Here is a 144,179-nt window from a genome sequence, read left to right as displayed (position 1 = left end):
CTCGAGATCTATTTGATAGCAATATTTTAATCCACCATTAACATTACTTTCATGGTATCTATGTATAATAAACGCAACGACCAGCAGGACTTTGGGTTCTGCCTGTCTGTACTCTCGAACAGTGGAGTCACAGATGCACACAGCACTGCCCAGCCTTCATATGGACGTGGGGACCGGAATTCAGGTTCCCAGGCTTGTGCAGCAGATGCTTTGCCCCCTGGGTCACCTCTCCGGCCCCTACGGCGTTTTTAAGAGGAGGAAAATGTTTGAAACTGAAGCATCATTTGTGTTGTTGTCAAGTTCCAAGGAGGTACCATTTCAGAGCTGGCATCCCCAAGTCAAGGGCTGAGACACCTGAACTCAGTGCACTTTTACTTTAAAACGTTTCCTTACACAATTGTTGTGTAGGCACTTGGAGAAGGGAAGGAGAGAGAGGGTCAGGGAGAGATTTGTTTTTCTGGTTGGTGTAGGGACATGTGTTTCCTTATCGCTGCTGTCCAAAGGGAGACTTTGCCATAGACTCCTTTTACTGACTGTTTCCAATAGAGATTTCAACACCTCTCCAGCAAACAATGGCCACAGGAACCTGGGATGACTAGCCAGAGAGGATGTGTGCTCTCAGCACCTCCGTGGCAGAGGCACTTCCCGGAATAAACTAACAAATAAATCTTCACGGGAAGACACAAGTCCTGTGAACGGATGGCATCTGGAACAGGGCCGTTCACACATGCGTATGGAGTAGGAGTCAAGAGGAGAGGAGCTCGGAGAGAGGAGGATTGGGAGAGCCAGTGCCGTAGACTGCAGAGTTAAATGTCAAGAAAAAGAAGAAGAAAGGAAAGGAAAAAAGAGAAAAGTTTCGTTTTATGGCAACCTCTGTGATTGAAGCACCCTCGAGATAGATACCCAGCTCTGAGCTCCGGACGCTGCATTAGCTTCAGGAGGCAGCTGATTCTCACAGGCTAGAGAGAACCCTGGATAGAAACTTCCCATGGCTTGCTAAATGTTTGCTCTCTCTCTCTTCATCTCTGTCTGTCTCTGTCTCTGTCTGTCTCTATCTCTGTCTCTCTCTCTCCTAACGGTGCTGCTTGAGATATCTAAAATGACACCCATGCCATCGAAGCTTCCGCAAGCCCAGAGCCTGATGATTCCTGTATGACACTCAGGCATGGCAGCCCTGGTGTTTATGTAGGGGCAAAACATGATGAGGGTGCAGCAAATTATTAGCTGTCGTGATTTCCATCTATGGAAAATGCACGCGTGCACACAGACACACTCACACGCATATACAAGCTCATACATGCACTTATCTGCTGTTTCCCTCAGGTCAAGTAGCAGACACTGACCCTTGACATTCTGTTCCGAAGCTCTAAGATATGCAGTCGAGTAAGGCTGGAGAAACGAAGCCAAACCAAGGACAGAGACTTTCCCTTCCCCCTTTCCTAGCAAAGGACAGATTTTCCTACTAGCCTAAGAACTCTGGAACAAAACATAGAAGAAGGCTTTGAGGAACAGTGAACAGTGTAGCCTACTGTACATCTTCTCAGACAATCACCAGAGTTAGAAAACCGTGTTTAACTGGCAGCTTGGCTTTTGTAAACGACACCAAATGATACACAAGACAGGCTCTCTCCTTGACCTGAAACACAACAAGTAGCCTGGCGAGATTAGCTGCCTAATGAGTCCCAGAGATTGTCTGCCTCTGCCTAACCAGCAGTGGCATTATAAATGTGGCCCTAAGTGTGACCTTTTGTGTGTAGGTTCTGGGGATCAAACCAAAGCCCCCCATGCTTGTCCACAAGCACTCAGTCCACTGAGCTATAGCCAAGCCCCTACCACAGGCTTTCCTCATTTGTAATAATGGATGGAAATTTCCCCTCACACATTGTAGTAGGCAGTAGACAAAAATCGCTCATGCTCCTCATATCAGAAGAGAGAAGTGTGTGCAATGATCTATGTGCACGGTGAACCCTAGCCCTGGGAATAGCCATTGCTATTTAATAATCCTTCTGCTCTAAACTAAAGTTGAAAGTCTTGAAGGTCATTAACACATCATCGAATGCAGCTCAGCCCGCTCCTTCATGGGCTTGCTTTCCCTTAGAGATGATGACACCTCTGCTGGCCCCACATCTCCCAGGATGCACTTCTCAAAATCCTTCATTGGCTCCCCCTTCTCCTGATATCTCAGGAGAAGCTTTAACTTTTATTTCAAATTGGATTTCTCTCATTTTATTGATAGAAGGGCATTTTCATGCAAGTATATATTAAATGTTGAATAGGCGGGGAATACCCCCCACACCTGACAGGTACCCTACTCTTCCTTCATCTTCCTGTCTCCCATCAGTTCCTTGGTTCCCCCAGACAGCTTCGCTTCTACTTTCGCATCGTATTGACATCTAGGACTTTCTGTATCCATGTGAGATCCAGGAACCACATAGGGGAATAAACATGACTGCCTGGCCCAGCCTGGCTGAATTTGCTTCCTATGACAGTCTCTAGTTGCATCTATTCTATTCCACAATGGCACCACCTTGTTCTTCACGGTGGGAACAGTTCCATTGTGCACACACACCACCTCGGTGGACACCTGGGTTTGGTCTATGCTTGGATATTGAGAAGTTACTTGTTTTCTTTCTCGCGCCCCCGTAATCTTATCCAATTTGTGTTTTGAGCCTAGCATGTGACTCTCAAAACAACATCACCGACCCTCGCCTTTCTTGTGCTCTCCATTTATCTGGGTAAACTTGGCGTCCTGTGACATCTTATGCACAGCATGCCAAGGATAAAAGCTCGCTCCCTACTTGTTCCTTCCCCATCACACAATTCCATCTCAGAAAGAAGTTCACCATTTCTGCGATGGTTCAGCTCAAAACCCAAACCATCATCCTGGACTCTGCTAATTCTCTAACCTTCCCCAGGCTAAGGCTGTGAATCTTCCTTAGTTAATTCCCCACCTTAGTCATAGAGGCAGAGACTCTCCCTTGAACCCAGAGCTCTCCTGTGTGGCTGGCCTAGCTAGGTAGCTTGCTCTGGGGATGCTCTGTCGCCACTTTCTTTACCTAGAATTATAGGTAGGAGCCCACACCCACCTGACATGTCCTGGGGAGCCACGCTCTAGTCCCTCATGCTCCCGCATATGCAGCATGCGTTTTAACTGCTGAGGTATCTCCTTACCCCATACCATCCTTCCTTACGAGCAGCAAGTTTGTGGTGTATCTACATCCTGAACTTGACCCCATGGGAAAGCACATTTCTCCATACCCATGGAATAACCTTAACTGAGAAAGTTTACCATGGCACTATCTTGGGTCCACAGTGCTAACTATCCAATACGAATCTATGTTGGAGCATGGCTGGGTTTGAAGAGAACATTTCTATTTCAAGCCCCAGACTCTGCCACCTAGAGTTCTGGATAGTCCTAAAAGCTGATGAAAACATGGCTTGGGCCAAGGATTGTGGTTTGTAGGTATCAGCTGCTATCTGGGAATACCAATACTGACTGTCCGGACATTAAGACCATGGGAACAAGGGGATACCACATGGTACCCAGGCAGAAGAGGAAGCCCCTGAGCCCACAACACCTTAACCAATTTTCTCTGTGAAGAAGAGGGTGGTTGAAAAGGCAGCCAAAGCAATGCATATTCTGTGCATCTATTTATCGCAATGGATATCGGGAAATATCAGTTTTGACTTTATATTTAACTCCACCTCTAGCTAAATTCACCCCATCATAAGAATTGTTTCCTACTCAACTGGTCCTCATGTGCCTCATGTGCCTCAGGCGGTGTCACCAGAACAGAAGGCTCGAAGTAAGCACCTTGCTGTTCTGGCCTGAGAACCTGAGTTCCACCCCTAGCATCCATGTGAAAATCTGGGCGTGGCCACGCTGTGTGAACCTGGAACCAGCATTGTGGAAGGCAGAGGTCTGAGGATCCATGCTGGCCACCAGGCTGGCAGGGAGAACAAGCTCCGCTGAGGCAAAGAATGATTGAGCAGGTCACCCAGTACACATACATGCGCATGCACACACACATGTGTACACACACACATGAATGCACACATGTGCACACACGCAAACACTCACAAAGGAAGAAGAGCTTTATAATATTTAATGCAAGAGTTCATAATACTTTAAGGCACTTGGAAAGCACAGAACTGCTTCAGTGCCACAGTTGCTAGGGCTGGGCAGGATTGGGGTTGGGGCTGGGGCTGGTGCTGGTAATGGCCCAGAGGCACAGGCATTTAGTATTTCAGAGGACTGAGCTCAGTTCTTAGCACCTCTGTCAGGCAGCTCACTACAGCTTGTAACTTCTGCTCCAATGAATCCGACACCTCCAAAGGCACGTGGTAGACCCTCACATGTGCGTATAAATAATTTTTTAGAATAGACCAGGTGTGGTGGCACTTACCTTTAGTCCTTCTGCATGTAAAGATGCTGACTGCTTTGATGGTGTAATCTGGTTTTGGAAGACAATTCTCCAAGAGTCTCATCCATAAATCACAAGGAGAGTATGCCAGGTAGCTGGATGAAGGCAATTCAGATCCTGAAGTGAGAGTCAGCAGACCATATTACACCATAAATGACTTTAGTTTCAGAAAAGCAACCAGCATCCCAAAGAGGTTAGGCCAATAAGCCCTGTTCGTATCTCACACTTCTCAAGAGCTCTCTACGTCGGGACTCTGAGTGGTTTCCTGGTCCCATCTGTTACCCGAAGCAGCATCCATTTCTGCTCGATGGAGACTGGGCAGAACATAAGCCCTCCTTCGGACTGGGCTTCCTCTCATAGGCTCAGTGATTCTGCATTCACATTACTCCAAAGGAAGCTGTCTTAGATCATCCAGTCTCAGAATAAAATGGCCATGCCTTGCCAAGAGCCTCATGGTTTGTTACTTTATGGCAAATAAAGCTGTCACACTTCAGGGAAGGGGGTGACTACAGAAAAAAAAAGAGATCTGTAAACTCCAGGTTCCAAGGAAGCACCGCGTGTCTCTTGCGTGCAGGGATGCCTGAGTGGAAAGGTGGAGAAGGGCAGTTACAAGCTCTGTCTGCAGTCCTCAGGGGCTCTGCTTGTAAAGGGCTTGCCATATAAGCATGGGGACCTTGAATTTGGTCCCTAAGTAGTGGTTTGTGCTTATAACCTCAGGGCTGGGGAAGTGGAGACAGGTGGATTCCTGAAAGGCCAGCCTGGCCAGGTGAGCAAGCCCCAGACCAGCAGAGAGACTTGGTCTCAGAAAGACAAGCTGAACGGTGCCTGAGAAGTACCATTTAAGGTTGCCCTCTGGCCTGTCTTCTCTGTCTCTGTCTCTTTGCCTCTCTGTCTGTCTCTGTCTCTGTCTCTGTCTCTGTCTCTGTCTCTGTCTCTGTCTCTGTCTGTCTGTCTGTCTGTCTGTCTGTCTCTCTCTCTCTCTCTCTCTCTCTCTCTCTCTCTCACACACACACACACACACACACACACTCACACATGTACACTGCCAGCAGCTCCTTTTATGCCATTGTTTTTACCAAAATTGTACTTCAGCTGTGTGAATGCGTCTATCCACTTTGTCCCTGGGTTTTTTTGTTGTGAGATGTTTAAGACAACAGAGGGTGTCCTCTCTCTGAGGACTCAGAGAAAGTTCTCGTCTCCTAGCCAGGTGGAACTGCTCCTCAGTTGAGTGATTAGGCAGTTTTAGCATTGAAAGTGGTGTGAGTCACCTACTCACCTAACTCCTCCTTCTGCTGTGGGGAAACAGAGATCCTGCCCGGGCGCACCTCTAACAAATATGGATGATGTCATTGCCGGGCTCCTGTGTTCTCTCCACCTCCGCTTCCCCTGAGTTTTCCTGACTCACCTCTCCTCATCAGCAACTTCACCCACCTCTTGCTAAGTTGCTTTAAGCACTTTCTGGAATGAGGATGAAAGATTTTAGTTAACAAGTAGCAGGCAATTTGCTAAATCCAACTTATCAATGCCATACCTTAAGAGCAAAGAATATCTGGGGCTGAAAAGATGGCTTAGTGGTTGAGAGCACTGACTGCTCTTTCAGAGGTCCTGAGTTCAATTCCCAACAACCACATGGTGGCTCACAACCATCTGTAATGGGATCCGATGCCCTTATCTGAAGACAGCTACAGTGTACTCATATACGTAAAATAAATAAGTAAATCTTAAAAAAAATATCTGTTTTTAGGGTGCCCCGGGGAGATCAGACTCCATATGTAATAAAGTTATAAACAATTAGTTGAATGATATGTCAATTCCGTTGGTTTGTTTTCAAATTGGGTTTTTTTTCCAGGGGGTGGCGTTTGTTTGTTTGTTTGTTTGTTTGTTTTGGTGTTGTTGTTGTTGTTGTTTTTAAGCCATGCCTCACTGTGTTTCTCAGACTGGTCTGGCCTTACACTCCAGATCTCCAGATCCCCATGCCTCAGCAAGCATGCGTACCCCGGACTGAGACTGTGTAGTCATGTGCCCCTACACCTGCCACCTAGAATCACAAGTTCTGAGAGCAAAGTTAATGCTTGACAGCCATCAGCTATAGACTGAGCCAATATCATTCTGTGACCTTGTATCAGAGGACGATGGAAAAATGAACGTCCAAAGACTTGCATATATATGCCCAAAGAATCTTGGGGGTGGGGAAGGGGGCAGGTTCAGAAAAATGCCCCACAGCAGTTACTCCCTTCTTTTTGCCCTTCATCTTGCTTACTTATGAATACTCAGGCAAGAAATACACACACACACACACACACACACACACACACACACACACACACACATATATCACATATATGTTGTATTTTATATATGGGCTTCAAATATGTTATATATATATATATATATATATGGGCTTCAAAACTCCAGGGCTGGATGTCAGTCTGTCTGGTACTCTTAGGCATTTAAACAGAACAAATTCTCCTTGCTCAGTTGGCATTCCTGTGATGCTATGGGGCAAGGGGACTCCTAACAAATGTGGTCATGGTCCCGTTCACCTGGGGAAGGTAACGGTCAAACCGAGACGCTTCAGAGGTTTGGAGTTACCGTGCTGTGTAGAGCTGGGCATTCCTGAGCAGAAATTACCTCGGAGAAAGGAAGGGAATTGGTGTTGGCCACTTCCCCGCACTGTACATGGCCTCTGAGTCAGCTGTAATGAGCTCACACTTCTCACGACCTAGGAGGGGGGGAGCAAGTCTTAAAGCAGCCCCCACCGGGTTCCTGAAACAGCCCTGGCAGCATGCTAACAACACTAGCCACTGCCTTTAATAACAGGAAAAATGGAGCTGCGAGGAACCCGTGGAGCTGTTAAAGACCCTGACTCAGAAGAACTAGCTGGGGGCTCAGTGGATAACGGCTTCCGTTGCTAAGATTGATAATCTGACTTGGATACCCTAAACCCACAGGGTTGAAGGGGACAGCCAGCTCCTGAAAGTTGTCCTCTGACCTCTAGACATGTGCTGTGGCATATATACACCGCCCCCCATACATACACACACTGACACACAAATAAAAAATGTGATAAAAACTATTTAAACCTAGGCAATTATTTGCACAGTGACAGTGAGTAATATGGAGCGTGGCCATTGAGAACTATCTGACCTCATGTTGTGTTGGGTGAAACCCTGGCCCTAATGATTACTAAGAGGCAACAGGCGATCCTCCGCATAGTGTTTCTGTCCCTCAGTCTCTCTTTCTGTAAAGTTACTGTGCTAAAGAATTGCTTGAAGGATTGAAGGAGTTACCTTTAGAAAATTCTTGGACCTAGAAAATGATGTAGCTTTACTCTCCAGGTTGTGCCCTGACTCACAGACTTACCTACATTGCTAGTTACAGTACTTGACAAGAAGAATGGCCTGAGAGAAGTCATTATTAATATCCACCGTTGCCTTGGAGACTGCAGGATGCTATGATGTGGGGGAGATGAGGAAGAGCTGCCTTGCTCACACACGCGATTCCTTGTCCATTTAGGATGGCAGTGAATGTCAACCCTCAGCAGGATCAATGCAGATCAAACTGGACCTGCTGGCCAAAGGGCCACATGCAACCCTATGTCTGTCAAGGAAGATCGGACTCCAGCATGTATTCAGCCTTGTGTTCGGTGGTTTCCACACCCGCCAAAACCCTGGGTGGCTTGTAAATCTAGGATACTCAGAATCTGCTCCCTGCCCCCAAGAGAAACGATTTGTCATCCCCTCATTATGGTAATACTTAAAAAGCATGACAGTATCTAGCAAAAGGTTTTTGATCTTTGCCTTTACAGTCAGTCTTGGTCACCAATGTCTTTTTTCATGGCAGTTTTCATTTGGAGCCTTTTCGGGGGGCAGTCTATCTGTGATGAGCAGCTTCTGCGTTCAACCTGATTGAATTAAGAGAGATGATGTGGCAGGTATTGCATGAAATATTTTAAAAATCTGCCAAGTCCCCATGCTCTATCCAGCTACCCTTTGCCCTCCAATTCTGCTGCCTCCTCGGCTAGCCCCATACAGTGACCGATTGCGGTCTTCCCAGCTCTGGTTCACTGCCTCAGTGCTGCCTTTACTCTCTCATCCATAAACCCTGTGGTCAGCAGTCCCACATTCCAGTAACCCCGTAAAACAAAACTCTAGAAGCTTATAATTAACCAGTCAGATTTATATATCAATAAATTCTCAATTCACAAGATGCCCACACAATAATTTCAGGGCCAATTGATAATGGTACAAGTTGTCCACCTAGATCAAACAAGTTATCCTGATTATTCTATCCCTATATGATATTCATAACTACCTGAAGCTATTTAAAACCACGTGGGATCAAGATCTTCTTCCTGTCTGTCTGCCATTTTGCTCCTTCCTCTCTCTCCTGAATTGTGCTCTCTATCTGCAACTCTTAGCTCCGCCTCCCTTTTCCTTGTCCAATCACAGGCCTCCTGTTGCACTAATATTTTAATGTAATTGGACAGGGGAAATTCTGCCACAGCAGGCATATTACTAGGTGTTTGTGAGGCCATTTCCGGAGAGAACTAACTGAGCAAGATGTCTACAAGCAGCCATACTCTTTCATGGCCTGCCTGCTGCCATGACTTCCCCAGACACAGTGGACCGCATTTTCTAAAGACTACACCAAAGTAAACCCCGCCTTCTTTAAATAGAGTCCTCTTGGGCTTTTGATAACAACAACACGCAAAGAACTAACACACAAAACCTGCTAATTTGCACGTGAGCCGTGCTGAAATCCCCCATTTCTCCCGTTACTTAAAAGTTTATGTGTGTGTGATTTCAGCCATATGGAGTTCTGTTGGGGGAGATCATGCCTAGTTTGAACATGTGGAAATTATTTTAACTTAAATGTATTAAAAACTAACAGATGATTTCATTTCTTCTACGTGCAAGATCCTGCCTTTGGGTGCCAGAGCACATGAATTAAACAGGTTTTAAAATCACTAATGTTGAGCACAGAAAGGGAAGCAGAAGTGAGATTTAATTAAATGCAGTATTAATGGTTGTCACATATGAAAATTAAGAATGTACCAGAATAGCAAAACTCAAGAAAGGCTCATGGATTCCGTGACCTGTTTTTCCATTCCCTTAAGTCACATGATTAAACTGTTTAAGTTTCAAAACCAAAGTCCTGTGGCATGTTAGAAGACAAGTATTAGCTTAACGTGTGCTCAGAGTTTGGAGAAAAGAAAATCCCCCTGGAGCTTCAGTAATTTCATATACTTAATTAAATATTTGGGAACTTGATATGCAAATAAAGTAGACTGAGTTAACATGTCAAAAGGTGGGGCTGCAGAAATGATTCATGGGGTAAAGAGCTTGCTGTGCAAGCTTAAGGACCTGAAACCAAATCTGCAGCACCGGCCTAAAGACCAGGAGCAACAGTGTCTGTCTGTGAGCCCAGTTCTGGGAACAGAGACAAATAGACCCTGGAGGAGGGTTAGCTGAAGGCTCAGTGAAAGAACTGTCTGAAATATGAGAGAGAACGCAATTAAGGAAAGCACCCCCCCCACACACACACACAGTGACACAAAGATACACACACATCACAGACAGACACACAGACATACAGACACACACACACACAGAGAGAGAGAGAGAGAGAGAGAGAGCCATGCATACCCATATATACACACAAAATAGCAATACTAAAACATTGACCTGTAAGTAAAAGTGAGGCCAGCCCAGCCCAGCCTTGTTAGCTCTGGCTGGGATGGGAAGGAAATGACCTCATCAGAGAACCTGAGCTGCATTGTGCTCCATCCTTGCCATTCTCTGGGGGACACAGATGTTCATGCCTCACCGAGTCTTGGGCGTGCTTACCCAGGGCAGATCTGAAGCAGTTTTGGATTGTTTTCAGTGCTTGGCTGGCTCCTGTCCTGGCCTGGTTACCTTCCCACCAAGTATTTCCCTTTGTGCCAGTGCCAGGTTTAAGATGATGCAGCGTTCCACACCTCTGCTATCCATGGTGACAGCCCCCAGCCACAGGCATCTGCAGAGCCTGTGGAATTTGGCTCATGCTGCCGAGGAAGTGAATTCTACATTTTGTTTGGTTTAGTTAGATTAAAATGAAATGCAAGTTGGGTGTGGTAGCTCAGCACTTTGTGAATCTGAGGTGGGGTGATCACCAGAAGTTGGAGGCAAGCCTGGGATATAGTGTGAGACTCTGATCCAGAAACAAACTAACAAAAAATTAAGTTGTCACAGGAGGCAAGGATTTATCATATAGGACATCACAGGCTCCAACTGAGCTGGTTTCAGACTCTCTGTACTATTTAATTATTCGGTTATCATTCATTGTTTTGGTGAGACAGGATCCAGCTGTGTAGTCTAAGTTTATTTTCAACTCCCAAAGTAGCTGAAGCTGACTTCCAACTTGGGATGCTCCTGCCTCAGCTCCAACGTGCTAAGCTAGGCTCACAGGGGAGCAATCGCCATGATGTCCTTGAGATTACAGAGAGCAAAAGAAAATGTAGAGTTTGTTTCTACAAATGACACTGACTCTTTTTTATAAAATTATCTCTTGTGTGTATGTGTGTATGTGTACACGTGTTCAGATATCCAGGGAGTAGAAGGAGGCCTCGGATTCCCTGGAGCTGGAGTTACAGGTGGTTGTGAGCTACCTATGTAAGTGCTGAAAGGCAAGCACAGGTCCTCTGTGAAAGCAGTATATCCCTCACTGTGAAATTGACTCCTTTTTGTTTTTTAAAGTTTTAATGTTTTATGTTGTATATGTATCTAGCTGTTTTACTTTCATGCATGTCTGTGTAACATTTGTGTACATGGTGCCCATAGATGTCAGAAGAGGATATTCAATCCCCAGGAACTGGACTTTAAACCACCATTTTGCATGCTGGGAATTGAACCTGGGTCCTCTGAAAAAGTAGTCAATGCTCTTCACTCCCGAGCCATTTTTCTAGCCCTAATAGTGACTTTCCAGTGAAGGGCTGACTGTATAAGTGTTAGATTTGACCCATGCCAATGTACCTTAGACTACACTCTCTTCATACTACGTTTACCGACTGTGCCTGTGTCTTGTTTCTGAAGGTCTCTCCGTTCTCTCATGCTCCATTGATAACTCAGTGAAAGAGCCAGGGACACATTCAATGCAGAGACTCTACTGTGGCTTTTTTTGGTTACTGTCTTAGTTAGAGTTTTACTGCTATGAATAGATACCATGACCAAGGCAACTCTGATAAAGGACAACATTTAATTGGGGCTGGCTTACAGTTTCAGAGGTTGATTCCATTATCATCAAGGCATGGTGCAGGAGGAGCTGAGAGTTCTACATCTTCATCTGAAGGCTGCTAGCAGAATATTGACTTCCAGGCAGCTAGGATGAGGGACTTAAAGCCCACTCCCTAGGCTGAGCATGCACAAACCATCCCAGTTACATTGAACCATTCCACATCTGAAGCCTGGGGCAGTAGATTCGTGGACAGCCTCTGTATGTTCCTTCTACCATTACTTCAAACCTAGTTTTACCAGACAAAAGCTCATTGTCTAGTAAGAACGAACTAACACATCAGTCGGGTTAAAGCTGAGAAGCACGTTTAGGAACTGAGAAGTCCTCAGAATGCAGAAGTTTGTAAGGACACGTCCGTGCTGCAAGGTTTAAATGGGATGCGGGTTTATACAATGATTAGATTTATGTGTGTGTACAATGTTCAGAGGCACACAATTTTTGAGATGGCCAACCTGTTTATAAAAGTAGATAAAACTGACTTTACAACAGAGAGAATTTCCAGAAAAAAATATAAGATGGTGAGTAGACCCATAACCTAGATCTGTTCGTTGAGCGTTCATCTTGTCTATGTGGTGAGGCACTTGTTAAAGTTCTGTCAACGCCACGCATGGCTGATGTAACCACATTCCTCAAAGCAGCTCTGTTACTGTCTTTTCACCAAGCTTGCTCACAATGAGGCCGGGAAGTTGTTTTCTTGCTCTGAGCTTCAGTTCCCCATTTCAAATAGGGAGACGGAACACCTGAGAGACCTATCACCCGTGACTTAGGCATGCTGCCCCTGCTGGCCTTCACCGGGCAGTTGTAAGCAGGAAGGAAATGTGATTTTAAGAGGTTTTTTTTTTTTTAAAGATTACAACGTGCTTCATATGATATTAATTCTTACTTAAAATGTAATTCTACATTTTAGAGCGATCACCCTAGGGAATGAAGCCACCGATTGCTGCCTGTAGCCCACCCTCTTCTGCTCGCTTGTTAACCATATCACTGTTTACTGCAGAATTGACCCTACATAAGTGTGTCTTGAGTCAGGATAGAGAGAGAGAGAAAACAGGAAGGAGACAGGGAAGGGAAAGGAACTTCTCACTCCAACAGGCGGAGGGTTGAGGCCTTTCGCCAGCTGAAAATCAAGAGTTCCATGGAGCCTGAGAGGTGTGTCCGGGGTTGACAGCATTTGCTTCTCTAGCAAAGGATTCCAGGTTGGTTTTTCAGCATCCATGTTGGGCAGCTCACAACTGCCTGTAATTGCACTTTTAGGGAACCTGAAACTTTCCTTTGACCTCCAGGGAAACACACACACACACACACACACACACACACACACACATGCACGAAGATAGATAGCCATAAAGTATAAAAAGTACATATGTGTGTATACTCAAGCGTACATGTCAGAGCCTGGGAGTCAGGGAACAACTCTCAGGAGGTGGCTCTCTTCTTCCACTGTGTAGTGCTGGGGAATTGAATTCAGGTTGTCAGGCGTGCTGACAATTGTCCTTACCCCACCCCCTCCCAAGGCATCTCAGTAGCCCAAATTTTTTTAAATGAAATTCATAGGAAAATGAGAGCCTAGGAGAATATTCAAGTGGACACATGTGAAGGTCATTTCTAGTACTCCAGGGACAACGGTGGCAATTACGATGAAGTGGTCGAGGCTATGGATTATTAGTAACCTGCTTATTGAGAAAACTACAGAGCCGGAGTTCAAGCCCCAGCAGCTGTATGAAATCCAGGTGTGGAGTTAAGCCTGTAATCACACGGCTGGCGGTGCAATCAGGCCGATCAAGGAAATGCCTCCTGAAACAGCAAGTCCCAGGCCCAGTGGGAGGCCCTGTTTCTAAAAGGTGGAGAGAGTGACTTAAGAAGACACCTGAGGGAGGTCACCTGCTCCTGGACAGGTGAGAAAGTGAGAGGTGGAGGGAAGTGTTTCAGTTCATTCTCTCTTCTTGGAGTTTCTCAAGAAAATGATTAACATAGACATAAGCCCAGCATTAGAAGAGAGAGATGATAGACAGATGACTGATGAAAGATAGATTAGATAGATAGATAGATAGATAGATAGATGATAAATAGAAAGATGGTAGATGACAGATAGATAGGTAGATAGATAGATGATAGATTGATGATAAATAGATAGATGATAGATAGATAGATAGATAGATGGATAGTTGATAAATAAATAGATGACAGATAAATAGATGATAGATAGATAGATAGATAGATAGATAGATAGATAGATAGATAGATGATAAATAGAAAGATGGTAGATGATAGATAAATAGATAGATGATAAATGATAGATAGATAGATAGATAGAAAGATAGATAGATAGATTGATTGATTGAAGAAAGGGTTAGTCCATACTCCCAAGGCATCAGTATGGACTTCTCAACAGAGAAAGCTATGAAGGGAAGACCCAACACATTTGCTATAACAAAGAAATGTAATTCGGTAAAAGTTGATGCTTTCATAGCGAATCGCATGCTTACAAACTCTTTGAAGTGACCCAAGAAAAGAAAGAAGTGAGAAGACCTAATACACTGCATTTTAGAACAGGCAATCAGGTTAGGCCTGAGGCTTCAGTTCCCACAAGGACAGTCCAGGCTTCTCAGAAACAAAACAAAACAAAACAAAACAGACACCACACAGACAAAGGGCAGCCAATCAGCAACTGCTCCAACATCTGGCCAGGGCCTCACAACGAATATCAAAAAGTCCCTGTAAAGTAACCCTCTCTCCCTCGAGGTATGAACCAATCAGAAGTATACAATATCCTATACCATAAGCTCAACCAATACTGATGAAGGTGACCCAACCACAACTGGAAAACCCTAATTGGCTTTTAAAAAGGCCTGTGAGCTCCAAGGTCACCATTTCGTTTGGATGGTTGGCTTCCCTCAAGCTAGCTGTTTCTGCAGAATAAAGTCTCTTTGTCTTTACATACTATTGAGTCTGAGATCTTCTTCCAGTGATTCTCAGAACCCTTACAGAAGCACAATTCTTTCCCAGGTAGCAACAGAAGACATGAAAGAGAGAGCTAGCTAGGAAGGAGAAGAGACCAATGCTTCAAAGACCCAAACCACAGTAGGTCACACGGCAGCATCTCCAGCTGCCAGCAGGATGTATCTCGTCAGTGACACCGGAAGGAGACCCCTGCTCTGCTGTCCTATGTGTAAAAGTGTTTTTTTTTTTCTGTATACATGTCTGTATGCCACATATATGCGGCCAGAAGATCGTGACCGATTCCCTGCAGTGGGAATTAGAGACAGTTGTGAGCTGCTGTTTGGGCTCTGGGAATTTAACCCAGAACCTCTGCAAGAGCAGTCAGAGCTGTCTCTCCAGGCCTTTATCCTTTCTAAGGAAGCTGGAAAAAGACCTTACAGAAAAACAAGCTCCCAAGGAAAGGCCTCTGGGCTTTCCACACAGACTGGGGGCTTGGGAGGGACGTTTCAAAACAGGGGCCAAGAGGAATAGAAGAGTTAGGGGGGTGGGGAGGGGTGCTGGGAAATGCTCACTTGTGGGGATGACCTGGCCATTGCACACTGGACCCTACAGAAGCCAAGGTCAAAGTGTTAAATTTTCCAGCGGGGAGTAAGGGTTCCTGAGGCCCCACTCCCTGCTGAGAAGTTGCTGGCTAGGGGTGAGGGAAGGGAGTCACTATGCTTTGAGGTGTGGCCACTGGTGGGTTGCTCATGTTCAAGTGGATGCTACCCCCATCCATTCACACATGGACAACACTAACTGGACTCAGTGGATTAATTAATTGATTGATTGATTGATTGATTAATAATTGTAACTAGAGATCATAAAGTTGGGAGGCGTGGCAGAAGGGAATGCAGGGGAGATTTGGAGATAAGAGTATGGGGTTGAATATGATTGAGGTGACTTGTATGCATTTAGAAAAATTTCAAAGAATAAACAAAAAAATGTTATTTAAAAAAAATGCTGAAGAGGTGAGATCTAGTGAGCGGCAGGCACGAAATGAACCTAGAACTGTCTCCTCAAGGCATGTTCTGGGCCCTTCTTCCCAGCTGCTGCCTGCCAGAAGAGCTGCTCTGCGGAGAGCTCGAGGAGGAAGGCTTTGGAATGTGCTCTCTGAAGCAGTTGCCAACACCTCCCTGCATTTGTGTCTTTGTCCAGGGACAGGAACAGCAGAATGGCCCCTAACGCAGCAGAACAATGACCCATTTATTCTGATATCCTGTCTCCTGCACAGGCTTTTGAGAAAGGGCTAAACACCACAAGAGCTCCCTATTGTGTGCCACTTGCCAGACTCTAGAGTTGGGGGACCTTGGGGAGTGTGGGAAGGGTGGCTTTCTTCCTGAAACATATAGGATGTGTAAACAATAGCCAGGCACTTGTCCCCTCCATTTGGAGAGATTTGTGAGCAGTGGAAAGTGGGCTGTGGATAGAAACAGCACACAGGCACGAACACACACACACACACACACACACACACACACACACTCCCATGCACATAGGCACTCAGGCATGCACAACATGCACTAGCACCATTATCTTTTATTTTTTAACTTGTGTGCATGTGCGCATGCGCGTGCACTCACATGTATATGTGACATATGTGTGGAGATGTGCCCATACCACAGCACATGTGTGGAGCTCAAAGAACAATTTCTGAAGCTACTCTTCTCCACCCATCTCTTGGAGCCAGGGTTTTTCTCCCTGGGGCCGCTGTGCTGTGCACTCCTGGGTAGACAGCCCAGGTGACTCTCCTGCCCTGCCTCCTCCCTTCCACAGGATTAGAGAAGCTCACTGCTTCTCATCTCAGGCCTGCAGGAGAAGGGTTTGTTTCCACCTCATCTGAGCTTAATCATTCAACCCCCAGTAATTCTCACACACTCAGTCTCCACCCCTACATGGTGAGCTCAATGCACACGGATAACACACCGGAACAATAGGCGCTGTCTAATTTTAGCTGAAGGATAGGGCATTTTTTTTCCTGGTGACTTGATATCAATTTATCATCCATCCCTGGGGTGGGTTGGGGGGAAGATTAAAAACAAACAAACAAACAAGACAACACTATAAAGCAAAGTACCCAGCAAGTAGCGGGAGACTTATCAATCTATGTTCTTGAAGATTCAACAGGGCTGAGTGTGAAATTGGAGCATTGTGTTTATAGAGAGCAGGAACGTTGCAAATTGAGAGCTAAAATTATCTTGGTCTATCTTAAGTCTTCCCAATACTCATTCCTCGCCCGCTTCTGTGTGTGATCTAACATCCTGTCAACTGTCAGGTATAACTGAGCAAACCGCTGCTTTCTAGTGGCCCTCGAGCTGCGAATGTCATCAGATAGCGTGAGACCACAGCACAGGTTCTCTGTTTCAACCCTCCTACCTACATTACTGCTTCCCCACTGTCCGTCCGATCTGCTAAGTGCCTGGATTCATGACGTTCTTTCATTCTGTAGCCACAAAAAGTTCAAGTCCCGTTGAGGTGAGAGATATGGTTTCATTTTTACATTTTTGTGTATTTTGTGTACATTCGTATGGGCAGGGAGGGCAGGGGTATGTATGCAGCACGTGTCAGGGCCAGAATGTGGAAGTCCAAGAACACTGTGTGTGGGACACAGGGTTATGCTTTGACCAGTAGGTCCTGGGGATTGAACTCAGGTTGCCAGGCTAGACAGCAAGCACTTTTACCCACTGACCCATCCTGCCGACCCACAGTTATGTTTTGTGCTATCAGCAACTGACTAAAGAATTTCAAGTAGTGTTACTTGACAGTATCATGTTATAAATGTTGCAAGCTGCTCATGTAGCACAGAGTAGACAGAAAGAGAACATGGCCGTGAAATCTGTAGATTTTGTTTTGAGATATACAATAGAGGAGATGAAGAATTAAAATTTGCACCTTAATTATTTACCTACATTATACTGACATTGAACAAATACTTCATGCTCCACAGGCTACATAGTCTATTATAGTCTCCCAACTCAGCCCCTGGAACACCAAAACAGCCAGAGACAATAGGAGGTGACTGTGTGCCTGTGTTCTAATAAAACTTTATTTAGAGGGGCTCGGATGTGGGGGACATGTAAAATGAATGTTAATGTTTTAGTGTCTGATAGTCACTCGTTTGTTTACAGACTTAGATTTTATACTTATCGTTCTTCTCTTTTATTTGTATTTTACTTTTACATTAGCTCTTTACGATCTGCTACAACGTAGCTGCCATTCAAACACAGTATCAAGGGATTAGAATGACCAGGATGGTGCCTGACCAGCTGCAGGTCAGGTAAAGCCCCATTTTACTTGCATCTCTGTGCCTCACCTTTCCAGATGCATCCTTCCTCGCCCAGGAATGTCTCAGCCCCTTCACATCCCACGGGTGTCCTTCCCCTCTACCCTCATTGGGTTTCTATTGCTGTGGTAAGACAGCATAAGCAATAGCAGCTTGGGGTAGGACAGGGTTTACTTCATGCTCCAACTCTAAGATCACACTTTGTCACTGAGGGAATGCAGAGGCCATGGAGGAGTGCTGCTTACTGTCTTGCTCCCCGTGGCTTGCTCAGCCTGTTTTTGTATAGCACCCAGGACCACCTTCCAGAGGCAGCACCACCCACAGTGGGCTGGGCCCTCCCACACCAATCACTAATTAAGAAAATGCCACACAGACTTGCCCACAGGCAAATCCTATGGAGGCATTTTGTTTTTCAACTGAGAACCTCTTCTCGGATGTTCTAGTCTGTGCCAAACTAACATAAAGCAAGCCAGGAGCCTTCTTTACCTGCCCCTACCCTTAAAGTTTCTTTTTGTTCCTCTTGAGCCTCTTTCCAGTTTCCTGGCCCCTACACATAGGTACCCTCACCTCAAGACACACAACATATAATGTAGGAAATACCAGTTAGATATATAGATGTCTAGAACTCTTCAAAGGCGGCTCCAGTAAGCCGAGCTTATCTGTTGAAACCCTCTACCTGCTCTGCTAATCTCCCCAACCTAATTTCTAGACTGCTTGTCCAAAATGTTATTCATTAAAAGATCTTTTGGGGAGGCCTGGAGACCAGAAAAACATCCAAGAGAAGGAGTGGTAGGGGCCTAAGGGGAGGAATGGTTTTTATTTGTTTGCAGCTCAGGTTGGCTTTGAACTCTCAACCCTCCTGCCTCAGCGGCCTGTGTGCTGGAATTACAGCTGTGCACCATGAGGTCTGGCCTCAAAAGCAAACTGAAAACTTGCTCCATGTATAAAACGGTCTGCTCTTGTCTCATCCCCCTCCCTCAAGCGGGCAAGGATTTATCCCCTGAGGTTTCAGATCCTATACTAACAGGCTGCCTCAGGTGTAACTTACTATACACGAGTCTTCTTCCTCCTTGGAAAGCATGAGGGCATCGTGCCTGTTTTACTCAAACAATAAAGTAGATTGCATTCTTGATGGTCTTTAAACACACATTAAAATAAAATAAATTGATTTCTTTTGGGAACTGATTTTTTTCATGGTTTTATGGGGTGCCACTTAAAAAAAAAATTCACTCACACAACTACATGCCAAGAAAGCAGTGCCCTAAAGCCATGAGAGAGGCGTGTGTGGCAGCCTCTTGGCTCAGGACCACGATCCTAGCCCACACTTTGTATTTTAACAAGCAGATATACCACCCACTGCTTAATAATTATACTCTAATTTTCTGATGCTATGCAACTCATAGCAAGAAACTCCGAGACTCCAAGCACCTTGTCCTTTATGAAAAAGAAAAAAAGATTAACTGCAAACTATTTTTTTAAGTTGTTTAAACAAATGCTATGCAGTGTACATTTTTTTCCTACTGAGCCTGTGGGGGAGGGAAGAGAGAGCACAGGTGAAACTAGGCTGTCTGGGAACTTAGGACTAAAATATTTCCGGAAAAATACCTAGTAACGTCATTTTGGACAAAAAGTATAACTGGCTTGAACTTGGCCTTCACTCTCAGTTAATGCATATTGTTTCCTGTAGAGGATGAAAATATATAAAGGAATAAAAATAGAAGATAGAAGATAGCTAAGATACAGATAGATGATACATGGCAGAGATGCTAAAGATAGATTAGATAGACAATTGATAAAAAGATAGATAGATAGATAGATAGATAGATAGATAGATAGATAGATAGATAGATAGAGAGAGAGAGAGAGAGAGAGGTAGGTAGGTAGGTAGGTAGGTAGATAGATAGGTGATAAATGATTAATGGTAAATAATAGAGTTAGGCAGATAGATAGATAGATAGATAGATAGATAGATAGATAGATAGATAGATAGATAGATGCATAATTGAGATGTATGACAGACAAGTAGAGATGACAGATAGCTAATAACTACAGTTGGGACCCCAGGGTCTAGGCTCAGAGGCCCAATTTGTGTGTACTCTGCCGTGTCATACAAAAGAAAACCATTGGTAGAATGGAAGAATTGGTCAGGACAGACAGATTCAACTCCCTACCCTCTTCTACCCATAACCCCCTCCTTGGGTGATGAGTTTTATCCTTCTGTAATTTCTTCCATGGACTTCTTCAAGGCCATAGGCAGTAGGTCTCCCTCTGTGAAGTCAGTTGTGTTGTAGTGCCATTTCTAAATTCACTGACATTTAAAAACACAGGTCTAGTCCTTCCTCATGTTATGTGGAAACTTCAACACAGACAGGCTGGGGGTCTGTTCCACACAGGGAAATGCTAATAAGAGAGGAACTGGTGTAAGTGTGCCATGCTCTGAGAAACTCACACTCCATTGGCCATAAGGTCAAGTTCAAAGTCAAGAGCAGCATCTGGGCAATGCTTGCCTTTCTCCTAGGAGGGACAGAAAGAACTTGGGGATGTGTGGGTAAGCACTTCTCCATAGGAAGATGGGGTAAATGATTAACAACAACAACAGCTAGAATGCCGGCTCCTTGCCAGCAGGTCCAGGTGAGAAGAGAGAGGTCTTGGTCCTGCCGGGGTCTCTCTGGGACTGAGCAGGATGGCGAGTGTGATGGTCCAAAAGAAAAACATGCAGGTCGGGAGTCTGTCAAAGCAGGAACTCAACTTTACGACATCAGCCTCTCGCTTATATAAGTTTGGAACATAGGGAGGGGGATTTTTGGTGGGATAAAATGATGTAGGAGGCGTGGAAGGGTGACAGAGGGTATGGAGTGACGAACAGAACCAATGGCAAAGCTCTACATCAGCAACGGCAGGGCAGAGGCAGGGCCAAACAGGTCTTGCTGAGTCACCCCGATACGGAAATGACTGATAGAGATCTCAAAACTCAGGCACGGGTTTGTCCTCAAGGCCCAAACCAGGGCCAAAATGGGGCCCAACACTAGAGCATCGGCAACCAAGTTATGTCAGAACAAAGGCCGATTATCTAGAATTTCGTGAACAGCAAACTACTTCTAAGCCTCATGATAAGGCCTTAGTCATGCAAAGGGATTGCCTTCCTCTCGTGGGACAAAGGTGGCAGGGTGAGCTGGGACACTGTCATACAAAACATAGCTTACCCTTAATTTTCTCCATCATCCACTCGGGCAACATCTACCACAGACGTGGGAGTTACAGGCTCCGTCTCAAACCCATGCATATTTGCTAGACAGAAATGAAGGTGAAGGAGCAGAGAGGAAAGAAACTCAGCAGCTGCCTCCTCCTTTCAGGGATGATAAAGGAGTGCCCCTCCTCCAGCACCTCTGAGACACCGCTCCCATCTCAGTGCTCAAGATGGGCTCACTGAGTCTGGACTGCAAAGAAACTAGGGTTAAGCTCTTTTTTTATACTTGAATTATTGTTTGTTTGTTTTAATAATGAGCTAGAAAAAAGGTGCAAAGCTGTAAGGATCATATCAAAAGTTCCACTTAGTATTTAGGTGATGTCCTTCAAGGACAGCACCTTAGCTAACTGCTGGGATTAGTGAGACTGAGAAGTTTTTCTCGATCGCAATTAGCTGGACTGAACCATTAGGATTTCACAAGTTCAAACATTTTTTTTTTATGTGTGTGAGTGTTTCTCCTGATGCCTTGGAACTGGAGTGAATGACAGTTATGAGCCTTTAGGTAGGTGCAGGCAACCACAGTCAGGTCTTCCACAAGGGCAGCAAATGCTCTTCACCACTAACTCCTCTCTGGTTTCAGCAGGTCTATCATAGATTTACTCCCAGATGTTTATATCTGCATGCCTAGAGCTTCTGCTATTTGATCCCACTGGGAGTCATAGAATTTGAGCTGAAATTGTTCCTCCACTACAGAAGAATTCCAGAATATGTGTGTGTGTGTGTGTCCAGATGTGTGTGTTATATACACTGAAGCTCTGAACAAAATCAAGGATGCTGCTAGGAAGGAAGGAGGGGAAATGGATTTGGGGTAGGAAAAGAACAGTATCTGCCACAAAGAACTGTTGCTTCAATTTAGAGGGAATTTCCCATGATCCTTGAGGCAAGAGTTGATTCAAGCAACCCCCATCCTTTCTTCTACCACACATATTCCTCTCGTTCTTCAGAAATCTCTCAAATAAATACTATATGGCTATGGCGTGGTTTATCTCATGTTGCAAGGTTGTAATGGCCCCATTGAGATATGGGCTTTATGGTCTCAAGCAATAACAAATCTATGTGTGAGTTCAATGCCACTGAAAGCACCCAAGAGACCTATGAAAGAACAAAGAGGTTTTGTTGTTATTGTTCTAGTGAGAATAACTCCTTGCCACAGAACCAAAAGGCAGCAATGTATGGGGGAAATGGAAATCCCAGAGGGTCTCAAAGCGTATGGTATTTGAACAAGGCAATGGGGATTAGAATAGCCTCTTAAGAGCAAGCCAGTTGCCATTTGCAGACCAGTTCCACAGTTCCCTGAACAAAATCCAGCAGTGTGCTTAAGGTGGGACCCTGGAACATCCCATCTCATCCATCTCATTGATTAACATGAAATTCTCAGAACCTATAATGAGAAGGAGCAAATGAAGGGACATTTAGAGAGTATTAATAAAGCAGTGTGTGTGTGTGTGTGTGTGTGTGTGTGTGTGTGTGTGTGTGACTAGAAAGTACAAATGCATCTTAAAAATAGCATCACTTATTAAGTGCATTTGTTCTATCCAAACAAGGGCAAGCATGATAGGGTTGATTGATTGGCAAGTAATAAGGGCAATCTCATTATACTGTAATAAGTTATAGAAGATTGGTTCTCCCTACAATTATTAGCTAATGATGAGTCTAAGGCAAGCAGAGATATTATAATCGGCTGTTCAGACCCCGAGATAATGACACCAGCCTGAGCAGCAGCCGATAATATTACCTGCACACATTTGCTGAATATCGTTATCCTGCTGCATCGTGGAACTGCAGAAGGATCACTGTCTTCCCAGTGATGTAATGGCTGGGAGTCTTGGCTGAACTGGACTGAAAATGACAGTGAGCCCTTCATCCTCTTCCTATTGAGAGTGAGGTAGAGTCAAGTTCTCTTCGACTTGAAACTATGCTGACCACAGTAGAGAAAAGTATGTTCTAGAACTCCCAAGGCCAGACCTTTGGATACTTTGCTGGTCCCACTCAGGTCTCTTAGGAAAACAGAGTTTCTGTGTGTGAAGCTTGAGGCATAGAGGCTGTGTGCTGGTTTGTTCAATAGTCAATAGATGCTTCACATTTTAGTTTAGTCTTTTCTGAGCCTAGATGCCCAGCCAGATACCAGACGTGTGAATAACGCTATCTTGGTCCCATCAGCCCAGACCAGCCACTGGCTAATTACCACTGAAGGACCCTCTTCAGTGCTGTGTGGCAGAACTCATCCACATGCAGCAGGTCCTATTCTGACCCACACAGTTGTGCAGAGAAGAACTCACACTGCTCAAAGCCACTCAATCCAGTCCCATTAACAAATCAGTATTGAACCCTGAATGGCTTGTTCTTAGAGCAAACCCCAGGTAGACATGGATGGCTCTATCCTGGGGAACAAACACATTTGTAGCATTTTCTATGAGCTCAGCACCATCTGAACCAGGAGGTGTGCTTCTTAGAATACTCTCCAAGCCAGCTCCTGTTGCAGTCATGTCTCTGAGGAGGGCACAGCAGAACTGTGTGGCTTGATGTTCACCCAGGTAAGAAGTGACAGGGCTGGGCTCCAGAGCCAGTCCTGACTCCACAGCCTGTGCTCCTAACATTCTCACTAACAACCACAACAGCTGATTATATCATCAAATTTCATAGTCTGGTGTGGTAGAACATGTCCATAACCCCAGCACTTGGGTGGTGGGTGCAGAAGGATCAGAGTTCAAGGCTAGGCTTGGCTACATAGTGAGTCTGAACTTAGCCTGGGTTAGATGAGATCCTGTCTCAAAAGTGGGTTCCGTAGTCAGATGACTGTTATGGCTCACATCTGCTCTGTCCCTTTCTTCATCAGGGACAAAGTTCATGAGGTTCTTGGGGGACCAGATGTCCTGCAGGTGACAGAGGAAGAGACTCAGATCCCACCATATAATAGTTTCTTTATAAAGATCCCTAGGAGCAGGGGGAAAAGGCAAACTCTTTCCTGAGCTCCGGATCAGAATCGGCTACAGTAGCTCTGAACCGATTTGCTCCGGGTGTTAGAAGCCTCAGTCTGAGCACAAACACTCTGCCGTGCTCCTGGGCATCTCAGCTTGTGCTTTCTACTTTCCTTCACGAAAACCCTTTCGTGTTCCAAATTTTGCATTTTAGTTTGACTTTGTTCTAATTATCCCAGTACAATTTGTCTGTTACTTTGTGAAGTCCTGTCACTTTTTCTAAATACACATTAGAGTCAAGCAAGGTATATAATAATCTATTAATAAGATGGTGTTTGGGCTTGCTGCCAAGCCTGACGACCTTAGCCTGACCCTTAGAACCTACATGGTAGAAGGAGAGAATGACTTCCCTATGTGTGACTTCCATCCAACATGCATTGGTGTGCTTTTGCAAGTGTGTTCTGGTGCATACAAGCATACACACATACACACACACACACACACTAAATAAACAGACAGATAACAGATCTTTAAAAGTAAATGAAAATGAAACGATGCCTGGTCTTTGAACTTACTTCAGTGCTAGAACTCTTGCTAAAGATCCACAAAACAAAGCTCAGTATTCCGTGTGCAGCACTGAAATAAATAAAATAAAACACACCTACTGAGAAGAGTCTCAAAGGGTGGTGTGAGCCAGCAAATAATTCTAGCAGGCAGGAGAAAGAGACAGAGGAGTATAAGGCCAAAGCCACCTGAGTTATAGAAAGAGATCCAAAAATATAAAACATAAATAATAATATTAAGGGCCGAGAGTGTGACTCAGTGGTTGAGCACCTCTAAATTATGTGTTAGGTTCTGGGTTTGAGCCCATAGTACAGGATATTAAAAGACAGTTTTGAGTATTTGCACAAGCTACATAGCTTATCTTTAGGTATTATTGTGTTGAGTCTCTGAATGTGTATATAAATTGTGAATACATGTGTATGTATTCAGATTGTGTGTATGTGTATGTATATTGTATCAAAATTATACCCACTTAGAAAACAAATCACATTTCAGAATGGTAGAGTACTTTAAAGCATTCATAGCTGAGTGGTGGTATACACACCCAAATCCCAGCACTGGGGAGGTGGGGACAGTAGGGGACCAGAAGTCATGTCATCCTAGGCTACTTAGTCCTATGCCAGCTGAGGCTACATATCACCCTGCCTCAAAAACTAAAAGAAGAATAGGAAAATATTCTACTAAGAAAAGGTGACCACAAAACAGGTCTCAACAGGTACAAGAAGACTGAAATAACCCCATGCATCCTATCAGATCACCACGGACTAAGATTGGTCTTCAATAGCATCAAAAACAACAGAAAGCACACATACACATGGAAGCTGAACAACCCCCTACTCAATGATAAGTTGGTCAAGGAAGAAATAAAGAAACTAAAGACTTTTTAGAATTTAATGTAAATGAAGGCACAACATACCCAAATTTATGGGACACAATGAAAGCAGTGCTAAAAGGAAAACTCATAGCTCTGAGTGCCTCCAAAAAGAAACTGGAGAGAGCACACACTACCAGCTTAACAGCAAACCTGAAAGCTCTAGAACAAAAAGAAGCAAATACACCCAAGAGGAGTAGACAACAGGAAATAATCAAACTCAGGGCTGAAACCAACCAAGTAGAAACAAAAAAGAACTATACAAAGAATCAACAAAACAGGAGCTGGTTCTTTGAGAAAAATCAACAAAATAGATGAACCCTTAGCCAGACTAACAAGAGAACACAGAGACAGTATCCAAATTATTAAAATCAGATGTGAAAAGGGAGCTATAACAACAGAAACTGAAGAAGTTCAAAAAACATCAGATCCTACTACAAAAGCCTATATTCAACAAAACTGGAAAAGCTGGATGAAATGGACAATTTTCTAGACAGATACCAAATACCTAAGTTAAATCAGGGTCAGATAAACCATCTAAACAGTCCCATAACCCCTAAAGAAATAGAAGCAGTCATTAAAAGTCTCCCAACCCATTCTAAGAAGGAATGAAGTATCCACATTTTGGTCTTCCTTCTTGAGTTTCATGTGTTTTGTAAATTGTATCTGGGGTAGTCTAAGTTTCTGGGCTAATATCCGCTTATCAGTGAGTACATACCATGTGTTCTCTTTTGTGATTGGGTTACCTCACTCAGGATGATGCCCTCCAGGTCCATCCATTTGCCTAAGAGTTTCATAAATTCATTGTTTTTAATTGCTGAGTAGTACTCCATTGTGTAAATGTACCACATTTTCTGTATCCATTCCTCTGTTGAGGGATATCTGGGTTCTTTCCAGCTTCTGGCTATTATAAATAAGGCTGCTATGAACATAGTGGGGCATGTGTCCTTATTACCAGTTGGAACATCTTCTGGGTATATGCCCAGGAGAGGTATTTCTTACACGCGTTCACGACCGGCCAGGAAGAACGCAAAAAACCGGAATCTTCTGCGGCAAAGCTTTATTGCTTACATCTTCAGGAGCCAGAGAGCAAGAGAGCAAGAGCAAGAGCTCTATTGCTTACATCTTTAGGAGCCAGAGCGCAAGAGAGCAAGAGCAAGAACTCTATTGCTTACATCTTTAGGAGCCAGAGCGCAAGAGAGCAAGAGCAAGAGCAAGAGCTCTATTGCTTACATCTTTAGGAGCCAGAGCGCAAGAGAGCAAGAGCAAGAGAGAGAATGGTGAAACCCCGTCCCTTTTAAGGAGAATTATCCTCCGCCTAGGACGTGTCACTCCCTGATTGGCTGCAGCCCATCGGCCGAGTTGTCGTCACGGGGAAGGCAGAGCACATGGGGTGGAGAACTACCCTTGGCACATGCGCAGATTATTTGTTTACCACTTAGAACACAGGATGTCAGCGCCATCTTGCAACGGCGAATGTGAGGGTGGCTTCCTACAGGTATTGCTGGATCTTCCCATAGTACTATATCCAATTTTCTGAGGAACCGCCAGACTGATTTCCAGAGTGGTTGTACAATCTTGCAATCCAACCAGCAATGGAGGAGTGTTCCTCTTTCTCCACATTCTCACCAACATCTGCTGTCACCTTAATTTTTGATCTTAGCCATTCTGACTGGTGTAGGAGTTACAGAGACAAAGTTCAGAACTGAGACAGAAGAAAGGACCATCCAGAGACTGCCACACCTGGGGATTCATCCTATATACAACACCAAACCCAGACACTATTGAATATGCCAGCAAGATTTTGCTGACAGGACCCTGATATAGCTATCTCTGGTGAGGCTATGCCAGTTCCTGGCAAATACAGAAGTGGATGCTCACAGTCATCTATTGGATGGAACACAGAGACCCTGGAGCTGGAGAAAGTAACCAAGGAGCTAAAGGGGTCGGCAATACTATAGGAGGATCAACAATATGAACTAACCAGTACCCCACAGAACTGTGTCTCTAGTTGTATACGTAGCAGAAGATGGCCTAGTCAGACATCAATGGGAGGAGAGGCCCTTGGTCTTGTGAAGATCATATGCCCCAGTACAGGGGAATGCCAGGGCCAGGAAGTGGGAGTGGGTGGGTTGGGGAGCAGGGTGGAGGGAGGGTTTGGGGACTTTGGGGATAACATTTGAAATGTAAATGAAGAAAATATCTAATAAAAACTGAATTAAAAAAAAAAAAGTCTCAAGCTGGGCGTGGTGGCACACACCTTTAATCCCAGCACTTGGGAGGCAGAGGCAGGCAGATTTCTGAGTTTGAGGCCAGCCTGGTCTACAAAGTGAGTTCCAGGACAGCCAGGGCTATACAGAGAAACCCTGTCTCGAAAAACCAAAAAAAAAAAAAAAGTCTCCCAACCAAAAAAGTCCAGGACCAGATGGATTTAGTGCAGAATTCTATCAGACCTTCAAAGAAGACCTAATACCAATACTCTTCAAACTATTCCACAAAATAGAAACAGAAGGAACACTACCCAATTCATTCTATGAAGCCACAGTTCCACTGTGTATTCTCCCTTGGAGGGGGAACAGTTTCTGTCTAATCAGGAACCTGTCACAATTTCCTTTCATAGAGGATTCCATAAGAGATTTTTTTGTTCTTCTATCATGTTTAATGTTCCAAATATATTTTAAAAATTGGTAGAGTGCATATTACTTTTAGGTTTAGAAGACATTACATATATTTAAGAGGCATTTAACTACTATAAATTATTTTGATGACTTTAAAAAAAAGTCAGTACTGAGTTGTATATTTTAAAATAAATTTTATTAGCTTAATATAAAGAAAGAAGGAAAAGGAGACCAGATAACTAAGACACATGTTTTTAAAAACGGCATTAGTTAGTGTTCTCTTAGGTGAGTTGTGAGGAGTGGGTGTGGCAGCAGTCCCAAGAAGGCGCCTGGGACTGCAGCTAAGTCTTATGACTTGCACCTGACTTCCTCATACACCTGAAAATAAGCCACAACCATCATGAGAGCTGCGCAGGTGCACCAGGATACTGGCGAATCCATTTTGGTGGAGACATGCCCTTGCTGCCCTGATTAGCTGAAGCTGCGTGCCTGGTGAGGTGATGTGGCCTGCCGGGAGTGGATGAGGGCTGAGAGTATATAAGAGTGAGAGGCCCGTGTTAGAGAGAGAAAAAGTTGAAGCGAGAGAGATGAAGATGGAAGTTTGCTGAATAAACTGCTGTTAGAAGGACTGGTGGTCGTGTCGTTCTTGCTGGTCGAGAGAGGACTCGATGGTGAGCAAGCAGAACACAGATCCTATCGGAACCGCCGATCCTCCCTCAGCTCCACCGTGCTCGTCACACTCTTGTTCGTTGCCTGGATGGACACTAAGATGAACTGTCAGTCCCTTATGAGCCGCTGTCAGCTGCAGAAAGGAGGGGCAAGCAGCTCACAGGACAAAAGCTCACTTCTGTCACAGAGGAAAACTCCTTCCCACACAGACTCCGAGGGCTTCCTGCAGAGCAGACCCCTGAGTGCTGTGCTCTATGGCTAGGCCAACACAACCCGTTCTGCCCTAAAAGTATATCAGGGTCAATAGCTAGGGATAAGAGCAAAGTTCAGGATAGAAGGACCAGGAGCCAGGAGCTGTTCAGTGGTTACAGGAACATTATCTCATACCTGATGGCTAGAGTCTGAGTGTTGGTCTCCATGTGGTAGAAAATGGCTGTCAAGTTGTCCTCTTACCTCCACACACATGCACCAGGGTAGGTGATATTTTTCCCCCTTTGGTTTTTCGAGACAGGGTTTCTCTGTATAGCCTTGGCTGTCCTGGAACTCACTTTATACACCAGGCTGGCCTTGAACTCAGAAATCCGCCTGCCTCTGCCTCCGGAGTGCTGGGATTAAAGACGTGCGCCACCACGCCCGGCTGCACCAGGGTAGGTGTGCCGCCCCGTACCCACCATAAATGAAATGAATTCAATAAAAATTAAATAATTTATTTTCATTATGTTAAATAATATATGTGTGCCTACACATGGGTATGTGTATGTGAGTGCGGCACCTCCAGAGGAGGCCCTGGAAGCCCTGGAGTCATAGTTACAGGAAATCATGAGCTTCTATGTGGGGGCTGGAAACTGAACTCACCTCCTCTAGACGTTCCGTAAATGCTCGCCACTGCTGAGCCATCTCTCCAGCCCCTAAAAAAAGCGACTATTTTTGAAGCTACAAGGATGAGTATTTCTTGGTTCTCCCAAGCTATGCTTTTCTCTGCCCCTTAAGCCCTTCACGGTCATGTCCGAAAGTTTCATTCCATCTCTGAAGCTGCATTCCGGTTTCTCTTGGCTCGTGTCCATGTGTGGAAGTAAAAGTCCAGATAGGCATTGAAAGTGTGATGTATAAATTACCTCATGGCCCCTGCCAGGAAGCTTTCCGTCCTTCCGTCGATGAGGAAATAGTTTGTAATTGTTCTGACTACCTGGTGCGGGCTCCCATCCAATGAGGAGTTAAATAAAAGCAGGCAAACAAAGAAGGCCAGGGCTTTGCAAACAGTTGGAATTCAGGTTTTCCTTGGCTACCCTGTATGGCCAACTGTCTTCCCAGTCTGAGGACTTTTAGCATAGTCCTGTGACTTCAGAGCATCTGGGGACATTCTTCTGTAGTAATAATCTCTCTCAGGTAATGAGATTGTTTCTAGAAATTAAACCAGGAAGTTCTTACAAAAATTATAGCTCCTTTTCATTTATCACAGTAATAAGAAAAAAACCTGCAGATTAATTAAACATGTGTGCATTTGTTTCTGGGTGGTATTGATTTCAGCTCAGAATTCAAACCTATCTTCTCCCAGGAAAAAGCCTGCTCGTGAGCTGGTTTGAAATCCTCTTCTGAAAGGGTTTAATTCATTATGTTATGTAGTCCCCGCTCACCCCCAGTTTTAATTGTTCTTAACAAACAAAGCAAATGTGTCTTGTCACGCTTGGCAGACTAGAACTAGAGAACTCTCAGCCGTGGACTCCCAGCGTGTTTTTGTAATTTCTCCTGAGACTTCATTATTCGTGACAAAGTCCCCTCTCTGTTACAGTGCGATCATGGACCCATAGCATAAGACCCTGGGTTTCCTTCATAGGGGGAATTCCCTAGTTCCTATCACGGTAATCAAAGGAATGTTGTATTAAAAATTTTATGACATTTATTTATGTGTATGAGCACACGTGTACTCATGGCATGCATAAAGAAGTCAGAGAGCAGCTTGCTAGAGTTGTTCTCTTTCCACCCTGAGGGTCCAGCACGCAATTCAGATGGCCGGGCTTGACAGCAGCAAGCTCCTTTACACTGGACCACCTCACCGGCCCAAGAGGAACAGTTTGAATGACCAAACAAAAATAAGACTTTCCTTCTGGCTCTCAAGCTTCTCGATGTCAACTCTGGGTCCCCAATTTCTTCATCTTCTTAATGGAATTACTTTTCATTTCTTACTAATATTTAAAATCTTTTTGCAGAGTCCCCAGCAGATATGATTTTGAGTGTCTCAGAAGAATACTAAGGCAATCAATAAAGGAAGAACTAGAGTGGGCTCAGAGGTAATCGCCATCCAGGTAAAAACAAAATATTACCAACTAACCAAGCTAATTAAACTGGAAGTCTCAGCACCAAAAGTCGCCCCCCCCCAAAATGCCAACGCCCGAGGTTCTCTATACCTTGATTCCCACCAATGCCCGTGGCTCTCTGCGCCTTGATTCCTCTGTGAACATAAAAATCAATCTGCCTATTACCTTGCCCGAGTTCTGCATTATTTGTTGTCACCCCACTTCTGTCCGGTTTGGGGATTTCCATTTGTTTCATTTCCACTTCTAATTCCTGTTTATGTCTTAACAGAATATATATATATATACACACACACACATATATATATATATATATATATATATATATATATCAAGCTAATCCTAAGCGGGTCGCAAAGTCATGCCGGGAGTGGAGACAGTTGATAAAGATAATCCCCTTTGCTCCCAGCCTGCTGCTGGAAGGCTGAGTGGATTAAGCAGATTTGAACCAAACCAACAATGGTTATGGAAAGGCCAAGCCTGTCCTCAGGGAAAAAAACACTCTAGATCCTCTGCCTGAGGCAGGGAGTCTCAATCTCTCTCTCTCTATCTCTCTCTCTCTGTCTCTCTGTCTCTCTGTCTCTCTCTCTCTCTCTCTCTCTCTCTCTCTCTCTCTCTCTCTCTCTCTCAGCAATGATCAAATCTCTTAGAACACCTTACAATTAGTCAGGCCTGATGCTCCACACCTGTAAGCCCAGAACTCAGGGATGGAGGCCTAAGGATCAGGAGTCCCCTGGCCTGGAACTCACTAAGGTTACCAAGGTTCCGCTGGCTGGCTGGTGACCCGCACAGATTCTCCCTTCCCCTCAACAGTGCTGGCACAGCACAGGTGACATCATGTCCAGTTTTTAAGTTTAGGTTCTGGGGGCAGGACTGAGACCTACCGAGTGGTCTCCCCAGTCCTGAACTGCCTTAAAATTTTTTTTCCAATAACCAGATCTGTAGTGGCGTTGATCTTCACACCATGTCAGCTCACCCGTGATTGCATTCACACATATGTGTGCGGGAGCCGCTCACATTCAAACCACAGCAATAGATACATAGCTAATTAGAGTCATTTTCTACTTAAGTGTATTTTGTATTCTTCAAGAAAGTTCCCAGGCAGACCACCTGACCCAAAACATCTCAACACAGCTCCATGAAGTGGTTTTGAGAAGTCTGGGGCTCATGAGAATTCAGAAAATCCCTGTCCCCAAATCCTGCTGAACTGTGTTCTCCTAGGATCAAAATAAACAATGTTGATAACACATGATTTTGCAGACAGAATGCAGTACTCAAATGACTTCAGTCTGGCACCCCACAATTGTTTTGTTTTATTTTATTTTATGTGTATGGGGGGTTTGCCTGCGTATGTATGTATCCGTATGTATGCAGGACCTGCAGAAGCCAGAAGGGGGCACTGGATGCCCTAGGACTGGAGTTACAGATGGTTGGGTTTTGAACCAATATATAGGTGCTGGGAATTGAACCCAGATCCTTTAGAAGAGCAACCAGTGTTCTTAATTGTAGGCTCCTCAGCCTGCTGAGACATCCCATAATGCTCTCACGTCTGTTTATATTTCTTTCCACATTCTCCCATTTGCAGAGCTGTGGGATGAACCATGAACTTGTCATGTGTTAGGCCAGGGCTCTGTCATTGGGCTGTAGCCAGCCCAGGCATAGTACGTTTTCAACAACCCTACATCTGACTAAGCGTTGTGCCCACTAAGTGTTTATAACAGAATTCCCTGCATTGTGAAGTTTTCCTGGTATCCCCGACTCCTGGACATCTAGAGTAGTTCCTACCTGGCCCCTTAGCACTTACACTTATGTCTTGATTGAGTGTTTAGATGACAGTCTTTCCTAGTAGACATAAGTTCCTGTAACACAGGGAATGTACCATAAGTGATTAATTTCTGCAATGTTTGGATACTCCATAAGTTTCATTCAATGAATGATTAGGATGCTGTTCTCAGCAAACAACACTTCTTAAACACAAAAGGCATGCCATACTGTTACTTTGAATAAAAAAAATGCTTATACCATTGATAGCACTTTAGAATCTCACCTGTGTGACTATCAGGAAATAGGAACAAAGTCTTTGGAAATCGTAAAATAAGCAGCCAATGGCACAGAAGAGTCTCCTGTCATCGGCACCCTCACCACACTGCACACTTCTCTACCTCTCATCTATCTGTGTAATTACTCTGGTGGTCTAGTTTCATTCTGTCACAGTTGTAAAGTACCCTAGAAAAAAATCAGTGTGTGTGTGGGGGGGGGAGGATTTAGCTAAGGATCTCAGGTGACAGTCCTTCATTGCAGAGAAGTCACAGTGGCAGGAGCTGGAAGCTGTGCATTCATGTCATCGGCATAGTAAAGGTGAGAGAAATGCGTGCGCTTAGCAGCCTGCTTGATGGCTCTGCTCAGCTGGCTTTCCTGGCTCTCACACAGGGCACTGCTCAGCCCTGAAACGGTGCCACCTAGGTTCAGAGTAAGGCTTCCCATCTCCCTGAATTATCTACACACTCCCAACAGACCTTCCCACCAGCCACCCCGATCCAGGCAACGCCTCCTTGAGACTGTTTTCACAGTTGATACTAAGCTGCAGCAAGCTAACATCATGGCTGCCTTGTCACCAAGCTACATCCCCAGCCCTAATAACCTGTTGGCCACTCACACAACAAAATGATCCCATTTATCTCAAAGAGACATGTCACAACAACTGCATGCATGTAAAAATAAATACGCAAAATACAGTGTGTGAGTGGGCGTCTCAAACCACGGATCAGTTTCTTAACACCCAAGAAAGAGCTCTCTGGGCTTCCAGGTCTCTGCATTTAGTGCAATTGAGGAGTAATTGCTTTTCATTCAAAGTGCTCATAGATTGAATGGCTCACTGCTTAAGCTAATACATCTTTGTTTTCTTTTTTCCTCTCCAGTTCTCTATCTCTCTCCAGTTCTCTCTCTCCAGTTCTCTCTCTCTCTCCAGTTCTCTCTCTCTCCAGTTCTGTCTCTTTCTCTCTCTCTCTCTCTCTCTCTCTCTCTCTCTCTCTCTCTGAGTGTGTGTATGTGTGTGTGTGTAGGCTATAGAATAACCTTGACTTCTATTCTTCAGCAACATTCATTACTTTTTTATTTTGAAACAAAGTCTCTCACTGGGACCAGGGGCCTTCTGGATAATCCAGGCTGGTCACCCAGCTAGCCTCAGGAATCCGGGCTCTGCCACCCAGCGCTTACACGACACACATGCACGTCCACGTCCAGCTGTTTAATTTTGTAATTTTGAGTAGGTTCTGAGGATCAAGCTTCATGCATTCAGTTTACAGACTGAGCTATCTTTTAACCTCTTCTTTTAACTCTCAGAGTGAGAATGTGTAGAGCAAAGTTCACTGTGAAAATGGAAACACCTTTCCGTTGGGATTTCAAGAGAGGGTTTCCAAGTTCAAACAGGCTTTAGCTGAAGTCCTCTTAACCCTTGTATGGAATGGCTAACCCAGCTCCTTAAAAGGGTGTACTGTTCCGGTCTCCTGTCCCCCAGGAGGCACCCACTTGGGTTGATGGTGTTATTAGAGGCCTGTATGCTCAGAGAGAAAGGAGGTCAGCGGCAGGAGCAGACATCAGTCTCTGGGATCTAAAAAACCAACAAGAATCTTAGTAAACATTTTTTTTCCAGAGAAAGAAAATAAGTACTTGGAGTTTGGATTGTGCATGGAAGTCCCCAAAGCATTTAGTCACAATGTCAAAAGAGAACCATAGCTATGAGGGGTTCCTTGATGTCCACACAGCAGATACCCTTCAGAAACACACACAGGCAAGCACTGGCTTCTCCTGCCTCTTCAGCCTGTGTGCTCAGCCCGCAGACCACACACTTCTGCCGGAGGTCAGCCACTGCCACGGGCAGAAGAAGGGAGAAGAAGGCCTTGGTAAATCTTACTTCTCATCCTGGCTCTGCTATCAGCAATGGTAACGCTGAAATTATTCAGGTTCTCTGACTCATCAACAAAAATTAAGATTATGTAACACTTTGTTGAGGCAGGCAGGGACCATGCTCTTTTTATTGATTATTATACAACAAACCATTCCAGAATTGGGCAGAGCATGCCTGTGTTACTATGTTTGTGTGTGTGTGTGTGTGTGTGTGTGTGTGTGTGTGTGTGTGTGTGTGTCTGTGTGTTGACAGTTCAGGAAGCATAGCTGCTATAGCTTGCCTGAATTCTGCTGTGTCAGAAACTCAGCTGAGAACTCAAACCCTGAGTGGCAGAAAGCCAAAATCACCCAGACCCCTGTTCCTTTGTGTCTGGCACCTGAGCCTAAATGGCACTGCTGACTCCAGTGTGACTTAACAGCTTCACCATGGGGTCTCATCCAGGTCTCACAAAAGTGGTGGCCTGTAGGTGAATGGACTTCTCTCATAGCAACAGGAATGCTCTGCCCTGCCCTGCCCTGCCCTGCCCTGCCCTGCCCTGCCCTGCCCTGCCCTGCCCTGCCCTCAGCACCCCTCCCACCGCTGGAGTATTATCTCAACATAGGCAACTGAGGAGAAACCCAACCTTGCTGCAGCCCACCCAAAATTATGTATTCTACTGTGCCCTGGAAGCCCTGAAAATGTGTTTCTATCACAGAGCACACTAGACCATCTTCTTACCAGAGGACAAAACTGGTTTCGGGATGGTGAAGGGTACCCCATGGGATCGGGCAGAAGCTCATGCTAGCTGGCCCCATGTCTCTGGTAGCTTTCTCACCTTGCACATACTGTCCCCCTAAGTCCCTTTCTGCTGGGAGTTCTTTCGCTATTAGTCATGTGGTCATACTCCTTGGTGACCCCACCTGGGAAAATCCCTGAATGTATCATGAGCCGCAGGTGGTGCCTTCCTAGCTCTGCTCTTTGAACCATGAACTCTGGGACAATTCCGGGGGCTCACGGGAAGTCCAAGTGAAGTTGGATTGTTGTTTGTAATCTGAAGGCTCCTAAGAAATCCTACAGAAGTCATTGGGTGCTCCCTGGGAAAGGTGCGTGAGAAAAGTTCTAATACATGACCTACGTACAATGGCTTGGATTGCTAGCCTAAGACAGAGTAAAGGGTAGTGAGGGACCAGGTGCGCTTCTGATACAGCTACTAATGACAATCTGCTAAGTGTGTGATGACTCACTGGTTAGAGTGTCTACTGCTCTTGCAGAGGACCTGGCTGGATTCAGTTCCCAGCACCCCCATGGTCATGGCCATTTGAACTTCAGTTCCCTGGGATCCACGGCTTCTTCGGAGTTCTGCCGACTCCTGCACAAACATGGTGCACTGCATTCATACATACACAGAAAATAAAAATTTTAAAGGAAATTAAAAGCACAAAACTAACCAAACCAAAAAAAAAAAATCGAAGACTTACTATAAAGAAAACATACTGAAGCATTATTTGAATACTTTAAGTGAGCTAGTACTATTTAAAAATCAGTCTTGATTTAACACTTATAACATGGCTATTAGAGATGGCAAATAAGATGCTGGTGACCTCTTGAGCTCACCCTTTCATAATCCTTTGCTCACTTGTGACCCACTGCCTGATCAAAAGCAATATAAGGAAGGAAGCGTATGTTTGGACTCATAGTCTAAGATGATGCCGTCCATAACAGCCAGGAAGGATTGGCAGCTAGCTGCTGGAGGCAGCTGCCGAGGTTACAGACGTTACACCTGCAGTCAGGAAACAGAGAAGACAGGAAATGGACGGGGCTGTAAGACCCCCAGGTCCGACCTTCTACACACTTCCTACAGTAGGGCTCTAATTCTTAAAGAATCCATGGGCTGGAGAGGCGGTGTCATGCTGAGGAAAGTTGGCCACTCTTGCAGAGGATCTGAGTTTGAATCCAGCCTCCCACACTGGTAAGCTCACAGCCATCAGTGGCCATAGCTCTCCGGGATCTGACCCATCTTCCACCCTGTCTCTGTCAGCTTCGGCACGTGTATGACACAGGTACGAACATACACATAAAACCACTCACATACTCACACACACTCTTCCATAATAGATTCCTCAGCTGGATATCCTGAATCTAGAGCACAGTGCCTATAGAGGACACTTCCCATTCAATGACCTCTTTATTCTTCCTCTGTCCTAGGCCCAGGTATGATAGCTAGGACTCAATCCCAGGAGCCCATGACATCAGAGAGCAGCCAGACTGACCCTGGCAGGTGACATTTGAAAGTTTGTTTCATGAGAGGAAATGTTTTAACCTTCAAATATCCTTAATAAAGGCAAATGACAACTCAAAGCCTTGAAGATCCTGGATCTATGACAAGGGAGGCGTCCCTTGATTGGTGACAACAGACAACAAAACAGGGAACGAGGTCAGAGGAGAGTGAGTAAGAAGTCAGGAAGGGGCCATTTCTTCAACACCTGTCCCAACCTCCACCAAGGAGCAAGCCAGTCTGACATCCGCTGCTCTCTCTTGCTCAGCGGCCCTTCAGTGGTACTGTATTAATCAGGATTTTTTTTCTATCCCTATAACAAACAATAACCATCACTATAAACAGAAATATTTTTTGCTTTTGGAAGTTCATGGTCAGTGAAGCTCCACAGCTAGCTTTTGGTCATGTGTTTGTCACAGCAATACATTAACCCTTTATACCACATGACCTTTGGATGGCCTTCAAGATGTAAATGATAACTGACATCCTGAAGATTACGCAAGGAGACAAACGTCCTTCATGAGCAGACCTCTGTACCAATCTGTCTTGTTTTCTCTCATTCTCCCTTCAACCTCTTGTTTTACCATTGTTCTTGAGTAGTGGTTTGGTTTTGGTTTTTGAGAAAGTCTCTCTCTCTCTCTCTCTCTCTCTCTCTCTCTCTCTCTCTCTCTCTCTTTCTCTCTTTCTCCCCCCCCCCCTTCTTTCTCTGTCTCTCCATCTCCATAGTCGTAGCTGCCCTGGAATTTGCTGTGTAAACCATTCTGGCCTTGAACTCATAGAGCTCCTCCTGCTTCTGACTGTCCAATGCTGAGATTAAAAGGGTGTGTGCCACCATTCGCTGACAAACCTACCATTGTTTTTGAATATGTATGCAGACACCCACCTTTCTGGCCATGCCAGAGTAAAGTGGAGCAATCACAGATCAAAGCACATTGGTTGCAATAAAGTCATTTACCTGTTGCATGAGCAAGCCCAAGCCTAGGGTAAAGCTTTGATTACAGAGGCCGCTTGGCTACAGGAAGAGTCCAGCCAAGGTCTTATGAGGGCTGGAGAGGCTGTGGGCATCACTTCATGGCGCAGATCCTCTAGACCAGTCTCATGGGTGTTGACTCACTTCCAACATCACAGGCTTCTCACTGTTGTCCATCAAGATGCCGACTTTGAACACCACATGCCTTGTGAATTCAAGTTTTTCAGTCAGAATATAGCAGTTACATCTCTACTTCTTCTTCAGAGCATACCTCACATTCTCCACACCAGCGCCCCACCTCTAGAATGAATTTCAGGTTTCCTTGATTCTTGAGATCTCTCCAGAACTTTGCCAGACATCTTGCCTGGATTCATTTATTCATCCACCCATTCATTTCACAACTGCAATATCAAGATCTTAAGAGCTCACCCTTCCAGTCAGGGGTGGTGGCTTGTGCTTTTATTCTCAGCACATGGGAGGCAGACGTAGATTAGTACTTATTCTAACTGAATCTCAAGAGTTGTATGGGTCAAGTTCCCAGGATAGATTGGACGGTCAGGAAGCTAGAATCCCAGCCTTACCTTATAAGACACTTATGTGTCTCAATCTGGGAGATTTATCTATGTCCCATGATGCTTTGATTGATAGTTATGAGAGAACACAACATTGCTATATCTGTTTAGTGTAGGCTAGTGTTAATTTGTGTAGAAGAGCAGTGTGTGCTTTCATGAGGAACGGACGTTAACGTGAGGTTAGAGTAGACTAGCCACTCTATGTGATAGAAAACCCAGCCAGGTTAACATCATTAGAATGTGTTGATTCACGCAGCTAGGATGATCATAAGCTGAGCAGTCTTTAGGTCTGATCCAAAAGCCCCTGGCATCTTCAAGTCTCATTTTGCTATAGATTTCTGAGTTTCTCTCGTTTGTGGTTTGTCCTCATCCCCAGGCTGGTTTCCCTCATGAAGCTAGGCAGGACCTCTGCGGGGGTGGGGGTGAAGGGGAAGTCCGTACCTCCTTCTTTACTTCAAGGTAGAGGAGATTACTTTTATACCAAATTTCAATGAACCCCCAAAGTTCCCCTGTGATTCTTAGTGTCTGGCACATCATCACCTCTAAATCAGAAGAAAGGTGGGCTATCCTAACATGAGCCTGATAGCCCATTTCCAGAGAGGGAAGGTTAAACAAATGCTTGAGGGCCACCAGAATGTCACTGCCAAGAAGAGCAAGCAGTCTGTTTGAGTTGTATTGCATGCTCACCCTGGTTGTCCTATGAGACCTTGGCAACAGTGTGCACTGGAAGGGAGGAATTCACAGGTTGGGTGGAATGAATTTACCCACGAGATAATTATAGTCTGGGAATGGAACCCGGTAAGTGACCAATAAAAGTAATATTGTGTGATAAATCAGTATCGAGAAAAACAGAAATGTGGGGCTTGGAAGGACCTGGGCTTGCATCCAAGTTCTGCAACGCACCAGTTGTGGAGCCTTAGACACGATTCGCTGGTAGTGGATGCCTATAAAAGCACTTCATAATCATGGCCAATTCAGCTACACATAAAACAAAACCAGCCTGGAAACAGTCCAACTATGAGATAGTCATTTACCTCATGTTAGAGAACTCAGAGCGGACACGGAAAGGTTCTTGACATTGTTGAGAACCAAGACGACTCTTCTGATGCTGGTGTCCTTTTCTACCTTTTCATGGCCTAGCTCTTCATGTTTGCTTGCTGGTTAGAGCATCATTACCTCTACATGCAGACACGCTCAGAACCCTGAAGAGGAAGCCCTACTTGTGTTACGAAGAGCAGTGAGACTGTCATAAACTACTTTTGTCTTGTCTGCCTACCCACCCCACAGCCTCGGCAAATTTCCTGTTTGGCTAGAACAGTACCACATGCCCACGTCTTGAACTTTAGACCGCAAGCTAGTAAAACAGCAAGGCGGACACAGAGGAATAGATGTTCCTTCTCTTGATGTTGCAGGGAGAATGCTTTCTTTCCTGAGGGTTATATGTGTGATTGTACAAAGGAGGCCTGCAAACAGGATCCAAAAAGGATCTGGGACAGATGGTTTATAAAGTGTGCATGGCCTTTTTGTGACATCATCCTGTAAAGACCCAGATATGAGAACCACCCACTTTATAGCACTTTACAGCAAGGTGAGATTATCTTCTTTCTGTGTGGCTCTTCCTGGTTGCTTTCCTGGTGTCGTTTTAGAACAAATGTCTCCTGTATCCTCTAAGGTGATGTTTATACAACCATCAAAAGCAACCATGAATCTTTCTATCCGCAGCCACTCACCCATACAGCCACATCCACATCCCAGATCTATTGTGCAAGCATCTGAAGAAGAGACAGGTGGTCCATACCATCACCCTATATTGGCTGGTTTTGTGTGTCAACTTGACACAAGCTGGAGTTATCACAGAGAAAGGAGCCTCCCTTGAAAAAATGCCTCCATGAGATCCAGCTGTAAAGCATTTTCTCAATTAGTGGTCAAGGGTGGGGGGCCTATTGTGGGTGGTGCCATCCCTGGGCTGGTAGTTCTGGGTCCCATAAGAAAGAAAGCTGAGCAAGTCAGTAAGTAACATCTCTCAATTGCTTCTGCATCAGCTCCTGCTTCCAGACCTGTGTGAGTTCCAGTCCCGACCTCCTTTGGTGATGAACAGCAATATGGGAGTGTAAGCTGAATAAATCCTTTCCTTCCCAATTTGCCTCTTGGTCATGATGTTTGTGCGGGAATAGAAACCCTGACTAAGACATACGCCCTACACAGGCTTCCCAAAGGGAAACTCTTATAAAGATGCCGCCGACCAGGATCATACCTTAGAGTGACTCCATAATTGAAGACAAATAACTAGTATGTCCTTCTGTGTCCTGCAGGGTGTGTGTGTGTGTGTGTGTGTGTGTGTGTGTGTGTGTGTGTGTGTGTGTATGTGTGTGTATGTGTGTTTGGTGTATGTAAGAGAGGTGAGGGGTATGGCTCATGAGCCCATTCATGTGCAGAGGCCATCAGGCATCCTGATCACTACTCTCCACATAATTCCCTTGAGACAGGATCTCTCACTGGGTGTAGGCACTGACCTGTCTGAGAGTTCTAGAGATCTTCTTGCCTCCATATCCCACCCATCCATTCGCTGGTATTTCAGGGACTCCTACACCCACACCAATGCTCTTACACAGTGCTCAGGTCTAAGTGCAGGTGCTCATACATGCAATGTGCATGCTCTTACCCACCAAGTCATATTCTCAGCATCAAGGAAAATACCTTAAAGGGCGTGGCTGTTATCATGAGAGAAGTGAATGCATTTCACTGGGGGCAGAGATGAAGAAAGAGTGGCATAGTACAGGCATCCGTGAAACAAGTCACATAGAACATTACCCAGTAAGTGCAAATAGCATGCTGTTGTAATGTCTTTCAAAACATTGTTTGATGTGTGGAGGCAGTGTGATAAGGAGAGACGTCAAAGGTGACTTTCCCAAGCAACTTCCTCTAGACTCTCAGAGGCTGGTAGGATCTGATAGCCCGTTAGGTACAGAACGATTAACTGGGAGAGGTTGGGTGGCTTTTATTATAACGTGGAGGTAAGTATTTACAGTAGCAATTCTAAGCACTAAGCAATGGGTTCATTGTCAACTTCAGAAAGAGGCAGCCTTTGAAATGCCCGAAGGCCCAAGTGGCACATGCCTGTCAGTGAGCCTGCAGGTTAATCATTGCTATCCCCTTGAGACATGCACAAGTCCTTACGAAAGAACAGGAATCCCGCTGTACCTTCTTCACCCCTGACACACCAACGCCCAAGTGTTTCATTTCCAAATAGTCCTTGCAGTTGCTCTCAGCATATAGAGAGCTATTTGGCACCAAGCAAAGCCAAGGTCAGCTTGCCATGAAGCGTATGATTGGGTATGGTGAGTGGGAGATGCTAAAAATGAAGGACTAGAGGTCTCTCTAAATTGTGCTGCCAGGCAACATCTAGAGGGCAAAGTCTCAGATGGAATTTGGCCACATGTGTCAGTGTTTATTGATAAGCCAGCACTGAAACAACCTCTGCTATAAACAAAATTGAAGACCCACGCTTGCCCATTGCGCATGCCCTGACTCACTCTTGCCCATTGCGCATGCTCTGACCCACTCTTGCTCATCGCGCATGCACGGACCCACTCTTGCCATTGTACCTTCTGGCAGGAGCTACGCAAAGCCTGACACTGTTTTAGCCTTTTGCTAAACAGTGTTTGTTTCTTTCTTTTTTATTGATATGTCCCGATGTGTAGCACTGTTTATTTGAAGTACACATTAAATATGGTGCTTTAAAAGGTTATTATCATCATTTATGTCAAGACTTAAGTCACCCCAGAGACAAATCTCTGGGTGTGTCTGTGAGGACTGTCTTGACTAGGTTTACAGAGATGTGGGTGGCACTATTCTCTGGTCGGGGGCCCTGGACTGTGTACAGATGTTGAACAGAGCACCGGCGTTCATCACTGTCTACCTCTGGATGGTGGATGCCATATGACCAACCTCTTCAGGCTCCTGCTGCCATGCCCTTCCTGAGGTGATGAACCATCCTCAGATGGTTAGACAAAAAAAAAAAAAAAAAAAAAAACACTTGCTTCCTTCAGTTCATCACCAGGTCATTTATCATAGCAAATTAACAGTAATTAATACAGTTACTACTCTTATTTATCTGATATCAACTGAAGTTATCTGTCTTGATAAAGACTTTTAAGTCCACACATTTGTATATTTGGCTTTGTATTTTGCAAAATCAAAAGTTACAATGGTTTGTTGTGATTCAATTGATAACTGGTGACTGATTAAATATTTGACTTCTGAGGTTTGTAATGTAGTTCAGTTGATAAATCCTCCTAATGTTCAAAGGAGAATGAAATCCACTCTTCCTATGAGTTGGAAAAATAAAGCTTTTGTCTTGGAATTGTTTTTAGGGGTTAAGAATAAGAGATGGATGTTTTTACAGCATGAAACTTATTCTCTACAAACAGATGAACTCAGCTTGTACCGTCCTTACTCTCCATACACAGCTTCAGTTTCAGTATTTCAGCAACAAGTTCCTGGTGCTAGGTACACTCCAGGCCAATATTACCACCCTCATTTGATAACCAGGTTCGGTGGCTTCATTTCCAAAATCCACCGCCTTTAGAGATAAGAGTTTCCACTCCTGACTGTTAAAATGTTTTACAGATCGAACCAACCTAGATGGGGACTTACTAAGTTCAGACACAAGAAACTAAAGATCTAATAGACACAGTCCCTGCCACAGATGGGCTGAGATGGCTCAGTCAGTAAATGTGCCCTAAAAACACAGGGCCTGAGTTCAAGCCCCAGTTCATACCCAAAGCCAGATGTGGTGGTGCCTTTCTGTAGTCCCAACACTGAGGAGGTGAAGACAGAGAGATCCCTGGGGCTCTCTGAACAGACATCCTACTTGATGAGTTCCAGACCAGTATGAGACTGTAAAATAACCAGAGAACAAGCCAAAGTTAAAAGTAAGAAAGGAAGGAATAAGGGAAGGAGGGAAAGAAGGAGGGAAAGAAGGCAAGCAGGCAGGACGAAAGGCAAGAAGGAGGGAAGGAGAGAAGGGAGGAGGGAGGGAAGAAGGAAGAAGAAAGGATAGAAGGAAAGAAGGAAAAAAAGGGGGAGAAAGAAAAGAAGAAAGGAAGGGCGATGTCTCCAAAGAAGCACTGAAGTTGTCCTCTGGCCTGGATACATATGTGCACACATGTGCACATGTACTCCCACACTCACCTGCACACAGACAGACACATAAAGGCTGTCACAGATGAGTGAGGAAGACCACACTGTGGCTGGGGTGGTGTAGCAGATGGCAGAGTTATTTGGAGCCTGAGCCACAGTGCTGGCGCTGCCTTTATCCAGTTTCCTATGAGTCAGTTCCCTTGCTGATGTAGTGGCTCGTGTGTTTGAACATGTAGTTGCCAGATGATGGCACAATTTGGGGTTGGTGGGAGGATGTTGGCAAAGGTACTGCCTACTGAAGGCAATGTCACCAAGGTCACACGCTCCACTTCCAGGTGGCCGTATCTGCTTGGTGTTTGCAGTTAAGGACGTGATCTCTTGGCTTCCCACCTGCTACCATGCCTCCTCCATCTTGATGGACTCTGCCTCCCAACCACCCCGGAACTAAAAGCCCCAACAAACGCTTCCTCCATACTTGCATTGGCCATGTGTCATATCAGAAACAGAACAGTAACTATGACAGTATTTGGTCGTAGATCACTGGTAACAATACTTATCATCATCTGCGGGACCCTTTGGAGGTTGTCTTCTGCAATATGTCCCCTCTGTCACCCCACATCTCAGATGCCAGATTCTCCCAGACTGAGTGTCATACCTCCTGTTCACTTCAGTTGAGAAGTCTGTTGTCTTTCCTGGTTCATACAGTAGGACTTTGGCCTACACATGGTCCTCATTTCTTTTCTTACTTTATTTTATTTTGTTTTGTTTTGAGTTTCTCTGTGTAGCCCTGGCTGTCCTGAAACTCATTCTGTAGACCAAGCTGGCCTTGAACTCACAGAGATCTGTCTGTTTCTGTCTCCAGAGTGCTGGGGTTAAAGGTATGTGCCATCACTTGTTTGCTTAACAGGATCTTATTTCCTCAGATGCACATTTCAGACTTCCTCTTTGCTTGTTTAATTTTTATTTGTGTGTGTGTGTGTGTGTGTGTGTGTGTGTGTGTGTGTGTATGTGTGTGTTACCCAGAGAGGCCTGAAGAGGGTGTCAGACTTCTGGAGCTTGCGTTGAAGATGGCTGTGAGTGGAATGATGTGGGTACTGGAAACTGATTTCTGATGCTCTGTAGGAGCAGCCCATGCTCTTAAAGCCGCACCATCTCTCCAGCCTCCCACGTCTCAGACTTCCTGATGACGGGTCTGGTCATCTACCTGCTCATTTCCAATTGATCAAAATCCCTGTCAGGTACTTTCATTCACTTAAAAAACAAAAACAAAAACAAAAACAAAACAAAACAGCAAAACAAACAAACAGACAGACAGACATTGAGACCATTCTTAGGTGTTAGGATTTTCATAGAAGGGCTGGAGAGATGGCTCAGCTGTTACCGTTGCCTCGTGCTCTTCTAGGGAACCCGCCTTCAGTCCTCAGCACACTTATCACCTGTAAGTCGAGCCCCATGAGATCTGGTGCTTTCTTCTGACCTCCATGGACACCTGCACTCACACAGAATAGCCCTCTACACACATCACACTTAAATAAAAATAAATCTTAAAAAAACTGGTAGGTCACAGCATGTACATGTTTGTGCATTTACACAGTAACAATGTAAGAATGAGCAGACAATGTTCTCTCAGTTTTATTTGGGTTTCTTTACTTCAGGTAGAACTAACAGCTCATATATTAGTCATGCCTCTCATAATCTGTGACCTGAACTGTGACTATCTAGCTGTTCCCCTTCCTTCTGGTAATTTCTGGGCCTACAAAGTTCAATGTGGCGTCTTTCCTCATGCCCCACAAGTCTTAATTTACTTTCTGTTGCTGACAAAACATCAAACAAAGTCAACTTGGGGATATAAGTTTCATTTGGCTTAACGTCCCAATTATAGTCCATCATTGGAGGAAGTCAGCCTAGGAACTGAAGTTAGGGTAGAGACAAGAGCCACAGAGAAACACTGCTTTGGCTTGCTCAGCTTACCTTCTTATGAAAGCTAGTACTACATGCCTAGGGCTGGCACTGCACATGGCAGCATACCAAACATTAGTCAAGAAAATTCCCGGCAGACGTGGCCACATATCAATCAGATGGGAGCGATTCCTCAGACGAAGTTCCTTCTTCCAAAAGTGACTCTAGTTTGGGTCAAACTGACAAACACTAAGGGGAACAATGCAGGGGAAATGAGTTGGCTGCTCAGTGTGCTCACCCAGTTCTCAGCTTGGACTGTGTCTGAATCGGGTGGTCTCAGGATATTTAGAATTCATACCTGGTGATTGGTTTCTGGTCGAGAAGATCTCTTACAGACAGGTGAAAAGCCAGCCCACCTAGAGTAATGGATGGTCAACATGACTGTGTCAAGAAGCACTCAGCTATGAACGAAAAATAAATATGTTCTCCTTTTAAATCATCTGTCCTTCAGGTAGTCTGTCACAGCAATGAGAATGCAGTCAACAAACCCAGAGTCAAGAAGAGAGAAAACAGAAAACTAGGCTTCCTCCCATCTGGCCTTGTGAGAGCCACTATCTCAGGAAATTAAGAAATTAAGAAAGGATGAACTAATGTCCCTTTAAGAAGGAGTTGACAAACTCCTGTGATATCCACAGTGAGATAAGTGTTGGCTTCCACACAGTGTTGTTAAATGTGACCTTTTGGGGTTTCATTCTTGAAGGGAGGATGCAATATCTCTAATTGTCCTATCCTCCTCTGAGTGTGTTTCACGGTTGGTACAGAAGGGCTAGGAGCAAATGATACCTTTTGTTTTGTTTTGTTTTGTTTTGTTTTGTTTTGTTTTGAGATGGTGTCATTGTGTATCATAGGCTAGCTTCAAAATCATATCCTTCTGCCGCTGGGATTATAGGCCAAGGCCATGACACCTGGCCAAGCTGGAGGGAAGTCATGGCAGAGGGGAAGTGAAGCCATTGGTCACTTGGCATCCACAGTCAGGAAGCAGAGAGAGATGAAGGTTGATGCTAGCTAGCCCAGCTTCTCCTTTTCTTCAGTCTAGGCCTCCAGCTCACTTACATTTAAGGCCTCTTCACTGAAGTGCTCTGGCAACATCCTCCCAGATACACCCAGAGGCCATCCCAACTCCCACCGAGGTGATATTGAAGAATAGCCATCCAACAAGAGCAGCCACATTATCGGTCAAGGAGACAAGATTGAAAGACTCCTCAAGCAACAGAGACACCATGGGAATCCACAGTGGAGGGTGATGCCATTGGATGATGGGTGGGAGTCTTCCCTGTTGCTAAGATAAAATATCATGACCAAGGGCTGCAAAGGAACCATGGCTGCAACCTGAGAGCATGGTTGCAGGAGCAGGAAGCTGAGAGCTCTCATCTTAACCCATGCACAGGAAGAATAGAGAGGAAGCTGGAAATAGCTTGAGGCTTTTAGCCTCAAAACCTGTCCTCATTGATGCGCTTCCTAAACGTCTTTAAACCGCCAACTGTGGACCTAGTGTTCAATTGCCAGAGACCGTAGAGGGCATTCTCAACCAAACCACCCTAACCAGTGACACACAGGAAGTAGCAAGAGGAGAGGACAGCTTTGATCACTCTGGTGGTGTTTTAAAATCATATAGCTACTAGTCCTGAGTCAAGAATGGAATCTGAGAATGCAATGACCACGTCTACTGAGTAACACCCAAGTTATGGCAGGAAAGCTGTTTGAACTTCACCAGTGGCACCAGGGCAACAAAGGAAAGATGCCTGAGCACTTGGAGCCCAGATGGCGTGTGACAGGAGCCTGGTACCCTCTTGAAGAGGAGGGGATGGCAACTGGAGTGTCACCTGGAGGGGCATCCACGGTATTGAGAAAAGATGAATGAGGTCTTAGGACACACCTTAGTGTGCAGTGCGGGGTGCCGTGGTGTGTCAAGCTCTAGTCTCTTTCCTTGAGATACAGTTAGTCTTTCTGGGTAGATGAGACTCTAGAGGGAGCTTCTTCTCAAGGCCGTCTAAAGGCAGATAAGTGGGATCCAGGAAAGCCTTGCCTGCATTTGTGTTTTTGGGGATCTTCAACTCAGCAAGGGGTAAACCAAAGCCATGTACTTTGGGGTGCCCTTCCCTGAACTTTCTGAGTAGATTTTGAGAGCACGGTATCCAGAGCCAGGGAGGCTCGGTTTGGGCCTGGACTCTATCCTACTGGCTATGCCAAGCGTTTAATCTCACTAATCCTCAAATTCTTCATCTGTAACAGGAAGATTAGCCTAGCACTTGCTTGCAAATGTTAGCCATGATTTTCTGTCAGGTTAGAGCTAGGTTCATCTTTAGTTTTTTCTGTAAGGCTTATCTGCAGTTTCCATTTTCCTACAATTAACATACACTGTGTTTGTAGAGTGTTATGCTTTTCCAAAAAGAATATGCTAATACTTTATGTAAACATGCACAACTGCAGCCTATTAATAGCTGAGAAGAAGGGCAAACAAGACGATGGATTGGGACAATAGATACAGCCATTTTCCCTCCAGTAAAAACAGAAGACATACACCGGGGGACACAAAGTAGAAATCTAAGGGGGAAAAGAATGTTTTGTGATTTCTCAAAAGTAAATGAAGATCTTAAGGCAGTCCTTGTTAGGATGGGTCAAAAATAGGAAATACATGAAATGCAGGCAAGGTGGCTCAGTGGAGTCGGGGGAGCTTGCTGCCAAGGCTGGAGACCTGAGTTCAATCCCTTGGCAGAAAGGGTTGGAGAGAGACCTGACTCTACTAGGCTTTCTCTCTCTCACACACACATGGACACACATGCCCATGCTCACACAACACACATACACACTTGAGCACATGTACACACTGTCATACACACACACTAAATTAAATAATTAATTAAAATAAACATAAAGCCACAAACTACTTTTGAAAAAAAAAAAACAAAACCACCCAACCCTGATGTCCACTTTTATTCTTTCTCTCCTTCCTCCTTGGGGAGAGCATGCATGTCTCATGGTGCAAGTTGTGGATGCCAAAGGACAACTTGCAGAGTCAGTTGTCTCCCACCACCATGGTGGGCACCAGGGATTGAACTCAGGTCTCCAGGCTTAGCTCCAGGCCCCTCTACTCTCTGAGCCATCTTGCCAGCCCCATAATTTACACATAATTTAGATTATTTATTATTTTGGGCACAAAAATTACGATAACCAAAGTTTAAAATGGTATGAAACAGTGCCCCCTTTCCCCCTTTTTGGTATTTTGAGATAAGAGTCTCATTCTGTAACCTAGGCTGGCCTGGATCAGGTTGCCTCAAATGTGCTACCATCCTAGCATCTTAGTGTCTCCAGTTGTGGGAGTAACTGACAAGAACCACCACACCCAGCTCACATAAAATCTCTGTTGAGGCCATCAGACTTGCCTTTTGTAAGCATCCCAGAGAAAGGGCAGACTCCTTGCAAGTTTTAAGTCTTTTCAATATTGAACATTGTTTCAGAGAATCTGCTTGCCATGCACATGGGGTTAAGATGCTGTGATCTCGCTGTGAATTTTAGATATTGTTTGCATTTCCCGATGCCGAGTAGAGCCCCCTTCCTTTCCAGGGCTGACTGGGTTAGATCAGCAGTGTGAAAGGCCAACACAGATGCTGTCAGTTTAGAAGTGTGATATGAGACTTGGTGCTCCACTAAGGCACTAGATGCTTGGACTTAGCCTCGAGTACAAAGCATGTTGTTAGCACAGCTGTAGTCTTTGTGTGTGTGTGTGTGTGTGTGTGTGTGTGTGTTAGACAAGTTCTCCAGTGGCTGGTCTGAGACTTACCAAGTGGGCTAGCTTGGAGAGCCAGCAAGCCCCAGGGTCTGTTTGCCTCCTTCTTCTCCTAGAGCTAGAATTCCGAGCTGGTGCCTAAAGGCCTGGCTTCATTCCTGTAGCGTCTGGGCTCAGCTCAGGCTTTCCTGCTTGCAAGGCAAATACTTCATCGTAGATGGTCTTTGCTATTTTGTGGGTTCCTTTTTTTCTATCATTTATCCACGCCCCCAATTTTACCCCCTATCAGTAGGATAGAAGAGAGGGGAATTTATGAATCTAATTTCTTTCTTCTTTTTTTCTTCTTTGTTTGTAACTGGTCTTTGCTACTTTGTGAATTATTTTTCCCACCCTTCCCTTCCCCCACTTCACCCCTGTAACTAGATAAGAGAGAAAGAAGGATGAGAGAGAGAGAGAGAGAGAGAGAGAGAGAGAGAGAGAGGAAGAGAGGAGGGAGGGGAAGAGGAAGGGAGGGAGGGAGGGAGGGGGAGAGAGGGAGGAAGGGAGGGAGGGAAGGGGAGAGAGAGAGAGACAGAGAGAGAGAGACAGAGAGGGAGAGGGAGAGGGGAGGAGGGAGGGGAAGAGGGAGAGAGGGAGGGGAAGAGGAAGGGAGAGAGAGAGAGAGAGAGGGAGAGAGAGAGAGAGAGAGAGAAAGAGAGAGAGAGAGAGAGATCTGAATCTAATTTCTTTCTTCTTGTTTCTTCTTTGAGCACAGCTACTCACAGACCTCAACCAACCTCCTGAAGGATCACCAACCACCAACCACACCTCTTCGGACTCTAGCATTTATATATCCTATGAAAAGTTCCCAGAATTCCAAACATCATTCAATTGCAGAAACTATAGGCAGCTACCAAAACCACACGCCTCTGCTAGAGCACAAGGCAAATCATAGTCAGCTGCTGTGGACAGTCCCAACTCCCCACATCTGGGATTAAAACAAAAACATATTCTTATAATATTTCTGTGTTTATTTCAATAAACCAAATCTCCAGAATTCTCACTACACTTTATCAACTGTGCTGTCGCTCCAGGCTCCTTGGGATGGTTGGGACCTTTACTTGTTTTAGCACACACAGAGAAGACAGCACATCTGTCACAGATAGAGAACTTGGACAAACTTAGGGGAAATTAAGAAGACAGAAGGCAGCAGGTTCATTTCTCCTTTCTCAGAAAGGGAAGCAGCACTGGCAGAAAGCTCATCTATTCATATCTCTGTCGGGTTACATAATGCTCTCCTCAGAATTATGAAATCACTAGGTCCCTGAGGTCACTCGTCCTCTGAGTCCTTGTTACCTCATGTGCTCACTTAGCCAACACATGCCTGACTGCAGACCTGAGACCTGTTTAGTACATGGATTCAGTAGTAAGGAAAGATAGGTGTATAGTGCCTGCCCTCAAGATCTTTGAAGTTGAAGGAGACATGAGATTGGGAGTCAGTGAGAAACATTATGAAACCCAGATATCATAAATGTTGTAAAAGGTCTCGACATGGTGGATGAACACCTGTAACCTCAGCAGTTGGGAGACTTAGGCAGGAGCGTCCAGAGTTCAAAGCCAGCCTCGGCTACCTGGCAAGTTTGAGGTCAGCAATGTACATGAGACTCCATCTGAAACAAACAAACAGACAGAATGAAAAACAGGCATAACATGAAATAAGCACCTAGGGACAATCATATGGAGCCATGCTTACATGTGTACATGCAGCACACACACACACAAACACTAACACATGCACGCACGCACGCGCACATGCACACAAACAGCTGGTACAGATGTGTCTGAAACCCCAGAGCTGAGAAGGCAGAGACAGGAGGATCTTTGGGGTTTGCTGGTCACCCAGTCTAGGTAATCTTGCATCCCCAGGATCAGTGGGAGACTCAAAATCTACTCTACACAGATCTACTCAGACAGGTGAGTCAATCAGGCCAGAGGAGGTCACGGGGGGGGGGGGGGGGGGGAGTCGGGGCTCTACAGGGGCAGGCCCTGGGAATGCAGAACAGGCTCTGAGCAGAGCAGGGCTGTGTGGGGATGGGGACTCTGGAGCAGGTGCAAGGGTTTGCTTCCTACTAGCTCCTCGAGCTCGGTGATGCTATTCAATGATAGTGACAGAGCTTGCACTTTAAAAATGCCTTCAGCTCAGATCTCAGGCACTGAGTGGAAGCACCCAGAGTGACCCTGCCTGTGGATGAGTGACCTGCAAGACAAATGCTCAAGGGATGGCAGTAGCCTGAGAGAAGACCACCCCAGAAGGAAGATGGGGAATCCGACTTTGAACTCAGCCTGTCTCCCTCACTAACACGGTATAAGTGCACGACTGCATGTGCGCTGAGCAGCGCGCACCCTCCTACTGTCTATCCATGCATTCTCTCACCAGATGCACGAGACAAGAACTCTTTGGATAAAAGATGACCTTTTCCTAGAAGGTGCATCCAGAAGCAGTGTTTGGTGCTGAATCAAAAACTCAGAAATCCAATTTTAACAAATTTACCCTCAGCATATGTGCATGAGCTCACACTCAGATGTGCACATACATATACACACACCCCCACACATACATACAGAGCTGGCACAGATGCATCTGAACCCCCAGTACTGGTGAAGCAGAGACAGGAGGATGTCTGGGTTGGTGACTAGCTGGTCTAGCTCATCTTCCATCTCCAGGATCAGTGGGAAGCTCATTTGAGGCAGGGAACTAGAGAGGCCGCTCTGAGATGCAGAACATGTGCAGTTTCTACAGAGACCCAGAGTCAGTTCCCGGCACTCACATAGTCACCTCCTGGATGCGTGGCTTGTGCCGCCTTGGGTGACCCGAGTTCCAGAAGGTTCTATGTCCTTTTATAGCTTCTGCAACAGGCATGCACATGATGCACATACAGACATGAAAGCAAGGTACTCACACATACAGTAAAATGAACCCTTAAAAACAAATCAGGCAGCTAGGCAGTGGTGGCACACGCCTTTAATCCCAGCACTTGGAAGGCAGAGGCAGGCAGGCAGATTTCTGAGTTCGAGGCCAGCCTAGTCTACAGAGTGAGTTCCAGGACAGCCAGGTCTATACAGAGAAACCCTGTCTCAAAAACCAAAAAAACAAAAAAACAAAAACAAAAAAACAGGCCGTGCTGCACACAGACAGGCGCACGCGCGCACGCACACACACACACTGTAGAGATTGTCTCTGGAAAACATGGTCACCCCAGAAAGAATGGAAATTTTGATGGGTCTTCCTACTGATAGCCTTTCTACCTCCAGCCAAGTATTTTCTCTCCTTACTCGAATTATCTTATCGAAGAGCGATCATTGAAAAGCAGACTCCACCACCAAAGACACTTTTTTTTGTTGTTTTTTGGGTTTTTGTTTGTTTGTTTGTTTGTTTTCCCAGACAGTATAGCTTTGGCTGCCCTGGAACTCACTCTGTATAATAGGCTGGCCCTGAACTCACAGAGACCCGCCCACGTGTGCCATCATCGTCTGGCCCCAAACATACTTTAATTTCTTTAGTTTCTTAGAGGCAACACCCTGAAAATATCAGCCCTACCTTGATCACAGAGCTTCACCCAGCAAACCACGCCCAGGAAACGGTCCTTCCAATGGGAGGCTCTACCCAGGTGCTCATTAGACATGCAGACACTCTGGGTTCAGACCTACTGAACCAGAACCTGCAGGTTAGCTAAATTCACAACCCAACGTGATTAATACGCACATTAAACTCTGAGACAAACTCCTGGATTTTGTTCCACAGTAAAAAACAGTCCTTTACAACGTGATCACACATGCATGTACATAAAACTGAAACTAAGCTCTAGTGAAGAAGTGCTTACCTTTATTTTATTAGGGGAAGCAACGTGTTCGGGACTCTGAAGCTACATTTCAGAGCTCTCTCCTGGGTCTCAATGGAATTATGAAGCCCCTGGGAGTAATGCCTAGAAGGTGTGGGGGTGCCTGGAGGTGTATCAAGGAAAGTGGTTTACACCACTTTCGAGCTTGTTTTGCGAAAAGTGCGCTTAGTCACTTCTGAGTTTGAACTTGGAGCCCAGACTTGGCGGGGTGGGGGTTGCGTGGGAGCGCTGGGAGTGGGCAGCTAAAAGTTTGTAGAGTCCAGGCAAGGTCCAATCCAGCGGCCTTGATTGGCGGCCGGAGGAAGGCGAGGGCTGGAAGCTGGAGGAGAGGGCCGGAGCTGGAAGGCTCTCCGGCGGCGAGAGGTCCTGCCCAGCTGTTGGCGAGGAGTTTCCTGTTTCCCTCTCGGCGCCCGGGTAAAGTTGATGAGTGAGTCACTCGCGCGCACCGACCGACGACACCCCCCGCGCGCGCACACGCTCGCCTGGGGGACGGAGCCCCAGCCTCCTGCTCAGCTCTCCTCGGCCGCCGGGGGCCTCCTCCGGGCCTCCGAGCTCCGGGGATCGCCGGCCACATCTGGCCCGCATCCTGAGAGGGCGAGGAGTAAAGGCGCAGCCCGGGGTCCCCGAGGCTCGGTTCGTGGCGCACCAGGGGCCGGTCTATGACGAGCGACGGGGGCTGCCATGGGTCGGGGGCTGCTCCGGGGCCTGTGGCCGCTGCATATCGTCCTGTGGACGCGCATCGCCAGCACGATCCCGCCGCACGTTCCCAAGTCGGGTGAGTGAGTGGCCAGGGCGCGACCCTGGGGGTTCACTGGGGCTCCCCGCTCCTCCTCCAGCCCCCAGGGCAGCGATTGACAGTCGGCCGCGGGACCCGGTGCGAGAGCGGAAACGGGAAGTTTGTAGCGGCCCGAGTCGGTTCAGGCCCGCGGGGATCCGGGCAAGATCTCTCGCAAAAGAGCAGGACAGTCCACTTGCAGGGGACTTGGGGACGCTCCTGACCCCCTTTGTGCGCGCACGAAAGGCCAGGTCGGCCGCGAGGGGCCTGGAGCCCCGGAAAGGGAAGTTTAAGAAGTTGGAACTTGGAGGAGCATCGGCAGGGGACTGGACGCCCAGCTGCTGCACACCTGGGCCGCTTACTGCCCTAGACACCGCGACTGAGCCAGACTCTCAGTCCTCAGCTTTGCCATCTCGGGAGGGATTCTGGGCCGTGACTCACTGGATACAAGTTAGAGAAGAGAACTGATCTCTATCCTCGCTGATTCCTGGCCTGCCGGGATGAGGACCCAGTGAGGGTGGTCAGGTTGATGGCTGAGAAAAATCTAGTGCATGCCTACTAAGTGATGGACTATAGGGATGCTGCCTGGAATGAAAGATCTCAGCAGCTACTATTCAATGGAAACACCTAACCCAGGTTGTCCTCCAGGTCCCATCGCAGGGGTTAGTTAAGGGAGAAAAGCAGGCTCTAGGGCTCCTTCCTAAGGGTTTGCTTGGAAAGTTTAAAATCTGGCATTTTAACTCTAAAGTTAGAGTTAGGGCCACGATCTGGGCAAGTCACATGACTCTGGGCCTCAGTTTTCCCTACTGTACAATGCAGTGGTTCAGTTTGTGAAAGTTTACACTCTTTTCATCACTGGCTTTCCATGACCTTCCCTAGTAACTAAGAGGATGGCCAGGGTCGATTTGGGGTGAAATGCAGAGATTGCGGTGGCCGTGTGTGTGTGTGTGTGTGTGTGTGTGTGTGTGTGTGTGTGTGTGTTGGGGAGCGCGGAAGTAGGGTGCAAGAGAGCTCGTTGCAGACATCGGTAGTTGAGGTGATTTAAGAGTTTTGGATCGTGTTGCAAACAGCAGTGGACCATTTCAGAAGGGAAGAGCCACACAAAGGGAAACAGCAAAAATCCTAACAGGTTTTAGTCCTGTTGCTTCATAAAGTCCGCGTTCGTGTCGTTGGTTTCCATTGAAGTGCAGTTCCAGAAAGGTCAACTGTCTCTCATGTTAACCCAGGCCCTTAAAGCTGGCTTGGGAGATTTAGCTCAGTGGCTAAGAGTGTTTGCTGTGCAAGCTTGAGGACGTGAGTTCAAATCCCGAGGGCCCATATGCAAAGTTGGGTGTGGTTCTTTGCCAGCCCAGCACTAGTGAGAGAAGACTGGAAACCCTTTGGAAATTGCTCGATGCCAGGTTAGCTCTAGGTTCGGAGAGAGACTCAAAGAGAGTGATAGAGACTCATGGAGAGTGACAGAGGACCCCTGGTCTCCTCCTCTGCCCCTTCCTGTGCTCACAAACCCTACCCCAAGCACATATAGACACACACAAGAAAAAAAAATTAAAAGAAAAAAAAAACCCTGCTGGGTTTTGCTGAAGACCATCAGAAAGAATATCCTTCCCTTTGTGTACATAAAACGTTTGCTTTAGCTCGAGAAGAACCGAAGTCCAGAGGCCCCAGTTTGAGTTTTGTTTACAAGATTAAGATTTGTGATTTTCGAATTCCAGGCTTTGTAGCTTGTGAGTCATATTTATGCACAGTTTTAAACAATTAGCTGACTGACTTGGTGGATCTTTTTAATTTGGGCTTTAAATAGTTTTATAAGACGGAGAGGGCTTTTTTTTTTTTTTTTTAACATTTTATGGAATTGCCATTCCAGGATGTTTGGACAGTTCGTTTTGAGTTGTACCTATGTGGTCAAAGTTTTTAAAGATGGTTTTAAGTGGGAAGACAGCTCCTAGGGAAAGGGCGCGTGGAAGGACACTTGGAATTCCACTGGCCTTCTCAGTTTCCACAGAGGGGAAAGGTGTAGAGATTTGTCCTGACAGAGTGGTAAATTGTGAGGCAGTTTCTCAAGATACCTTAATGCAATAGACAAAGGGAAGGAACAAGATTCTTTACAAAGTCCCAGTCAGTCCAAGACAAACACATGTCTTATGCGTACCAGCCTGACAGATGAGCAAGCGATTTCAGCGTAAGAGAAATTTACACTAAAAAAAAAAAAATTATTTTAAACTTTTGTCCTCATGTTTCTCTGGGGGTTCTGTGCATGAGCCACGCAATAGGGTGGGCGTACACTTGGGTGCTCATGAGCCCTGTAATACGGTGGGCGTACACTTGGGTGCTCAAGAGTGTGGAGGTCAGAGATGACATTGGGTGCTCATGGGTGTGGAGGGAGAAGGTTGGCATTGGGTGTCTTCTTCAGTTGCCCCACTTCATTTACCAAGGCAGGCTTCTTAGATGGTGCCGGGATTCTAGCTGAACCCAGGATGCACTGTGTGGGTTTGTCCTGCTAGCTAGCTTGCCGTGTAGACCCCCCCAGTGTCTGCCTCCTGGGTGCTGGCACTAGAGGAGACCAGTACATCCTCCTGGCTACTTATGTGGGTGCTGGGATCTGATTCCAGGTCCCTACACATGCATGGCAAGTGAGCTGAGACGTCTCCTCAGCTGACAAGAAATATACTTAGACAACTTCTAATTTAAAGATTGATTGATTGATTGTGTGTGTGTGTATGCATGTGTGTGTGTGTGTGTGCGCGCAAGATCCTGTGTGGAAGAAATCAAGGGAAAACTATGGTACTATGGTAGTTGGTCCTCTTCCTCTGCCATGCGACACCCAAAGACTCTGCTCTTGGAGCTTACCTGCTGAGTCCTCCTGCAGGCCTCGCAAATTAAAATACTTGTTTTTGATGTAGCATGTTCACGCTTCTAAGTGCTCAAGGATAAGGAGTGAGTCTGAGGGGAAAATGTACTCTGGATGCATCAGACTTCAAAAAATATGATTTTGACTTTTTAGATGCCTACGGAAGAGTCCTCACAGAGGACTAGACCTTGGCCCTAGTGTCACAGGGACCACGGAGCCCTATAGGTTCTTTAAGGATGTCCTTACACCTATCCAGGTCCTGGACCAAAAATCTTTAGTCCTTTAATCCTTTGGACCTACTCTCCCCTCCCCCACATAAGGTGCATTTTCAGCCCCAGGGCACTTCCTTTAATGACATCTTGTTTTTAACAAGTGGATTATGCAGAAAATGCTAACCAGGGCTACAATTTTCGGCCTCTGTTTTGATATAGCACCCCACATTGAGGACTCCTTTTTAAATGCCCACCTTCCCCAGGTCCTCAGTGGCCTCCCTACCTCCTGTTTCATTCAGTTTCTGCCCTAAACCGGACTTTACAGTTTTCCTTACATTGATGAATAACTATTTAAAAATTTAGGTTTTATTTATTTCATTGTGTGGCAGCTGTGGATGTATGTAGGAGACTGTCGCGTGTGCAGGGACCTGAGCAGGCTGGAAAGCGTTGGATCCTCTGGAGCTGGGGTCACAGATGGTTGTAAGCAACCCAGTGTAGATAGATGTTGGGAACCGAATTCAGGTCCTCTGCCCCTGGGAACAATTCTATTTTCCCAATCAATAACGGAAACTTCTGAATGCTATCTCCCAAACTGCCTTACTATTCTTCCTTCTCAAGGGTATTTACTAAATGGGGATGTATAGACTGAGAGGAAGCTACCCCAGATGAGTGCAGCAGAGTTGTTGTCACTTTGTTTCTTTGAGCTCCCGAATCGTGTCACAGACAGAGCACAGGACACGCTGGGGATTCGAACACTGTTAGGTCCTGTTTGGTTGCTCTAGTCCCGTCGCCCCCCCCCATACCCTAACCCCATGCTTTGCTGAATGCACAAGAGGGGGTTCACATTGGATGTTTCCTTCTCAGTGCCTCTGCGTGAGTTTCTCCTTGCTGAGTTCTTACCTTGCCATCTCTGCCTGGTTGTATTTCAGCCCTAGACGATCCACAGTTCTCCTTCACTCTTCTTATGCAAACTGGACCAAAGCGTGTCCAGCCCGTCTTTCTGTTGGATGGGCCAGGGTAGAGTGAGAGCCACACACTGAAGATCAGGGTGTCTTGGATTACAGTCCCACCTCTCCCTCGCTGGCTGGGCAGCCTAGAATTCCTTGGCTCTCACTGGATAATGTGTGGGAAGACAGAATAAAGTAATGCCTTCAGGTGCCTCATCCCAGGCCCCACAGGCGGCTCTGGATGTCTCTCTCAGTCACACCTGACAAACCTCCTCACCTATACCATTCTTTCTGACTTTGTGTCTTACCAAGGCTGAGAGCAGCAGTTCTCAAGCTGTGAGTGGAGAACCCGCCTGGCCAGAGACGTGGATCTTATATCCTGCATTGTCAGATATTTACTGATTCATATCAGTGGCAAATTTACAATTAAGAAGTAGCAATGGAATACTTTTATGGTGTGTATGTGTGTGTGTCGGGGGGGGGGGGGTCACCATAGCACGAGGAACTGTATTAAAGGGTCACAGCATTAGGATGTTGTCAACCACTAGGGCCTCCCGGGCCTCAATTCAGGAAGCTGGTCCTCTCTGGAACCTCTCTCTGGATCACCTATCTGACTAATTTTTCTCATCTTTAAAGACCTTCCTTGGGCCTCGTAAGGAAACCTGCTTTGAACATGTCAGGTGAGCCAAGCGCCCCCTCCTCTGTCCTCTCTCAGCTCCGAGCACAGCAAGCAGTGATTTTTGTGTGATTCCCGAGTTCATTGAGCCTCGTTAGCTGCTCCAGGGCAAGCAGGATCTGTCAGTCAGAGGCTGGTCTCCAGGGCTGCCCCGGGACGACAGCTCATTCTCCGAGCTGTACCAGCTCCCTTCATCCTGCTGGGGCTAGTGTGAGTGTGACTGCTGCACAGGCTTACATACCCAGGAGGGCCCCTGCTGTGTTGGGTATTTGGTCCTGAGTGGTCAGAGCATCTGAATTAACTTGGCTATTGGTTTGCTCTTGCAGCACCTGCGGTTGGACTCAGGCCTTGGTATATCTCCATCTCTCTCTTACTTTTGTAGCAGGACTTAAGTCCCCTGGGGCAAAGCTGCCCTCAGCCTGCACTGCTTTTGCCTCAGCCTTTAATAGCCAGGCCTTGGGGTCTGTACCTGTGCCTCGGGGTCCCGCTTTGGCTATTTCTATGCTATGACATTGATGCCTATATTCTGACCAAAGATAGAAAAAGATGTTTTGACTTTAGCGAGGTTTTCACCTACAAAATTACCCTGCAAATGCTAGCGCTCTCTCTCTCTCTCTCTCTCTCTCTCTCTCTCATCTTCCTCCTTTCCCCCTCCTCCTCCTCCATTTTCTCAAACATTGTAGAAAGGAAACAATAATTACAAAATACAATGTTGAATTTATACACAGGTTTTGTCACGTTTTGCTGTTTGTTTGTTTGTTCGTTTGCTTTTGAAGAACATAGAATCAACAAGGTTTTATTCTGTGATCTAGAATATAGACCAGGCTGGCCTCACACTTGTAGTAATCCTCCTGCCTTAGCCTCTCAAGTTCTGCTCCTCCAGCATGAGCCACCACACCCATCTTGAATCGAATGTTTATGTTTCCTACCCACCTAGGCTTTATGTTTTGGTTTCTGAGCAGTGCATCTAAGGGAAGTATGTGCATCCGAAATTGGCTGTCTATCACAGAGCATCCTGGGGATTATTTAGGTCAGATGCAAACCACCAAGGCATTTCAAAATAGGCTATGCGAAACTGTACTTCCTGACCCTGGCTCGGCATATTCAGCCAAGTGCTATATAAAAGTTTAACCCTGACCCTCTGCAAGGTTTTGCATTCTGCTCCTGTGGATCTTTGGATGGCGGACGCTATAGTTTTCAGAACCAGCCCAGAGATGAGCAGTAACCGCCTGGTGTTCACAGCTTGTCCTTCCTCCCACAGGAGCGTGTCACCTCACCTCCGACAGGACAAGAGAGTGATTGGTCACCGTATTTCTGGGTGGGGTTTGCTGAGGGGTTTAGGAAGCTGCAGGAATGCCTGGGCTTATCCTGAGTGCAGTTAGGAAGAAGGGTGACATTACTTATTTAATCATAGAAAGAGACCTAGAAGATAATTCTTATAATTCTCTATCTCATAAATAGGTGGAGGCTATGTGTGTGTGTGTGTGTGTGTGTGTGAGTGTGTGTGAGTGAGTGTGTGTGAGTGTGTATGAGTGTGTGTGAGTGAGTGAGTGTGTGAGAGTGTGTGTGTGAGTGTGTGTGTGTGTGTGTGTGTGTGTGTGTGTAAGTGGGTCTTCATAGAGAAGCTGAAGGGTTAAAGACACGTCATATTTGAGAGTGGAGGAAACTTCACCCTTCAGATGTCTGCAGTGGGTCACCCCTGGTTGGTTTATGTGCTTTGTATGATCTGCTATGGATTTATTGCATTTTGTATTTCTCCTTATGCATATTCACTGTACATATTACTCTCTGCTAAAGGGATGTTTTTCATGGAAATGTGCATTGTGTCTCTTGATGGTCTTCGTGCCACAGAAAATCAAGACAGGAACAGGGAGTGTTTTGCCCGTGGGTGATCTACAGTTCCCAGCCTGACAGTGATATCACGGTCATGAGAACCAGGGTAGCCTAGGCATTGGTATTGCTAGCAATTCAGCTGCATCACGTTCAATACAATACAATAAACATGTGTTTATTGTAAAACTGCACAATGTATTGTATAGTGCAGTGAAGTCTATTGTAAAATTCAAATTCCAAGCATACAGGACCATCACATAGGTCTGGGGCTCAGACAACTGCTGGTGGTTTAAAGCAGAATAGATTTGACCTGACTTTATGAAGATGAAAAATTTTACCTTTGAGGTCCAGCTAATTTGAAAGCCTGTACCTGGGGAGGACTCTGTTTTACATTGAAGCCTGGTGGATCCGGACTCATTCTGGACCAGGTCTTTCTCTTTCCCCTTTTCCTCCTGTGTCAGTAGCCCTTGAAGCCCAGGCTGTCCTCAAACTCACTATGTAGCTAAGGTTAACCTTGAACTCCTGATCATCCTGCCTCTACCTTTCCAGCACTGAGATTGCAGTTATGTGACACTACGCCTGGTTTATATGGTTTGGGGATAGAACCCAGGGCTCTGTGTACTCTGAACAAGCATTCTACCAACTAAGTGAGAATCTAGATGCCCACTGTAGAACAACTACCCCCTTGGCTGCAGTTGACCCAGTCTCTGGCTTCCTGCCTAAGTTTTGAAGGGGGACCTGGCATCTGAGGGCTGAGGCTGTAAACCGTCAAAAGGAATTAGCTGTAGGGCAAGAGCCTGTGATCCATGGTGAGATAGTATTCGGGGGGAAGTCAGGCATCTAGGCCCTCCCTCTCTTTATCTGATGAAATATTTTCTTCCAAATACTTTCAGCATTGCGACTAAAATATGAGCTTGGTATATGAGCATGTCCTGGGCTTTCAAGGGCATCCTACTCAGGCATGCCTGTGGGGTGGGGACACGCTTCAGATTTCTAATCCTTGTTCTGCTCCCTTCATGACCATGTTTTGGGTAGCTGGATTGCCAGAACTTTCTGCCCTAAACCCACATCTTCTATCGGCAAGCATGCTTGGGCCATCTTGCAAAGGCCTTCCTAGCCTCTAGTTGGACACCTTACACTCTAGTGGTTCTCAAGCTGTTTGCTGTGACCCCTCGGGATCGAGATTCAGATACCCTGCATATCCGATATTAAACGATTTCAGCATTAGGAAGGCTGGGGACCACTGCTTTAGAGGGTATACAGTATGAGAGCGGAGGAAGGGAGAGGAGGGGAGGGAAGAAGGAGGGGTGAAAAGAGGAAAGAGAACTCTTTAGAAGATGCAATTCTCCATTTCAGTGTCTTGCTTTTAAATTTTTATTTTTATTAATGTGTACATATATACATCTGCATCATAGTATTTCTATGTGGAATGCATTTGCCTGTGGGAGCCAGGAGAGGGTGTCAGATGCCCTGAAGCTGGCTGTGGGTGCTGAGATCCATGGGCATAGCCTGTGCTCTAACTTCTGAACCCTGTCTTCATTTCCTCATGATGAAACAGGCCACAGAGAGGTAGACAAGAATGTCAACCAGGGCTCCCATTTCCCGGGGAAGGTTCTTGAGCATGGAAGGACTTCTGCAGTTCAACCAGGCCTTCCGAATACTGAGGGTTTTGTATTTGTCAACCAAGGCACAAGGGTTCATTTAGCCCAGCATCGCATTGGTTTGGTTTGTGACTTGTACCTGTTTTGGCCCATGGCATTCTCTTCCTGGGCCTTCCAGTGTTTGGGTGGGCTAGGCATGAGCCACATTCCTCTGCAGAATTGGGCAAAGGTTGCATCTGCTGACTGCATCCTGTTTTCCCTGGAGCAGAGAGCATGCCCATTAATGAAAGCCAGGACCCTGGCCATCTTCTAGGGTGAGGAAAACCCCGGTTGGTACAGTGGCAGTTTTGTTGAGGGAATGAGAGCTCCGTCCGCTGAGCTTGCTCGGAGGCAGCAGCTTCCAGAGTTTCCAAAGCCTTGGTTTCATTTCCTCTGCATAGCGAGATGATTAGCACAGGGTGAATGCATTTCTCTGGTGCCATGAATATTTCATTGGAGCAATCCATGGCTTCTCAAGTGTTCTTTTAAAATGGGAATTTTAGGACAGTTTAGGGAAGTTAAACCCTTTCCTCAGCTCTAAGGCACAGGACTAGTAAAAGTATGCTCTTTGGAGAACTGCAGGTTTGGCTGAACACACAGTTTTTTGCCGGAAAATAAGGGCTGGTGCATCTTTCCAACCTATGCCACAGTGGCTCTTCATCTGGTAAAGCTCTACGCTGTTTTAAAAGATGGATTTACTTTGAGGTGGATCACTCACTGATGTCTGGGGATGATCACTTACATCCCCCAAGCTTTGTAAGCCTCTTCCACACAGAGAGATGCTGGCTGTTGTTTCTGGGCACCTGGTAGTAGAGGGATCTGGGATCTTTTTGGACACAGTTAACCATGGCAGGAGCTCTTGATGAGTGAGATCATCTCATGGCCTGGGCATGTTGAGCCCCTACTGTGTGTTAGGGAATACTCGAGACACCTCTCTCAAAGTGGGTTTTCTCATCCTAGTGTCTTAGGTCTCTGTGGCTGTGATAAACACCGTGACCATAGGAGCTGCTGAAGGAAAACACCTGTATGTCACAGCTCATGACTGAGGGAAGTCGGGGCAGAAACTCAAGGCTTTTAGGGGCCTGGAATCAGGAGCCGATGCAGAAGCTATGGAGCAGTGCTGCTTATTGGCTTGCTCCTCATGGCTTGCTCAGCCTCATTTCTGATAGCACCCAGAATCACCAGCCCAGGGTCGACAAGGCTCACAGTGAGCCGAACCCTGCCACATCAAGGACATGCACCATAGGCTTGCCACAGGGCACGATGGTGAGGGCATTTTCTCAACCGAGGCCACTTTTTCCAAAAGACTCTAGTTTGTGTCCGGTTGACATAAGAACTAGGCAGCACATGTGTTAAGTCTTTTAAAGGATTTGGTTTGGGGATCTAAACCTACAGTTCTTAGATGTGCTGAGTCTAGATTGTCTTAGTCAATATAAGGGGAGACTCTAGGAGTTAAGAGAAATAATGGTATATGCGATATGCTTCTGCTGCAACAGCATTTCAAGTATATTTTCCTGTTTAATTTCCCTAGTGAACTAAAATCAGACCTGATCCATGTACGTTGTACATCATGCCTGATGAACAGTGGCCTCAAGGTGAAAATGTAGTGGCCTGCAAATCATGAATTCTCAGCTGAATGGTGGAGGAGTTACACCCAGGGACATTGGGTAGCTTTAGTGAGACAGGTGCCATATTGGGAAGACCTGGAGAAGTTCAAGTCTGCAGCCTGTAGTCGAGGATACATAAGGTGGATCGTGGTGTGGAAGATTTGCGATGAAGCATTTGGAAGTTAACTTCCAAGACCTCCCTAGTAGAAGCACAGCTCCTGGTCTTGCGCCGTGGCTAATGAGTATCATCAATGCAAACAGTATTTAAGAAGCCCTGCAAGGCCCTTTGCTTTCCTACTGAACGTTTTCCTAAGCCTGGGGGCAAACCAGAATACTTATATGGCACCACCTAGAATGAATTATGAAGACAGTTTTAAAAATGGGGTTGAAGACATGGCTCCAAGATTGCTCTTCCAGAGCACCCGAGCTCAGTTCCCAGTACATACTTCCAAGAGCTGACAATCGACTGTAACTGCAGCTCTAGGGAAATCTCACACCCTTCCTTGGCTTCCACAGGTTCTGCATCCCCAGGTACATACCCAGGCAAACACACATACCTAAACATAAATAAAAGTGAAAATAAACTTGGAAAAAAATAAACGATAAATTTTGATTAGGTCTTAGAGGAAAGATGGAAGATTCTTTTTTTTTTCTAACAACAGAAGGTATTACAAGATCATTGGAAAGGATGATTTAAAAGCATGCAAAAAAAAAAAAAGGAAAAATATTCAGAGAAGTTTGTCAAGCTACAAGTAGACACAACAGTTTGTTTTTCTATAAGGGTTTTTATTTGTGGCATTTATAATTTTTATAGTACCGTGCTGATAATTCTAAGTAAGCATTCGCTCTCATAGCCAAGTTCCTGTTCTTAATCATGCATTAGTTTCTCAACAGAGTGCCTCTAAAATGTCTAAACATCACCTTCCTCAAGACCTAAAGCTGTGCCTAATGGTAGGGTTCACTCTCTGGCGTAGGAGATAGAGTTAAGAATGCCTTCTCCTCCTTCCCCCTAGCTGTAAACAGAGACTGAAGTCTGCACTGTGGCGTCACTAGAGTCACTAAACAGAAACCTTCCCTTACTCCCCTCCTTCAGGCTCAGCTAAAAACCGTTCATCAGTTGCCTCCCTGTGCCAATGAGGAAGGACCTTGATCTTAAATGAAAGGTACCTCAGAACAGACCCTTATTTTAAGATCAGAGAAACAGACAGCAGTGGGGACTCAGGCACCAGGCACAGGAAGGCGTTTGGGGACCGGCTTGAATGTTGGCTCAGCGGGGCTTGTTTTTATTTGTGATGAGACTTGGACTAGAAGAGATTTTTTGCTTTGTTGCTTTCTCTCTCTCTCTCTCTCTCTCTCTCTCTCTCTCTCTCTCTCTCTTTCTGTGTGTGTGTGTGTGTGTGTGTATGCATGGATGCAGGTGCCCAGGGATCAGGTTCCCAGGGAGCTGTGTTTACAGGTAATTGTGATCCACCCAACCATGGTGCTGGGGATCAAACTCAGGTCCTCTGCAAGAACGATACGCTCTTAATTACTAAGCCATCTCTCTTTTCTATATGGCTTCTGGGAATACAAACTCAGGTTCTCCTGTTGTGTTCCTTCCCCGCTGAGCTACCTCCCTGGCCCTCTGAAACATGTAATTCTTTATGCTAATAGAGAAAATTACCAAGGTTGACTCAGAAACCATGTATTAAATCCCAAACTAATCTGAATAGAAAACAACCCAAATCCTCAAAGGTCGGACCCACAGTTTCCCTGGGATTTTTAACTCACTATTACTAAAGAAAAATTAAGAATGTATCGCCATGGTCACTCTGAGAATTCCCTGCTGCAGGCGTGTGAGTGATAGACTGTGGTCATAGTAGGTTTGCCTCAGCCAGAAGTCATGCCTGGCTCAGGGCAGCCGCACTTGGTTTGGTGGTGAGGCCATTTTTCTTCGGTCACTGACAGTGTTTGGTTCTGATCCTCCCTTGAATGGGTGAGATGTTCAGGAAGGGTTTTCCCAAGGTAGAGAAATCAAGAAGGACTTCAGTCTACTCAAAGATGACGCGCCGCAAGGACTGTCTGTGTGCCTTGGGGGAGGAAAGCAAGCCTGTGGGTATAATTAGTGTCCTGCTGCCTTCCAGAGATTGCACCACCACTTTCCTTAAAATACTCTTAGAGGCGACAGACATTGCCAGGGTCTGGCAGCTTCTAGACTTCTCTTAAGGCAGGGGAGGAGCTGCTGAGACCTGTAATTGTATTTCTGTTTAGTTTACAGACTCTTGTTAGACATAGGGTAGAAATATTTTGGGGTGTGAGTGTGTGTGTATGTGTGTGTAAATCTGTATGTAGGTGCACATATACTTGTGTGCAAAGGTAGGGACATCTTGGTTTCCATTCTGCAGACATCATTTACCTCGTGTGTTTGAGGCAGGGTCTCTCACTATCCTGGTTGGCCAGGTGCCCACCAGTCTCTACCATCTGTGCATCATGAATGCATACCACCTAATGGCTTCTGGGGGTAGAGAGGATCCATTTTCTTCAAGGGTGTGGCTCTTGGTAGTTCACTCACAGCCCAGTGGATGCTCTACACCCCAAAGTATATAAAAAAATGTTAAGAAGAGAACATGTAGTTGGGGGATGAAGAGGAGGGGCAGCTATAGGAGGAGCTAAGGAAATGCGATCAAAATACATTGTCAGCAAATTAATAACAATAGTGATTTGGTAAAGGAAAGAAACAAAGAATGAACAAAAAAGACCAAGAGAAGAATGCACCCACAATGCACCCCGCATGTTCAGCGTTTTACATGGTGCTGAGACACAACTCGGGTCCTCATGATTTCTAGACAAGCCCCTAGCCACACAGCCATCTCTCATCTCCAAGGGTAGGGATGGCTCTCAGTGTTTCTCTTGTGACACATATATCCTATTCACATTTTAGTCTCTGGAACCACTATACTCGGAGGAAACGGTCATTTGATATCATTCCCTTCACAAAATATGTAAAAGGAAAAATCAAACCACAGCATTTGACTGACAGTCTGGAACCTCTCAGGTTATGTGGCTCTGAACTGAATGCAGCAACCCTCTCGACCCGTGCTGGGCACTTGTATTTTTATCATGACCATTGTTAGGAAGACTTCTGTGGTTGTTGTCCACATGGCCGTTCTCAATACCATCTCCTTCCCTTTGGTGAGCAAGGGGCCATGTAGGCTTTAATCCACACTGGTCCCTTTGTACCTTGGCATCTCTTAAATCGCCCTCCACACTCAGGGCTGAGTGTGTGCACACCTAACACGTTCACAAATTAATGGTAGTTGTTTGGGGAGTTAGTTCTCAAATTTTCAATATTGCTGCCTGTTAAATGATTCATTTATTTACATAATTTACACGGTAAATATATTTTTTTCTTCTTTAAACATCCATTTGTTTATTTTGCTTACATGTAGAAGAGGAGAACATGGGATGGCAAACGTGCGGAGGCAGGAGTGTAATTCATTCCAGAGAGTTCTCTGTTTCCATTGTGTGGGCCCCTGAGACCAAAATCAGGGCCTTATGCTTGGATGGCAAGCACTTCAGCCACTGAAGCCCCTCCTTGGCCTATCCCCTATCTTTTCCCAATTTTGTTACCTTTTTTTTGAGAAGCTTAATTTGCCAAAGCTCAGGAAGAACTCCCTAGATGTTGCCCAGCTCTCTGGACATTGACTTTAACCTTCCCCGAGTGGACCAGACCACTGCTCGCTGGCCTCTGTACTTTACCCAATCCTAAGGCAGCTTTAAACCCTGCCTATTTCCATGCTCCAGCATTCTCAGTTCCTGTCTGTGATAAACACATTAAGTAATGTTGTCACCATAAATAGTTCTCAGGACTAAGTTTCTGACCTTTCCAATAATTTTTTTCTCATTTAAAAAAAAAAAAAACCTTTGCCATCAGAACTGTATATGATAAAAGAAAGAAGAATGAAAAAAATGCCCACTGCCTGTTTCATGCTGCTTCCTGTTGTATCAAATCTCAACAGCGTCATCAGGCTGACCTGCAATCCTTGGGGTGTTTACAGCAGAGCCCTGTTGGGTGAACTGCAGAGCTGCTTGGTGTTAGCTTTACTCTTCAGTTAAGCAACCACAGCACCAACTTTCTCTCGAAGACTCTCCAGGCTTCTCCGTGGTCACCCTTGACTTTAATCAGTCTGTACATATTTCTGTCGGTTGAATTTCCCTTGGCTCGGTCTTCTGTGGGTTTTCGCCCTGAGACCTTGAGGACCACATAGCTTTCCTTCCCCATTGAGGTCAGAGTCCTCTGTGTGCCTCATCCACACACTAGACAATGCCTCGCAGATCCATTTCATGAGAACATGCCTAGGTCAGACGGAGTCTCCTCTCTTTTTCTGCTATTGCATATGTCATGCCCTGACTCCTAATTAGTTAATCAATTAATTATTAATGATTTATTTTGGGTGTGTGTTTATGGTTTCTGTTAGGATATACATTTGTGTGTATACTCATGGGATGTGTGGAAGTGGGGACTGGGTGTGTCTATGGTACACGGTAAGGGTTACCATAGACACACCCACCCACCTGCCATTGGTCACCTTTTAAAACTGGTAAAAACATTTCTCTCCCAAGATTTTAATGATGATGTTAGTGAGGGTGCTTGTGGTCATTACATAACCAGTTATACCGTTCAGGGTGTTGCTAGGCATTGTCACAAACTTAAGAGTATCGATCGCCTCTCACCCACTTATTAATGGAAGGACTAGGATGTCTCTAGGGCACAGAAGAACTCCCAGTTTCTTCCTAAGGAGGATTGATTTTGTTATTTGACAGTTCTGTGATGCACATCACGTATTCTGACTGCTTCCTCTTCACAGTCTCTCTTATCTCCCCGCCAGAACCCCCATCCTTCCCCTACCCAGGCAGTACATGACTTTTGGGTTTATGACCCATTTTGATAAGCAGGGCCACACGTGTGACAGTTGAGTTGGCTGCATACACTTCCAGCTTCTTAACAGCTCAATGGTATCTTCTTGAATCACAGCTACAACTTTAACTCCCATCAACTAAGTCCATTGGTTTGGTCTCTGCTGATGTGCAATAACAACTTCCCACTTCCACCTCTTTTTTCCCTCTTGGCATACATATGCATGTATTGCATATATGTGTATATAGTTCCTCTGTGTGTGTGTGTGTGTCTGTGTAAGCATGTTGAGAACAGAGGTTAATGTTAAGTGTCTCTTTCTATTGTTCTGTATGTTGTTGTTGTTGTTGTTGTTGTTGTTGTTGTTGTTGACAGAACCTCTCGTTGAACCTGGAGCTCATCAACTCCATTAGACTTCCTGGTCAGCAAGTCCAGGATCCTTCTGTCTCTACCCACACAGCAATAGGACTGTATGTAAACACTGTTATGTCCAGCTTTTGTCTCTGGCTGTTGTGCATCCAAACTCATGTCCTCTTGGGTACATGGCAGACACTTTACAGAGCCATCTCTCATCCCCTGAGGCTCCTTGTATGTAAAGAACAACTGCCTAGGTATCCGATGTCTATGTGAGTCATGTTTTGTCGATCAAAACAGCACAGGACTTCTCTACTTATTTAGATATTCATCGTTTACAAGTTCTGGGAAGGGAGAGGAGAGATGATGTACAACCTCTGATACAAGGCTAGTGGTTCATCAGTGCTGTAGCAGGGTTTATCAGCAGGTGGGCCTGGGAAGCTTGGCCGAGTGTCATTGAGGGTGTCATTTCTAGTAAATCTTTCACTGTGGTTTCGCCAGGGTGTCTACTACTTGGCACTATGCTCGCTGAATGGAAGGGTCCTAAAGTTAGAAGGAAATGGACAGGTCAGAAGGCACAAGTGCACTGGCTGCAAGCAGAGCTTGGACCACATTCCCTGAGGGCTGTGCGTACTCTGTTGGAATAGCCAAGGACGAGGCAGGGCCACAATGTTAGTGAGCTTCGAATCTCTGTTGATTACTCTTCTCCCTGGTGGGACGAAATGCCCGAGGAAAGCAACTTAAGGAAGGCAGGCTTAGTTTGGCTCACAGTTTGGGCTCCTGTCAATGCTGGTGGTGAAGACATGGGCTCCGCCCCCTGCCCCCCCCCCCAGTAGTCAGAAAGCAGAGAGAAATACAAGCTGACATTTGCTTGACTTTGCCTTTTCCTTCAGTTTGAGGCCTCAGCTCATGAAATACCGCCTTTTACAGACAAGATGGGTCTTCTCTCTCCAGTGACATCTCTCTGGGAACACCCTCACAAACACACCCTGAGTTGCGTTTTCCTGACAATTCTAAATCCAACCCAGCTGACCGTCAAGTCGAATCACTCCAGTGCTGTGTCCTTCTCTGTTCCATAAATCTCGGAACACATTTAATGCCTTTCACTGTTAGAACAGATACGAAATGAATATTAAAACGAAATGAATCTTTAAAATGAACATTAAAACGAAATGATGCATTTTAAAAACAAAGTTGTTGTGCGGACTGGGAATCGAGCTCAGTAGTGGAACACCGGCCTAGCATCTGGGGGGCCTGGGCTTCAATTCCCAACACCACACGAACTTCCAGATGATTATCCCGCTTCTCCAGGCAGATGGGAAAGTAGCGCCAGGAAAATGGGGCAGAGAACCAACTTGAATTACTTTATTCTCAGCGAAGTAGGCAAAGACTGGCAGCCAGACTTGGAGGCTATGGTCAGACAAGTTTGAAGACAACCTATTGATTATACCCATCTCTAGTATTCTGTATCTAATCTTTTACAAGAATGCAAGACGTTGTTAATTGGAAAATGTGTTAATTTGCATTGCTATTTTAAATCTTGAAACAGCCCTCTGAGAGGGTATAACTCTCCATCCCATTTTACAGATGTGGAAATGGAAGCCCAGAAAGATGCATCCATCCACCTAAGCTGTAATAGGACCATCCATCCACTGAAACATTGTAATGTATTCTCGATTTGTCTTTTCGTATGTCTTTTGTTTGTAGTTATGATGTTCTTTCACCGCATATAATTAAGTCTAAGATAAAAACCTAAGGTCATAGGGCTGGAGAGATGGCTCGGTAGCTAAGAGTGCAGGCTGCTTTTACAGAGCATCTGAGTCCAGTTCCTCGCACCCACATAGGGCAGATTGTAATCACCAGTAACTCCTGCTCCAGAGGACCCAGCCCCCTCTTCTGGCCTCTGTGTGCACTGTACTGGTGTGTGCACAATCCCATTCTCAGACCTACACTTGTGCACATAATATAAACATGTTTATGCCCAGGTCTATTGTATTTTTCACACACTTGTAGCTAAATGGTGGATGCGGTGGACTGTTTTGCTTTTAAAGTTAGAATGCCAGGGACTGTCTTCTTTCAGGTCACACTTTTCTCAGGGTTTTGCCCCTCCATTCTCATCTTAGTGGGGCTCAGACTGTGCAGTCATGTTCTTTTCTTTGGCTTGTGGGACAGCCTCTCTTCCAGGCCTAGTGGGGTCTGCTCTGTGAGGTTGTATTGCGGTTGGCAGGAGACACACATTGGCACTTACAGAAGGCTGTGTGTGCCACACTGAGTGGTGTTGGGACAATCTTAGAACCCCGGCACTTGGCACATGGAGGAAAAGAGGGTTGAGAGTTCAAGTTCAAATTCCTGGCCAGCCTGAGTTACAGGAGCCCTGCCTCAAAATACCAAAATAAGTAAGTAAGTAAATGAAAATATGTAACAGTCTGCTAGTTGCTTTTTTTCTTTTTCTGTGATTCCCCACTTTCTCAGAGCTTCAGGGGCCCAGCATACCAGGGAACATAAATATCTCCAGCTCTTCACCTTGTAGACCCAGAAGGCAATTATTAACTCGGTCTGCTCTTGTAGCTGCTTAAACTTGAATCTCTGAATAAAGATATGAAGAATATAAAAAAGGTAGCTCAGAGGTATAACATGAGTGAGAGAGATACCTAGAGTATCATCACATTGCTTAGAGAGGAAACAAGATGGCATTGGAGAGGTAGAATGGCCTGTGTTCAGCTGTGCTATTTCCAAAGGACATGGGATAAAGAATGACCCAAGGGACTGCGAGGTGGCTCAGTGGTTAAGAGTGCTTGCTGCTCTTGGGGACATGTGTTCAGTTCCCAGCACTCATGTCCAGTGGCTCACAAACAGCAGTAACTCTAGCTCTAGAGGATCTCATGGCCTCTTCTGGCCTCCCTGAGTGCTTGCATGCATGTTATAATTAAATACATAAATAAAATTAATAAAAGAAATCTCTTAACAAAAAAGAGTAACCTTGTCTAGTAGACAGTGCGTGGCTTACCAGTTTATCGGGCTAATTGGCACTGCTGATTTTCTATGGATTGCTTTGCAGAAGTGTTATTTTTTTTTAAAAAGGGAGAAGTTGAGTCATGATATTTTATTTAGTTTTGGTCAAAAACATGAATTAAACAAGCTTTGGTGACAGTGGCTCCATTCTCTCGGTTTCCACCAGTCGTCAGCAGGGTGAGCTTCCTGCGGCTTGAGTGAGCTGGAGGGGCCTCAAGATCTTCCTTCCTGCTGGAGATTTTCCATTAAGGTCGAGCTTCGTCAAGCAATGACTAGATTAATGGGCTGGGCTTATGTTAGAATTGGCCAAGTTTTCCTCAAACTCTTAGGGATTTCATTGTTACTTACTTCCTTCTTAAAAAATGATTGCATATTTTTTAAATCTTCTGGGATAATCCTTTTTATATAATCCTTAAAAACTGTCATTTTTACATAACAATTTTTGTATTAAGGAAGAAGCCACTGTACAAACAACAACACCAATTTGAACATTTCAGAAAGGAGCCCTTCAATGGTTAAGGGGTTCAAAGTCAATACAAAGGCAAAGGGAGAAAGTTAAATCACAGGGAGGTGGTAACTTAAAATGTATCATGTTTATGTTATGACGGTGTAGCCTTGTGCTTCTTCAGAACAACAATTTTTGACCTGAGGAACCATTTTCTGTTGGATCATAGGAAGGTAGCAGTAGACTCCATGACCATCATGATGGGAACATAGCATCAGGCAGGTAGGCATGATTCTGGAGCAGTAGCTGAGAGCCTGTGTCTTCAGACAGCAACCATCAGGCAGAGAAATAGATAGATAGATAGATAGATAGATAGATAGATAGATAGATAGACAGACAGACAGACAGATGGAATCTGACTGACAATGGTGTAGAGATAATCTCTTGTGCACTTTGTAAAAGCACTCACCTGTTAATAAAAAGCTGATTGGCCAATGAGCTTAGGTAGGAAATTAGAATTTGGAACATCCAGCAGAAATGATAAGGGGGCGGGGTATGATAAGGTAGAGACAGACACGGGGATTGACCGCAGAACACTGATGGAGACAGCAGAAAAAAAGAATATCTGAGGACCAGGTAACCAGCCACATGGCAGAACTTAATACAGAATAATGGGATAGTTAACTCATGAGCTGGTTGGGGAAGAGACAAAGCTTATGGTCTAGCTATTTGAAAATATTTTGGAGTCTCAGAATTGTTATTCTGGGAGCAGGGGCTGGGAGACAAAACATGGGCATACAGAAACCACACAACAGCAGAATGGTGTGAGCTTTTGAAACTTTAGAGCCTACCCCCAACACAATGTCTCCAACAAGGCCACACCTCTTCATCCTTCCCGAACAATTCTACCAACTGGGAACCTAGCATTCTGTGCCTATGAGGACCATTCTCATTCTAGCTATCACACAGGGTCCCAAGTAGCACAGGCAGGCCTTGAACTCTTCATGTAGGCAAGGATGACCTTGAACAACTGTTTCTCCTGCCTCTGTCTCCTGCATGCTGGGATTGCTGGCATTATAATCTTGTCCCCATGACTGGTTTCCTGGACCCAGGGGATCAAACTCAAAGCTTTGTACATGGTAGGCAAGTACTCTATCAGTTGAACCATATCTCCAGACCTCAAGACACATTTTAGTTTTTAAAATTGTTTTATTTATTTATTTATTTATTTATTTATTTATTTATTTATGTGTGTGTGTAGCCGATGCATGTATGTGTATACATGCATGTGGAAGTCAAAGGACAAATGGAAAACTTTTGGAAGTCAGTTTTGTTCTTGTGGTGGTTTGAATATGCTTGGCCCAGGGAGTGGGCACTTAGGGGGTGTGGCCTTATTGGAGGGAGTGTGTCACTGGGTAGAGTAGGATTTGAGATCCTCCTCCTAGCTGCCTAGAAATCAGTCTTCTCTTAGTTGCCTTCGGAACATGCTGTAGAACTCTCAGCTTCTCAACTGACTGGCCTGCCTGGATGCTTCCATGCTTCCTGCCATGATGATAATGGACTGAACCTCAGAACTTGAAAGCCAGCCCCAATTAAATGTTGTCCTTTATAAGAGTTGCCTTGGTCATGGTATCTCTTTACAGCAATGGAAACTTAACTAAGACAGTTCTCTTCTTCTACCATGTGGATACAGCCTGGTGCTTGATCAAGCTGTCAGGCTTGATGACAACCATCTTGATCCTCTGAGCCATCTTGCTGGCCTAAGAGACATTTTAGAAGTTCATCTTTCTCCTGGATGGGAAGGGGCTCACAGGACTGAACCTCTATTGAGAAGCTAGAGACAGTTGGTGACTGCTGAGGGGGATAAAGTTGGCTTTCTTCCAGGGTGGGACCCTGGTAGGTTGCCCAGGCTACCGTACACAGTCCAACATATCCATGCTTCCAGACAAGACCAACTAGACATCTATATCAAGGCATCTAAACATCCATCCATTTCTATTGTCTGTCTGTATGTCTGTCTGTCTACCTATCTGAAAGAAGACATAAGGTGGAAAGGAGACAGGGAAGGACCTAAGAGGAGCTGGAGATGGGGAATGAGGAGTGGATTTGATTGAAACAAGACACATTCATGGAAACAAACAAACAGCGAAAACACTGAAAAGAGAAGTTCCACTTTGTCAGGAAATCCTCCAGTCCAATTTTTCAAATGAATTTCCTTTTGTCCTTTTGTCACCATGAGGCCTAGCTGAGAAGTTTCGCCCCTTCAAACGACCGTAACAAGCAACCAACAGAACTTATTCTGAAGAGTTTGCCCAGAGTTGTCTTTGAAGAGAGAACACAGTGAAAATGAAGGGCCCTGGAGTCATGTCTTTCTACTACCTGCCTCTTCCCCACAAACAGGATTAGAAGCTGAGTCACGTAGGAAGACACTTTGGGTTGGGCCTGACCACACCTGCATATAACTCTGGAGCTGCTGCTCCAATGCAGTGTGTTGTGCTCCAGACACTCAGGGAAGTGGGGTGCTTACAGGCAGCCTCTCACCGTCTGGCTAGGATGGACTTGTCTGTCAAGTTCACCACTCCGCTTAGACTGAGTCTCTCCCTCCCACCTGTGTTTTTTGTTTAATTTAAAAGGATTCGTTTATTTTATTTTATGTGTATGAGTGTTGTGTCTGTGTGCATGTATGTGTATCATGGGTATGCTTGGTGTTAAGGAGTTCAGAAGAAGGTGTTGGATCAGGTGGAACTGGGAGCTAGGACTAGAACTTGGGTCCTCTGCAAGAGCAGCTTTTAACGTTTAACTGCTGAGCAATGTGTCTAGACTGTCTATCTGTCTGTCTGCCTGTCTCTGTCTTTCTCTCTCTGTCTCTTTCACTCTGTATGTGTTTGCCACATGTACATTTGAATATACACATGTGAGGGTGGGTGTTCCTGCACATTTATGTTCATTCTACTGCAGGCTGGAGAACAACATCCTCTGTCAACCTTAGAAATGCCTTCTAGCTTTACTTTTTAAGACGGGGTCTTCCCTTGGTCTAGAGCTCACCACGTAAAGTAGGCTGGCTAAGGCACAAGCCCAGGAACCCTCTGTTTACTGTCTTCAGGCCTGGAATTTCAAGCCACACCACCATGACCAGCATCTTGAATTGAGGGTTTTGAATTCAAGCCTCTGTGCGTGCAGAGCAAGAGGGAACCCAACTGAGCAATCCCAGCACCCCAGCCCCGGCACTATGTCCTTTGCTGAACTGTACGTAATTTCCAGCCCTGGCTGTACATCCAACTCCTCTGAGAAGTTTTAGAGTAATCCCACTGCCTGAGTCAACCCCGTGGGCGTCCTGCTCACTGGCTTGAGCAGGGCTCTGCCTTCATCACAGTCTTTTTAAAAATCCCCAGATGCTTCTGATGTGGAAGCCAAGATAAAAACCACTGATTCAGCCAAACCCCAGTGAGGGCACAGATGAGCATGTGCCCAGGAATGGTGAGGTATTTAGGCAGGGCTCAGCACCTCCCATTCATTGGCATGCTAACAAAAATGAGCAAGGTTTCAGAGCAGAGCCCTGGAAGAAGTGAAATTCTTTTGCTTTGGAGACCTAGCCACAGAATGGTGGTTTCCTTGGGGATGGGTTGTAACTCACTTGTCTGATGTGTGTGAAACCTTGGGTTCCATCCCCAGGAAGGCATCAAATGGGAGGAATAGCACAGGCTTGCTTGTAATCCCAGCCTTTTGGAGAGTGAAGATGTTGGAACCAGAGAGTGATCTTTAGCTACACAGTGAACTGGAAGCCAGGAGTTCCTGTTCTTGAGACCTACCTGGGAGATTTGGGGGAGGTGAAAATATGGGGGGGGGGAGTCTCTCACTGAACCTGGAGCCTGCAGGTTCCATTAGGCATGGCTGGCTGGCCAGCTAACCCCTGAGAGCATCTGTCTTTGCCTCCCCGGAGCTGGGATGGCAGTCTACTGCTGCTCTTGCCTAAGTGCTGAGGGTCATCGTGCAAGCCTGATAAGAGCTTGACTAACTGAATTCTCTCTCCAGCCTATGGGGTCCTTCCTTAGCACTGATTATTGCAGAGGGACAGATTAAATTCATTGTTCCTCTCCCTTCCTATGTTCTGGAATAGTTCACAGCTTCTGCCTGCTCATCTAAGGCTCCTAGTAACATGGTTGAAAAGTATATTTTAACTATTCCGCTTTGTTGGAGGAATGTCTAGCCAGGGTGCTTTATATCATGTAGGATTTTAATCATCATCTTTGAAGGGCTAGAAAAATTGTACTTTTAGACTTGGGTGATGGCTTTGGGACTCAGTGGGTAAGAGTGCTTGCTTGTAAGCATGAAGACCTGAGTCCAAAGTTCTAGTTTGGGTGGTGGTGGCTACATGTGCTTTAACCCCGGTGCTCTGAAAAAAAGGGAATGAAGAATCACTGGGGCTTGCTAGTAGGCAACACAAACACACACATGTGCACACATACACATAAACACTCACACACAGGCACGTGCACATACACAGGTGCTTCCACATGCATACATGTGCACAAACACATGAACAAACACACATGCTTAACACCATGCGTGTGTACATACACATGGTTACACACACACACATACACATACAGGCACATGTACATATACACGTGCTTCCACACGAATAGTATTGTTGGGTTGCAGAGGTTGCCAAGGGGGTTATGTACTGTCGAAGCATAGGGATCAGAGTCTGGATTCCCTAGAACCCACATAAAAGCCAGCAATGTGGCCCGTGCTGTGCCTGCAGTTTCAGTACTTCTTTGATGAGATGGAGAATCCCCCGCAGCTCTCTGGTTTTCCTCAAGGAAGAAGGCAAGGGCTGACGTCCAACATATCTCCTGGCCTCCCCATGCATGTTCTTCTGCATGCACATGGACGGACACCTGCACATAGACACACACACACACACACACACACACACACTAGTGAGGATTATGTGATTATAAGCAGCGCAGACTCATCCTGGACAAAAAAGCAGAAGGTTGGGACAGTGGTGGGGTGAGAGGCCAGGAGAGGTTAGAACAGCATGGTGACCCATTCTTATGAAAAAACCATAGTGAAACCCACAGTTTTGTATACTAACTTTAAAAATCTCTCCTGGAGACTCAGGAAAGGAGGGTAAAGGAAGTCTCAGACAGGTTGGGAAGTTTCAGGCTGAGGAATGCTTGCTTTTAACCAGGCTTGGCTTTTATCAAAGTGTCCTGCAGAGAACTGGCTTCCCCAGGCAGGGCGCTGGGCTTCCCCCCTCCCCCCCCCCCCCCCCAGCTGTGAGCTGGTCACCTCCTCTGTTCTGTCCTGGGAGCTCGGCAGCGTTTGGCAAGCTGTGGCTGAAATCCTCCAAAAAAGCCTTGCGTTATATATATATTTAAAAAATCCAATGTTTTCTCTGAAATATTAATTTCCTTGCTCTAGGCTGTTGTGGGCTTTGCCTGGAAACTTAATCTCAGCCCCTGGGCTCTGCATTATGTGTCTGTCATTGAAATGGAGCTTAACAAGAATCACTTGATACCTTGGCAAGCCTTCCCTGTTTTAAACAGTCTTTTATCTTGGGGCCAGGGATTTGCGTTTGCAGAGGCTAGGCCCGGCTGACTCCAGCCCTGGCAGGTTGCAACTTGTTGCAGATCTAGTTCGGCCCATTTCTCTCACTACCAGGACCTCCTGGTGCTGCCACTCAGGGCTTAGGTTTAACAGGGGAGCTAATCCCTATCATTAGTTGTTGGTTGTTTTCTGCTTTTGCTTCACCAAGGACACCAAAGCCAGAGCAGCAAACTACCTAATAAAAGCCACTACCTCCCCAACCCCAGCACCCCAACACCCAGGGCCAAACTTTCAGAATACATGACACCCAAGGCTGAAGTAGCAATCTTCTCTCTTCCCCAGAATTCCATTCCATTCCCAGCCTGCCATATTATCCGTGGTCTCTCTTCTTGAGGAGTTTGCTTACTATCAGTTTTCTGTTTGTGTGTGTGTGTGTGTGTGTGTGTGTGTGTTTGGGGGGAGGAGTGAAGAGGTTTTGTTAGTTTGTCTTGTTGTTTTGTTTGTTTCTGTTAGCCCAGGCTGGCCAGAACGTTCTGTGGTCCTTCTTCCAGGTGCGAGGCTTACAGCGCTGGGCCATTTCTACCTCCAGAGAGTCTTCATTTTCCAATCTCCCCGAAACTTGAGGCTTCTAGGTCCTTTGAGATTTCTTTGATTGATAGGATGATGGTATACGTGGTTGTTACTCGTTCACATGCAGATGCACATGTGTGTAGGTGTGTATGCATGTGTAAGAGCAGGTGGAGGCCAGAATTCAAACTCAGGAGTCAATGACATCTCCCCTGGCCCCCTTGTTGAAACCCTGTGTTTCACTGGCCTGGAAGTCTCACACTGGGCTAGGCTGGCCATCAAGAGAATCTGCCTGTATCTCCTTCCTAACAGAGATCACCATCAACCATGAAGCCGCTCCATCTCCTCCTCCTCCTTCTCCTTATTCTTTTTCTTCCTTAGACAATGGGGATTGAATCTTTATACTTGCATGCTTACAAAGCAAGCATTTGACCCAGTGAGCTGTCTCCCCAGTCCCATGGATGTCTTATCCTGATGGGAAAAAAATCTCTCTATTGTTGTTCACATGTGACTTTTGAATGGCTAGTGTGACATAGAAAGTACGTGATTTTTATTTACTTTTTTTTCACTTTGGCAGTATTGATAATTGAACCCAGGGCCTCAGGCAAGTGCTACCACGGGGCTACTGCCCAGCCTGATTTTACTTATCTTAATCTTAGTTATGAAAAGTGTAGTTTGATGCTGGCTGCCTTACAGCTTGGGATCCTGCCCTTGACCTCAAGATTTCATGAAGGTGCCTCTTGCCAGAGGCCTTTGTGGGGACGCTGGAGTCTGGCTCCCGGCTTCACCTTCAGGGTCAGCTCCTGAAGGAAGAAAAAATGCACCATGACTTCTAACCTAATGTCCTTTCCACTGCTAATTCGGCTACTTAAACCTGGAGTTATTTATCTTTTACAAATTACTTACACTCATATCTGGATTTATCATCCCTCCCCCCCCCGTTTACTGTCCTAGCCCCCCCCCCACCCCACCCCCACCCCCGTGAACATATCCTGATTCCTTGGTCAGCAACTGTAGATAGGTTTTCAGGATTTGTTTGTTTGTTTGTTTGTTCTGTTAAAGATCAGATGAATTTGGCAGAAGAGAAGGATTTTTTTCCTGGAAACTGAAGATGGGCTATGGGAGGAACTTTCAAAAGTCTTGGAGGAATTATCAACAAGTGTATACTGAGAGCCAGCCAGGGCAGTACAGCCAATGTTGGAGATGCCCAGAGTGCAGCCAGAAACTAAACGGAGTCTGTTTAAGTTAAAAAACAGACTCAAGTCATAAATCAGAGGCAAATTTAATGGAAAGGACCAGAGGCTGGCCAGAGGTGTCTGTTATTTATGGGGTGTATCAGGAATAGCCTGGAGCAATGCCTCATCCCGTAAACCGCTCAGGTTTGGGGACCTCGGTTCTGCTTTCCAGCACGCACATGCAAAGAACTGGGCAAGGGCAGTAAGAGCCTGAAACCCCACCTCTGCGGAGGCAGACTCGGGAACTTTCTTGGAGCTTTCTGGCCAGAGAATCTACCCATATCAGTGAGCTGCAGGGATGGAGAGACCCCATCTCAAACGCGAAACTGGAGGGCAAGAGAGGAAGACCGCAGAGATTGACCCCCCCCCCCCAGCCTGTATGTTCACACATGTGCATGCGTGTACAAACACGGCACACACACAAGAATGTAAAGTTAAGAAAGTGAAGAACGGGCTCATTTGTCACGGTTACTTTTTTGAGCAGAGATTGGAGTCAAGGCAAGAAGAGGGAGGGTCTCGGGAGTGGGAACATTTCAGTGGAAGGAAAAACAGGGTAAGCGCCCAGTGGTGGCTGACTGGACGTCCAGTGGCTTGCCACCTCCTGCCCTCAGGCCAGTCCTCTAGGGATTTCTTTAGCCATTTCTGTGTGCGTCTCTCAATGCCTATTTCTTATGATGGACTCCGCAAGAATTGGGATCTAAGTGGCCTGGCTGGTCTGGACAAGAAGATTAGGTGAAGGTTGGAAGGACGATTCGTATCCAAATATGCTCTCCTGGTCATTTCCAGCCCCGAATCCTTCCTTCTCTCCAGCATGAGGTAGGTTTACCATTTGAATGGGGATCCAAGTGAAGAGGTCAAAGTTAAGCAGATGGTAGAGCTTCCAGAAAGGGACTTCTTGAGAGATCTGAAATAGAGTGGGGGTGATCACTCAGTTGATGAAGCCTTTGCCATGTGCAAGCAGGAGGTTCTGCGTGTAATCCTCAGAACGCATGTTAAAAACAAACAAACAAAGAGCTCATGGCGGAATTTATCATTGAGGAAGCAAAGACAGGTGAATCTCTGGGACAGTGTCCAGCCAACCCAGCCAAATAGGTGAGCTTTAGGCCCGTGAGAGACTCTGTCTCAAATAAACAGGGGGATGTTGCCTGAGGAGCAAGCACCAGGATTGTGCTCTGTCCTTCATACATATGGGTGCGTATGTGAACACACATTTACAAACACACATGTACCTGCACAAACGTGACCTTAAACATACATACACACACACACACACACACACATACACACACACATACATGCTCGCACATGCTTGTACATCAAAACGGGAGAACAATTTGTTGGAAAAATATACCTGTAGACTTTGTATATTTCATTTTCCTTATTAAAATCACTACTGTAATTGGCTCTTCTACACTGTGCCAACAGCTAGAGTACTGGCATGCTGGCTATGGCTTTCAACCACTGTGGCTTGACTATGGCCTTCTGAAATTCACAGAATTCAGCTCAGAGCTGAGCTTGAATATGCGGTATACAAGGATAGGATTCATATTCAGTTTTGACTTTTAATTCCACTGGTATCTGTCGGTCAGGCTGGGTATGTAGCTCAGTGGGTAGAGTGCACACTTAGCACACATAAAGCTCTGAGAGTCTATAAACTTCATTGCTATATGATGGAATTGGTCCCATAGAAAAATACCAAAGCTAGCCAGCTGGCCTCTTTGCCTCTTTGTTGTTCAACACACAAGCACACAGCAAGGGTCCCTTCCAAGGGTGAGCAATACGATACCATTTAAGTAGGATAAAGTGCTCTCTGGACACTGAGCCTGCGCAATGCCTCCGCCTTGAACTTTTCAGCCTTCACAATTGTAAAGAGTAAATGTTTTTTTCATTTTTATTTGTTTACACTTTTTAGAAGTTATTTGTATGTGTACCTATGTGCGTGCAGGTGGGCTTGCTTCTGTGTGGAGATCAGAAGCCGACTCGGGGTGCCTTTCTTGCTTTCCACTTATTATTATTTTCTTCAGTGGGGGTCTCTCACTGAACTCAGAGTTTGCCTCTTGGCTAGGCTGACTTGCCAGTGAGTTCCAAGACTGCTGGTATATAGCTCCTCCCTCCTCCAGCAAGTTACAGGCTAGCCCCTGCACCTAGCTTCTTTGTGTGTTCTGGAGATCTGGACTCAGGTTCTCAAGTTGGTAACAGAGCAGCAGGTCTTATACCCACTCAGCCATCTCCCTAGTCCCGATGTGGATTCTTAGTAAACAACACGGCCCAGGTGCTTTGCTACCACAGCACAAAGGAGCTAAATTCCCAGCCTCAGTGGGATCATTGTGATTTTTTAGGGGGAAGCTAACTTTTCTTGACGTTGGGGTCAGGACTATGAGTAAGGCCCAGGAAAGGCTGCCATCCATTCCACCCTTTCTCCTCTGAGCGCTCTGTGAGAAAACAAGCAAATCATCTGATTCGAGGGCAGATTCTCAGATTTTATTTCCCATTTCCTGCCCTTGGCTGTCTTTTCTTGAAGCCTGAACAATGCCAGAAACTCGGTTCTTTCTCCTTACTCTTCCGCTGCTTGGAAACGACGCAGGGGAAGGTTCCAGGGCCTGGTGTTATCTCAGAAACCCAAGTGGATCTCAGCTCACAGTCTGTTTTCTGTGGCTAGCCTGTCAAACAGAGTTTGGCTGCTAGGAATGACCATTGTTTGAATACGGGGCCAAGTGCCATGCACAGGGCTGATTCTGCTTTCATTTCCTGAGAACGGACTGCATCTCTGGCCTCTGAGGTCAGCTTGAATGCGCGGTATACAAAGATGGGATTCACATTCAGTTTTGACTTTTAATTCCATTGATATCTGTTAGACGGGCTGGGGATGTAACCTAGTAGGTAGAGTGCATACTTAGCACACATAAAGCTCTGAGAGTCAGCTCAAGAACTACAGGAAACCGGAGGTAGAGGTACACACGCCAGTGACCCAGCGTTCCGGAGGTAGAGGCAGAAAGATTAGAAGTTCAAGGTCATCATTGCAACACAAAGCGTTCAAGACCAGCCTGGACTGCATGAGACCCCACCTGAAACAAAGCAAACCAAACTAAACAAACAGACAAACAAACAAATGGGCGAGTTAAGAAGGCTCAGAGAGTAAAGGTGCTCACTGCATAGCCTTTTCTGGAGTCTACATGGTGGAAGAAGAAGAAAACTAATTTTCACAAGTTGCATTAGTTCTGTGACATGCACATCCAACCATGTACACACACACAACTAATAATTTATTTTTTAAATCCAGAATCTGGAATTTAATACTAAAACTATATTGAACCCTTATTAGATGGTAGAGCCAGGGCTGGAATAATGATATTTTCCCAGGAGTGGACAGTTCCATCTGTGTTGTTGTCTGAGTCGACTTGAGCAAGTCATGAAACCACACTTCTCCTCTGCAACCCAGAAAGGTGACCTGTGGGTGTTGTGTGGCACTCATTAAACAGAATCAACCGACTGCTTGTGAGCTAGACATTCATATGCAGTCGTGCCTGGGCTTTATCATTCCGTACCACTCCAGCAGAGGCCAGAGATGTCAAGTAAACACGGACACTTCTAAGGCTGAGGCTTTGAAATCCTTACCGTAAATGCTGTCCTCTGAACTAGAGCTTCCTCTTCTGCCCTGAAAGAAATCAGAGGAAATGCCTACAGCCTCTGTACGGAAAGTGGTCCTTTGTCACGTGGCAGAATTTCCTTTCCTCTGAACTCGTGACACCCAGATGGCATTGCGAGTTTAGTCTTGAGAGCCTGCTCAGCTGCAGTGTTCAGGGTTTGTATGTGAGCCTTGGGTGGGGACATGGAAGTTGAAAAGAGAGGGACTCTCACGAAACAAATAAAGCAAACAGGACAATGGACCTCAACTCGTTTGTGCAAGATGCTCTCTAGCCCCTTTTATTGTCTATGTGTGTGCATGTGTGTGTGTGTGCATGTGTGTGTGTGTGTGTGTGTGTGTGTGTGTGTGTGTGTGTGTGTGTGTTCTGGTGTGTGGAGAGCAGAGAGCAGCTTTGGGAGTCAGTTCTCTCTTTTTGCCACGTGGGTCTCAGCAACTGAATTCTAGTTGTCAGGCCTGGTAGAAGATGCTTTTAATCTGTGGAGCCACATGGCCTCCGCCACCTTGTTTTGCGAGCCTAAGGCTTACTGATTCAGGAGGCTGAGTGGCCAGCAAGCCTTGGGCATCTGCCCGTCTCCACGTCCCCGCATAGGGATTACAAGCATGCACCACCACACTTGTCTTCAGAATGCAGGTACTCATGCCTGCATGGCTCACTGAGTTGCCTCCCCTTTCCCTATTGGATAAATCATAAATATCTTCTTTTAGCTGGGACTGAAACACTTAGATTTCCTAGCTCGTGGGAGTTGGATTGAGAATGATTTGCAAAACAAATACACCTTAAAGATTATCATAAGCAACTGACCTGTTTGGTCCATGAAAAGACGCAGAGAGTTGAATAGCTAACTGCTCAGCCACCTGAGACTGGCTTTGGAGCCTTTTCTCCTTGTACTTCCAGTCGTATTTCCCTCTTGCCAAACTCTTCTCCAGAACAAATTGGAAGGCAGAATTCCTCAGTTAGCCTTCATGTAAGGAAATGGCTTGAGGAGAGAGTTAAAAAAAATGTTTTCTATATATCTGGATGCGCAGAACACCTCATACCTGGATACCTGAAGATACCCTCCCCAAGTTCTTTTCTACTCCCCTTGGCTATGAATCTAAGTGTGTCAGTTCTGTCTCTGAGAAAGCAAGCTGTACACAAGGCATCTTCACTTTGCTATTTCAGAACCCCACAGTTCTAAGGTGCGTTATTGCCCCGTCACCATAGCAATGTTCTAATTAGCATGTTGCTGGGCAGGTTGGTTCTCACCTGGTAAATATGCAAGAAGTCAACAGAAGGACCTCACAGTTGATCATTGCTCTTAAGTGGTTATGAACAATCAAACACACACATATGCACACACGTGCGTGCACACAGACACACACACACAAAGACCTAGGGATTGGAGTCAGGGCCACATGTGTGTAAGGCAGGTGCTCTATCACTGAGCTACAACACAGTCTGTGTGCAGTTCAAAACAGATGCTTTGGTTCTAGAAGGGTGGTTCAAAGATCCTTGAACACACTTATTATTGAACACAGAGGGTTCCACTTACAAAAAGTGTTAGTTCCTACCTAGAACCTTCCATATGTTTTCAAGCTCTTGCCATTTAGCAGTGCCTAGAGAATCTAAATCCCATGGGATTAGTTTCTTAAATTGTATTCTATCTAAAACCTCTGCTAATCTGCTAACCTCAGAACTCTAACTATACTTAGAGACTCCTCCCCTTGAAGTTCAGAGACCTCTCCCTGCTCTCGAAGCTCAGACACCCTATCCCTCTAACATCTACAATAGCAAGCTTCTCTGGGCTGTTGGCTGGGTCTCATCACTTTTCCTGTGGTGGCTAGCATCCAAAAGGAGATTCCTCTGAAATCCATCTCAGCACATCTCCCTGTTGAGCCTGGAAAGAATCTTTATAATTTACAACAATTATAATAATAGCCAATTCTATATTATCTGTTGAATGCTGTGTAGTACCTAGAATGCACCATGTAGCATGTGTCTGTCCGTTCAAACTTTCAGAAACATTTGTCAGGGTCCTTAAACTGCTGCCTTCCATTTGTACACCGGGACAGATTTAAGATGCTCTTAATCATCTTGAAAACTATTTATAAGCAGATACTGGCATTATTTTTTTTAATTATGTAGATGTATTTGTTTATCTGGGCATGCATGTTTGGCCTGTGTGTACATAAGTGTAACATGTGCATGCCTGTGTCATGGAGGTCAGAGGGTCACATCCTCTGGGACTGTTAGAAATGGTTGTGTATCACCTTGTAGGTTCTGGGACTCGAACCTGGGACCACTGCAAGAACAACAAATGCTCTTAATCCCTGAGTCATTTCTGTAGTCCCCTCTTCCCATTCTTTTCCTATCATTTTCTCATGGTACACTGCTCCATTGTTGTATGGAACATTACCTATCGAATGCGAGGGCAGAGTCATGCTTCTTTCTGACTTAGAACATTTTCACATGTTCTTCTCAGGTTCTCCATCTTAGCCCCAAGGTACTTGTCATTGCTCAGGAAATATGCTGACTGGATGCTGTTCGAGGCTGAACCTGGAATTGCCCTTGGTCTAGTTAATTTCATTGACTTGGCACAGACTAGAGGCATCTGACCGGTCTGTGGGCATGCTTCTCGGAGATTGTCTTGATACTAATTGATGCTGGAGAACTTAGCCCTCTGTGGATGGAGTTATCCCTAGGCAGGTAGTCCTGGGCTGGGTAGCAAAGCCAGATAAGCATGAACCTGCTGACAACATCATGCAACATCTTCCATGGTTTCTCATGTGAGTGAGTGCATGCTAGAAAACAAACAAACAAACAAACAAACCTCAAACAGGCCTGCCCTCATGTCCCTGCCTGGAGTTCTACCCCTGACTTCCCTCAGTGATGGTCTGTGATCTGGAAACATAAGATAAAACAAACCCTTTCCTCCCTAAGTTGCTTTTGGTCAGTGTTTTATCACAGCTACCTGAAGGCCTCAAGTCTTTGACCTCATTGTGCCTGGGCTTCAATCACTGTGACACTATGCAATAAATACCCTCTAAAGTGAGTGACGAGATAACAAATGTCCAATCTCTTTACTAGGAAAGTCACTGTCAAGCTTGGGATGTAGTCTAGTAGAGAAGAGTGAAGTGGGCAAGCACCAGGGCATGAGTTCAAATCCCTAGCAGCTATTTAACAAGCTAGACTCCCAAGGATCTTTTTTGAAATTTTTTCTTGCGTGTATGCATGTGTGTGTGTGTGTGTGTGTGTGTGTGTGTGTGTGTGTGTGTGTGTTAAGTGTTTTAAGTGTTTAGTATTTCCTCCCCATTATGGTATTCTGATTTGTGAACATGTCACACCAAAAGGAGAGGCGAGTGTCAATAGAGAGAAAAAAGAGATAGAGGGAGAGGAAAAGGAAGATGAGGGAGAGGGGGAGGGGGGAGGGAAGAGAGAGAGGAAAGAGAGGGAAGAGGGAGAAGGAAGAGGGAAGAGAGAAGAGGGAGGGGAAGAGGGAAGAGGGAAGAGGGAGGGGAAGAGGGAAAGGGAGAGGGTTAAGGGGGAGGGGGAGGGGAGGGGGAGGGAGAGGGAGAGGGAGAGGGGGAGGAAAGAGGAAGGGGAAGGGGGAGGAGGGAGGGGGGAGGGGGAGAGAGAGGGAGAGGGGGAGGAAAGAGGGAGGGGAAGGGGGAGGAGGGAGGGGGGAGGGGGAGGGAGAGGGAGAGGGAGAGGGGGAGGGAAGAGGGAGGGGGAGATAGATCCTCCTTAAGTGCCTAGAGAATCTAAATCCCTTCATTTCCCAGTGACACAGAATCTGTACTGGGAGGTTTTGGAGCTGCTTGGCTAAGGAGGAAGGAGGGAGATGAAAATCGTTTAGTTATTTGATGTTTGGGACTACAAAAAAAAATGATTGCCTTTCCATTCACCTAGTTTGTTTTATCTATAAACGGCTTTTTAAAAACATCCTTGCCAAATATATATTTTTAAACTCTTCAGGGACAGCCAAGTTTCCCCCGAAGTAGCTATTGGATTAATCTTTAAGAAATACAGATAATTATTACTTAATCCCTTAATTTACTTGCTGGGTGAATATAAATTTGTGCCTATGTTCTTTTTTTTCTTGAAAGAGCTGTAGTGAGCACTAAGACTCATGAGCTATTAATGGAAGTTGATGAAACCCTCGCAGCCAAACTCTATCCGGAGAACTCGCTCCATAAGCCTGGTGTACATTCACAGGCAGCTGCTCCCCTGCCCCTGCCCCTGCCCCTGCCCCTGCCCCTGCCCCTGCCCCTGCCCCTGCCCCTGCCCCTGCCCCAGCCCAACAGCATGGATTGTAGAGAATTCTTCATGGAGCCACAGGAAGGCAGTCTACAAGTGGCTTATTTATCAATCTTTAACTTGGACATTTTAACCAGACATTGAGTTTATACAAATCTTTTGACAGAATAGTGAACTGTGCTATTCAGATGAAGACAATATGGGTTGGGCTCTGATGGACACAATGTAGGCGGGGCTCTGGTCTTGGCTATTCTGCTTCTCTTAGGAGCTTTTCCTGTTTCCTTCCAGTCTTCTTGCCTTTTGTAACTGACTTGTCCCAGAGCCAATCCTATGAATAGTGGACAACCCTAAAGCACCAGAATGGCCTTCAGGAGAGCGACAAGGCCTGCTCGGGATTGTCACCCAAGGACCCAGCTAGACAAGATGCCCCAGAAGAACTTGCCTTTGCCTTTGGGTGAAGTTGCTGGATCTGCCCACTGCCCAGACTTGCCATAAGCATAAGGATACCCAGCACATGAGCACCGTCCAAGGAATAGAAGCTTCCTGCAGCAGAGAGGCGGGAGGTGGGATGGGGAACACATCCCGAGGGCCTGGGGAGGTGTCCTGTGCATGTGTCCTCTCTGAACCCCATCTGGGTCTGGCTGCTTTTCCTGGGTGCAGTAGCTCAGTAGCTTGGGCAGTCCAGCTTTGGACCACTCTGCGGTCCTGTTCGTGTGGGCCTTGTACTTGGTGCTGTGACAGGGCAGTGAATCTGTCAGAGGAGCTACATAGATAAGGTAGACTCTCCAGAGCGAATACAGGCTTACACCTGACGTGAGAGTGTTTGTGCCCCACACCTTGGCTGGCTCACTGCAGGATCTGACCTGCTCCTCTTTTCTTTCTTCATCTCTCCCTCTTTCATCTTGTTTATTTTCTCTGTCTCTGTCTCTCCCCTCCAGCTCCCCTTCTTCCATTTCCTTCCCTCTGTACCCCTCTTTTTCTCTTTCTCTTTCCTTTTTTTTGTGTTTGTTTGTTTGTTTGGTTGGTTGGTTGGTTGGGTTTTTGTTTTTCGAGACAGGGTTTCTCTGTGTAGCCCTGGCTGTCTTGGAACTCACTCTGTAGACCAGGCTGGCCTGGAACTCAGAAATCTACCTGCCTCTGCCTCCCAAGTGCTGGGATTAAAGGCATGCACCACCACTGCCCGGCTTCTCTTTCCTTTCAAAAAAACATTTTTGAACTGGGGTCTTACAATGTAGCTCAGGCTGTCTTCAATCCTCCTGCCTCAGCCTATCGGGTTTTGGGATTGCAAGTGAGGTTCATACCATGCCAGGCTTGAATGATCTTCGTCAGAGCAAGCCAGGGAGGCCAGAGCCCACTGTTGTCTGTGTTTGTCTCTGTCATCGTGCGGTTCAGGGGCTCTGTCTTTAAGTCTTCAGTCTCGATGACAAGGACAGAAACTGCCACCAGATCTTTTTCTTTTCTCAGCAACAGGGAAGAGGAAGAAGAGCCCCGTGGGCCAGGCATTTCTAGTGACCCTGATCTTTCACTGATTGTTGAGATTGTTGTAGTTACCGAGCAGGAAGCACAAGGCATTGCAAGTAGATTTCAGAGCATGAAATTGGTCGTCCTTGACAGGTTTTAATAAAGTGCTAATGAAGTGCCTTGAATATGGATGTGTGCTTGTGTGTATATGTTGGTAGTGGAGAATGACCCCAGATCACATTCTGGGAGAATGTCACCTGTCTTTTTCTAGACAGTGTTTCTCACAGACCTGGAGATCACCGAGTAGGCTATGCCAACTGCCAGCAAGTCCCAGGCATCCTCCTGTCTCTACCTCCTAGCACTGGGATTACAAGAGTGTGCCACTTCTGACTTTTGACGTGGGCTTTGGGATTGAACTTGGGTCCTCATGCCTTGCAAGGCAAACACTTTGTTGACCAAACACTACTATCTCCACAGCCCATTTAATAAAGTACAGTGACCCCTGTCACCTTCCTTCAGCCTCTGTGATTTCACAGTAAGGTGCTGTCTAGCACCGATGCCCAGGGACCATAAGACATTGCCTCCTGGAGACACTCACTTCACTCTTCCATGGCAAAATACTTTAATGACACAAGGAAGTGGAGTCAAGACTTTTTTTTTTTAACCCTGAAACTTAGTTAGGAAGCATTTTTGCATCTGTTGGATGGCTTGCAGTAATTGTCTTCCATATTGCGTAGGAGTGGGAACTTTTGATTCCCACAGACTTGCTTCTTTGTTCTGGGGGGGAGGCCATGTGACAGGCCAGTGGGCTGGTCCCACCTGGTCTCCTGAGCCGTGGGTGTTAGCTGCCGGCATGGCAAACCACATCGCTGTCTGCCAGATGGTGGCTTGGGTGTCTGACTCTGAAATGCCAGCTGCAATTAAAACCCATTCCGAGATCGAGTCTTTCAGCGTGGGCCCAGATGGCGAGCTGGCCTCTGGGCCTGCGATCACTTAAGAGGCCAAGTCTAAGAGAAAGCAGATGGAAAGAGCTGTAGGAGGAGACATGCTGTGAAGAGCAAGGAAAACAGCCTTCCATTTTGCCAGCTCTAAAACCCACAGAGAAAAGGGGAAATGGCGGGTCTCCCTGCTGCGTGCAGTGACCCTCTACCTCAGATAAGAATAACTTCAGACTTGCTAGGCGGATGGATGGGTTGAGTGTACAGAGCTAGGTGTAAAGTGTGTGTGTGTGTGTGTGTGTGTGTGTGTGTGTGTGTGTGTGTGTAAACCAGAGGGCAACATCAGGTGTCATTCCTCAGGTGACAAATATTTACCTTTAAAAAATGTATATTATTTAGAACAGGGGCCTTCATTAGTTGGAGCTTGCCAAATAAGTCAGCTAGGCTAACTGGCCAGCAGACTCCAAGAATATGCCTGTGTCCAACTTCCAATTGCACTGCCATGCCCAGCTCCCTCCTGCCTGCCTTCCTTCCTCCTTCCTTCCTTCCTTCCTTCCTTCCTTCCTTCCTTCCTTCCTTCCTTCCTTTCTCTTTCTTTCTTTCTTTCTTTCTTTCTTTCTTTCTTTCTTTCTTTCTTTCTTTCTTTCTTTCTCTCTCTCTCTCTCTCTCTCTCTCTCTCTCTCTCTCTCTCTCTCTTTCTTTTGTCTTTCTTTCTTTCTTTTTTGTCATGGGGGCTGAGGATTAAAATCCGTTCTGAGCTATAGTCTCTCTATCCCACATTTAGCTTTTTAATGAAACCTTAGTCCTGGCACTGCCATGAAGCTATTCTGCATATACAATTGGCAGCTGTAGTTAATTGTTTTTGACCAAAGGAGGTTACCATCGATCATGTGACTCTGTTGTACACTACAAAAGTGAGCAGTGGAGTTTCCTGGGGAAGAACTCTGACCAGAAACTTCATCATGAGTTCCTGTCTGGTTTCCATACTTCTAGTCTGCTCTATGAATGTCTAACACACCAGCCCCCACAGCTCTGTGAGCTTGTGCACGAGCTACACCTGCAGATTCAATATTTCCCCTGAGGGATTTGAGTGTGTATTCACACTTGACAAGCTCAGCTTCAAGGCATAGTGAGTTCTGTTCACTACTTGCTGTGGGTTATTCTTCAAGATGCTTTGCCTTCGACTGCAGCAATAGCAATGGCACTCTTAAATATACAGCACCAAGCCAGGCATCACAGTCATGTGTGGAGTCAATGAGTTCTCAGGTTCTCCACAAACCTGGACCGTACTAAAGGGGTGCATGAATTCAGAGGTATATGAGTAGGGCTGGTGAATCGCTCATCAGATATAAGTCCTCTTTGCACAGTCCTGAAGAACCTAGTTGGATCCCTGAGACCCAAGTAAAGCTGGAAGAGAAAACCAACTCTACAAAGTTATCCCGTGTCCATGCTAGGGCATGCTGTGCCCCCACCTCACATACACGAGAATAATCAATAATCAGGAGAACACAGTTCAATGTTACATGAAGACACTGCTGGCAGAATGTTAAGCATTCTTGATGAATTTTCCCCTAACCTTCCAGCCACCAGTAAACACTGTTTCAAAGACATGGGCCAAGAAGTCCTAATCCCAATTTAAAAATCTGAGCCCTTCTTACCCCCACAATCCTTAGACAACAGTGCTTGTCTAGAAATTAACACCTCCCTTCCCAGTGAGAGCTCAGAGCCTTCGGCAGTGAGTTTGGGGCAATGGGAGAGAACGATGCAGTAACCTTTGTGCCGGGGTGAAGGTTTTGCTATTACTCAAGGGCTTGTGGAAGAGAAGTGAAATGTGTTATGTCTCATGAGTCTGTCACATGCTCTGACAGCTGTCCCTTTCATAGGACAGCATGAGACTTTCTAGGTGAGAGAGCCTCCTATTACTGGAACTTCTTTTCAGAGAACACTTCGAATAATTAATTTGCCTGCTACTGGTATAAAATTCCCAAAGGATGGCCAGCCGCTAATGGAGGATCTGTAGCAATTAAAATGTGTTGCCTTCATAGCAGACTGTTTAAGCAAACACACGGTGTGTAACAAAGCTATCAAACTGAAAAGCGTTTTGAATTTTGGGTTGAGGTTGTTGAAGAGTCAGTTAGGTTGTCTTGGTGGTGTTGGAGTTGTTTTGTGTCTTTACATAAGGGCTGGTGAAGTGGAAACTCCTGGTTTAAGCCTACAGTCTGGGGACTGAAGTCAGGATCTCCTGCTTGCAAGGCAAGTGATGCACTGACTAGCTCACCCCTCCGGCTAGGAGAGAGTTCTTGGGTTTGTTTAGAATTGTATCTTTGTCCCTAGCTGTTGATCTAGATGCACATCCTTGCGGTGCCATCCCTTTGGCCTCTGAAGCATCACAGATTAAACATAAGAATCACTGCTGTGTGCGTAAGGGCTTGGCTGGCACCGATTCTCCCTAGGGATTGGGACAGGCATATGCAGCACGACTGCCTCCCTCCACCTGTCCTCATGACCTCACGAGGTCTTTGGGAATTCTTGAGGGAGGGAGGCTTGGGATTTCACCTGTTGCTTTGAGGCTGCTGGGGCATTTGTGACCCTCCTGAAAGCATGAACTGAACAAAAGCTGGTGTTTCTCTGCTCCCTGTTCCAGAGTGAATTCGTAAAGCTTTTAACAGAATGACATGAGGCCAACACAGATGACCAATATTGCTATAGTCTGAAAGTGACTGTCTTGCCAAACAGTTTCACAAAAGGCCAGGGGGTGGCTGTCACATACAGGGAAGAGAATATTGGTCTAAAGGGAAAAGGTTGAAGGTTTATAGGCTTCCGGGAGCTGATGGGATTGTTAGTGGGCAGTGATCTCGGTCAGCTAACCTCTGTCAGGGGTTCCCAGGTCAGGGTGAATTGTATTGATCATGCCTTGTGTAAGGTTTTCATAGAGGAATCCAAGGAGGTAGAAAAGGAAGAGGAGGGAAGAAAATATCCCGACTGAACCTTAACTGTGGTACCTTCTGCTTTGCTGTAATGGTGGAAAAATGAAATAAACAAAAAGGCAAAGCGTGCCCCCAGCTGGCGCTGAGAAGTCTACATTCCCCTTATCTACTGCCCTTCCAAATGCCCACGCTTCCAAATGTGAGGTGTGGGGTGCTGTTCCCCTTTCTCTCAAAGATCAATGAAGAGACTTTCTCAGACCTCCTAGGAGGGCAGCAGGCAAGGTGATCTGTGTCATGCTGCTCTGGTCAGCTCAGGTTGTGGCAGGGAGCATCAAGAGCTTTGTGAGTTGCTCTCTTAGTTTCCCTCCCCCTCCCCTCCTCCCCCTCCCCTTCCCATTGCCCTCCCCCCCTCCCTTCCTTCTTTCTTCCTTTCCTTCCTTTTCTCTCTCTATTTTGCTGGCCCCATCTGTTTCTTTCCTGTTAGGCCTGTTTGCCCAGCACCAGCCCTAGGCACTTACCCCTGTCAACACCTCTGTTGGGTGGCTTCTGTAGCCGCTGCTGTCATCAGTCTCCTCTGCTTTTGTGGCTACCCTGTCATTGTGTCTCTGTTCTCTCACATCTAAGCTTTTGCTAGACAAGAACTGGCCACCCCGGGAAAGGAGCCGCACAGGAGCAGATGCCATCTTTGGGGGCTTTCCTCACAGGGGAGCTCTTCCCAGGGTCATTGGGAAGTTTTCCATCAGCACTGCACCAGTTTGAGATTGAAACAGGCTCTCAGGTAGCCTGTGCTGGCCTTGATCTCCCTGTGTAACCAAGTGACCATTGGGAACTTGTGATCCTCCTGCCTCTACCTACAGGGTGCTGGGATGCTAAGCATGCCTCACTTTGTTGCATTTATGTGGTGCTGAGGGGAACCAGAACTTGAGCATGCTACCAGCAGAGTCACACACTCAGCCCCTTGATTTGCATTTGTCCTGGACTTCCTCCCACCCCACCCCCATTAATTGTAGCTTAGAAATCTTAATCAACATTGCACATCAGAATCATCTGTGTAGCCTCAAAAAGTCCAGAGGCCTTGGGGCTGGAAAGATTGCCCAGAAGTTAAGAGTGCATGGTTTTCTTGCAGAGACTGGAGTTCAGTTCCCAGAACTCTTACCTAGAATCTCACAAGCATTTGTAACTCAGCCTCCACAAGGGCTCCAGCTCCCTCTTCTGACTTCCAAAGGTACCCACACCCGCATGAGTATAGAGGCTTCTATCGCCATGACTACAACAACTTATAGAAGAGAGTGTACAATCAGGCTTTAGATGGTTTTAGAGGGACAGAGTCCATCATGGTGGAACAAAGACATGGTGGTAGAGTCAGCTGAGAGCTCACATCTAGATCCACAAGTGGGAGGCTAAAAGCACAGTGAGAATGGTGGTAGTTTTTTTAAACCTCAAATCTCATCACACCTAGTTCCTCCAAGACCAAACTTACCCTCCTTGTCCTTCCCAAAGAGTTTTACCAACTAGGGACCAAGTATTCAAGTATATGAGCCTATGGGGGGGTGGGGGGCAGGCATTCTCCTAGTAACCCAAGGCCCAGGCCACCTTCAGAACCATTCAGTCAGGACATCTGAAATCCACCCAGGCTTTGCTGTTTCTCTGGCTGCTTAAGAGTAGTACTGCCTGGTCCACAGTGGGAATAGTTGGTAACCACCGATCTAGACTAAGATGTTAACATGTTAGAAGGCTAAATGGCTAAATTCCATCTCCCAAAGACTTGATTTTCTGTTGAGAAGACCATCAGAGTCTCCCAGCCAGCAAATAATGTTTAGTCCAAACACACCCAATACCAAGAGGGGGGTGGGAAATCTGATTGTGATAAATACAGTCTCCTATTTCTTTGTTTTATTATCTTGTAAGAAAATCTAAGGGATCGAATGAATTGTTTCACAAATGGATCCAAACATAACCATTGCAGAAAAAAAGTATATCCATTGTTATGTTGCTACCAAATTTAAACAAGGTCCGGAGCCCATTGAGGCCTATATTTTTAGCTAAGCAGAGAACGTTCTGCAAGACATTGAGGATTTCAAAATAGTTTCTTACCTAAAAATATCCTTCCCGAAATGAGCTAGAGGCTAGAGAGGGATGAATGGGCTTGCTTTTTTCCTTCTTCTTCTGTGTTTACTGTTACCACAAGAAAGCAGATCTTAAATATATAAGCTTGTATTTTTAGAGACCCAGGAAGCAGGTGTTGTGCCCAGGCAACAAAGAAGGTCACAGGGTGAAATGCTGAAGACAGAAATCTAAGATTCACAGCAAGGAAAGTAACTGTCGGGAGGCAGGCATTGGAGTTGGTACCTTCAGGGCAGGAGTAAGCTAACACCAGGGGAGTGAGTGAGTACAAGGGGCCCTCTCAGACCTCCCGAAGGGGACCTCTTGCAGAAGTCCCTCCCTTTTGCCTCAGGGCCAGCGCCTGTCCTTCAGCCCCATGCAGCCCAAGTGTCTAATCTTTAGTGTGGTAAAGAAAATGAGTTAACTCTTCTCTGTTTGCTGGAGTGCATGGCAGGGTTGTCTTACTGGTCAACTGCAAGATGTTGCTAACAAACTCAATTCCTCTCTGCTTAACGACTACATACCATGTGACCAGCCGCCTCCCACTGCTTCTGCCTCCCCTTGGTAGACTATACCCTCAAAGGATGAGCCAAAAGCCTTCCTTTAAGTTGCTATTTTCCTGGGTACTTGGTCTCATCAGTGAGAAAAGGAACTAAGACAGATTCCATATGGCGGGTTCTCTTCGACACACTGGAGATAGTGTCTGAACAAGGTAGACCGAGGCTCTCGGAAATATAATTGTTGGCAAGTTATTAGGGAGTGCGTGACCCACATAGCCTGACCAACAATCAAACAGAACCATTCGGTGGTTATTAGCTGCCCACTTTAGGATGAAGAGTATTGTTTAATTAGAGACCAAAGGTGGCAGAAACGAACACTGAGGATTGAGCTAATGCGTTGAGGCTGTCATACCCTCCAATGTGAGGAATGAGGGTGAGAGAGCTGGGGTGACTGTGGTGTGGGGGGATGTGGTCTGAGAAGTGTCAGGTCACTAGCAGGTCCTTGAGGTGTAATCAGATTTCCAAGGAGAGCCAGTAGAGCAGGGGTGGAAGGCAGTGGGGAAACACAAGACAGTGTGGGCAGAGTCAGGGAGCGAATCTGGGAGGAGACATAAGCCTGGCCGTTCCTAGCCCTCACCTGAGAGAACTGTCATGGCCTTTGCACAGGGGATGGTTCCACCACTGTCCTCGGCCCCTTCTTTACTCTTCTAGGTGGAAAATTGACTCCACCTCAAGGACTTGCAGACAGCCTCCAGCTTCTCTGACCATACCCCTGTCCCCTCTGCTTTCTCATCCCTCATTCCTCACATTGGAGGGTACAGCCATCTGCCTGGGACCACATCAGCTCAACCACTAGCATCTGTCACTGCCACCTCTGTATTTCACTGTGGTGGTGACCTCCCTGCCCACTTGGGCAATGACTTTTCTAGTGTCTCCATCTTACGTGCGCACCTCTAATCGATTCCCGTGAGCTGGTCTGATCTGTTTACTTATTTATTTTAGACAGGGTCTCATGTACCCTGGACTGGCTTTAAAGTCCATATACATAGCAGAGGATAACCTTGAACTCTTGACTCTCCATCCTCTACCTGCAAAGGGCTTGGCTCACAGGTTTGCACCGCCATGGCCAGCTTATACAGTGTTGAGGATGGAACTCCCAGTTTCATGATTTAAGATACTGAGTTTCATATCCAGCTCCAGTGAACCAGAATTTCTTTAAGAGAACGTGGGACATCCAGGGCAGTGGGCCAAGCTCTTTGTTTATTGATTGATAAGGTTTTTGTGGAAAACATGCTTTACGTCCACCATGGACAGAGTGAAGAAGCTATGAGACATCTGTGTCACCACTGCCACACAATGGGCATCACTCTGTGCGTGCATCCAGGAATTCTACTCTAGAGATATATTATTATTATTACTATTATTATTATTATTATTACCTTTCTCCACCTTCTTCCCTTCATCTCTTTACTATGGAAGGTGCACACGCATGCCATGCCATTTGTGCAGAAGACATATTTCGGGAGTTGCTTCTCTCTTTCTAGCACGGGATCCCATGGAGTAACCTCTGGTCTTTCTTTCTCTCTCCTCAGTTAACAGTGATGTCATGGCCAGCGACAATGGCGGTGCGGTCAAGCTTCCACAGCTGTGCAAGTTTTGCGATGTGAGACTGTCCACTTGCGACAACCAGAAGTCCTGCATGAGCAACTGCAGCATCACGGCCATCTGTGAGAAGCCGCATGAAGTCTGCGTGGCCGTGTGGTAAGGGGGCCTCTGGAGAAAGGGGGTCTTGCTTTGCGGATTACCTTAGAAGATGCTGTGACAAACACCTGTCCAAGGCAGCTTCAGGAAGAAGGCTTGTTCTGGGTTCCAGTTCTAGGGGGACACAGTCTAACATGCATGGAAAAGATGTGGCTCACAGTCCCGTGTATCACATACAGTGAGCAGAGACTGGAGCAGCTGGACATCAACCATTCATACATCTGAGCCTACTGAGCACATCCAACCATTACGTTTTCTTTCCTGTCTTTCTAAGTCATGTGTGCTCGTGGCAAGAGGCACTCACTGTATGTGCCCCTCCCAACCCCAAATACAGACACTAATATTTCTGTCCGCCCTCCATCAATTATTAAGTCTGATTGCCAGAATGCTTCTTCTTGTGGTTTGAATATGAAACCCCATAGGCTCATGTGTTTGAACACCTGGCCCCAGGTGGTTCGTTTCACCTCTTAGCATCCACATGGTTTGTCCATTTCTAAGCATCTACTTCCTGTTTGTCCATTTCTAAGGGGTTTGATGCCCTCTCTGGCCTCCTCTGGCTTTCATCATTCATATAGTGCACATACAGGCACTCTAAGGTGCACACAAGACTAAAATAAATTAGCATTTAAATAAATATGATGTATATGTAGAACCAATCTCCTGGGCATTTCTTAAAATATATGCTGTACTGTTTATCCTTTGAGCTCTAGGCCAACTTAGTCTCCAGACATATGGATGGCAAAGAGATAACCCATTTCCTGAAGCATAAACCACTCCTATTTTTTCTGTTCTGGAAAAGAAGAACACCCCTCATCCTCTCTGCCACGTTAATTGTTTGTTTCCCCTCCTGTCCTTCCCTTGAATTCAGGAACTTGCATTTCTTTATTTAGGATCTTTCTTCCCATTTTGTTTTTGGAACCAGCTGTTGGCATGAAATGTGTCCCCACCCCCACCCCACACACAAAGAGTGACTTGTGACCAGCAAGCAGGAAAAACAGATCATGGGCTTTAGAAATGGCTTGGGAGTCGGTAAAGTGCTTGCTATGCAGGCATCAGGACCTCAGTTTGATCCCTAGAAACATCCAGTACTCTGGAGCAGAGAAGAAAGGATGCCTGGGGCGTGCTGGCCAGCCAGCCTAGCTAAATTGGCAAGTTCCAGGCCAGTGAGAGACCCTATCTCAATAACCAAGGGGGGCATCCCCTGCAGAATAGCACTGGATGTTGATCTCTGGCCTCCACATGCATGTGGGCACAGGTACACATCTCTGCACACATACATGTATACCAAAGATAAAAAGAAAGAGATCTACCACCATGTCTACAAGGATAGCTATCTTGTCTGTAATCATAATCAGGCTCTGAGGTGAGCAGAAGGTGGAGAGAGATAAACGAAGCCGGTGCAGGAGAGTTTGGGACACTCAAGTGGAAACCACTTCCTAAGGAATGCACAGACTCAACTGCTCTATCCAGAGACTGGTCATTCATCGTCCCCTCTTTCTGTCCCTCTCTCTTGTCTTCAACAAACCTCTGTGCCCCAGGAGGAAGAACGACAAGAACATTACTCTGGAGACGGTTTGCCACGACCCCAAGCTCACCTACCACGGCTTCACTCTGGAAGATGCCGCTTCTCCCAAGTGTGTCATGAAGGAAAAGAAAAGGGCGGGCGAGACTTTCTTCATGTGTGCCTGTAACATGGAAGAGTGCAACGATTACATCATCTTTTCGGAAGGTGAGTAGTTATCCCGGGTAACAGTCCTCCAGGGGAGCACTGCTGTGTGGAGCACGGAGAGGACAGAGGAACTCAAGAAGCAGTGGGCTCCATGCTTGCCCTTCTCAGATTTGATTCCCATCTTGGTACCTGGCCCTGACAAGCAATTTCTGTCCTCCAGAGCGATGGTTCTTTTCCCAAGCTCATTCTCAGGGCATCTGCAGCAGCTGGGGATTGTTAGCAGTGGAGATTATTAGTATTATTTAAAATTTATTTTCTCTCTGTGTGTGTGCATGGATTTGTGGCTGTGTGCATAGTATATGTGCACATTTGTGCTCATGTGTATGACGTCCAGAAGCCAACTTTGGAAGCCACTCCTTAGCAGCCATCCACCTTGCTTTTTGAAGCAGGATCTTTTACTATGGCAAGATTAGTTTGGGCTGGCTGGCCTAAGATACCACTCTATACAGAATTATGGATAAGTAATAAATGCACACATGTTACTGAGATACTTTTAGTTAATTAATTACCCTGTATGTTCATTTATTTTCCTTGAGGCATTCACTGTGCTACTCATTAGCCTGTGATTCACTAAGCACAGCCCAGGTTGGCCTCAAATTTGGAATCTCCTGAGTGCTGGGACTGCAGGCCTGAATATTCTTTGACGTTCCTTTCCTTCATCTATTATTTCCTTGAAATGAAACAGCCTTTGAAAAGCGCAGTTGCTGGAGCCTAAGGAATGTGCACAATGGACCAACAGCTCCATGGTCTGGAGACCCGCCTCTCTCTGACTCCCAGTAGCTTCCCTCATGCCCTTTGGCAAAGAGTTCCTACTGGGACTCATATTCTTGCTGTTTTACATCTGTTTTTTGTTTTTAGTTTTTGTTTTTTTGTTTCCTGCCTGTGTTTTGTGACTTCCAATTAAAACCAATAGCCATGACCTTGACACAAATCCTTTAAAGTATGGATGTTGGGTGCCCTCAGTGTTTGAAGGCATGATGTTACTATTCCAGATGCCCCAACCTCTAGATGTATGTATGTATGTGTGTATATATGTATGTATGTGTGTATAGACAATCTATGGGCAGTCAGACAGACAGACAGAGATTGGCAGGTCTTTTTTTTTTTTTAACCTATCTACCTGCTACATGCCAGTCCCTTCAGAAGAAGGGACAGATTACAGAGAGACCTTGTCATCTAGTCAGAAAGCCATCCAGGTATCCCCAGCCTGAAGCCTGCAGGCTACATGTGCACCAGGATAGCTATGAATAGAGACCAAAGCAATATCATAAACATCCTTAAAACTCTGTAGGATGTGTTTTGTGATTTGTTTATGTTTTACTTTGGGCGTGACTGATTGCATGGTTCTCCAGCATGAACTTTGTAGATCACACTGTCAAAAGGCTGGGCATGTCTGGAAATGTTAAAAAAAAATGGGCCTTTGCTTTCTCTGGCATCTCCTACCAGCCTCCCGTGGCAGCAGGCTTTGTGTGATGTCTGGTGGCTTCAGTGCATCTTGCATTGGCCAAGGAGAAAGAAGAGGAGAAAGCAGCAGAAACAGAGGGAACACTAGCCAGAAACTGCCCGCTCTTCAGAGCTGTCCCCAACACAGCTCCCTAGAACTGTCCCCAACACAGCTCCCTTGCCTTCTCTGGAGAACGCTTTAACTGGGGGGACCTGAGAACCTACCCAATACTCATCTAAATTCAGAATGCAAATTAGTAGAGGGGGTGTCATGATGGCCATCTGACAGCCATCCGTCAGCAAGACTTGATAGGTGCCAGAACAGAAGTTTAGTCTAGCTGGGCGTGGTGGCGCACACCTTTAATCCCAGTACGTGGGAGGCAGAGGCAGGTGAATTTCTGAGTTCGAGGCCAGCCTGGTTTACAGATTGAGTTCCAGGACAGCCAAGGCTACACAGAGAAACCCTGTCTCAAGAAATCAAAAACAACAACAACAACAACAACAAAAAGTGTAGTCTAAGATGTAGCAGGGCAAGTGTTATCAGGAGTGGCTGTCTTATAACCGCAAGATGGCACGCTAATTTTGCAAGACATTTATGTTTCGTTTTTGGTGTTTTATATGTGTACATGTGGTGTCTGTGTGTGTGTGTATGCACATCTGCATACAAGTGTGCACGTTCATGTGGACGTTGATACTGGTTCTCTTTTTCTATCACTTTCAACCTTGTATGTTGAGCCAGACTCCCCCTGAACTCAGAACTCACCATTGGGCTTGGGTGGTTAGCCATCTTTGCCCTGGGGATTCCTGTCTCTGCTTCTGGAGAGCTGGGATTATGAGAGGGTTGCCACACTAGCTGGCTTTATGTGGGTTTTGGGGATCCAAACCCTGTTCCCCGTGCTTTGAATGCAGCAAGCACTTTACCTGGTGTGAAGTCTCTCCATACCTTTTGCAAGTCACCTGCTGATCTCTGCCTTCACTGCTAGGACTCAAAGGCGCTCACTGACCTGCTTGTTTCTTGGTTGGGTTCATTAGTTCCTTTCTTGCCCCATCCCTCTCTTCATTCTTTCCTTCCTTCCTATGTAGATAAAGTCTTATGCATCCCAGGCTGGTTTTGAGTTCATTATCTAACTGAGGATGATCTTGAACTCCTGACCCCCTTGCTCTACCACCCAAGTCTCAGGGTTATTTACGCTGGGCACCAAGCCTACTCAGCTTCTATAAGTGTATTAGCGATCTGAACTCTGGTCTTTATGCTGTGTGGCAAACACTTCATCTACTAAGCCACCTTCCCAGCCACACATTGTTTTTGAGACAGGGTCTCTTGATGATTCAGAACTCAGCAAGGAGGTTACATTGGACATTGAGCTCCAGGGATCCTTCAGTCTCCACTTCCCGGATGTTAGAGTAAGTGGCTTCAGGTCCGTTCTGGCATCTGGGTTCAACAGCTGAGTTCCAGCCAGGCCCTTTGAACACAGCATCCAGTAGCCTGGGTACCACACCACAGGCACACTGGAAAGGCTTGCTCTGTTTTAATCTGTGTCTCTTCCAGTGCCTCTTTTCTCCCCACATACCTTCCCCAGTCAAAGGGAGCATGCTGAGTCTAGGATCTCTAATCAAAGCTAACCACAGCCCTTACATTGCTGGATAATATTACAAATTAAGCACGTTTGTTCCTGTTTTGACTCAGGATCACAGCAGGAAGCTGCTAAATAAGAGTGGGGGGGGGGGCTTTCAGTGCCTTTCAGATCAGTGACTAGAGTAATCACGCTCTGAGCTGGTCCCTTCCGCTTAGCTTCTTCATTTCCACAGAAAGGCTGCTCAGGGCTGCATGGCTACACCATGCTTCTAGCCTAGTGCTTTTGCCTGCATCTCTGCGTTATCGTCAGGACTCCAGAGTCCCCGGCAGCTGTCACAGAGGCCATCTTTGTAAAAACACAGCTGTCCTACTTAGGTTTCTCTTGCTGTGACAAAGACCACAACCAACAGCAACTTGAGGAGAAAAGGGTTTGCTTGGCTTACATCATTAATTCATCCCCGAGGGACGTCAGGGCAGGGACTCAAGGCTGGATCCTCAAGGCAGGAACTGAAGCAGAAGCCATGAGGAGTTGATTCTGATTGTCTTGTTCTCCCAGTGTTGCTCAGCCTGCTTTTTATACCCAGGACCACCAGGAGAGGCATTGACCATGGTGGGCTGGGCCCTCCACAACAATAATTAACCAAGACACGCCCACAGGCCAATCTAATGGAGGCAGTTCCTCGGTTGAGGTTCTTTCTTCTCAAGTGCCTTTAGCATGTGTTAAGTTGACAAAAAACAGACAGCAAACAAACAGAAAATTCAAACTCATCAACACAACATCTCTTGCTCCAAAAGGAATAAGAGAGTGTTTATTCTGAGAGAAGGAGGAATGGGTATCATCTGGAAGCACAGATTCAGGTTGACCTGGAAAAATATATAGTTCTAGAACAGAAGGCAGCTAAATATTGAGATATTTAGTAAGTGCATCACGGGGGTGGGGTAGGCAACAGGCAGACTGGCTATGGTAGAGTGGAGAAATCTCTCCCAATGGTTTTAGGTTCCACCTGATGCTGTCATAGTTTCTGAGATGCTGGAAGAGAGAGGTCTGTGAGTCACTTCACTCAGTCCAAAGATTCTACATGCTCCTCAAAGGATGTCAGGTCAGATCGTGAAGTTAGTGACAGAAAGAGACTAGGGGAACAAAGATATCCTAAGATAATCTTCAATCTATACCTGTAGCATTCTAACCCAACCGTTGGCAAGCTCAGAGTCACTAGTCAGTGGCTCTTCTGATCTGCAACAGGGGTGTAACTTTTCTAGAGAACCCCAGCGAACACTCCTGCCTTACTTGTGCCTCCCTGGTAAGGAGTATGCTTCTGAGTGGGGCAGACCAACTGGGGATCACATCTGAATGGGGCACACGAGCCCATTCAGTGCCTCTAGCGTCTGCTTCATCACAGGGACTCAGGAACACTGAACCATCAGAGCCCTGGTAGTGGGTGGGTGTGGATGTGTCACTGAAACCATGAGTCAGTAGTTACAAGCGGGCTTGATGCTATTCCATAGGACCTGTTGGGACTATTCTATAGGTCTCTTCTTTGGACACAGGATCTCCTCATGTAGCCCTGGCTTGCTTGGAACTCACTATATAAACCAAGCTGGTTTGACAATCACAGAGATCCACTTGTCTCTGCTTACAGAGTGCTGGAGTTAAGAACGTCTATCGACCGACCACCATGCCTGGAAAAGTAATCCTATATTTCTTATTTCTCTTAACAAATCAGCCATTTGAGACTAGCCATATTGGCAGGCGCTGGGCTAAACAGAGAGACGGTGCTTCATGCATACGGTGGATACGTGATAGAGGATGGCTTCCTGACATCCACCTTTGGACTTCCAATGCTCACTCATATGTGTGTGTGCTCACACAAGCACTCACTCACACATACCCCTCTACACGCAATGCAAACATCCACCTTGGGCCTTCACATGCACAGGTGCTCACATACACACCCCATCCCCATCATGTGCACATGCACACACACACAGATAGAGGCAGGAAGAATGGGTGGTAAGCTTATGGGATGCTGAGAGGATGAACAAGCCTCTGGGCTTGGAGAACGTAGCAGAGCAAGCGCAGACTTGGCCCCTGTAACGTTTCCCTTGTTGCTCCAAGGTCATCCTCATTTATACATCCTGGTCTGTACAGGTTGTGGTTGTGTTCGCCCCTGCCCTGATGCTTCCCATCTGAACTGTGTTCAGGTGAAAAGCAGTGTATCACAGGTCACCCTCGCTGTGGCTTGGTATTGTGGGAGAGAAGGCTGTAGAAAATGCTGTGCTACATTAACTTGTGGGCTGTCACTTGCTGTGACACTGAGTATGGCATTGTCATGTATAGAGCTCATCACTGAGAACATTGCTGGGGATTTAGAAAAGGAAATTGCAAAAATGAGAATTTTTTAGATCATGGCTGGGGGACATAACTCATTTGGGAGAGTGTTCATCTACAACGTATGAGGCCCTGAGTTTGAGCCCCAACACTAAAGAATGCTGTCCCTCACTGTTGATTGGTATCAGGACCTCTGAAACCTGCGATATCACATAGGCAGGATCCACAGACCTATAACCAAGGCAACAGCCACCATATTCCCAGAATCCACTTGGCTCACCTCCCACCTTTACCTGTAATTAAGTCATTACCCATATATAAAGAAAGCCCCCCCCCCCCGATCTCTCTCTTCCCCCCTTCTCTTTCTGCTGCCCCCCCCCAATAAACATCACATGGAACTGTTGGGCCTGGTGTGGTCCTTCTGCAACCCTGTGACTGTCAAGAGCATAACACTCACCTGTAATTGCAACACTCAGAAGGTGGAGGCAGGAAGATGAGAATCCGAGTTCAAGGCCAGCCTGAACTACTCGAGACTTTATCTCAAAAGAAATATGATTTAAGTAGGTATATATTGGGTGGCTTATAGTGGCCCTTCTTGGCTACATATGGTTGTATCCAGCCGTTGGCTGAAGGGTAGATGTTTCTGCTGGTGGAAGTAAGAAGTTCCATGTGTTCTCTGCCTAGGGAGAGTTGTTCCTCTTTTTAAATAATAATTTACGTTCTGAAATTATAATATAATTACATCATTTTTCCCTTCCCTTTTCTCCCTCTAGATTCTCCTATACACTCTCTCACTCTCAAATTTCAGATTCTTTTTTTATTTTTTTAATTGTTACTCGAGTATACAGAGAGAGAGAGAGAGAGAGAGAGAGAGAGAGAGAGAGAGGCATGCGCACACACAAAATAAATATTTTTTTTTAAAGAAAGAAACCAGGACTTTCCAAACCACTTCTGACTCCAAGTGCAACCTTTCCCATTCTGTAGGGAAGCAGCTCTTTGTGTCACATAGCTGTGTGCTCTGCTGGCTTGCATACCCACCGCTGCATGCAGACTTTAGCGGTTAGCATGGGGACATCGTGTAGGCTCACTTGAGGTGCTGAGGTGATGGGAGGAAAACAGGGTCTTCTAACCACACTGCTTCATTCCCTCCTCTCTGACTGTTGTAGAATTGCTTCTTTTTAAACTAAACCAGCCTCACTCTGGCAGGAAGACAAATGATTTTTTTTCTTTTTCTCCCCCCTCACCCGCCCACCCCCGAACAGTATCAGACATGTGGTTTCCTGTCTATGTTTAACTTTGCTAGCAGAACATCTCAGCCAGCTGGTTCCCCCTGGGCCCACTGCAGCTTTAATGGTGGGGCTTCACACTGTCCAGTGAGCCCATTCTGTGTGCACCAGATGCTTTGCACACGTGGCTGACTTCAGGGCGTTCCGAGTGAGAGCAGTTCAGAAGTGTTGTCCCCTGCACCCTGATCTCACCTTGAGGCTGCCCAGCCCCAGCCCCAGCCCCAGCCCCAGGCGACCAGCTTCTTAGAAGAAATTGGGGGTTTTGCTGTTGTTATTGCTGTTGTTGTTGTCTTTGTTTTGGTTTGGTTCTTGGTTTTGAGACAGATCTCATACAGCCCAGGCTGGCTTTGATTCTTTTACGTAGTTGAGGATGGCCTTGAACATTTTATCCTCCTGCCCCTCCTTCTGCCTCTCCTTCTTGAGTGCCTAGATGGCAGTCCTGCGCCACCAGGCCCAGCTTCTGGCCTGCTCGGGATACAGCCCATAGCCTCATGGATGCTAAGGCTCATGCTCTGCCAAATAAACTATAGTCCCAGTCGCAGCCTCATCCCAGCCCTGGCCTCGTCCCAGTCCCGGCCTTGACCTTTCTGCTTTTTCTGCCTCTGCTCTTAGGTGCAAAGAGCAAGGTGGGCTGTGACAAGCCTGGGCATGGCCTCTGGTTACACTTGGTCTTTAGATTGGGCACTTGGTCCTCAGAACAGCTGCATTCCAGCTGTGCATCTTAGTTTTGAGAGGAAATGAGGCAGATTTACTTTCTGGACTAAATGCAGAATTTAAAACAAAGGAAGGAAGGAAGGAAGGAAGGAAGGAAGGAAGGAAGGAAGGAAGGAAGAAAGGGGTGCGAAAATGTGGTTGAGAAAACATTGTTAGAGTATGTAGAAAACTGTAGATTAAAATCAGCGAGTGCAGTTGTCTCCCCGAAGACTACTCCATCATTTGACTGCTGACCCAGAGCTGAGAGAGCCTCTGGCTGTGTATAAACCTTGGCTAGAGAGCATATCCCAAATCCTTTAGCACAATCCTAACTGGACAAAGAAATACACAAACTGCACCACAACTCAGGCGGGCCCAGCATAGGGTGTGTGTGAGGTAACTCAAGGTAAAACAGCTCCTTTTTGTAAACTTTTTCCCCAAGGTGGGGTTCTGAAGCTAGCTGTGGGGGCAGCGGGGGTGGTGAGCATGCACTTGTAGAACCCCATTCTCCATGAGTCATTGCGGGGCACACAGGGCGTCCAGAGTGTGCACAGTCTGCCCTGAGTTCATCCACTGAATAAGAGTGGTCACTGCAGCAACTGGACCCCAGGGCTTGCAACAGCAGTGGCTGTAAGTTTATGCTCCACACGACTCATCCATATGTGTCCCACAAACTCCACACCTGTGGGTGATGGCAAAATGGCTGCTGTGGAACTGTGCGTGCAAATAAATAAATAAATAATAAGAAAGCACTCGAAGAAGCTGGCCAACTCTGTGAACTGGTTTCTGTTCCTACCCGGGCTGAATTCCAGCTGTATGCAATCCGAACTTCTCTACATATAGCCTGGCCACCTGGCTTTGGAAGTCTTCTCTGACAGGAAGCTGCTCCGGCCTACTGTTATGTAAACCCTTTTTGCTTATTCATTATGTTTATTAAAAATAACGATAACCTAGCTGGGGAAGATGGCTCAGTCAGTAAAGTTGGTAGGGACTGAGAACCCACATTACAAACCCAAGTGTGGGAGTGTGTTGTTATTTGTATGCAGTCCTGGGGAGGGGGAGGCAGGACAGGAAGATGCCCTGGACTCATTCACTCAGCTCTGCTCACTTCCTGAGCTCCAGGCCAGCAAGAGACTCTGATTAAAAAGCAAGGTGGGTAACTCTTGAGGAACACCTTAGGTGGGCCCTTGTCTCATGGCTGTGCACCAGCTCACACACATATACACACTATAAAAACCTTGACTTTTAATAAAACAGTTTGCATTTGTCCTTCTCATGTAAGGAAAGCTATATATGGGCCTGGAACGGCTCAATGGTTACTATAGAGCACTTGTTGCTCTTGCAGAGGACCCAGGGTCAGTTCTTAGCACCCATGTCAGGTGACTCACACCTGCCTGTAGCTCCAGCCCCAGACAAGCCTAACATAGTATCATTTCATACACAATGGATCTGAAACTCAGACATTTCTTCTGTTTTCCCAGTCAGGTCCACATAACTGCCTGGGTTGCAGTGTTCAACACCAAGGTGCTTTGTAAATTCTGCCTTAGCTGTGCAGGTTCTGGCTTAGATGGTCTCGGACCTGGTATCAGAAACGTTTATCCTCCCTCCCTCCCTCCCTCCCTCCCTCCCTCCCTCCCTCCCTCCCTCCCTCCCTTCTTTCTTTCTTTCTTTCCTTCTTTCTTTCTTTCTTTCTTTCTTTCTTTCTTTCTTTCTTTCTTTCTTTCTTTCTTTCTTTTTTTGAGACAGGGTTTCTCTGTATAGCCCTGGCTGTCCTGGAACTCACTCTGTAGACCAGGCTGGCCTTGAACTCAGAAATCTGCCTGCCTCTGCCTCCCAAGTGCTGGGATTAAAGGCGGGGGCCACAAACTTTTTTCCTAAGCCCCCAGGATATGCCAACATGTAGCCAACACCAGGAACAGCTGGACCCAGAATAATTGTTCTGCTAGAGTCTGCGTCTTTCTTTGTATTCCCTGTGTATTCCAGATAGAGCGACCTTAGTGGGTAGAGGCCATTCACACAGAGAGAGCCAAAATTCAGTTTATGGTTAAGGAGAAAACAAGCAAGCCTCGTTATCTACGCTGACCAATCTTGATAGGAACAGGATTATGTTTTCGACTAATTAGAAGTTAGTTCAGTGAGGCCCTGGTCGGCATCTATGGCTTTAGAAGAAACCTTGAGAATGTGAATAGGGACAGGGATGTGATGACAAGGACCGAGAGGGTGCCCAGGCAACAGGGTCACAGTTTAGGGTGTGAAGTATCAGGCAATACCTGGCACTGTGAAGGCACTGATGATATTTATAGTGCACAGTCTTTTCCAACGCTGGCCCAGCTCCCTGGAGAAGACGATAACCCCTGACTTCAGTGCGTCTGTGCCTTTAGGATTCCTGAGCACAGGCAGGAGACAGGCAACCAGGAAAATGATGGAGGAACCAGACCAAGGCAGCTGGGTCACAGAACATCCTGGGTCAGCGAGCAGAAAGAGAAGATCTCCAGTGCTCAGGACCCCAGCCCATGGTAGCATGCTGCCCATGTTCAGGGTGGCTCTTCCAGCCGCTGTAAATCCAATCTGGAAACACACACACGCGAGCACACACACGCGCGCGCGCACACACACACACACACACACACACACGCACATGCACACACACTCCCACGCCCAAAGCCTTATCCTGTTGGCAGTTATAGAGTCTGTAGATTGACAGTGTTAACAATAAAAAGGAGTTATGTTGAGTCAGGATAATACAGGTTTCTGGGCATAAGCCCTGAGCTAGTACATGAAGAAATAACCACACTCTATCACTCTTGGCATTAGCTTTGTGATTCAAGTCTTTTCTTTGGACTCCTAACCAGGGCTTGTGTGCTGTGGGTGGTGGGAAATATCTAACCGTACTTGTTGTTAGGTTACCTTTTTGCTGCAGGTCAGTGATCAGCTGCCCTCCGGTTGGTTCAGCTTCTACCTGACTGCTCTAGCCCTCAAACTGCTCTTGCTCAACTTTTAACCTTCCAGTGGCACGCTCTTTGAGGGTCTCTGGCTGAAAGGCTAACAATTCATTTCTAAGCTGTGCTGTGGAGAATCAGCCTCCTTTCCCAGTTTCCTAACGGCTAACTGCAATACCAAAGTTTGTGTGTGTGTGTGTGTGTGTGTGCACGCGCGTGCGTGAGTGTGTATGTGCATGTATGTGTGTACATATGGAGACCAGAGGACAGCATCAGATTCCTCACACATTGTCAAGCGTTTCTTTTTGAAGTGTGGTCTCCCACTGGCCTGCTACTTGCCAGGTAGGCTAGGTTGGCTGGTCAGGTTGGCTGGTCGGAGGCCCAGGGTGCACTTCTTGCTGTCTCCCTACTGCTGGGGTTTGCAAGCATAGGCCACCATTCCCTGCTTTTTAATGTGAGTTCTGAGGGTGGAACTCAGGCGTTCCTACTTCCAAGGCAAACACTTCCCCATCTGAGGTATCTCCCAGCCCCCATAAAGAGTGACTCTGAAGTGTCCCAGTATTTGGATTTTGTGCCAACAATGGCTAAAATGCCAGGCCTCTCTCTCTACTGTAGCTCTCTGCTTGAGGTTTTGTCCCCACCTCCCAGGAGTAAGGCAGAGGAGGTTTTTGTGCTCCCCTCAGCTTTATTTAAGGAGAGTCAAGAAACTCGTGCAAAGGCGACTGTCAGGTAGGGAGGGGAGTGGAGAGATGGTTCAGCTCGGCATACTTGCAGTAGGAATTAAAGTGCACAGAGGGAAGGCCTCTCCCCTCATTACAGGGAAGGAAATATTCTCAAAATCTACCCAGAATGCTCAGCAGCACTGTCGCCACGGTGCCCGTTAAAGTTGGTCCTGTAACTCCTGCCAGTTTATTCTCCTGTTGCTTAATTAAAATCATGTCTAATTGTTTGCTTGAATTTGCTTGCTTTTCATTTGAGAGGATGAATGGGGAACCCTATCTCGTTCCACACTGCTCTGCTGCCTAATTGACTGGGATCTTCTTGGGGGTTGTTTTCTTATTGGTCAGTCTGAGTACAATTGTGCCAGCACTCTGCCAGTGATGCCACAAAGAGACTTGGTTTTAGGAATAAAGCAAGGATGCAACCATCGTCTCTGGCAGAATACCAAGAAAGCTACTCTAGCTTTGGGAAAGGTACTTCTGAAACTTCTGTGCAGGAGCCATCTAGGAACCGTTCAAATGCACACCTGGACGTAATGATGATTGAGAACAGAGGCAAGGAGCCTTCTTTTCCCTCAAGCACGCAGCTGATGTGTGCTCACACTGCCGGTCTGGACCTCTGGACCTCACTTTGAATGGGAGGTGCCAAGAGATTCTGCATCATGACAACAAGATGCTTAAAGATTCCAGTGATGGCAGCAAGCTATGTGAGTTTTAGAATTGTCAAATATATATACAACAACATAGCAGTGTGTGTACTCTCTCTCCCCCTTTCCCCATTCTGTCTGCCTGTCTATCTACCTACCTATCCACCTATCATCTAACTACCTACCTGCCTGCCTACTTAGCTTCCTACCTACTTACACACACACACACACACACACACACACACACACACACACACACACACACATTCACACACAGAAGAGATGAAAACAACCAACTCCCCAGGCTTCTTGCATACTCTGTCATGTCCATATCTGATACTAGTGTCTGAAAAGAAATTAAAACTGAGACTCTCTAATGGCTTAAAGTAAAATGACTTAGTAAAACCAAATAATGAGACCAGTGGTGGTGGCGCACGCCTTTAATCCCAGCACTCGGGAGGCAGAGGCAGGTGGATTTCTGAGTTCAAGGCCAGCCTGGTCTACAAAGTGAGTTCCAGGACAGCCAGGGCTACACAGAGAAACCCTGTCTTGAAAAACCTAAAAAAAAAAAAAAAAAAATCCCCACTCTTAAAGTCGAGGCCCGTAGGTGCCATTCATTGGATAGGCTGCTTGTTTGGCATGCCCTGAGGCCTTGGTGGTTCATCCTCTAGCACTGCATACGAGGAGCATGCCTGGAATGCTACCACTCTGAAGGGGAGGCTGTCAAGGTCATCCCTGGCTGTGTGTTGAGTTTGAAGCTAACCTGAGCTACATGAGACACAGTCTCAGACACAGAAGAGAAAAATAAAAACTAAAACTAAAATTCTAAATGGATTGTTATTTATGTCTTGATAACAGCCCGATGAACAGAGATGAACTTGAGACATGGACTCTTGTGTTAATATTTAAAGTGGTTGAGCCATGCCAATGAAGGCATTTGGAGGGAGAATTCATTAGTGTAATTGTACACTAGGAAGGGACCTAGGTGGTGGTTCTCTGCTTGCCTTGGTGATCTGGTGTGTAGAGTAATGAACATGACAGGGCATCAAGAGAGCTCCTTGGAGAGACCTCAGTGACCCTTGAAGTGTGATGATGTTCATATGTCTCCGTGATCATCTGAAGCCACAGGATAAGAATGCAATTGTCCAGGAAAGAAGTGGGACTAGACTGAGATACAACAAGAGAAGGAAGAACATCCTATCCTGAGTCCCTGCCTCAAGTACCTCGTCACCCCCCCACATAGGTGATTTATTTATTTATTTACTCAGCACCTATGGGGGGTGACGAAGGGATCTTTATCAAGGGAGCACATCCTGAGCAGCCGAAACACAATCCCGACCTCCATAATGTAGGTAAAACAGAACCCGACTCAGGACTGATGGAAGTAAAGCAACACAATGCGCGCACATCGGGCATAGCTTAGCTCCCTGCCTGACAGAGCTCACTGTGTGCTACTTGTCTTTCCTAAGAGGACACTCACAGAGGGCTTCCCACTATAGCACTGAGCTCCTTCCCAGGCTAATCAAAGCCATGAACAGAAGCCCCAGTTGCTTTGGTGGAAAGCCATACACCAATCCAAGCAGATCTACCTGTGGCATCTGCTCCCCACATCCCAGGGAGACGAGTCCATCTTAACTCTACTGTAGGAAACTGTCAGAGAGGCCAGCACTTGGGTACTTTCTCCTCTTCCAAGGGCACTTTGTTTCTTGTGCGTGTGTGCTGTGAACTAATTGAAGACAGATGAATCCTGTAGAAGTGCTCAGAGGGACTTGTAAACGCGTCTGAAATATTATAGCGCTCAAATGCAATGATCTCATGTTTTTATAGATGAATATGTATTTCTGTAACAATGCCTGGGCAGGATCTAGCAGCAGATCTGAAAAGAAAGGACAGACAGGATATCCAAGTGAGGACTAAATCACGCATTCGTCAAGGTATCTCTCTCAAATGGACATGCTATGGACATGTCCATGATGGCAACGTAATCGTAGGGACAGCAAATACTAAAAAATAACTCAGAATATGTCAGTGCTGGAGTGATGGCTAAGCAGTTAAGAGCACTCAGTGCTCAGAGTTAGAGGATCTAGGTTTGTTTCCTAACACCCACAAAGCGACTCACCAAGCTCACCACCATCTGTAACTCCAATTCCAAAGCATCCAACGCTGTTTTCTCACACCCCCACGCCCAAGGGCACTGCATACACACACACACACACACACACACACACACACACACACACACACACACACTGCACATATATTCATGCAGGTACACACTTATACACATAAAATAATAAAGAATTACTTAAAAAGAAATAAACGATACATTCCAGGTAAAGGTCAGAGAAGCTGAGGCCTTTACTCATTGAGTTCATGGACCCACTGCGTTCCGCTCACAAAGCCCAGGCTAAGAACATTTGCTATTGAAAATAGTGCCTTCCTTCCTTCCTTCCTTCCTTCCTTCCTTCCTTCCTTCCTTCCTTCCTTCCTTCCTTCCTCTCTCTCTCTCTTTTCTCTTCTCTTCTCTTCTTTTCTTTTCAAGAACCTTTCAGAAATTCTACCCAGAGCTGTCTCTAATTTTATGTTATATAAAAAGCAACATTCATGGGAGATTCTAATCATTTCAGAAGTATGCCTTGAGTCCCCATATGTGTGAGGCCCTGGAGCAGTCTCCGGATTGCTCTTTCGTGTCAGACCCTCTTCTCCTAGCAAGAGAATGTGCCTACTCAGGGGCAGTGCCCTACCATGGCTCATAAGTAAGAATGAGAAATAGTCTCTGTACCTCTGCTGTGGGCCTTTATATGTCCCACCCAAGAAGTGACAGTGTGGCTCCGTTGTTAACAGCACTGGCTGCTCTTGCAGAGAACCAGGTCGGGGCCAGCACTCACATGAGGGTTCACAACTCTCTGTAACTCCAGTTCCAGGGACCCAACACTCTCTTCTGGCTCCCATGGCTACCAGGCATGTGTATGCTGCGTGTGTATTCATGCGGGCCAACCCTCATACACATAAGAAAGGAAAATGATTGGTAGTTATCACTGAGTAGATGGCCACCAAAATGCTTGGTCTCTCCTCCAGTGAAGACAAGGGCTATACAAACTGAGACATTACTTAAAGCCATCTTCACTGGGTCTTACCAATGTGTCACCCGGGTGACATTTAGAGACACCATAGCATAAGGCTTAGAACCCTGTTCTAATAGAGTTTGTTGCAAGTATTGGCTTGCTTATTGTCTGAGTCAGTCTTGGGAAATTAAACAGATTGAATGCTAGTTATTCCTCTCTGGGACATGGTCTTGTAATAATAGCAGTTTCTATCCTGTAGACTTTTCCCGGCAAGTAAATATAAGAATTGTAAGAGTCCTGAGAACTCAGCCAGCACAGGAGTCTCTCTTATTTAGGGATAAGCAGGAAGAAACACTTAATGTGAGTTTCTGAGCCAAGCTGACCCCAGTGCCTGTCCATATCTACAATTCTCTTTGTCTAGTGAAGCCCAGAGGTCAACTCCGAGGCGTGCCTGGGAGGCTCTTATTTAGATATAGCCACATCCCAAAACTTCCTTCCGGCCTGAGTTGTTATTGTGACTCCCTTCACCTCCTCTTTGAAGTTTCTACATTGACAAATGGTATTCAGTCACTACACACACACACACACACACACACACACACACACACACTCACGGAGAGAGAGGGGAGGGAGAATTTTATGTGTAGGTTTTAAAAAAAAAGGTTACAGGAAACTGGAGAGGAAAGTGAAGCTTTGGTTTCTAACCTTAGACTAGGGGACTTCTAGAACCTTCTGCTGTCAACACCACATGTTAATTTCAATGTAAGTGCTTGCCTCAGACTAGAAGAAAGAGGTAGGTATGAGCAAGAAAAGGACCTTTTCTGTGAGTAGCTGGGAGTTATAAACTTTTCAGTAACAAATGAACGCTTCACGCAGATGATTTAAATGAACTGGAGACACAGCTAAGAAGTCATACAGGTAACAGTTTAGAAAGTCTGAATTGTATTTTCTTATATGTGGAAAGAAATATTCACATTGGACCAAAGTGAAGTCTCTCCAAATTCTTCTAGTGTATAACGGGGTATTAAAAATAACATTTATAGGATAGGGGGCTGCTGATTTTGTTCTGTGAAATATTACCAGATAGTAAATGCTTTTGGCTTTATGAGGCAGAACTGATCTTTATGGTAGGAAGGTCCCTATTAAGAGAATCCACAGAGGGCTTCTCTCTCCCTCCCCCCACCCCTCTGTTCAACAACAACTGAAAGTTGTGGTGGGCGGGTGGGGGAGAAGAGGCCATTTTGATTGTAAGACCATACAAAAACTGTCTAAATCGGCCTGCTTTAGATAAGGATCTATCCATCTGACAGCACAAACATAGAAAATCATGACAGTGGTCCAGCCTATGCCAATTGCTAGCATATCTCAGTGGTACTAGATGGCCTGGCCATTGCCCCAGGAGCTCTCGTTGTCCTGAAAGGAGCGTACAGTCACTTAGCCAAACCAGTTTATGACAAGGTGCTTTGTGTAGATATGACTGAGGAGAGCTAGGACAAGTGAGCCTTCCCATGCAAACATGGTCACAGGTAGTAGGGATACGGGCTATGATGTCTGTGGCTCCTGAGTAGTGTTTCATCTCTCTTTAATTTTGTGTATTTAATTGTCATGGCCGCCACTCCCTCTGCCACTCATACCCTGGCTTAGCTGGTCCCGTCATGCTTTAACCTCCTAAGATAAAGAGAGTCCACTTCTTATTATCCAAGGTTTTAGGGCTCAGTAGTCACGATCATACTATTGTTGCAGCTGACCTGAGTTCAGGTCCCAGCACCCATATGGGGTTGCTCAGAACTACTCTATAACTCCAGCTCCAAGTCGTCTGACACCCTCTTTGGTCTCTGAGGGGTCACCTACACACACACACACACACACACACACACACACACACACACACACACACACACGCACGCACACGCATACACGCATGCTCTTGCACCTAATTGAAAATAAAAATTAAATAAATCTTACAAATAAAAATTTGTGTTTTGAAGGCCCCACCACCAAACTGCCTGCCTTTTGCACTTTGTTAAATATTTATTTTGTATGTATGAGTGTTTTGCTTACATGAAAATATGTGCACTGCATTTGTGTTTGGTGCCTGTGAAGGTCAGAGGAGGGTGCCAGATTCCCTGAACTTAGAGTTAGGGACAGTTGTATGTGGATACTGGGAACCAAACCCAGGTCCTTTGCAAGAACAGCAAATGCTCTTAATCACCAGCCCTCTTTTTCCTGTTTTTAAAGTGTGTTCATGTATCTTTTCAGAAGACTCTGCGTTCCCCATGTGGTTCCTGAAATTCTGAGGTTCAGATTCCTTTAGTTTTAAGTGGCATCAGACAGAACTCCTGCCTTGGAGTTTGGTCAGTGGGTTCAACAAACATTTTGCCCAAAAGACAGTGAGTCAGAACACCCCATGTCTGTGTGCCCCCCTTCCCTTCATTTCATACAGTGTCACTTTAAGTGGCTGGATCAAATGCCAGTTAGGATCACATTCCCTCTAAGGCTCCTCAGCCATCTTCCCAGCTGACTGGCTTGAATTCTCATCACTCACTCCTGACCCAGGAACTGAAGTGGCTGAGTATTGTCTCAGCTCCTGTACCCTCCACGTTTCTATAAGCATCCTCACTCATACATTGTAGCATACACCTGACTCCCTTCTGGAATGACACATCGCTCAGCATTTATGGGCATGCCCCAACTGCCCTACTCGGTAGCTTAAAGACAGCACAGTACAGCAGCATGCCTAATGCCTAGAGCAGACAATCAGGAATGCCACAAATAGAGTGTCAGAGACTCAGGCATGCTCTCTAATGAGTACCTCATGGGCAGATGAACAACACACAACTAGAGTTCTGGCATTCGCGTGGATGTCGTCAATGACCCCTCTGCACATTATAGACTAAGAACCATGTCCTTTTCTCCAAGAGAACTAGAAACAAATGATCAAGGCTCTGATAGGTGAACCAAAGCTGTGCATAAGACATTAGGTCCCTGTGTGTTGTGTCCATTGTCGGCAACCATAGGCGATGCAAAGAGAGGGATGTTGAGTGGACATAAGGTGACTGCTCCCCCTGCTTCTCAGGCCCAGAGCTGGTGTTTCAAGGTAGTCTGTGTGGGAGTCAAAATCAGAGTGAATTGGAAGTTGGGATCAATAGGAACAACAGGATTGTGGCAGTCTCTAGAGCAGTGGCTCTCACCCTTCCTCACGCTGTGACCCTTTAATACAGTTCCCCATGCTGTGGTGACCCCAACCATAACACTATTGTCATTGCTACCTCATGACTGTGTTTTTGCAACTGTTATGAATCATAATGTAAATATCAGTGTTTCCTAATGGTCTTAGGCAAGGAAGCCTTTGACCCTCAAAGTTCATGACCCGCAGGTTGAGAACCAGTGATCTACAGTTTTACCAGGTACTATTATGGACTGGCTGCTTTTGTATTCCTGTGACCAAATGGTTTGCCCAGAATCAGATTAAGGAAGGAAGAGAGTATTCCGGCTTGCAGTGTTTAGAGGCACCATCTGTCACAGTAGTGAAGGCTGGCTGGCACAACCTGATCGTACTGTATCCACAGGAAGTGGGGTGGTCACTGAAAATCAGCTTATATACCTTAAGACCTGCCCTATACGACCCACTGTCTCTAGGGAGTAAGGATCCACTTGGTGAAAGTTTTATAACCTTCCAAAACAAAATCAGCAGCTGGGAGCCAAGTTTTCAAACACATGAGCCTATAGAGATAAGGATGGGGGTGGGGCAGGGAGCATTGAACCATATCTCTATAGAAGCAACCATTCACAAGCAACAGTTACGTATGTCTTTCTACCTCTATCCCCAGTGCCTCACTCAGCCTTAGGCATTGTCTAGTATGTTGTGTCACTCAGCCCTGATTGTACTGACATGCAAACACGGAAAGGCATAGAAGCCGCAAAAGACATCGTACTAAGTTTCCCCAGCTTTTCTTAGAGAGTGGCATTTGAGCTGAAATTTAAAGAATAGGAGGTATTTGAGTGGAATGATCTCAGACAGGGACTGTCTTTGCTCATTCCCATATTCTCACCTGCTCCTGTTCCTGCTCTGTTCCACATCCAGGTCACCCGGAAATAACAGCTCTGTGCCTGGGTGGTATGGAGCGGCATGGAAAAGAAGGTGTCTTGGAAGCCTTGCTTCTTTATGTCAACTGTGTGAGTGTGTGTGTGTGTGTGTGTGTGTGTGTGTGTGTGTACATGTACGCACATATATATATGTGTGTATGTCTGCAGGTACACAAGTGTGCAAGTGTGTGCATGCAGACACTAGTGGGTTTCTTAGGAATGGTATGTACTCTTTCAGGAGCAAGGTCTCTCACTTGACCCGAGACTCACTGATTTAGCTAGACTGACTGACAAGTGAGCCTTAGAAACCTGCCTGCCTCCATTTCTCCCAAGCTGGGATCACAAGTGTGTGCACATTTACATTTGGAGGTTTAGCACGGGTCCACAGAGCAGGTGCTTTACCAGCTGAGCCCTCTACCCATCTCTGTCCTTCCTGTATGTGAATCCTCACGAGGAAGAGATTTGGAGCTAGTATCTAACAATGCCTTATGCATTAGGTTTTGGTTTATATGGTATCCTCGATCATCTCTGACTCAGCTACACACTGGGAGGGGCATGGACAGTGTGGCAGGGTGTAGAATCATCAGCTAGAATCCCTACCTAGTATCCGCGGACCCAGTTTAGATGCTACCGTGCATAAAGAATTGATTATGGACTTGCTTCCCGGTAGGGGTGATGCACACCTCCAGAGCCTAATGCCTTCTCTCCTTTGTCTTCTCTCCACATCAGAATACACCACCAGCAGTCCCGACCTGTTGTTGGTCATTATCCAAGTGACGGGTGTCAGCCTCCTGCCTCCGCTGGGGATTGCCATAGCTGTCATCATCATCTTCTACTGCTACCGTGTCCACCGGCAGCAGAAGCTGAGCCCGTCCTGGGAGAGCAGCAAGCCCCGGAAACTGATGGATTTCAGTGACAATTGTGCCATCATCCTGGAGGACGACCGCTCCGACATCAGCTCCACGTGCGCCAACAACATCAACCACAACACGGAGCTGCTGCCCATCGAGCTGGACACGCTGGTGGGGAAGGGCCGCTTCGCCGAGGTCTACAAGGCCAAGCTGAAGCAGAACACCTCAGAGCAGTTTGAGACCGTGGCTGTCAAGATCTTCCCCTACGAGGAGTACTCCTCGTGGAAAACAGAGAAGGACATCTTCTCCGATATCAACCTGAAGCATGAGAACATCCTGCAGTTCCTGACGGCCGAGGAGCGGAAGACAGAGCTGGGCAAGCAGTACTGGCTGATCACGGCGTTCCACGCGAAGGGCAACCTGCAGGAGTACCTCACGAGGCATGTCATCAGCTGGGAGGACCTGAGGAAGCTGGGCAGCTCCCTGGCCCGGGGCATCGCTCATCTCCACAGTGACCACACTCCTTGTGGGAGGCCCAAGATGCCCATTGTTCACAGGGACCTCAAGAGCTCTAACATCCTAGTGAAGAACGACTTGACCTGTTGCCTGTGTGACTTCGGGCTGTCCTTGCGCCTGGACCCTACTCTGTCTGTGGATGACCTGGCCAACAGCGGGCAGGTAAGTGGAGGCTGGTGCTCTGTCCTCAGACTTCATGCCTGGCTTCATTTCTGCCCCATCTTTTATTTTCTTTTTATAATTTTTCATTTAGAGAGGGGTGTGTGTGTATGTGTGTGTGTGTGTGTGTGTGTGTGTGTTAAAAGTGTGTGTGTGTTAAAAGTGTGTGTGGGTGCACTTTCCCAAGCATGCATGTGTAGAGGCCAGAGGTTAACATCAGCTGTCTTTCTTCATTGTTTTCGACCTTATTTTTCGAGGCAGTCTCTTACTGAACCCAGAACTCACTAATTTGTTAGATTGCTGGGCCAGTCAACTCTAGAGTCCTGGTCCCCCAACCCCACTGCAGCCAGTGTGCCTGGCTTTTACATGGGTTGGGGAGCTCTGAACTCAGGTTCTAAGGCTTCTGCAGCAAGCTGGCTCCCTGCCTGCCCCTCATGTAACATACTCCCTAGTTAGTATACTATATATAAATCACCAAAGCAATGGGTTTCATAATGACATTTCCATCTATGCAGATAAGGAACTTTAAACAATGCCTTGGATAAATATCTTCCTATTATTCCTTCCTTCCCCCTCCCAAATCACTAGTAAGCCCCTCCCTACTGGCTTTACTTTCATTTCCTTCCTTCCTTTAAATTCCACACGGGATAGAAAACAATACTCTTTCTGAGCCTGGCTTGTTTCACTTAACAGGGTGATTCAGGTTCATTCATTTTTCCCGTAGATACCATCTTCCCATTCTTCTTTACAGGTGAACAAAACTCTACTGTAAATGTAAGTCACACTTTCTTTATCCAGCCAATTTTGGGGGGACCCAGGCTGACCATGTAACTTGGCTATTTTCACCTCCCCTCTGGCCCACACCCCAGGTCTCTTGTCTCAGGGAGCTCTCTCTGTTATGAGATTTATCTAAGGAATCTAGCGGATTAAGATGTCAATCCAAGACGTAGCCAACACTCTCTTGACCAGGTACCTTTCATTAATAGATGACATTTTGCTTCTTCAAATCCCTTCCAGCCTGAGTCAGCTGACTGCAGGTCCTCACTCCCCTTCCATTTGCAAATGGTTTTCTTTCTTTCGGGAACTATTAACATCTTAGCTCTACTCTTTCCTCTCATATAGCTTAACTAGCTACTATCTGCTGTCTATTCTTAGTAGTTATATTGGTTTCTAGATTCTAGAAGGAGACCTTAAAGTCCACAACCACACCCAATACACCCAGCATAATGCCTCAGCACAGTGGAAGTTACCAATGAGTATTGGTTGAAGAAGAGACTAGCTCCATTTCTCTCTCTCTCTCTCTCTCTCTCTCTCTCTCTCTCTCTCTCTCTCTCTGTGTGTGTGTGTGTTTGTGTGTGTGTGTGTGTATGTGTGTCTACCTACATGTGTAATTGTGTGAAGGCCAGAGGGACATTCTTCAGCGTCTACTCACCTTCTGCAGTGAGACAAGGCTGCCAACTGAAACGGGAGCTCACCAATCGGCTAGGCTGTATGGACAGCCAGCCCCAGGGATCTTCCTGTGTCTGTCCCTTCCACACGGTAGTGGGATTACAAGGGTGTGGCACTACAACCACCTTAAATGTAGATTCTGGGGACCACAGTGTTGTCCCCTTGCTCCTGTAGCAAGCTCTTTGCTGACAGAGCTATCATCCCAGCCCAGGGGCTCTATTTTTGAAGAGTTGTCCCAGATCCAAATGGAAACCCTTTGACTAAGGCGCATTGGGAAGATGACCAGAAAGAAGGAAGATTTTCTCTCCAGGTGACAGCTAATGCCTGTCACAGTGGGTCCATTGTGAGATTGGCACAAGTGTTATGTAATGTGTCCTGACCTGGCCTTGAACTTAGCGAGGCGCTCCATCCAGTTACCTACTGATGGAAGAAAAAGCCCGCAAGGTCGTCTTTGTTCTAAGATGCTGGTGAAGGCCCCAAAGCACGGCTGTTTCCTCTAGCTGGCTAATGGGGCACACTCTACAACCCTCTTTGAACTGAACCAAACTTGTGAGGGTTCTGCCTTGTCAGCGCTCTGTCTGCCACAGCAGCAAATGCTGTGGCGAGGTCATCTCACTGAGACACAAACAAATTAATATGTCAGGGCAATGACTCTAAGAGCGCTCTGTTAAAAAGAAAAATGTCTTCAAAGGCATGCCAGTAAGAACCATTCTTTGGAACAGTGGCATCAAATGACTTGACCTCTGCATGACAGGACAGTGATTGGCATTGGATGAACTTGTATATTTTGCAGTATCAGATGTTTTCCTTTGAAAATCTCCCTTGGAAATAGTTTTCCCATTTTCCCTGTGGGCTCCTGTTTGTTTAATGTCAATCATAAAATTGATCACAGGCCTAAATAACCAGAATAGAACTACACATCGCATTCATGGAAATTATTGTATGACTTGGTCTTTTCATATGACTTTAATTTAGCAGAGATTTATGAAATTATGTCATATGGGCCATGAGGTAAATTAAAATTAAATGGTCCTTAAGTGACCTCAACTGGGTGGCAATTATTTTCATCATGAGTCTTAGAGTTTCAAGAGTGAAAAAAAAAACCATCTGATTTGCAAAAGCAAAAATAAATATGTAAGAGTGTAGAGAGATGGCTTAGCGGCTTAGCGCTCTTGCTGCCCTTGCAGAGATGTCAAGTTTAAGGGTCTTGATCAGGTTCCTTTTCTCTGCCAGTTAAAGAATTCAAAGGGAGAAAAATAATCGTGAGGGTGAAAGGTGGCGGTAGAGAAATCTCACATACACAGACAGGAACAGGCAGAATCTGCCACTGAAGTCACGGGTTGACTGGTGGTGAGGAGACACACCACCCAGCAGACAGACAGACAGACAAAAAGATGCTCTGCAGAGCTGAGAGGGACTTGAAAAGCAACAATCCAGACTCTTCTTAAGGGCTGGGGGCTTTCTCTGCTCTGAAGGGCTTTCTTCCCCTAATTTAAGGAAGAAATTGAAGAAAGATAGGACAGCTCATTGGCACAACTCTTACGTACTGTGTCCTGATCCAGCCTTGAACTTGATGGGCCACTCCATCTGGAGACCTACTGGTAGGAGAAAAAGCCTAAAGGTCTTTGTCTTAAGACGCCCGGCTTTGTATCAGGCCAAGAGGGTGCAAAAGAAGCCAGCCATCTTGAAAGTTCACCACCTTAACTACATACCCACTACCTCTCTCTGTCTGCCTTTTAGGGAATCTGTCTGATTCTTAAGTCTCTCCAGAGGATCTGAGCTCAGTTCCCAGCACCCACAGGGTAGCTCAAAACCCTGTAACTCCAGTGCCAGGGGATCTGATGCCCTCTTCTGGCCTCTACAGGCACACTACCCACCACATAAAATAAAATTAAATTAATCTTAAAAAAAAAAAATCTAAGGTATCACAGATGTAGCCCTTCAGGTTGTCTATAACAATTTTGAATGATAGGTTGCATATAATAATATATAGGCAGATTAGTGGCTCTGGGCTGGGGTACTTGTTTGAGCATGCCTAGTACAGAGTCTTTGAAAAGCTTTCAGGGAGAGAAAATAATAGTATGTGTTGTGTCTACCTGTGTAATTCGCATCATTTCAAACAGCACTATGTTGTTTTGTTTTAAGTGCATCTGCACAGGGCTGGGGATGTAGCTTGGTCAGCAGCGTGCTTGTCTAGTGTTCATGAGGACCTCAATTTAATTCCTAGCATCCATAAAAATGGGGTGTGGTAGCATATGCTTATAGTCTCAGTGCTCTGGAAACGGAGGCAGGAGGATCAGTGGTTCAGGGTAATCATCAGCTACAGAGTATGAATCCATCTTGGGCTACACAAAACCCTGTCCAAAAAAACCCCCCAAAAAACCAAAAACCCAAAAACAAAAACAAAAAACCAACAATAAAAAACAACAACAACAAAACAAACCAAAAAGGAACAGAGGAAGGAAGAATGGGCTAAAAGGAAAGAAAATATCATACCTCTAGGGGAGGAGCATTTGCCAGTAAATGACCGCTGGTGGAGAAGGATGAAGAGTTATGTTACTTAAGTGGTATAACCACTGATCTTCACCTATGATCCAGTACTTATCCGAGCAACCCTGATCAAAAGCAGTGGGTCGTTTAAAAAGGTATGCAAGCAGATAGAGGACTAGTTAGCAAAAGGGGGGTCAGAAAAGGTGAGCAGGAAACGAGAGAGGGTAATGAGGGTGAATATGGTCAAAACACATCTCATACACACAGGAAGTTATCTAAGAACAGAGCACGGAACCTCTGGAAACAGACAATCGTTGGCATGGGAGAAGCCTAATCTTTAGTCCCTTCAGAATCAAACGATGGACTTCCTTCTGTGTTTCTTTTGGTCTTAGGTGGGAACGGCAAGATACATGGCCCCGGAAGTTCTAGAATCCAGGATGAATCTGGAAAACGTGGAGTCGTTCAAGCAGACGGATGTCTACTCCATGGCTCTGGTACTCTGGGAAATGACGTCCCGCTGCAATGCTGTGGGAGGTGCGTACTTGGTCACGGCACTGTCAGTGGTGGGATGACGTCATTCTGCGGCCCTCGCTTCCAGATGATGCAATGCTGTCTGTCTCAAGCATGGTTCCAGGGCTCAGCACAGACGCCTGCACTCCACACAGCGAGACAGTTGAGATAGTGTAGCGCATAGCTGTTCTAGGATTATTGGGGATTATTCTGAAGAGCCAAGGTTTCTAAGTGAAAAGCCGTACATCTCCTTTCACACCGCTATATAGAATTACTTTTCTTCCCACCGATATTTTAGTATCTTTTGAGAGGCACTCACTAGAAGCAGAGACGAGAATTACTTCTATTTACCTGAAGGGCAATAGTCAGATGAGCATCTTCCCTTTGTTTCTTCTCGTTTGGATTTAAAGAAGTCGGGGAGGGGGGAGCCTAAATATTTATTCTTGTAGAGATGAATTCTTTTTCACAAAACTAAGCAGGATGGGTTGATATGTCTGTCTGGGGTTTAAAACTCCTCCGAGGAACTGGAACTTAAGGGAGAGAGAGGATGGCTAGCCTCTAAGGCTTCACTCCTGCCTTTCCTCTGTGAACCACAGGAGGGCGCTGTCCAGCTTACTGCCGCCGCCCCCCCCCCCGCCGCCGTGCCCCCCCCCCTCCACCCGCCGGCATTCAGCTCTCTCCTCTCCTCTTTCCTTAATCATTCTCCCCAAGCAGAATGCCACTGCTCTCCCAGGTCCCCTTTCTTTCTCTGCATTCTGCACACCAAGTCCTTTCCACTGTTTGAGACCACCTTAGGGTTCCCATCACTGTGCTGGGATACTGATCAAAAAGCAACTTGAGGAGAAAAGGTTTATTTTGTCTCCCACTTCCGGGTGAGGAATAGCTTATTGTCTGGGAAAGCCAGGGCAGGCTCTCAGGCACTCAAACAAGGAGGAAGGACCCTGAAGAAGAAGCTGATGAGATTATGGTGGAGGAATACTTTTTACTGGCTTGCTCGTCTTTGTTTGCTTACTGATAGCACCCTGCTCAGGAGTGACACTGCCCCAAGTGAGCTGGGCCCTCCCACATCAATCAATCAAAAAGATGCTCCACCAGTCAGTGTGCCAAGGGAATTTTCTCAATTGAGGCTCCCTTTTCCAAAATGACTCCAACTTGTTGTGTCAAGTTGACATAAAACATTTTAGCCAACACCTCGGCTGCTGTTGCCTTGAGTTTGAGAATATAGAAAAGAGCGAACATCCCTTGGGTATTCTACTCCACTTTGTCTTGGGGGTATTGTTCCCAGATGGCCCGGAAGTCAGATTGATAATTCGCTACATTGTATCCACTACCCATTCTCCACCCGGGCTTCCCTCAGGGTCTCACTCGGACAGAGAGCACACCCAAGCCTGATCCACCGGAAGTAATGCTTGATTTCATTCTCTCTGACTTCTGTTTTATACTAGTGGACTTAGAAGGTAGCAAGAAGATCATAGAAAGCTAAGGAGATGGCTTCATCAATCAAGTCTTACCACACAAGCACGAAGGCACGAGTTGAACTCCTCAGCACCCATGTACCATTTGGGGTTTGTAGAGAGGTGTCTATAATCCTAGTGCAGTTGGCTCCAGGTTAGGTGAGAGACCCTGTCACAGTACAGAAAGTGGAGAACAACAGAAGAGTGTTGACACAGTGCCAACCACACACACACACACACACACACACACACACACACACACACACATGTACCCCCTCATAAACATGCACACACATATACATACACACAAAATTAAATTTAAAACAAGATTAATACAGAGAGTGTAATTCCAGCCCTCATGGTGCTAACGAGAGGGGATTTCGTCAAGTTCCAGGTCAGTCGAGGTAAGTTACATAGTAACTTACGGTCCAACCTGGGCTAAAGAGGAAGATTCTGTCCTAAACATACAAACCCATAAACTACAAAAATGCAGAGACTTGAGCCTACCAGTCTGTCATCAATCCAGTTGAAAACTTAGCCTACATCTGAATGAGAAGAAACACTGCAACACTCCCAAGTCACGTGCGTTTCTGGAAGAGGACTTGGGTTAGGATCCCCGCGGATCTGACTCGCATGCTGCTTCTGTGCGCTTCCTTTGCTTTAGCCACTGTAGTCTTCCTGACCCTAATCCTTGTGAAGTTGGAGCAGGCACCTCAGAGCCTGAATTCCACGTTGGTTTTTGCTGGTGTGTTCTCATCATTAGATTGAGGCGATGTGTCTGGAATAACAACACTACAGACACTGTGGCAACTTCTGAGCACATGGAACCAAGGGCGGGCTTGCTGATGTCAGCTAGGGAGTCTGGCTGTCAGGTTCTGTTCTGTAGAGGTGCTATTTTCCAGTTTGTAGGGAGTAAAGACAGAGGAATATACTCTGACTTGGTCATAATCTCACCTGTTAATTTGAGAATCTACTGTAAGAATTCTCACTGGAAACAATTATGACTGTGATGTTTGCCACCTGCAAATGTTTCTGTTTCTCTTACTCCTTGTTAATTAGCAGGCTTTTCATTCAAAAGGAATCTCTATCCTTCCTCTTGCTACTCCTTGTCATTTACCCATTATTTGTGCATTTGTATCAACCGGAGTCAATGGGTAGTTCTTTCATTTGATGGATGCCTCAAAACTTCCAATACTTTTTTTTCTGCTTAAATAGCGACTTCTTTCATTACTAACCCAAACTTCCCAATGTACTGTCCAGGGCCATTCCAACTGGGCCCATTGCTGGTTCGGAGTCTTTATTTCCTGCAGAATATGGCTGGCTACCCAAACTCCAAGGAGAATCTCAGTCTCCTCTTCCTCATCCCTTCTCGAGTCACTGTCTTCGATCTCTCTGGCTTCTGTGGAGACGGGTATGCTGTTCCTGACAACACTGGTTTCTATGACTGGCTTTGAGAGTCGAGCTTCTGTAGCCAGCCCCTGACGTTGTCTGCTCTCCGGTCCTATTGACAGTCAGCCTAGGCTCCAGTGAATTCCGCTTTCATCATAGGCACAGACAAGATCGCCTTCCTGTTGACAGTTGCTGAGTGAGGGAGAATTGGGGCACGTGAGGAAGAGCTAAGCTCACCAACTTTTATGGGCTCTAAAAAAAGCCACAGGATAAACAAGTTTCCTCGTGGAAGGAAGCAGGTTCCACTTTGTTCAACTCATCTCAGAAAAACCCTTTACATCCTTCGTGGTAAAAACAGGCAGGAACTAGATGGGACCCATCCTGGCTCTGCTTTGCCTGATCAGAACTTCCCACTCATGATTCTCCTGTCTCCACTCTGGCTGTAGAAACTGAGGCTCATGGATACCACTCTTGGGATCTCTCTACAAACTCCTTTCAGGTCCTGTCTCTGGACTCCATTTCAAGCAGTTTCACGGGACTAACACTTTCTTGCACTCAGAGACTGTTCAGTGATAGTGACAATTGCAAAAGGGGACATCAGAAGGAGACAGAGAGCTAGAGGTTCAGGCCAACCTAAATCAGTAGATGCCAAGGGAGAAGAGTGTGTGGCTCTCATGTCTGTTTTCAATGCTTCTCTCTCAGCCGACCTGGTCTCTGTGCAGAGCAGTCCCTGGGAGGGGGAAGCACACAGCACAGCTCTGGAGATGTTAGCCTGGGCATTACCAAGAAGACAGTGTAAACAGATGATAAATAGTTCCTTCTGAAACCAGATCTAAACTTCCTTTAGCATGAAATTTCACCACAGAGTTCCACAGAGCATCATGTTAAGCAAAGAGTGGTTTAAAGAGGAGAAGGTTTGGTCCAGGTTACAGAATCACAGACACCACCACCAAAGCAGTTGCTTCATCCATCCATGCACTGAATGCACCAGGATGGCATTTAGAGCATGCTGTGGTCTTCCTCAAGGGTGAGACAGCAGAGGAGCCAGGAGCCTGGTAGCCACTGGCTTGCCCCTTTCTTGGACAGAGTCAGCCTAACTGGTGGAGACATGGGAAGATGATGTGGGGGTCAGAGCCCCTCTGTGCATCCTGCACTAGAGGCACACACAGCTCTTCAGAAGTACTGAATAAGGCGAGACACCTTAGTGGCCTCACTTCTGAAAGTCTGCATCTGTGACTTTTCCTGTCTGCCTTGGTGAATCTCTGAGTGTATGTGTGCATGTGGGGTGTGTGTGTGTGTGTGTGTGTGTGTGTGTGTGTGTGTTTGTGTGCGAGTGCACTTATGTGTGCACATGTGGGTGTGCAGGCCAGAGGTCAACCTCTGATACTGTTCTCAGGAAATATCTACCTTGTTTTTTGAGACAGGTTGTCTTGGTTCCCTAGGACTTGCCAACTAGGCCAGATTTGCTGGTTAGCAAGATCCAGATATGCCTCCTCCATCTCCTCTGGAATGACAGGCATGTGCTGTCATTAAAAAAAAAACTAAGTTTGTTTGTTTGTTTGTTTAAATTTGGTTTCTTCTGATTAAGCCCAGGTCCCTGTGTTTGTCAGGCAAGCATTTTGTTGACAGTTATCTTCCCAGCCCCCAGGTCCCTGTTAAGAGACACCAAGGCTCTTAATTTCTGTGCATGGATGCTTTAAAATCTGACTTCTTAATCCTTATTTCTCTGAGGATATAGTCATTCATTCATTCATTCATTCATCCATTCATTCATTCACCCCCCTCAGATGATAGCCAAGGAATGGTTCTTGTGCCCGGGAACTATTCTCCCTGATGAGGAACAGGAGTTCACTTATAATTTTGAGTCAAGGTCTTGCTCGAAAGCTAGCAGCAGCAGCAACAGCAGCCTCGCCATTGCCTGGGCTCAGCCTCCCAGGCACAGGGCAGTCGGGAAGGTAACACTGCACCTGGCACTGAGCAGCAGGCCCAGAAGCTCCGTCTCCCCAGGGACCAGATCCAGGAAGGGGCGGTGCTAAGACATGTCAGCAGCAGATCTGATGTCCAGCAAGGGACGGATGGATATAATCGTTTTAGAAAGAGAAATCTATCAGATTTAAGGGATATATCGTGCTGTCATGGTGGGTGCCTCAGACACTTGGAGCATCCCAAGGAGTACTTAAGATAACCAAGGAGAACAGGCTGAGTTGTTTGAAGAGGAGATGGAAGCGTGGTTGCTGTGCCTCTGTTTTCTGATGAAGGGAAGGCAAGAGACCTAACTGGGCAAGGGCAGACATGAGGCTCTCTCTTTTACAAAGAGCCTCTGTTGCAGGCCAGGCAGTTGGCCTGGGGTCTGGACAAGTGGTTGCACAGTGGTGTGTGGGAGGCGGGTGAGAGAGGTGTCCAAGGCCCCCCTTTGGGGAGCACAGCAGGCACAACATGTATTCATCCCCAGCCAGAACTGGCCCATATGTGAACCGACCCCAGTCCCTGGCCACCTGCACCTCTGAATAGAAGCTGGTACAAGGTGGCCGGTGAGCCGGGGTTTGACACAGACAGCTCCTTCTCCTTGAAGACGTCCCAAAGGAACAATGGGCCAAGCAGAAAGAAAAGGGGAAGGAGGTTTGGAAGACCAGGATGGAAACCATTTGGGTTGAATAGACTCCAAGGCAGCTCCATTTGGAAAGTAAATATAAATCAGAGGAGCACTGCCCTGGGGGGCGGGGGGCAGACACTGTCCAGCTACAGCCACAGCAGCTGTGGGCCAGATGCTGATGCCAATGGTCAAAGCAATACCAGAGCTGTCTGGGGGGTCAGATCTGTGGCGATGCAGAGAGGGCCAGGCTGTTTCCCTTCCTGAAAGCCAGGAAGAGCAGCAGCTGGTCCTCAGCCTGGGCTGCAGGGAGCAGGGAGGGATGAGAGAGTTTTGTGTAACACAAAGATCTCGTAGAGGAGGTGTGTTCTGAACAATGTGAGGAGCATGGGGCGTTCTGTCCAAGAACTCTCAGGATGGCACAGGGGCTGGCTTTGACGGTGTGGAGATGTCTGCTTTAGTCCGAGCACCCTGGATCCCACAGAGGAACCTCGAGTTAACATTGTTCTGGCACGATGCCAACCCCACCGCCTCCGGCGCTTGTGGTTAGAGGAATGAGACGGTCCTGTCCTCTCCCCACTGCAGCCCCACCTTCCCCAAATCCAGAACACAAGTGTTTGTTGTGCACTGGAGGGAGATCAGGACAGTCGGGGAGATTTCTTTTTAAAAAGTCCTTTTTCCGTAGCTTGTTTAGAAGTTGCCAAGTGTCTCCATCCAGCAGATCCCTAAAGGAGCCAGCCTGTGGTGCAGAGGTCGGCAGGGAGGGAGACATTTGTCAGGTTCTCAGTGGGCAGGGGCAGGGTAGCCCCTAGGCACTTGCTCTGGGCAGGATAGGGGGAAGCAGCTTCTGAAATTGAGATAAGGAAGGAACCAGGATTGGGTCCGAGTGACTTTACATTTTTTATGACGTTATTTGTTGGAGCAGCACACACACATGCCATGGGCTATTGTGATGGTCAGAGGACACGTTGTAATAGTTGGTTCTCTCCATCTACCACAGTGCCCTCGGGGATGCAATCTAGGTCTTCAGGTCTGTCCACAGATGCCTTTGCCCACCGAGCCATCTTACCATCCCGCAAAGTGACTTTCATAGCAACGCCGTCTAGCTAGGCATGCCCAACTGGGATTTCACTGTTTTGTAATTCATTTCTGCGACGTTTGCTGGAGCCTCTCCCTGTTAAACTGAAGGCTCGCCTGCTCTTTTATGAAAAGGTAGACTGAGAAGTGCTCACTTATATATTCAGTAAGGTAATGATGGAAATCACTTCTAATCTCACCGAAGCCACCTTTGTGGAAGGGCCCAGGGGGCACAGTGGTGAGAAGAGATTTGATTTTTCTAGAAACCTTCACCCAGTAATTTCACGGGTTTAAACATGTGCACTTTCTAAATTCTCTTAAGCGGCAATAGGAAAGATAAGGAGATAGGCAGAGTCCAGATGAGTTCAGGTGAGATTCCTTTACTGAGGTGGATTGAACGGTGCGCTCTTCCAAGCTGTGGGAGAGACTGGGGGCCAAAGGGCCCAGGCCACCAATATTCATTCTGCTTTATCCCCAGGACGATTTTATGGTACAGACGATGAGTCCCATCAGTACCCATCACCCTAGTACAGGACTCCCTGTCTGTTAACCTTCTCCCACAGGGGTCTGACCTCTGACCTTGTTTCTCAGAGTCCATATTTTGACTAAGGAGTGTGCCCTCCCATTCAGGGTCAAAGTGAACACCTGTTGAGACTGGAAGGACATTTAGAATTGAGAAACAGTTAGAAAATCTCTCCATATTCATGTTCCCAGGTCCCCATGGGGGCTCAGAGAACAGCAAATAGGATTCCCCGAAGAGCCATGCAAGTAGCAGCCGGTGCCTGTGCTCTATAGTGTCCAGAATAGACACTAGGTGCATTGGCTAAGTGACTGGTGCAACCGGAGCCAAGCGTAAGCCATCTGGGCACACCTTGTAGGAGAAGAAGGGAGAAAGGTCAGGACCAGGGTATTCAAAAGTGAGGGAAAAGACTGGACAAAAAGAATGAACAGAATCCATGGTAAGACAGAAATACCAAGCACACGTTGTTATCTGCTGTGGACACATATAGTGGGCAAGGGTGGCATTTACGGGGACTGAAGAAGAAGTCAGTTTCAAATGTGTGCACAGGGATGGGAGATGGCTCAGGAGATGGAGGCACCAGCTGCCAGGCCTGTGCTATTGAGTTCAAGTCCCAGAACCCGTGTGCTAGAAGGAAAGAACGAAGAACTCCCGTAAGTGTCCTCTGACCTTCACACGTGTACTGTGGTTTGTGATTAATTAATTAGTTAATTAATTAACAAGTGCAGATGTGTGTGTACTTCAGGTCCTCTCCCCACTCCTGACCTAGGAAATTACTTGATTGATTGACTGACCGACTGACTGAATTGATTTTGAGATGCGATCTCACTCTGTAACGCAGACTGTCGGCCTGAAGGTCACTGACTAGCTCTGGTTGGCTTTAGATCCATACCACCTCCTTGCCTCAGCCTCCCTGTGCTGAGATGACTGCCATGCACCACCGTGCCCTCCTGAGAGGTCATTTCCAAGGGACAGCCACCTGCCAGTTTAGGTCACATGATACTCTTTGTCCCCATCTCATTTTTCCATGTTAAATTTAAAAGGCAACGAAGCTCTCAGATCCTCCCCGTGTGGTCCAGAGAGCCAGTCTCTACCAGAGCCTTGCAGATGAATGACCCTTGACCCTCTTCTTCCCCATCTTAGCCAAGGAGAGGAAGCAGGCTTTGGTTGTTTTAGAGCACAAAAGTCTCACAGTTCCCAAGGTCTCAGGCAAAACAAAGGGAAACTCAGTTAAGCTTCTCCTTGCTATGAAGAAAAACATTATGTCTCCTCTCCTCTTCCACCGGAGCATCTACTACTTCAGTTCCCAGCTGAGTCTGTCAGCAGCCACCTTCTCCCTTGCTTTACAGAAGCCTCCTTTGGCCCACGCTGAGTTGAAACATTAAAATGAGTGCTGTGATTGACAGCCATGACCAAAACAACTTAAGAAAGGAAAGGTTTGTTTAGGTTCATAGTTTTAGGGTACAGTCAGTCATGGATACAGGAATGTGAGGTGGCTGATGGCCACGTTGTGTGTCCATAGTCGTGAAGCTGGGAGGGTATTTCTCCTTTGAGGCTTTTTCCTTAGCTTTTGATTGCAGCCCATTGAATGGTGTTACACACATCACAGATGACTTGGAGTGGAATTGGCTGACTGTAGTTAATAATGCAAACATGCAAGTGTTGTCTTTCTTCTTCCGGCCTGTCAACTATGGGGTGGACAGCGGGCTTGAGTGTCCTCCTGATAGTTGCTTCTCTGTGGTACAGTGTTTTGCCCTGTCATCTCTAAGCATGGGTAAGAGAATTGTGGTTCCTGGAGCACTCTCAGAAGTGCTCCCTGGGAAGGAGAAAGCAAGAAAGCTTTCCAAAAAGGTGAAAACACTTCATGGAACCACCATAATGCTGGGTGGTTCTGAGCATGTGCAAGCCCCATCCCCCAGGGGTAGAGCAGCAGTAATCTTCAGGTGGTGCTGCTGGGCAGACGAAAGAGAAAGAAAGAAGATCTTACTGGGCAGATGGCCTGTGTTGCCAGAAGGAGGAGCTGACATAAAGAGTGAGGAAGGCATTATTCATGTGGAGTATGTCTCATGGGAAGGAAGGAGGGAAGGAAAGAAGGGAGGAAGGAAGGAAGGAAGGAAGGAAGGAAGGAAGGAAGGAAGGAAGGAAGGAAGCAGGAACAGCCAGGAGAAGAAGCTGAGACATGACTTATATATTCACACAGAGCCCGGCCTCAGCCTTGTCCCGCAGAGGCTCTAAGAGAGGCTTGCAAAGGCCAGAAGAGGATTGGATTAGTTTGCCTTGTGACATGGCTGCCCCTGGCAGGTAGCTGTCATGTCCTGGCATCTCCAGGCTGGGGTAGTTCCATCAGCGTAGTATAATTCTGCAGAGATGGAGGAAGGAGTGAGGGCTATGGACAACTCTTGAGCCGGTCTAGAGGTCTTAGCTTGGTAGAGGGCAAGAAACACAACTTCAAGAGCTGCCAAAGAGAAATGGGAGTCCTTGGCCCCATACGGTATCTAATAAGTAACTGATAGCTCCTGCAAATCTCACCCTATCTTGTCCTGACTTGGGATGGGACAGGGAAACATGCTCTTTGGTTGAATTGGGGCATGAGATAATTTGGAAGGGAAGAGGGCGGACCCTCGAGTCACTCCATTCATTCTGTGGGAAGCGCTGGAGAGGGGTATGGTGTCTCATCTGGAGCCTGCGCTCACTCTCTGGGCCTCACCTTTTGCTTGAAACCATCATTTGGATTTTCTGGATGCCCACCATGTAGGAAGCAAAGTTGAAAGCAGGAGTCTGAGAAAGGAATGACAGAAAACCCCAGCCCAGGCTTGAGCCTCAGGATTAACGTCTGATGGAGGACAGGGACTGGGAGAAAGAAGTGGTGGATGTGCCAAAAAGTCACATTTCAGAATTTACCCTAAGACCAAGGTAGATAAATTATTTGGCTGCTCAAAGTAAAATGGGGAGAAAAGGGATGTGTGTTTGTCTCAGTGTCATAAATGCAATTACTTTGTAAAATAAGAGAAAAAAATTTTTAAATCTATAAAAAATTAGCTACAAAAATACCCTGGGTATTATTGATAACAAAAAGGAGAATGTAAAATTAGGGGGAGAGATGGGGGCACTAGGGAGAAGCAGAGGGAGGTGGTGGATGGTATAATCAAAATAGAAGTTTGAATGTATGAAAATATCAAAGTTTAAATGAGAATTTAAAAAAAAATCAGTCAGCAAGTAAAATGATAAAATAAGATTCCACAGAGCTTTTTGACTGGGGTGAAGGTGTAAAAGGTAAATGTGCTTCTGAGAAAATGAAATAGAAAAAGAAAAGAAAAGAGGCCAACCCTCTTTAAGATTCCGTGTTACCACGAAACCTTCTTCCGTTCATAGCACAGAAGGCAATTTCTAAAATTTCTGCTCATTAAGGAAAATTATCTTAAAGCTAAAGGCCAACGATCCTGCATATTTTAGGGGGAAATGTAGGATGTAGCCCAGCCTTCCTCTTTAGCTCTGTTAATGTTTATTGCTGGTCTGTTTTCTCACAGTCACTCTGTCTCTGTTTGTCTCTGTTTCTCTCTCTCTCTCTCTCTCTCTCTCACACACACACACACACACACACACACTGTCCTTCGTGGTGTTGGGGATTGGACTTGAACCTAGGGCGTGGTGCATGGTAGGTGAGCACTCTCCACTGAGCCACATGTCCCCAGCCCCAGAACTCTCTCATTCTCTCCATCAGAAACTCTCTACCGATTATAAACACCAAACCCACATTTCTACCCCCCTCGCCCCTAATAATCATCTCCTAACTCCCAGAGAAACACCCACTCTCTCTTCATCTCTGTGAGTCTGGCTCCAGAGCGATTTAACCCTCCTTTCTACTGCCACAATAAAATACTTGAGGCTGGGTCATTAAAGGAGAAGCTTTCTTTTGGCTCACGGTTCTGGAGAGCAGGAAGTCCAGCAGTGTGGCCTGGTGCTCCTTGTACCACCACAGTGTGAGAAGCAGACTGGCTTGTCATGCTTGCCTTGTTAGAGACAGATCGTCCCTGTGTGACACAGGTAGACACTGAACTCCTGGGTGGTGAGACCTTGCACTACCAGGACAGCTTTAAACTGGCTATAGTAACAGACCCACTCTCAAAGACGTCTAAGAATCCGTGAAAAGATTTACTAAGGAAGAGTTTCCCTCAGCTGACTATGAAGGTCACCCCCGCCCCCTTCCCTCTCGGTGCCTCATGAGAGTGGCTAATCTCCAGTGAAAGTTTTGGTGGGGACATTACATGGATATTCCACACATACACACAATATTCCACTTTGGTGTCTGGCTTACTTCTCTTACTAATTAATGTCTTCAGGAACCATCCAGGTTAGAGCATCTTTCAGAACTCCATTCCTTTGGAGGGCGAATGTTCCCATGAAATTGAACATCATTTATTGAGTCTGTTTTATTACTGTGGGCCTGTGGAGGACAAGAAGCTTTGAAATACATACAGCTTTTAAAAAGTATTTTATTTTAATTAATTAATTATTTATTTTTATTATTTTGTATGTATGAGTATTTTGTGTTTTGTTTGTATGTTTGTGGTATGAGTTTGTCTGTGTACCATGGTATGTATGATAATCTGTTTCTTCCCTTAGAAAAAAAGTATTCTCCCCGCCAACTGAGAGTGCCTGCGTTATGGGAAAGCTGGTTTCCTGTCTGCCTTATTCCCTAGGTGTCAGCTATTAGCATGATGTCTAGAAGGATTGAACAATCAATCACCGAATGGACTATGTCCCAGCATCCTTCCAACACCACCCCTGCCTTCTTATTTTAACCCACCACCATTGCAAGTGTTCTAGCAATGGCAGGTTCATTCTGCCCTCGGGTACCTCATACTACCCAGCCAGGCTCTCACCCAGCACACTTCCCGCAGTCGTGTATGTACCCTATGCTCATCTTGTCTGTGTTTGCCTGTTCTCTTCACAGAAGTGAAGGATTACGAGCCCCCATTTGGTTCCAAGGTGCGGGAGCACCCCTGTGTGGAGAGCATGAAAGACAGTGTGCTGAGAGACCGAGGGCGGCCGGAAATTCCCAGCTTCTGGCTCAACCACCAGGTAAGGAGGGCTGGCTTCCTTGGTTCTCTGAAACTCTGTTGGGTTTGTGTTCGTAAGGAAAATTCCAGCATAAGCGAATGACCTTGAGGGTTGCATTCAGTAGGCTAACGCAGCATTCCCATAGAAAGCGCAGATAAGCACCATAGGGCACTGGTCACTTTCCCCAAGCTCTCTGGATGCAGAGTTGAGATCTGTTGCTAGCTGTGCCTCCGGTCACCTCCCAAGTCTTCACACAAGGAGCCTACACCTCATTCCCTCTGTGCTCTGACTTTGCTCCTCTGAGGTCCTTCAACCTCAGAAAGAAATATTTAGCAGTTGGAAGCAAACAGCGTTGCCAGGTAGCTGGTGTGCTCATACATGCTGGCTGTGTATGGAAACGAGAGGGACACTGTGTATGAGCTTAGGGAAGAGGAGGCTGGCTCACCACAATGGAGGACCGGAAATCAATGCAGAGGAGCCTGCAGGTGAAGGAGGTTGCCGGGCCACCTGTTGAGTGACATCCTCACAGCTCACTGTCAGAACCTGAAGTTAAGGATGCTCATAGCCGTGGTAGAGGAGAAGAGAAGAAAGGGTAGGTTGTGAGTGAGAGATGGTTGGCCACAGGTGTGATGTTCCCGAGAAAGCCTCAGTAAAGAAAGAGCTAGACCGGTATTTTTCCGATTCTTTTCCATCCAGCATAGCCCTTTATGGCTCTTTCAGATGAAGTCCTTCTTCCTTGCAGACAGTGGCTGGGAAGGTCTGCCTCAAGGCAAGGGGCGTTCAAAGGAGAGCCAGAAACAGCAAGCCAGGCACAGCCAGGAAGACAAATGGGGCAGGAAGTCTGCTCAGAGCAGCCCTGGCCCAGAGCCAGCCCTGTGATGGGGAGTAGGTGAGCCAGGCTTCCCGGGGTCAGAGTATTTACCAGAGGGAGTCTCAGGCAAATTGTCTTTGGTTCTAAAAATGCAAGGCTGTTTGTAGAATCTCAGGATTTAGAAGGCCCAGGAATGGTATGCTCCATTGAAACTCTGTCACCGTCTCTTGAAGTCTCCCCTGTAAAGTTCTCTTAATGAAGTCATTATTCATTATGATAAAATTCTGGAAAGAATTTGCATAATACATTTTTTTCTCTTAATGAGATTTGTTGCCCTATTGATTTCAAGGTAATGCTTAATATTTAATTTAATTTACAGCCTGTAATTACTGTGTCAGAACAAAATAAATGTTTCTGGTGTGGCAACAATAACACTCTACTCTTAACAGGGCCATCAATCAATACCATCAGTTAGGTGAATTATGCAATTAATCCCACATCAAGAACTGGGGGCAGGGAGGGGAACTCCCCAGAAGTTGTGAAAGTTGCTGGTATCGCCTGGCAAACACCAACTCTCCAGCAAGAGTGTTAGATGTATCTTTGCCAACAGTATGGAGATCATGAGAGGCAATGTTGACCTCCACATTGGAAAGAGCTAATCTTATTTCCACCTCTCGGGCCATGCACTTACCTTCTGATTTTCTCAAAGAACTCAAAACATTAAGGAAGACATTCTTGACACAAAATGAAATCCAGCTGAGATAGAGTGCTTTGCTGTTCTAGACAGCCTTCCGTGCGTGGGAGTGAGTTTAGCGAGTAGGGTTGTGTTGGGGAGGGCCACCTTTGAAATATCTTACAGTCAAGCATATTTGACATACAAAGACAGTCACGTCAGAGGGCCTAGCTTAATGTCAATGGAGATGACGGGGGTGTCTGAGTCACCCTAGGCAATTCTGGAAGCAACTTATAAGTCATTCTGTGAAAGACAGGCTTTACCAAATGAGCTCAGGTTAATGCCTGCCCCACTCTGGGCTTGAGGGTCCAGCTCCATTCAAACAGAAGGGTACCTATGGGCTAGCACGGTTACAGTTTGAAAGAAGAAAATCTCCAGAGGCCATGAAAGAGTCAAGGGAAAGAGAGAGCCCAGCTTAAAGTGAGGAACGGAAGTCCTTCAGACCCTGTAATGGATATATCTGTTACATTCTATACAATGTATGCCACCATGAGTAGACCCTAGGCACTGGAGAGATGGCACTATTGCAAATTAGGGTGAGGACCTGAGCTCGAATCCCCAGTACCCATGTAAAAAGCTGGTGGCCATGATGTAATCCTGTAAGACAAGCACAGAAGGAAGAGGAGGCAGAAGGATCCCAAATCAGTGAGCTCCAGGCTCAATGAGAAACCCTGTCTCAAAGAGTAAGGTGTCTTTGAGGAAGACAGCTGACAGTGACCTTTGACCCACACCTACCTACACATGAACACATAGAAAGAGTGAGCCTTATTCTGAACTGTGGACCTTGTTAATGATGTATTGATACTAACTCCATGGAGACCACCCACTGACGGTGCCCTTGGGACCCCCCTCCTTTCCTCTGCAGGGCATCCAGATCGTGTGTGAGACTTTGACCGAGTGCTGGGACCATGACCCCGAAGCCCGTCTCACAGCACAGTGTGTGGCAGAGCGCTTCAGTGAGCTGGAGCATCCGGAGAGACTCTCTGGGAGGAGCTGCTCCCAGGAGAAGATTCCAGAAGATGGCTCGCTGAACACTACCAAATAGCTTTTTCTGGGCAGGCTGGGCCAAGCCTCCAGAAGCCGTCCTCTAGCCAAAGACCAGAGGCAGCAGGATTCTCTCCTGACTGATGCTTCTGGAAAACCAAGGACTTGCTCCCTTCTTCCCCAGGAGCTGCCCCGTGTTTAGAAGCGGCAGCAGCAGCAGCAACAACCATAGCGGCGGTGGCAGCGGCGGGGGATGAGTGACAGAGAGCGTCCTATGCCTTGGAGACTGTCATGGCATAAGCTGTGCTAGCACCTCCTCAGGAAATGAGATTGATTTTTACAACAGCCAATAACGTTTGCACTTTATTAATGCCTGTGTGTAAATACGAATAGCTATGTTTTATATATATCTATATATCTATATGTCTATATCTCTCTATATATAGCCATACTCTGCAAGGAGACAAAGAAAATGATCAAATGTGTTCCCCGGGGAATTAGTTTTTATTGGAGAGCTCTAGAATGGAGCAGAAGGGACTCGGGATAGCGTTAGCACTTGACAATCAGTCACACAAGCAACGATCCCCTGACAGCAGGGTTGGGGGCACAATTGTATGAGAAGGATCCATGCCTTGCAGCCTGCTTTGGCCACAAAACACTTTGTTTTGCAATAATGACCCTCTACAGTAGGGTGCTTTATGGACCAGGGAGCTGAGCTCCAGTCCAGCACTGAGTCCCAGGATCTCCCATGTGTCTTTGCTTCTCTTGGTTGTTATCTTTGACATTCAAGCCCCACTCTGACTTGTGAACCTTCTGACTTAGCCTTGAAACTTGGCCCCATTTTTCTGCTTTTACGGGCTACCAAAAATCAAAGAAGACCGTTCCCCACCCATGAAATTGGCCTACCATCTACTAATAAGATTGAGTTCTTTGATCCTTTCCTGTGCATAAGTAACTGTTATTTGTTCCCTGCCATTATCCTTTGTTGATTTTTTTAAAACAAGGCACACCCTACACTCAGCCCCTCAGCCTCACTGTGTTTAATTTTTGTCGCTCTGCTGCTGGGTCTTCCAGCTTGCCATGGCAACACCAGTGGGTTCCATTATCCCAGCCTCCCAAATAGCGGACAGGATTTGAATGGCGCACGCTGCCCATACTGTACAGCTGTGTCCGGGGACTCTTTGAACCCTCCTTTTCCTCGATCAACACACTGTCGAAAAAGTTAGTTGAGCTTCTTTAGAACTATTTGGGAGGTTGCAGAGAAGCTTAGATTCCCCAATAAGCAGAGGAGGTGGTTCCTAGCTCCGCCCCCAGGGGGCATCATTTCCAGCAAGAAGGGCATGGCTGCAGCTGCCTCACTGCTCACTCCTAAGCCTCCAGACTTCCCATTACTCACACCCACCCCAGTCTGGAAATGAAAGCTGCTTCCAGTCAGGATCCATTGTAAGAAAAGTGCGTTCGTGAGCATGGAGAGATAGCAAGTAAAAATGGTTGCACCACAAGCAAGACGACCTGAGTTCAACCCCTCCAGAACCCACGACAAAAGTCATGTTCAGTGGGGCACTCTTATCATCTCAGCCCTGGGAAGACGAACACCCCTGGAAGCCCAGGGCTAGGAAGATTGTCTCCAAAGCAGGGTGAGCAGCACCCTGAGGAACATCTGACATTGACTGACTTCTGGTCTCCATCACAGGTGCACCCACGAACACCCACACACACGTGCACACACTAGAAATGTGCATTCATTTCACCCTGTTCTGGGAACAGATTGGATTGCACAAAACTTATCTGATGTTATGATTTGAAATTGACATAAATTGGACATCAGGAGACCACCTGTGTGTGACCTCATTAGGTCAGGGCTCTTTGTATGCATAATAAGTTTCATCTGCCTCTGCAAGGGAACCTCTCTGCTCTAAGAATCTTTCTTTATGGCTACTGGTCTCTGCATGGTCCTAACCTTGGCAGAAATTACAAGTGCATATTTGAACAGGGGTCACACAGGACTCCTGTGTAGAGACAGGGACTCTGTGTCCACTTGGATGAGAGCAGGGAATGAGCTTTAAAAGGAAACTTGTTAATCCCCCAACAAATGTGGATGTTGCAAACCAAAGTCTGTCTTGTTAAGAAATTGTGTTTTTGAAGCGACTTATTTTCAACCAAATAGGAGCATGATTGGAGAACCACCAAGGGGGCCTTTTGTTCTGTTTGGTCAACATGGTCAAATTGGGGGTAGGACAAAAATCTATGTGTTCTGTGGCTTCGAACACCATGGAAACCCCCAAGCCCACTTGCTTCTTTTGGATTGCCAGTGCTAACCCAGTAGCTGTTGTTCACCGCCCTCTAGCGGGGAATTTACAGAATGCTGGTCCACTAGTGGGATTTCTAGGGTTCAAAAGTGACTTCACTTCCGGGTCATCATCAGAAACTGGAATATGGTGTCATGTTACTGTGGCTTGTTTTGTTTATGTCATTTCTTTTCTTTATTCAAGAAAAAGACCAAGGAATAGCATCGCTGTCATTCCTCAAAGTGTTGACTCTTGTTCACTACTCTACATAAAGGGAAAGTTTTATTCTTTTATTGAACACTTCGGCCATATTCATGTATTCAAATAGGAATGTGAATGAATGCACAATATTCTTTTTATATCAAAACCTAAAGCACTTATTTTCAATCTATGCAGTGTTTGTCTTTTATATAAATAAAAATGTCTAGTAGATCAAATAAATCCAAAGTCCGCAGACCACCTTGCCTCTTGTTGCTGTCCCCAGTAGCTAAACCCACTTCACACACCAGACTATTCTTCAGCATGGCCAAAAATGTCCTTTTGTGCTCTTCCACATGGATTGTCCATGAGTAGTACTGTGAGCGCATTTCCCTGAGCAGATGTGCCATGTCTGATCACCTCAGATTGTGTCACCAGGGACAGAACAAAGTAAAGATCCCGTCAAAGTCCCACTTGTCAAGCAAACAAGTTGTCATGCTTACTAACAGAGTCTGATACAGGGCAAGTTCCAGGAGTGTGAATCACCCACAGAGTTTCACCCCCACATGAACGCTGACTTCCCCAGAGCTGCACAGACTAAGCGCCCTTCTGTTAGCCTCCCTGTCCCCACACACGCTAGCTCATCCTGAGACCATAGAATCACTTGCAGCTTGGCCAGAAAGACAGACATCCGGGAGGAAGGTATAGAAAAGTGTGGGTGGGATCTAAGGGAAGGGTCTGATGACCTCTGCTTCTGGGAGAGAATATGGCAACAGCCCCGTCTTGGAGGTCTCTTGTGGGTAGTCACAGTGCTCTGATGGAGACAGCTTGTGGAGTGTGTGAGTGTGAGCGTGTGTGTGTGTGTGTGTGTGTGTGTGTGTGTGTGTGTGTGTGTGTCAGGGGTGGGGTATTTTACAACAGACTCATGTCTCTTTAAAAACAATCCAGGAGAGATAAGGCAGTTGTATAAGCATGAGGAAATGAGCTTGGCCTTCAGATTTGAGGCAGAAAAAGCCACAGGTGATATAATATGCTTATAACACAGGTGATATAATGTAATTATAACACAGGTGATATAATATGCTTATAACACAGGTGATATAATGTAGTTATAACACAGGTGATATAATGTGCTTATAATCCTAGCTGGAGAGGCAGAGATAGGAACTCCTCAGAGCTTGCTGGTCAACCAGCCTAGCCTAACTGAGCCCCAGGTCAGTTAGGTCAGTGAAGGGACTGTGTGAAAATCCAAGTGTACAGGCCTAAGGAGTAACACTGGAGTTTAACCTCTGACCTCCTCACTCACATGTGCACATGTGCACATGCATGCCTACACATGAACACACACACACGACCAAAAGGTAATCCTCAACAGAAGCTCACTAATAAAAGAGGAACAGTAGCTAGCCCTTGGCAGCCTGCTGTCCCCTATCTCTGTGGTCTGTTCCTGAGCCCCTGTGTCCTGGCATGGTGGCTCTTGGTGTGCCAGCATGGCTTCTCTCTGTCCCAGGAACTGCTTTGGCCCATGTGGCTATTTATTCCAGGACTGTCACAGCGATGGCTGCCTCAGAGAATGTGCATCTGTGTGCGTTTTCTTGCCTCTGACTAGCATGCCAGTGATTGCCCTGGGTACCCTTTGACAGCCCCATACATAGCTTTGCATTGGTGTGTTGAGCCTGCATCTTGGCTGGTAGTAAGTTGCTGCTTTGCATAAAGGCGGATTTATAGGAAAATCCCAGATGGCATTAAGAACACAGAAGGATGTGGAAGAGTGAGTGGTATATAGATAGACCAGGGAAGGCTCTGTCTGTGTGAGCGTTGGCAGTATAAACAGAGCACACACTCGATGAGCATTCACCCATCAGGCCAGGGAGGGCAGGAAGGCACGCACTCCCAGGGGGAAGGACTGGATTGTCAGAACACAGGCTCCTGAGATACAGTCTGGGGCAAAGCCAAGTTATCCAGGACCTAAAATTTTGTGCAACCAAAGTGCCTGCTTTTCTGTATTTCTTCTTGTCTCCTGATGAAAACTGGCCAGCGCGATGGGACTACATCGGGAGGCGACATACATGAGGAAATGCCCGGTAGTCCATGTACATGTCTTTCTATCTCTGTGCCCATAGCCATCCCGTTTTGCTCTAGGAGAGCCAGAATGTTCTTTTTTCTCCACTTAATTTACCCAGCACTCCCCTGACAAGGTCTGAAGAAATGCTTGCTGTGAGAACAATGGGAAGAGGCACTCTTCTTCCGGGTGAGGGTAGCATTTCTTCACTTGTGAGATGTGTGCGTGTGCCTGAGATGGTTTCACAATTTGCCAGCCATCTAGAACATTTTTGTTTGTTTGTTTGTTTGTTTTAGCAGATATGCGCTTATCTCAAAAGATATTAGAAAGAGAGTAGAACTTGAAGCCTGGACTTTCACAAGTGTTGTTTCTTGAATGGCTGATGAGTAAAACACTGATTTTTGTAAGTCATTGGGAGATGAACACACTTATTTATAACGATCACAGGAGATGAGTTCACCGGGCTGCCAATTCTTGTCTAAAAATAGACACAGCCGCTGGGCGGTGGTGGCACACGCCTTTAATCCCAGCACTTGGGAGGCAGAGGCAGGCAGATTTCTGAGTTCCAGGCTAGCCTGGTCTACAGAGTGAGTTCCAGGACAGCCAGGGCTACACAGAGAAATCCTGTCTCGAAAACCAAAAAAAAAAAAAAAAAAAAAAAAAAAGACAGCTTATTAAACGCAGGAATGGAAGTGGCCTAACAAGCCCTGAGAAAAGAGCTCCAAAAAAAAATCTGACCACTTGGTGCACAGCCCTTTAGAGGGGTTTCATAGTCCTTACCTCTC

At 46.2% G+C, this 144,179-nt stretch overlaps 1 protein-coding gene and 3 long non-coding RNA genes across 7 annotated transcripts; 1 reads left to right on the top strand and 3 right to left on the bottom strand.

Moving 5' to 3' along the window:
• Window positions 1–34,398: 34,398 nt before the first annotated feature.
• Window positions 34,399–40,105, bottom strand: Gm4668 (predicted gene 4668). The gene is made up of 4 exons (NR_152204.1): window positions 39,895–40,105; window positions 38,274–38,493; window positions 36,288–36,430; window positions 34,399–34,767 (listed from the first exon to the last, which is right to left on the bottom strand). It is a non-coding gene; the product is annotated as a predicted gene 4668 (long non-coding RNA).
• A 10,572-nt stretch (window positions 40,106–50,677) lies between these two features.
• Window positions 50,678–53,641, bottom strand: Gm40582. Of its 3 annotated transcripts, none has more exons than XR_871320.3 (3): window positions 53,549–53,641; window positions 53,266–53,374; window positions 50,678–52,574 (listed from the first exon to the last, which is right to left on the bottom strand). It is a non-coding gene; the product is annotated as a predicted gene, 40582 (long non-coding RNA). The 3 variants fall into 3 exon arrangements; XR_871319.3 differs by having other exon boundaries at window positions 53,266–53,371; window positions 53,549–53,640; XR_871321.1 differs by having other exon boundaries at window positions 50,678–51,337; window positions 53,266–53,371; window positions 53,549–53,640.
• Window positions 53,642–53,921: 280 nt separating this feature from the next.
• Tgfbr2 (transforming growth factor, beta receptor II) lies at window positions 53,922–141,590 on the top strand. Of its 2 annotated transcripts, NM_009371.3 has the most exons (8): window positions 53,922–54,341; window positions 70,940–71,014; window positions 97,572–97,740; window positions 99,279–99,469; window positions 118,982–119,781; window positions 124,110–124,251; window positions 136,212–136,339; window positions 138,728–141,590. In NM_009371.3, the coding sequence occupies exons 1-8, from the start codon at window positions 54,248–54,250 to the stop codon at window positions 138,905–138,907; spliced, it is 1,779 nt and encodes a 592-aa protein (NP_033397.3). In that variant the 5' UTR covers window positions 53,922–54,247; the 3' UTR covers window positions 138,908–141,590. The 2 variants fall into 2 exon arrangements, with proteins under 2 accessions (NP_033397.3, NP_083851.3); NM_029575.3 differs by lacking the exon at window positions 70,940–71,014.
• On the bottom strand, window positions 79,491–83,916 carry Gm31292. The gene is made up of 3 exons (XR_379937.4): window positions 83,783–83,916; window positions 80,994–81,071; window positions 79,491–79,735 (listed from the first exon to the last, which is right to left on the bottom strand). It is a non-coding gene; the product is annotated as a predicted gene, 31292 (long non-coding RNA).
• Window positions 141,591–144,179: the final 2,589 nt, after the last annotated feature.

Source organism: Mus musculus, chromosome 9, assembly GCF_000001635.26.
Source record: "Mus musculus strain C57BL/6J chromosome 9, GRCm38.p6 C57BL/6J".
NCBI classification, from domain to species: Eukaryota; Metazoa; Chordata; class Mammalia; order Rodentia; family Muridae; genus Mus; species Mus musculus.
This window is presented reverse-complemented; position numbering and strand designations above follow the sequence as displayed.

Excerpts from the sequence above, each read along its gene's own strand:
- Tgfbr2 (NM_009371.3), top strand. The coding sequence starts at position 54,248 with ATGGGTCGGGGGCTGCTCCGGGGCCTGTGGCCGCTGCATATCGTCCTG. Across the intron at positions 119,782-124,109 it reads ACCTGGCCAACAGCGGGCAG|GTGGGAACGGCAAGATACAT; the intron begins GTAAGTGGAGGC and ends TTTTGGTCTTAG. Across the intron at positions 136,340-138,727 it reads GCTTCTGGCTCAACCACCAG|GGCATCCAGATCGTGTGTGA; the intron begins GTAAGGAGGGCT and ends TTTCCTCTGCAG.